The 144,179-nt window shown below is 37.4% G+C and overlaps 6 protein-coding genes and 1 long non-coding RNA gene across 11 annotated transcripts; all 7 read left to right on the top strand.

The window, feature by feature from the left end:
• The first annotated feature begins 22,187 nt into the window (after positions 1-22,187).
• On the top strand, positions 22,188-33,767 carry LOC120295886. The gene is made up of 8 exons (XM_039317495.1): positions 22,188-22,249; positions 25,451-26,039; positions 26,141-26,205; positions 29,018-29,606; positions 29,716-29,780; positions 30,959-31,660; positions 32,358-33,080; positions 33,201-33,767. Exons 2-8 carry the CDS (start codon positions 25,481-25,483, stop codon positions 33,765-33,767), a joined length of 3,270 nt encoding a protein of 1,089 aa, XP_039173429.1. The 5' UTR covers positions 22,188-22,249; positions 25,451-25,480.
• On the top strand, positions 33,688-39,470 carry LOC120295887. Its single transcript, XM_039317496.1, has 2 exons — positions 33,688-33,913; positions 39,036-39,470. The coding sequence occupies exons 1-2, from the start codon at positions 33,845-33,847 to the stop codon at positions 39,468-39,470; spliced, it is 504 nt and encodes a 167-aa protein (XP_039173430.1). The 5' UTR covers positions 33,688-33,844.
• Positions 39,471-40,802: 1,332 nt separating this feature from the next.
• LOC120295455 lies at positions 40,803-44,232 on the top strand. 3 transcript variants are annotated; one of them, XR_005552862.1, is made up of 4 exons: positions 40,803-41,290; positions 41,461-41,807; positions 42,338-42,512; positions 43,560-44,045. It is a non-coding gene; the product is annotated as an uncharacterized LOC120295455 (long non-coding RNA). The 3 variants fall into 3 exon arrangements; XR_005552863.1 differs by having other exon boundaries at positions 41,464-41,807; XR_005552861.1 differs by lacking the exon at positions 40,803-41,290 and having other exon boundaries at positions 41,342-41,807; positions 43,560-44,232.
• An 8,116-nt stretch (positions 44,233-52,348) lies between these two features.
• On the top strand, positions 52,349-64,006 carry LOC104428104 (disease resistance protein RPS2). The gene is made up of 7 exons (XM_039316316.1): positions 52,349-52,653; positions 52,733-52,804; positions 53,151-53,221; positions 57,674-60,570; positions 62,154-62,915; positions 63,154-63,783; positions 63,887-64,006. The coding sequence occupies exons 4-7, from the start codon at positions 57,775-57,777 to the stop codon at positions 63,980-63,982; spliced, it is 4,284 nt and encodes a 1,427-aa protein (XP_039172250.1). The 5' UTR covers positions 52,349-52,653; positions 52,733-52,804; positions 53,151-53,221; positions 57,674-57,774; the 3' UTR covers positions 63,983-64,006.
• LOC104428128 lies at positions 63,984-75,344 on the top strand. The gene is made up of 4 exons (XM_039316317.1): positions 63,984-64,437; positions 68,359-69,093; positions 72,006-72,886; positions 73,218-75,344. The coding sequence occupies exons 1-3, from the start codon at positions 64,015-64,017 to the stop codon at positions 72,855-72,857; spliced, it is 2,010 nt and encodes a 669-aa protein (XP_039172251.1). The 5' UTR covers positions 63,984-64,014; the 3' UTR covers positions 72,858-72,886; positions 73,218-75,344.
• A 39,744-nt stretch (positions 75,345-115,088) lies between these two features.
• On the top strand, positions 115,089-135,654 carry LOC104435017. Of its 3 annotated transcripts, XM_039318206.1 has the most exons (9): positions 115,089-115,145; positions 115,276-115,335; positions 121,172-124,067; positions 126,066-126,679; positions 126,892-127,524; positions 127,627-128,175; positions 130,807-131,541; positions 133,583-134,460; positions 134,806-135,654. In XM_039318206.1, the coding sequence occupies exons 5-8, from the start codon at positions 126,931-126,933 to the stop codon at positions 134,429-134,431; spliced, it is 2,727 nt and encodes a 908-aa protein (XP_039174140.1). In that variant the 5' UTR covers positions 115,089-115,145; positions 115,276-115,335; positions 121,172-124,067; positions 126,066-126,679; positions 126,892-126,930; the 3' UTR covers positions 134,432-134,460; positions 134,806-135,654. The 3 variants fall into 3 exon arrangements, with proteins under 3 accessions (XP_039174140.1, XP_039174139.1, XP_039174138.1); XM_039318205.1 differs by having other exon boundaries at positions 121,158-124,067; positions 126,066-127,524; XM_039318204.1 differs by having other exon boundaries at positions 126,066-127,524.
• LOC104428129 (disease resistance protein At4g27190-like) lies at positions 121,259-125,636 on the top strand. The gene is made up of 4 exons (XM_039317497.1): positions 121,259-122,043; positions 122,136-122,623; positions 122,725-124,067; positions 125,601-125,636. Exons 1-4 carry the CDS (start codon positions 121,259-121,261, stop codon positions 125,634-125,636), a joined length of 2,652 nt encoding a protein of 883 aa, XP_039173431.1.
• Positions 135,655-144,179: the final 8,525 nt, after the last annotated feature.

The raw sequence follows: 144,179 nt of genomic DNA on the forward strand, positions 1-144,179 counted from the left end.
GAACCCATCCAGAGGGCCACAAGACAACCAGTAGTCATGCCATAAAGAAACAGCCAAGCCGTTTCCAATGTTCCACCGAAAAGAAGTTCGGAAATACCTTCTAAGCTGGAGAATTTTCTTCCACGACCAAAAACAAGTCCTCGGTTGGGAAGCGATCCAGAAATTTCTCTTGGCTAAAAAGATAGAGTGGATCCACCGACACCACAGCGATTCCCTATCAGAAAAGAGAATCCATATAAAATTTACCATCGAAGCCTTGTTGCAGTCTCTCAGGTTCCGAATGCCAAGACCGCCTTCCGCTTTAGGGTGGCACACATCCTCCCACGCGACCTTGGCTCCCCTCGGCCTGGGCCGTGCCTTTCCATAGAAATTGTCTCATAATTCGTTCAATGTTTGAAAGAACCGAGGCAGGGAGAGTAAAGACACTCGCCCAGAAAGATTGGATCGAATGAAGAACAGAACGAATAAGCTGCAACCTCCCTGCAAATGACAAAAAGCGATGCGCCCAAGATTGGATCCTAGCCGTAATGCGATCCGTCAATGCAATGCAGTCCGCTTTACCCAGTCTGGAAGAGATAATTGGAACCCCCAAATACCGAACAGGAAGCTTCCCCTCCCGAAATCCAAACGCCCACAGGATTCTATTCCGAATGCAGGCATCGCCTCCTGAGATGAAAATCTCACTCTTATTTTTGTTGGGGACGAGACCGCTCCAGGAAGAGAAGATGTTGAGTCCTCTCTTAAGCATAGACACCGAAGGCCAGTCCGCCTGACAGAAGAGGAATACATCGTCGGCGAAGAACAAGTGAGAGAGTTGGACGGGCTTACATCTCCAATAATACTTTAACTGTCGATTAGCCGTACTTCCATTATTAATGTGAACAGGTAAGGGGACATAGGATCCCCTTGCCTGAGGCCTCGCCCTCCCGGAAAGAAACCGTGAAGATCACCGTTAATGGATATGGAAAATCTTGGTCTCCGAACACATGCCATGACTAGCTCAACAAAACCAGCAAGGAATTGAAAGGCCACAAGAACAGATTCTAAAAAATCCCAATCAATAGAGTCATAGGCCTTATGAAAATCAACTTTCACCGCACACTTGGGTAGGTATGGTTGAAGGTGGAACCCTGCAAACAATTCTTGGGCAAGGAGGATATTATCTCTAATCCTCCTACCTTTGACGAATGCATTTTGAGATTGACTAATGAGATCATTCAACACCAACGCTATCCGGTTAGCCAAGATTTTCGTAATCACTTTGTAGATAGTGTTACAACATGCAATCGGTCTGTAGTCAGAGACAGCACTAGCATTTGGGACTTTAGGGACTAGAGCAATAATTGTAGCGTTTACCTCTTTTAAGAGCCGACCGAATTGGAAGAAATCATGGACCACCAGCAGCACCGAAGGTCCAACAATCTCCCAATTGGATTTGAAGAATTCCACCGAAAAACCATCCGGTCCCGGAGCTTTGCCTTTGGCAAGGGAGAATAAGGTGGATTTGATTACCTCATCCGAAACCGGCTCGCTCAAGATACGAATTTGGTCAGGGTCCAGCGGACGGCGAATGACACGCTTGACCTCCTCACTAGAAGGCTTGGATAAGGCCTCATGAGGGGATAGCAGAGAAGAGAAGAACCTGATGAACACCTGAGGTACCACCGTTGGATCAGTTATTACCGTCCCCGAGGGGTCTTTGACAAAGAGAATCCTATTGGCGAGCTGTCTCCTTTTCACGGAGTGATGGAAGAACTTAGAATTCCTATCCCCTTCTTTTAGCCATCTGATTCTCGATTTTTGTCTATAAAAAGACTCTTCATGGCTTCTTAATTCAACAAAAGCCCGGCGACAACTCCTCTCCCTTTCAGTAAGATCCAAGTTTGCCGGGTCATCTTGAAGATCGGATTGAATGGCACTTAAGGCTTGCCTTGCCTCCACCGTTCTTAGAGAGACCTCCGAAAAGGCTTCCTGGTTTAAGAGCTTTAGGCGAGCCTTCAACATCTTGAGCTTGGAGACTAACTTATACATGGGTACCCCAGTTCCCGAAGTACTCCACACATCCTGCACTAAGGATTTGAAATCCGGGTGCTTCTCCCAAAATTCAAAGAACTTGAAAGGCTTACTCCTACGGGGAGGATGAAGAACTCTAACCACCATTGGCGTGTGATCAGAGATACCCAGGCTGAGGAACGCCGCCTCGGAGAAGGAAAAATCAACATTCCACTTATTATTGACGAGAACTCGGTCTATCTTCCTCATATTTCTAGCAGCACCGGCCGACGTACTCCAAGTATACCGAAGGCCAACAAATCTTAGGTCCGCGCTCCGTCTCGCACCAAACATTGAGCGAATTCGTCAAAGTAAGGGATCCATGTGGTAGTACCTCCAACCCGGTCCGACGGATCTTTGATTGCATTGAAATCGCCGGCAACAACCCACGCAACATCCTGAAAGATCTCATTGTAGTGCTGGAGATCATCCCACAGAGGTCGACGATGGACAAAGGAATGCTCCCCATACACAGTAGAAATATAACAGCTCACACCGGAAGGTATCCACTTAAGACAGCCATGCAAAACTTGGTCACTGACCGAAATGGAATTAAACTCAACAAAATCCGGGTTCCACCCGACCCAAATCCTCCCACGAGGAGCACAGTCATAGTTAACAAGCCAACTCCAACCCCTAATGAGGGTGGAGGAAATAGAATCAAAAAGCTCCTCCGGGACTTTGGTCTCAATCAATCCAATGAAGCAAAGCTTATTAACAGCAGCGAAGCGCCTAATCTCGGCACGCTTAATAGGATCACGGATGCCTCTTATATTCCAAAACCCAAAAACATCAAAAACTTGAGCACGAGCAGACTTACCTCCTCTTGAGGTCCCGAGCCCGCCGCAGGGCCCTTCGAACAGTTTGCCGACGGCTTGAGAATCATCATCACTCGATCCTTCATGAAGGCTGGAATTACATATCTCATCTGAGCTCTCATCCTCGGCCAACGCCGACTTCAGATTAAGAGGGTCTGCCGAAGGAGAGGCCTCCTTACTTACCGGGGTATGCGCCTCTAAATGAGAGGATTCTTTATGGCTAGAAGGGTCACGATTCGAGCCCGACCTTCTTCCGTGAGGGGGAAAAGGCCAAACAAAGTCTTAGCCACGCCATCTGCCCGTCCCCGAGCTAAGGCGCCGCTTCCCCTCGCCGCTTGCTTCTTCTTCTTCTTTTTATTATTCTTCCGCTTTACGTGATTCCACCCCAACCGAGAGTCATTCGCAGTTCGGACGAAACAGGGGACGCAAGGATGCGTATCAGGAGGGTCAGATGGTCCTCGAGAGACCGCTTGGGGAGCGCTCGATTCTCCCACAAACAGGGTTCTGTTAATGTTACCACCAGCAGAGGGCCCTGCAGAAGCCACTCCAGCTTGATGGCTGTGAGAGTTGTCAACATCTTTCCCAGCTGGGGTAGGCAAAGCTACCTCTTTACCTTTGGCCGAAATAGAAGCAGCCAGATTCGACTGGCAAGAGCCTTATCCCGAGCGACGCCTCTGCAAAAACCAGCACAAGTTTCTTTGCAACTATGACCAAACACGCCACATTTGAGACAGCAACCGGCTTCCATTCGAACTCCACTTCCACCACATCCGTTTTCCCGTCCGTGATTAAGTCAATGGTCTCGCAAAAAGTTTGCTGCACTGTGATTTCCACACATACCCGTGCAAATGACAACATGGACATTTGCTGCGTTCTCTTATCCACATAGAGTGGCCTTCCAATAGCACTAGCAACCTTGCCAATTGACTGAGCAGACCAATAAGCGAAGGGGAGATTTCTTAGCCGTACCCATACCGGCACGGTCATGTGAATGTCTTTTTTTTAAGCTCAACACCCGGTTGCCATTGCTGCAATATGAAAGGAATTCTTGCCACGGTGATAGGCCGCCTTCCAGATTCTTCCGAATTCCTTATCGAATACGCAGAAGATACACTCCTCTCCCATTTGAAAGGACTTCCAAGAACATTGGACCCCGTGCTCTCCTCGGGCTTCTTCGACTACTTTGAACGGTAATTTCCTACCGATAAAGTAACCAACCAAGCAAATATACAGTTTGGGATCACCTCCCGCAAATCGACTCATCCATATGTATCACAAAGGCTTGTTATTCACAATCGGAGCAAGATAATCCAGTCATAGCCTTTGTTTGCCGCACTAGCTACCGCAGCCCATGAACGGGCTTCCGGCTTCTTCGAGGCACCCCTTGATTTAGGTCTCTTGGACTTAGATCTCTCTCTGTTATTTGGCCGGCCTCTACCAAACGCAACAGGAGGTCTGGATTTCGAACGGCCAACAGAGGAAGAGGGGATACTTTGATTTCCAGCATTCACCAAAGGAGCAACCAACGAATGTCGCACAATCCTAGGGAGGAAGGAGACTGAATACTAACCCCTTATCATTCTCACGGTATCATCAGACCGAGTTGCTCTCCATTACGCGAGAAGATCGCACACCAAAATGAAAAACCTAATCCATCGATCTCAAAAGAAACCGTTGGAGGGAGACGCACCAGCGGAGCTTCGGGGTTTAAAGAGCAAGGAGAGGCGCCTCTTGACGCCGAAAATTGGCCCTAATCGACGGCCAAACCGGGCGAATCAGCAACTTCGTAATCGCAGAACAAGCGAATCGGGAGCTCCTTGCTTTCCTCGCACCGCGGCCACCTTTGAGCCGAACCTCGAGCCTACTTCCCGCGGAGTAATCCACGCCGCCTAGGCCGATGCCGCTGCGTGACGAGGCCGAGCCGCCCTCCGTGTCCAAGACGGAACGCTCAGATCTGCGAGCGCGCTCCGGTTCACAAACACTCCGCACGCAGAGGAAACTCGAGAGAGAGAGAGGAGGACACAGCGGACGATGGCTACTCCGGCGAGGAGGCATAGGGTTACGCCCATGCGAGCGTGCCGGTCATCGTCGTCGTGATTGAAAGGACAAGGAGATATACACCATTGATGGCGAATGGTCAAGTGGAAAAGTTTGCTCGTTTGGGCCTCGAGAATTGTCGGTTTTAGCTTAATAATTAGGGGCTCTTTTGCTTAAATCATCATTGCTTCAGGAGGGGTAACGTGGGAAAGCAACGTTCCCCTCGACAGTAAAAGGAAAAAGGCCAGACAAGTGAAAGCACCCGGTCAGTTCATGCATTTGCAAATACCTAGATGTTTGTCCAGTAGCGGCGGACAAAAGGACGTAGAGGTAGACATGGGTGATGGTGGTGACTAGTCGAGTGAAGGAACGATAAGATGCAAAAAACCATCTCAGCTCCTACAAGTACCCTTAATTAGGGGTGTGCAAAATACCCGGGAACCGCCCGGATCACCCGGAACCGGACCGGAACCGCCCGAACCGGCGGTTCCCGGTTCCAATTTTGGGAACCGGTCCGGTTCCCGGTTCCATGGGCGGATCCGCCCACCTGCACCGGACTGGTTCCCTTTTAATATTAAAAAAATACTAAAAGTGAATACAAAGCAATTATTTTGTGGCAATTGTTTTGCTGCAGGATGAATACAAAGCTAAATATTGGGGAATTCTTATGCTTTTTCGTTGTTTAGTTTATTTATTAATATAATGATGAATGTGATGTATTCAATAAAGTATTGTTTAGTTGCACTTCCTTTGTTTTCCTGTGTTTGGATGGTGCCTCATTTCACCTCCTTTGATTTGTTTGTGCGACTTGTGATATTTTGCTGAACCTAATGAGGGATATGTCCAGTTCATAGCTTTAAGAGAGACCCATTTTTCCTAAACACTTACTACTCTCTCTACCTCTATATCAACTTATGTACATCCATTCCTTCACTGGTTGCATTTATAGTTGCAACAAATGAATTTTTGTTCCACGTACTTAATTTGGTTTTTCTTTTTTTGGCTTGCTTTGATGTCACGTAGTCGTTTTATGTTGAAAATCAAAATTATTTCGCCAAGATCGGTTCCATGGATCCACCCCGAACCGACCGACCGACGGTCCGGTTCCTGGTGGATCCATGCAACAAACGGGTAGATCCCGGTTCCAATTTTTCGGAACCAGTCCTTAGCGGGGGGTTCCTGGTTCTAGGTCGGGAACCGCCCGCCCGGACCATGCACACCCCTACCCTTAATTACTCTCTCTCCCATTCTCCCACTTGCCCTAATTAAAGCAATCTTTTGTATATTTAGATGGTTGTCCATGAGCAATGAAAAAAAAAAAAAGGATGTGGAGACTTGGACATTAGTGATGGGACTGATCAAGGAACAGTAAATTGCAAAAAAATATCATCCATTTTCATATATGTATTTTTTGTGGGCATCTATATCTATCAAATAGATTGTTTATCAGTCCATTATCGTTCTTGTCTTGATGAAGCGACTGGCCTTTTTTTGTATTTTTGTTATTGGGTAGCGACAACATGGGGGCAGTCTACTCACCACTTAGGGCGTGCATAATAAAATTTCTGAAATAAAAATTAATTTCTAGTAAGAAATTGATTTCTCAATTTATATTGACAATTTTTTAGCAAAAAAACGCGTTTGATAACGATTCAAAATGTCTATTTTCTAAAATAAAAATTCATTTGATGACAGAATAAAATTTCTATTTCTAGGGTGGCAACGGCCAGCATCCGGTGGTCGGAGTTCGATGTCCGGCGATTGCATTTAGCATCTAGTGACCGGTGACAGCGGTTGAAGTTCGATGTCCACCACCGGAGTTCGATGACCGACGGCGGGTGGCCGAAGTCCGGAGTCCAACGTCAAATTTCGCAACCGGCAATCGGCGTCCAATGTCCGGAGTTCAACATCCGACATTCGACATCCGGAGTTCGGCAACCGAGGCCGGCAGCGGTGGCCAAGTGGTCGGAGTCCAACGGCGGGTGACAGGCAGTACACATTTGGCGGTTGGTGGTGAGTGACGGACGGTTGGCGACGGACATCCGATGGTTGGTGGTGAGCATCCAACATCCAACGATTGGCGATGAGCGTGACGCGTCTAGTGGCCGTCTGGCATCCAGTGACCAGCGGTTGCCAATCGGTGGCCGACATCCAATGACTGGTGGCCAATGGTCGAGGTCAGTGGAGGGAGGGTGGCCGGCAACCGGCGGTGGGCGTCGAGCATCTCACGGGCGGTGATGAGAGTGAACGATAAGAAAATTTTTGATTTCTCATTTTTGTTTTAGAAATAAAAAGTTAAAAATTTTAACTTCTGATTTTTGTTCTAAATCTATCTCTGGAATAGAAATCCGTTCTAGAAATAGAAAAATAAAATTACGTTACCAAACGGATTTATGTTCAAAACCTGTTCTCGGGATCAGAAAAACAGAGAAATGGAGAAATAGAAATGTTGTCAGGAGCACCCTTAACTTCCTAGGTGGAGCTCCAGGCATATCACATCTCCTCATTCTTCCTTCGGTTTTTGAGTCATTCGTAAATTTATAAATCGCTGGATAATTAATATTAGAACTCGGTCGTTTATTATAAACTGTCCCAGCAAAATGTTGCTGTTTTTCGACGCTACCCATGCTTCAAAAAAATTAAAAGTGAAATAAAAATTAGGTTTATAAATTATGAAAACCCCGTAATGGCCAATAATTTTAAGTTTTCGAAAATTTTAAAACCAATTTGTGATAACTGCAATATTTGAAAAATAAATGTTAAAAGCAAAAGACTCACAAAATAGACCCCAAGCATTTCAGAGGAAAGAGGGAAATTCCAATTGGAATGAGAGCCCACGAAACAATGCCAATGGTGACTCGAATTTTTCCCATATTAATTGTGTCATGTAAAGAGCAGCATTATTCAAAAATAAATCTGTTTAAAATAATTAATTTACTTAGAAGTTTTGATCTAACAAATCTACACGAAGTTACATCTCATGTGAATTACAATTGACATTCTAATATAACAATTTGCCTAATTATAGTATTACTTTTATATTTTAAATATGGTTAATATCACAAAAACCCTAAACTGGTACACATATGATAAATTTACCTCAAATAAAATCTCAAATTGGTATATACGTGACAAATTTATTCTTCATTACTTCCGTTAAAATTTTATTACCAAATCGTTAAGTTAGATAACACGTGGTAGTTAACGGACGTATTGGTTTGAGGTTTTACCCTCCATTTATTATATGTGTATTGATTTGTGGTCTTTCATGATATTAATCAAATTTAAAAGAAACTAATTAAAGTAAATTTTTCACAAATGTATTAATTTGTGATTTTTGGAGGTCAAAAAGTTAGCTTTAAATAAATATATGACAAATGTATTAATTTGATATTTTCGATAATAAAAATAATAATAATTTATTTATTTGAGATTTTTTGTTATATTAATTTTTAAAATATGATTTTCATTCCCCGCAGGAGAGGGTTTAGGGCTGGTACCTAATTTGTGTTTCTCCATTAATGATGGAGGAAAGGATGAAACGATGGATCAAGACTAGTACATCAGCCGTGGGAAAGGAGGAAAGGATGGATAACCCATCAACGTTTGTCCATTTAGCAATGGAGAAAATGATGGAGATACGGACGTTCGTGATGGTGACTTGTCAGTAAAGGAACAATAATATAGAAAACCATACATTTTCATGCTCAAGGAATTGACTGGTGTATAGTTAAGGCCTAACTAAAGTTAGGTTGATGGGCTCCGTAGTATCTACCGATTTCCTCTTTTTCCCTGTGATTTGGGCGTTTGCTAGAAAATCATCTATGACTGGTAGGGGTCTCCACCGCGAAACGCTCGGACCGGACCAGCCCGGTTAGTTTTGAGTGGTTCTCAAAGAGGGCGGTCTAATTTTTGATTTTCACTTTCAGAATCGATGGTTGGTCAATCCAATTCTAGACCGATTAATTATATATATAATATTTTTAATTTTTTAAAGAAAAATTATAAATCCTCTAAATTTCTCCTATTTTTCATTTTTTTGGGTCCAAAATAGTAAATTTACCGATTGGATCAATCGGTCCGATTCCCGCTTTCAAGACTAGTTGGTCCAGCTCTCAATCCTGGAATTTGGGAATCGAACTAAGAGGACCGGTTACAATCTTAAATTATTCATTTGTGAGTTAGAACTTTCAATCGATTACTTAATTTTTTTACACAAGATTGATTCTGAAAAGATTCCACACAATGTTCTTTTTTTTTTTTTGCAACAAGATTCCACACGATGTTCGATCATCACTTTTATCAACTTCTAGTTCTCTTTGTTTGCACTTACATTAAAGAAAACATTTTTCTGCATTTTGCTTTTCCTCGAGAAAATTAAAATTGGTACAAAATATGTTCATATATTATGAAAAAACATTTTTTGCTCAAAGGGACACTTAGAGGAGCTTTCTATCAACAAATTTACAAAAGATAATATATGAAATTTCAACAAATGGTTAATATTAATTATATATAAGGATCTAGGCCCAAATCGAATTTGTCAAGAAGAACATTAACAAAAATTGCTATTTAATATATAATTTCTACATTGGCATATAATCAAGATCACTCTATCATCCTGATGGCATGGTAGACATACAACATGGGTGCATTTCGCAATAGACTATCTACATCATGAACTCCATTTGCATGTTTGACAAATGGAAAGAATATACAATGTACGGACACAATTGGCAAAAAAAAAGAGTTTAAAGACCTACTTACAATTTTTGCAAAAAATTCAATTACTATGATGCCTAAATCTCTTGTTAATTATCAAATCCCGCTCCAAAATTGGTTTGAGCCATCATCTATTTTTTTTGGAAAATGCAATGAATGAAGGGTTAATACCTTGAAAAACCCCAAACTGGTACACATGTAACAAATTTACCCCAAACTATTTTTTTGACCACCAAAAACCCCAAACTGGTATACTTTTGACAAATTTATCCTAAACCGGTACACTTGTGACAAATTTACCCTCTGTTAGTTTTAGTTAAATTTTCTTGTTAAATTATAAATTTAAATAACACGTGATAATTGATCGATATATCAATTTGGGATTTTACACTCTGTTTGTCATAGTTTATAATTTTTGTGATTTTTTTGTGGTATTAATCTAATTTTTCGGAGGGTATATTAGTCACAAATTTACCAGTTTGGGGTTTTTTGTGGTTGAATAAATTAATTTGGGGTAAATTTGTCACAGGTGTACCGGTTTGGGGTTTTTTATAGTTAGTCGGGGTAAATTTGTCACAGGTATACCAGTTTGGGATTTTTCGTGGTCAAAAAAATAGTTTGGGGTAAATTTGTCACAAGTGTACCAGTTTGGGGTTTTTTAAAGTATTAACCCAATGAATGAATACTGTTTCTTTTACTTTACCCAAAAAAAAAAAATACCGTTTCTTTTATTTCACATGTTGCCCTATTGATTCCTTCATGATGCGCAGAGTCTGCAAGCTACTTCTACTTTGTGGGCCAATGCCAACACATGTCCCTTTGAGCTCCGTTTATGTACCATCAAGTTCTTATCAGTCTTCACCGAAGAAGATGCGTTTGTCCGATACTCCTCCTCAAAAGGTGTGACCATCCGAGCGCATCGAGTACATTCAAAAGATCAATAATATGATTCTAGCGGATCCACCAATAGTGGAAAATGGAGCAGCTCGGTAGGAAATTTGAAAAAGAAGAGGATGAAAATTTTGACAGCTCAATGAATACTACGAGACAAGGGAGAGGAGCCGGTCAATTTACGAATGCCTAGATGTTTTGTCCAGTAGCGGCGGACAAGAGGACGTAGAGGTAGACATTAGTGATGGTGACTGCTCAAGTAAAGGAACAGTAAAATGTAGGAAACCATCTCATCTCCTACAACTTCCCTCAATTATTCTTTCTCTACCTCTCCCACAACTTACCCTGATTAAAGCAATCATTCGTGTATTTAGATGGTTGTCCATGACCAGTGGAAGAAAGGACGCGGAGATTTGGACATTAGTGATGGTACTGATCAGGGACAGCAAAATGTAACCAAAAAAAAAAAAAATGATCCATTTCCATACATATACTTTTTATGAGTCATCTATTTCTATGATCAAATGGTGTATCAGTCTATTATTGTTCTTGTCTTGATGAAGTGACTGGCACCTACCGGCCTTTTTGTATTTTCATTTTTGGCCAGCAACGACGCGGGGCCTGTCTGCTCACTACTCAACTTCCCAAGTGGAGCTCCAGCCATACTCCATCTCCTCTTTCTTCCTTGGATTTTTGAGTCATTCTTAAATTTCTAAATCGCTGGATAGCTAGTATTAAAACTCAGCCGTTTATGGTAAATTTTCCAGCAAAATGTTGCTGTTTTTCGATGCTCCCCATCCTTCCAAATTATTAATATAGAAAGAAAATTGAGGGTCATAAATTATCAAAAGCCACATAACTTTATTTGTCAATAATTATAATTTTTGAAAATTTTTAAAATTGATTTGTGATAACTCCAATATTTGATAAATAAATATTAAAAGTAAAACACTCCAAATGGACCCAACCATTTGAAAAATAAGGAGGAAACTCCAATAAGAATGAGAGACCACGAAATAATGTTAGTGGTGATTCGGAATCATTTCTCATATTAATTTTGTCCCGTAAAGAGTAGCAATACTTAAGAAAGTAAACTAATTTAAAATTTTAATAAAGAATGGAAAATGTTTAATTTACTTATAAGTTTGAATCTAACAATTCCAATTGAAGTTACATATAATGGAACGATTACATTTGATATTATAATCTATCAATTTGATTAATTATAATATAATTTCTATATTTTAAATGTGATTTCATTGATTCGCACAAGAAGCAGATTTAGGACTAGTACTTTATCAATGTTTTTCTAGTAGAGGTGGAGGTAAGGATGTGGAAAGTTACACACTGGTGATGATGACTAGTCAGGTAAAAGAAACAAGAAAACCATTTATATTACCATATTTAACTTTTAATTAAAAATTATTTGGGGACGCTGAAAGGAGATCTCCCCATGATATTAGTAACAAATTTATTTGCTCATTTTGCTAGACTCACAATGGGTTGAAAATGAGTCTGGTGCAAACCCACGTAGACTCACATGGAATCAAAATATGATTTTTTCAATATCATTTCAACTAGCTAAAAAATTTAGAGTGTCTTATATACTCCCCCGTGAGACTAAAATTGAGTTGAAAATGGGTTTCTAACACATATTGCCAGCTCTAGATAGAACTACAGGTCGCGTGGTTTTGATATGTCCTCGTCCTTTTGTTCTCTTCATTAATTACATGTTCTATATCGAAGAATGACAAACTACATAAGGTAGCTATCGCTCATAAGCAATGATTTAAGTCCAGTCATTTTAATAATTGCGTGTTGATTGAAGGCGCTATATGCTTTTCAGATTCTAATTGTCACTCCGTGTTGATTCACAAAAGTGCCCACACAGAAATATCGATGAAAATATTAATATTATGAAAAAGTTTAAAGATGCTACTTATCGCGTGCATGGGTGGGTGTGGCCTGTCCTTATCACGTGGGTGCCACCTATCTTTCTATTTGTTGCTCTTTCTTAATTACATTTTGTTATATCAATGTGACGGAGTGTATAAAGTATTCATATAATTCAAGTCAGATCATTTTGTTACTTTAGCAGTTGGTAATAATTTGTTTTTTACTTTATAAAGTATTCGTATAATTCAATTTACTCCACAATTATGATGCGACGGCTAATTGCCTTAATTAAGGAATTTATAGTGTTTAATTAAGGCCTCAACTAAGATTAGATTTTACGAAGATCTATAGTTTGTTGTCCACGTGACTAGTGGACCATTCATGAGTCTTGCAAGTTGGGTTTTCCTTCCCAGTAAAAGAACCTACTTCAAAAAATGATACATGTGGACTCCTATTTATTGTTAATATAACGACTGATGAATCTTGCAGCTTCTCATATCTCATTAAAAATCAATTTTATAATCGATCCCTATGGCAAGGGCACCCAGTCAGCAAGTTGGTTACAACAACTGTGCGAAGAACAGGTTGACTAAGCAGGGAGCGAGCTCCCTAGAGTGGTTGCCTGCGGTAGTCTGGGAAGACCCCAGCGCTCAGCCAAGCCAACGCCTTATTTAATTGTCCCGGTACCCAAACGCCACTCCCGCCCACCCTCCTCCTCAATTCCCATCCTTTATTTTTCTTCCTAGATGAGTGAAAATAGGGGATAGGATTTCTCAACTCAAGGCGGGTCCTCTGTCTATTTCTTCTCTCTTGAACTTTTTAAGGACTTGCTCAGATCCATAAAATATGATATGTGAACTATTTATTTATTGTTGGTATAACGAGCTATGAATGTTGCAGCTTAGCTTCTCATATCCCTTTAAAAATCAATTTTATAATTGATCCATATGTCCTAGGATTAGTCTAGGTCCGATATCATCAATCATGTTGGAAATTATCATCCACAAATTGTATTATTGTTTAACTCAAAATGGGTTCTAACCTGAGCAGTAAACTACATTTCACCAAAGAATATATCTTTGAATTTAATGGAAGCGGTGTAGTGGCGATCTTAAACAGGAGTTGCCATTAAATTGATAAAGGTCATAGAAGGAAAAAAAAGTAATCATGACAATCCTTTGCAATAATTACATAGCCCTAACCGCTCATTAAGACTCAACTATTCCAAATGCAGTCGTAGCTGCATTCTCAAGATTTTAGGCCTCCTATCTGCGTATGGATCCTGTCCACAAGCAATTACAATCTTTACTGGGTAACCATTTCTTGGTGCCGTTGTCTTCAATCGACATCTTCACTATTTCCTTTCTTCTTTTCCCATTGTCCAACATTTAGCAGAATTTAGTAGTTGATAATCGTCAACATCGTATCGTACGTCCGCGGCTGTATCTCTCAGTCATCTATAATTATTGTTTTTAGCCATTGATAAGCGCTTCTATTATTGTTAACTTACCGGAAACCATATCAATCGTTACAAACTCCATACCCAATTATATTGACATTATTTCTTTTACAAAGACTTGGTCATTTTTCGATGTAAACAATTTTACATTTGGCCAAACAAATCGAATTCAATAGTTAAGTAACTAGCATGTGATCTAAATACAGTCTTTAATCTAAAATTACAGAACAATGTATTACACATTAAATGATATATGCTGGTCTACTTGTTTGTGCGGTTGCCAATTGTAAATTTTAGTTTACTTGAATATATCCATTGGCTAAATTCTCAAATGAAAGCACAAGGTTATGGACTCATCATGTATTGCATGATACTCGACTTTCACTGTTATAATGACTAAAATGCTTAGTATCCAACAACAACTAAGTTCATTTAGGTATCTATGTAGGCTAAACTCTCGTCATTGAAGGTTGTAAACCTTTCATGCCTTGCGTGCTGTGATGCTACTTGACTTCTACACCATAAGTAAGGTGTCATCAACAATTATGCATTAGTTACAGTTATTTATGATACATGCATCATCGTGTTATTTGACCTATACAAATTTATTATTTTCGTTTTATGGACTTTTTCTAGTAATGTATAATTGTTTATCCTATTGATTTGCTATCAGTTGTTTCTTTTAATTTTTAAAATTTATTTATTTGCAAAGCATGTACCATAATTTTGTTTTTATGATGACAGATACTTCTTTTAATTTGCTACCATCATTTACTGTCAAATATGGATAATTATGTCATAAAAGATATTTGGACATCAAGCCTCTTATTTGTCAGAGATTTGATTAATGTTTATATCATCATTTTGTTAAATATGGTCTATCACGTTATGTATTCCCTCTATCGAATGTTAATGATTTACTTGTAAAATACAACAAAATATTTTGTCATAATGAGGAACCACGCAATTATTTAATTATAAAATTCATAAGTTATTACATATTTATTTATATCTTTTGAAATATCTACAGTCCAAAACCCCCCTCTCTCTCTCTCTCTCTAGAGATATTAAATTACCTTTTTTAATGACGAGTATCTATAGGAGATAATTACCTAATCAATCTCAAACTTATTGTGCAACTCGCCAATTTAATCATAAACTTTTAATTTTTTTCCAATTTAGTCCAAAAGCTTTATGCCAAGTTCCAAGGTAGTCCTCCCGGTCAATTTTCATTAGAAATCACTTACATGGTAATCTAGTTATTGTTGCCATCATTTATGGCACATTGTACATCAGTGGTTTCCTAGGAAAGTTGGCTGAAAAGACTCGATTGGAATTTTGGGCAAAAATTTATAACTAAATTGACAAATTATGAAAGTTTAGAACTAGATTAGCATCTGATCAATAAGATCGGGACTAATCGGACAATTTCCTTAGGCATTGTTAAGCTCTTCTAAGAACTATATATAGAGTTATGTTAAAGTGATCTTCAAAACTGATTTGCTAAAGTGCAAAATAGAATTCACAAAAAATATATGCTTAAGAATTAGGGACTTGTTAAAGTGACTATCAGAATCAATATGCTTTTAGATTGTGTTTTCTTTTAGATAAATAGATAATAGGATGAAAAAGAAAAAGATAAATAAATCTAATTTGCGTTTATAATAGGATTATATATATATATATATATATATATATATATATATATATATGGATGTCTTTGTCTTTAATATTGTTAGACAATTTTTTTTAGTAGGGAATTCTCTTTAGCCGAAATTAGACTTTGCCTTTAATTTTTATCTCACAAAGATTCATGTCCCGAGGCTTAATAACAAGATAGTATATATTCTCTACCTATTTCATATTGGGTTACTTTACCACATTTTATACTCTTGTTATTTCATCATGTTTGAGTGACGTGAGGCTTTAATTTTACATTACAGAAGTTCCTGTCTCGGGGCTTAACAACAAGATCATGTAATAATCTTTGCGCAACTCATATTGGGTTTACTTTTCCTTACTTTACTCTTACTTGTCTTTCATTATCCTTTCGATGTGTTGTTTTAAATTCCTTATATAGTTTTTACGCTTTGATTTCTTTAGCTTCTTTCAGCGAGTATGACCCACTTTAGGAACAAATGAATTTGAATAATTGTGCAAGAACACTTAGTGGAAAGAATCTTAGGATTCCATAATTTGACACATGAACCAACTTATAGGCAAACAATCAAGTTTAGGTATGGAAATGGCAATAATTAGACGATTAGTATGATCCAGTCCTTAAAGTCTTTGATTCGCAGAAAATAGAACCTTCTTTCACGTTGTACTTAGCTCTTAGCTCTTAGCCAATCCCAACATGTTTATGGCTACTCTCTTACATGATACAATCCCATCTCTTGATCAATTGAATTTGAATTTTCCAACGTCGCATGGATAAGAGTTTGGGAAAATCTATGCAGAGTGAGATCAAGTAAACCTCAACTCCGCTCAACAATCCACTAAACTTGCTCCCCTTTGGGAAGACTACACTTGGGAAGGTCACGACAAACCTCAAGAGAGTTTATCATATGTATAGATGTTTTCCTAATTAAATGAATTTAATTAAATGACTCAGCTTGTCTATCATCTAAATACAATGAGGATGCTCAATAGCAAAAAACATGTTATGTATTCGGGTCAATCACAAATTTTGACATGGTGAGTCTTACGTGAGATTAAAGAAAAAAAATCAAATTGTGAGGTGCTCTCAATATAAGCAAAAACTCGCCTAGTAAAAGATCTTACAATACATTTGATATTTTTTTTTTTTTTCGAGTAGAGAATATTACTGCACTGCATTTTCCGGAAAGAGTTGGTAATCCATCTCTTTCTTATCACTAAAAACAAGTCGACATAATCACGGAGAATCTTCCTAAAAGTCTACAAGGACTCACTTTTATAGTAGTTTGCGTGCTCTTAAAGGGCAACTGTTGGCCTAGGAGAATTTACACATAAACAATACCAAACATATAAGGAGCCATCCATATTAATTGCGGCTTTATCTTATTCAAGTGTTTTGATATATGACGTTTAGTAGCATGAGAAGTCCTCATGGGAAAAGTACTAATCCTAAATTTATCACATTTGTATCAATTCAATCATAAACATTTTAATTGTATCAATTGAATTTTAAACCTTTGATATTAGTACTAATTGAGTCCATCCGGCCAATTAATGTTGGAAATTGCTGATTTGGATCCCGATCATCCTACATGGCATGAGTGGCACTAACGCGGACATTTTTATATATTTTTAATTATTTTGTCAAATGTTTCATTATTTTTTTTCTTTTTTTTTTCCTTCTCTTTCCCCTTATTTTATTTTTCCACTTTTTTTCCCCTTTTTCCTTTCTTCCTTATGTTCCTCTCCCGCCTCTAATCAACAGAGGTCGCTGGCTGTGAGTGAGGGTGAGTATTGGGATGCCCTCATCGGCCACAAGCAAGACTAGTCATCATCGACCTTTGGCGAGGGGTGGCAAGGGTTGGCAAGCACTGGGAAGCCCTCACCAGCCTAGCCTAAATGAGGCCCCTCACTAGCTAGAGAGAGGACCTGGCGATAAGGGCAACCTCATCCAGGTGAGGTTGCACAAGGGCTTCCTAGCGCCCACTAGCCTTGGGCAAAGGCTGGGTGAGGGTCCCCTTGATGAATCTAGCGAGGGGCGGCCTTGCCCAGCCCTCGATGGCCCTCACCAAAGGTTGGCGACAACCGATCTCGCCTATGGCCGCCGAGGGTGTCCCGACCCTGGCCTCACTAATAGCCAACAACCTCCACCGATTGAAGGTGGGGGGAGGAAGATAAGGAAGAAAGAAAGAAACAAAGGAAAAGAGAAGGGAAAAAAGAAAATGAAAGATGAAAAAATTAATAAAAAATGTGAAAAAATAATCAAAAATTATATAAGATGTCCACATCTGTCTCAATCGTGCCATGTATGACGACTTACATTTATGTCAGCAATTTCTAACATAAATTGACCGAATTGAGTCAATTAGTACTAATGTGAAAAGGTCTAGAACTAAAATTTGTCTAATTAAAATGTTTAGAACTAAAAGAATACAAATGTAATAGATTTATGATTTTTTTTTATATACTTTTTCCAAGTCCTCCTAGATTACCATGCGTTGCACGAATACCTTCGAAAGTATCTGGACTTTAGTTCGACCGAAGTCGGGGTAATATCCATCGGGCACCAATTAGAACTTCTATTGCTGAATGCTAACATTGTCTAATCAACTAGGTATTGCAACGGTGGCATACGCATTTCAAATTCTAATTGGCACCGTGTCGATTCACCCAAGCGTTCACGTGCAGTGTCGATAAAAGTATTATTATAATAAGAAATAATAAAGTGTCTTTCCACGTATTTTCTTAAGTACTCTGCGAATTCCAAGCATCCACATGTGCTTCCGCCTTGGTGTGCGGTCCACATTAAAATTGAGTTGATGGCAGAGTGTACAAAGTAGATGTCACGTGGGTGGAGCCGTCCTTATTTGTCCTCTTGTCCGGGGTTACAGTTTATATAAAGCAAAATGCAGGAAATCATCCATTCCTCTACTGGGGTAATGCTTGCTAAAAATAAAAAATAAAAAAATAAAGCTTTTAAAAACTCTAAATTAATATATGTGTGATAAAATCACTTCAAATTAATTTTTAATTATGAAAAATTTCAAATTAATATATCTATAATAAATTTATCTCAATTGACCATAAAAAATCACAAACTAATATACTTATAATAAATTTATTGTAAATTAATTTATTCAATTTGTCAACTCCTAAACCTGCAAACCTGACATTTGAATAAATATACCATCCATTAAACTAGATTAATACCACAAAAAATCACAAAAATTATATAATTATGGCAAATGGAGAGTAAAACCGCAAATTGATACACTAATCAACTGTCACATGTCATTCAACTTACTAATTTGACAGCAAAATTTAACAGAAATTAACATGGGGTAAATTCATCACAAGTGTACTAGTTTATGGTAAATTTATGAAAGATATATTAATTTAGAGTTTTTAGTGATAAAAAAATTAATTTTTGATAAATTCATCATAAATGTATCAGTTTGGGTTTTTCATGGTATTAATCCTTATGTATTATCTCTTACCAAAAAAAAAACCCTTATGTATTATAATATGGATACATATGTGCACGCCACCTATTTCTATGATTCGATTGTTTAAAAGGTCCACAGCGGTCATTTTCTATTGTTATTGTTGCCTAGTGATGACTTTAAGCTGTCGGATCTCTGAGGAATAGATTGGGATTTAGTTCAGGCGAACTCCATAGTTTGTTAGCTTGCTTGTTCTGAATCTCGACCGTTGATGATCAAATCTTCCAGTAAAAAGTCACTTGTGTTTTTTCTCCATTGATTGCTCTTCGGCGATCTTCTTTGCACTCAAATCTCTTCCGATCGTCTTCTTGCTTTTTGTTTCTCGGAAAAGAAAAATCAAAGAAAAATGTTGATCGATCCCGCTGTTGCAATTGTATGGGATGTCTTGAAGATGGTAGTTGTTCCCATCAAGCGTCAATTCGGATACGTGATATCCTCCAAGAGCTACGCTCAGAATCTTCAGAAGGAAGTCGGGAAGCTGGCGTACGAAGCTGAGAGGATCCACAATGCTGCCGAAGTGGCCAGAAACAATCTTCAAAATGTCTACAGTCACGTCATGGAGTGGGAGGCAAGTGCTGAGCAGGCCTTGAAGGAGGCACGAGACCTGTTGGGCGAATTTGAAGAGTCGAGCAAGACTTGCTGCCACGGGACTCTTCCCGACCCCTGTTGCCACTATCAGTTCAGCAGGAAGGCCAAGGACAAGATCAAGGACATTCTGCAACTCGCTCAAGAAGGCAGGGATTTCAGGGACATCTCCTTCAGCGATCCTGCTCCGGGAAATGTCGTTGCCCCAACTCCGGCTACGAGAGAAGGCACAGATGCCGTCCAGTCGACCACTATGATGGCCTCCGCTTCTTGTGCCTCGGAGTCAATTAAGCTGAGGGATGATGGCATCTTTGAATCTAGAGCTTCGATCATACAGGACATCATAGACGCTCTTGCCAATAACAGCAATAGTGTGGTCGGAGTTCACGGGGTGGGCGGGGTCGGCAAGTCCACCCTTTTGGTGGATGCTGAAAAGAGAATAAGGGAAAAGACCTTGTTCGATTTGGTCGCCAAGGCCGACGTGTCGGCAAATCCAGACATCAAGAGGATTCAAGAAGAGATTGCACACGAGTTGGGCCTAGACTTCAAGAACGAAGAGTTTGTCAGCGTGCGAGCGAAGCTTCTATGCAAGAGGTTGGAAGCTGATGGGAAGAAAAAACGTCCTCATAATACTGGACAACCTATGGGAATGGCTCGACTTGAAATCAGTCGGCATTCCTTGCGGACATGACAACAAAGTCATAGGATGCAAGTTGTTATTGACGTCGAGAGATCGAAATGTTTTGCAAAGGGAAATGGGCTGCGACAAGGAGTTCCCACTCGATAGGCTGAAGGAGAATGAGGCAAGAACATTGTTTGAGAGCATGGTGGGAGACAAAGTTCACAAGAACGAATTCAGACCCTTGGTGGACGAAGCACTCCGCAAGTGCGCACGTTTGCCTTTGCTAATTGTCACAGTGGCGAAACGTTTCAAGTATGCTGGTTTATCTGAATGGAGGGATGCTTTGAATCAAATTGAGCGGTGTTCAAACGAAGGAATAAGTGCAGTGATAAATAAGATGTTGCAATTAAGTTATGATCATTTAGAAAGTGACGAGGCAAAAAGTTTGCTACAACTGTGCGTTGCTTATGGCGTTTCTGAGCCCTCTCTTGAAAACTTGGTGAGGTATGGCTATGGTTTGGGGATATTTCGAAAAGATAGCAGCATGAATGAAGCTAGGGATAGGTTGAGCACACATATCCACACTCTTCAAGCTTCATCCCTTTTGTTAGACAATGGAGGCGCAGATGGGTTCAAGATACATGACTTGGTTCATGACTTTGTTGCCCAATTCATTTTAAGAGATCGCCCTCTTCTCGTGTTGAAAGATAAAGATATCTTGGCAACACAATTGCGAAATGAGAGGCTCAAAAGTTGTTCGGCGATATGCTTTCCCTATATTGACATAAAGGAGCTTCCCAAAGAGTTAGATTGCCCCGAATTGCGCATGTTTTTGCTTTTCACCAACAACGAACCTCTCGAGATTCCAGATTCATTTTTCAACTCTATGAAGAAACTTACAGTCTTAAATCTTACTAGCATTCATCTCACTCGTTCATTGACGTCATTTCAGTTCTCGGAGAACTTACATACTTTGTGTCTTCAGCGTTGTTTCCTAGAGGATGTGGCCATTCTTAGCAAGTTAAAAGGATTACAAGTTCTCAGCTTTGTGAACTCCAATTTTCAATGATTGCCGAAAGAAATTGGGCAACTAACGGAGCTGAGGTTGTTGGACTTGAACCATTGTTCACATATTCAAATAATTGAACCAGGTGTGCTTGAAAGATTGATCAAATTGGAGGAATTGTATATGGAGAATAGCTTTGATCAATGGAATGCCATTGAGCAAACTCAACCAACTAATGCAAGTTTGATTGAGTTGAATTGCTTGAAAAATCTTTGCACTCTACATATCTCCATTCCCGATCCAAGTATGCTCCCAAAGGACCTAGATGTCGAGAAATTGACCAAGTACAAAATCCGAATAGGTAATGCAATGCGCCTGAGAAAGCACAAAGGATCAAGGGTTTTGGACCTCAAGTTGGATCTAATAAACGATGTTCTTCGAACAGGATGCATACAAAGTATCTTAAGCAAAACCGATGATTTGTTTTTGGACAAGTTGAGCAAAAGTGAGCAAAGTATTTGTGCATTATCTCCGAAGCTTTTCCAAAATTAAAGCATTTATTGGTCCAAAACAGTCACTCTGTCCATTACATCCTTCGATGGTGTTCTCTTAATTTTTTTGAGATGTTGGAGTCATTACTTCTTGAGAATCTTGTCAACTTGAAGAAGATATGCTATAGCCATATTTCCTCCTCCAAGTCCTTTAGTACATTAAAAGTAATTCAAGTCAAAAGTTGTGACAAGATGGAAGTTTTGTTTCCTCTTTCATTACTAAGAGGACTTCCACAGCTAGAAGAGATCAAAGTTGTAGGTTGCAAGTTAATGCGCAGTATTGTAGAAGCTGATGATTGTGGCAAAGTGGAGTTGTGTAATTTGCATGCATTGGAATTGCGTCACTTGCCAAATATCAAGAACTTTTTCACTGCCAGGGACAACTCCTTCGAGTAGTACATTAGATGATCGAGTTGGCACTCAAGTTGCATTCTTCAATGGGCAACAGGTAACTTTCTATCAAAACAATATTATATGTATTACTTTTTCCTACCTTTGCTAATTAGATGCTACGCATATTATGATGCTTATTTATTTTGTTATTCTCAGTTCTTTTTTTTCCCTGATTACCTTATTCGTTAATGCCTTCTCTGCAATTAGATAAAGCAATCTTTTGTTCTCTTCATTGTATTCAAATCCAACTAATTGTATGAAATCCATGTAAATTTAGTTTTGTGATCGGTTCTAAGTTATTTTTGATTTACATGCTGCAAGTATATCTATATCAATAGGGTTTCATAAAGCAAAACTTAAGGGAATTTTAGCACTAAAGTAATTCCATTAGTAATTTTATCCTTTTGATGTGGATTCTATTGAATTTACTCATTAGACTTTGTTATTATCCACAAAACGTATGATATAGGAGACTCTAAAAACCAATAACAAGAATGGGAAGGAGGACTGGGTTTTTAAATAAAAGCAACTATGCTAATCTAATTGATGCATGTGTTTTGTGTATCATGTTTAAATAAGCCGTTAGTCATTGCATAGAACCCATAATTATGAAAGTACAGAGATGTTTGCATGTTCATGCATGCATATTATATACATAGATATCTTTTTATGTACTTTGGACATCACAAACGCAAATCTATAATTTGTGTTTAATATACTGTTAAATTGGTTGTTGATAATGATTTACTAACGTTAAAGAGAAGTTAGTAAACTAAGAATGATCAATTGCCCAACTAAGAAAATTGCCATGGAAAAAATGGAGCCTTTTAGTTGACTAGATAAGATTGCCCTCTCATAGTGACGCAATTATCACTGGAGTTAATCGTAGGGCCCAAGACTCACACAAAGATTAGCATTTCCGTCAGCAATAAGTTGCGGAAATTTAAGTTATGGGTCCCACACACTAGTGTCTGACTTACCTTCTTCCCATGCTTTGAGCGTCCATGGAGAGAGCACTTTCAAAGATACTGAACTTCATTGGGGAAATTTTACAAAAAGCCTTTGCAGCTTTGCTCCTCCTCCTCCTCCTTTTTCTTGGAAATTTTTTTTTCCCTAACATCGTAATCTTGTATACTAGATCCTTTTGGTATAATCTTTGCACCAAGTTTAAAGAAGATGACAAATCATTCGAGTTCAACAAGGGGGAGCAATTACAAAGTTGATAAAGTAGCTCAACACAACAACAATTAATGGCATTCAATTGAAATTGAGGGTGATTATTTGTAGTATATTAAATTCTAGACTAGTAGGTGGAAATATAGTTAACAGTTTAACTAGCTTTAGTGATGACATTTTATAGGAGATCCTTTTGGTGTAATATTTGCACCAAGTTTAAAGAAGATGACAAATCATGCAAATTCAAAAACTGGGGCAATTACAGGTGAAAAATCTTTTGTTATTTGTTTTTATCAATGAAAATGATGTTAGGCTGTTGTAGATATTTTATGGTCCTATCTACATTTCTACGGACAGTAATTTACTAACATGAAAGAGAATAATCAAACTAAGGATAAACAATTGCCCAATTAAAGAAAGCTAATGGCTATAATTTATATGGAGGAAATATGCTGTAAATAGAGTTTTATTTGACTATTCAAAATTGTTCTTTTATAATGGCGTGGGCCCAAGGCTCATGCCATATGTTAGTTTCCCTATTAATAAAGAGTGGTGAAAATATAAGTGGTGGGTCCCACAAGGTTATGATGTCAGAGTGTGACTTTTGTTCAACCCATGCTTTGAGCTCCCACGGCGAGAGCTTGCTTTAAAAAATAATGGAGCTAGATCGGGAAATTTTGCAACGACACTTTGACCCTTTGCCTTTTTTTTTTCTTTGCTATAGTTTTTGGGGCTTTTATCTTTCTAGGATTCTAATTCTCATAAAAGAGTTACTCTTGCCTTAGTACTTCTTTTTATTTTTATTTTTTGTGTCAAACCGACATATGCAAAGATCTATGGGGTTATAATGAAATTGCTTCTTAAACCTATAATAAATCTCCTCCGATATTATAAAGCACTGGCAGCCTCCACAAGTAGTAATCTAGGGTTAGCTTGTCGGGGATGAGAATAGTCTAATGAACGAAATACAAAAAAGTTAAAAAGATGTTGTATGGGTTGGAGCCAGGGTGACGGCGAGATAAATGGGAGACTGTGAGCAACTTGGCAGAAGAAGGATTCTCTAGAGTCATATAGCAATGAACTTTTGGGGGAAAAAAGAACAAAAAGAAAATAAAGCTTTCCATCATCATTAGGGACACTGGATCCCCTCACCTCTAATGTTATGGTTTCAGACATGTTGACTGTGGATTTAGACTCACCGCAAGGAAATTATGACAACAGGTATGATTAATTAAGATAGGCTACATATGCCTCTGAATTTAAAGGGACACTCGAGATAATTTATGAAGAATAGGGAAAAAGAAGTCTAGTACTCAGTTATTGCAATATCGCAACTGCTGAAATGTCCAATTTCAGGTTATTTTGTGGGGAAATTAGTCCTATTGTGCCTAATAAATTCAGAGATATTGAAGACATCTAAGTCGGAAAAGACAAAGAAATTCCCGTCTTGTAGGATTATATCAAGAAGGAGACGATTTCAGTGTGTGGCCAGTCCTCTTGACCTTACAACCGAAAAAAAAAAAAAAAGTCCTCCTGACCTAAGTGAATGAGGAATGATGTCATGTTCGGCTATCAACTCTCTCTGACCATAAGTCTTTTTCATATGCCACCGTTTGCCCAATGTTTATTTTTTGAGTTGGGCTCCTAACAAGATGATATATAGATATAGAAGGCCCGATCTCGCTGGGACTCATGGACATGAGCTGTATACATCTCCATCTAATCGATATAATTTGACAATTAGATAAATACTTCTTGTATCAACAGATTGTCATTAGTTACCAGAACGAGTGCTAATTCTTGATCATTGCAATTCTTGATTTTGCTAGTAAAATGCAAACAAAATCTAATCGTGACAGCATCCCTTGTTATATCGTAAATAAAAGGTAAAGTTGGTTAGTTGTCTTTTGAGGTTGTAAATTAGCTTTTCTTTATCATAGATTTCTGTACATGCAAAAACTATCCTAAAGGTTGTACATTATCTTGCTTGTAAATTTCTTTCGCCAATCATTTATAATACCCGCTATATAGACGGTCCTTTGTAATTTTAAATGCTATTTTTGATGGGTTTGTTTCTCAGATTTCAATCCCATCCTTGGAGTCCTTGAAAATGGAAGGACTTCCCAATATGAAAGAGATATGGAGCGATGAATCTCCACTGGAGCTTAGCAATCTGCAATTTGTTGAAGTGGTGCAATGCAAATCTCTCTCGAAGGTTATCAACTCCAAGTTGTTGGTAGAACTACGCAAGTTGCACAATTTATGTATAAGAGATTGCAATTCAGTGCAAGAAATTTTTGACCTTGACGGACTAAGCGCCAATGGAAATGTTAAGACTCTGTATGAGTTAACCACCTTGAAATTAGTCAATTTGCGAAGCCTGAGGTGCATATGGAACAAGAACCCTTATGGAATAGTGAGTTTCCATAATTTAAATAAGTTAGAGGTGGTTTGCTGCAACAATCTCAGGTTTATGTTTTTCCCATCCATGGTTAAATCTCTTGTACAATTGAGAGATCTAAGGGTACAACATGTCAAGAAGATGGAGGCAATCATTATGGAGGAAGAAGGGTTGGGATTGGAAGCATCAGAAACTCCGACATTCCCCATGTTAACCAACTTAACCTTAACTTATTTGGAAAGTTTGAAGTGCTTCTCTCTCGAAAAGTGTAAGATTGATTTTTTTTTTTTTTTTTCAATTTTGAAGATCTTCTTGCAAATAGATTCATCCCTATAACATTCTTTAAATCCAATAAAAAATTAATGACAGGTTCACGAGAAACTCGGACTCAGGATTGTGTCAAATCAAACTCTGACGCACTCTTCAATCAAGAGGTATGTGATTGACTTTTACATTAAACTATCAAATATAATGAAAGTATTAAATATGTAGGAGACAAAGCACAGCAAAATCTCAACCCATAGTTAGAAGCATCATGCCAAGATGTTGTTACTCAAGCATGTGAAATGACAATTGAGATACGATAGATTGTAACATTCATAATATGAAAAATTAATCATTTTGATTGATAAACTTTTGTCATCTCGAAATCCGACTTAGAAGAGTCTCAAGCGCTATGTAATTGAAAAAATTTTGAATGCAAATTTAATAAATTAGCTCATCACAATACAATTAATGGCATTCAATTGAAATTGAGGGCAATTATTTATAATATATTAAATTCTAGACCAGTAGGCGGAAACGTAGTTAACTGTTTAACTGGCTTTAGCAATAACATTTAATAGGAGATCCTTTTGGTATAATCTTTACAACAACCTTAAAGAAGATAACAATCATTCAAGTTCAAAAAGGGGAGAATTACATGTGAAAAATGATTTTTGTTATTATCAATGAAGGTGATGTTACACTGTCATAGATAAATTATATGGCCTCTATTTGCACTTCTACGAGACTAATCCCATATGCAACATCAGTCATTGAATTTAAAACAAAAAACTTTCCACTTGTTAAATTGTTCATTGATATTAATTTACTAACACAAAAGAGAATTAGTAAACTAAGGATAAACAATGCCCCTAATTAGGGAAAGCTCACGGCTGTATTTTATATGGGGGAAAACTGCTGCAAGGGGGGGTTTATTTGGCTAGGCAAGATTGCTCTTTTATAGTGGCGCGGCCCAAGGCCCACGTTATACGTTGGTTTCCCCGTTAATAAAGAGCGGTGGACATATAAGTGGTGGGTCCCACAAGTTTGTGATATCAGAGTGTGACTTTTCTTTAACCCATGCCCTGAGCTCCTGTGGAGAGACCTCGCTTTCAAAAAATAATAATGGAACTAGATGGGGAGGCCTTTGTGGCTTTGCTTTTGCTTTTTCTTTCTTTTTTCTCGTTTTCGGTAGTCTTTGGGGCTTTTAACTTTCTAGGATTCTAAATCTTTATGAAAGAGTTACGCCTGCTTTAGTACTTCTTAATATTTTTATTTTTTCTGTAAAACCTACGTATGCAAAGATCTATGGGTTTATAAAATGCTTCTTAAGCCTATAATAAATCTCTTCCAACATTATAAAGCAATGGCAGCCTACAAAAAGTAGTAGTCTAAGGTTGGTTTGTCGGGGATGACAATAGTCTAATGAACGAAGCACAAAAAAGTTAAAAGCTTGTTGTATGGGTGGGAGCGAGGGTGATGGCAATATAAATGGGAGATTGCGAACAACTTGGCAGATGAAAGATTTTCTAGAGTTATATAGCAATGAACTTTTGGGGTCCTGACCCACCCATGGGCAACGTAGATGGTGTACGTGCTCTTCCTCATCGCCGAGGTTGAGGGTTCGAACCCTCTTGTTGCATTCCATGACTTAAGTGGGGTTCCGGGGGTGGATTATCGAGCCACCCCGAGGTTTACGTCTAAATAGTGGCTTGCGATGACGTTCGACGGTGCCATCGGGTATTGGAGGGTGGTGTGACCCTGTAAGGGAGTTTCCGGCGGTTCCTCGGTTACCAAAAAATAAAAAAGAGAAACTTTTGGGGTCCTATGCTAGCTTCCCCCCAAGTATTGACGCTTGGTCTAGGGTGCACCCCGCACTCTACAGGCTGTGGGTTGGCGAGCGTAAGTGAGTCGAGCTCGGCAGATCCTAGTTACCAAAAAAAAAAAAAAAAACTTTTGGGGAAAAAAAGAAGAAAAAGAAAATAAAGCTTTCCATTGTCATTAGGGACGGCTGGATCCCTTCACCTCAAATGTTATGGTTTCAGACATTTTGACCGTGGATTTAGACTCACCTTAAAGAAATTATGGCGACAAGGATAATTAATTAGGATAGGTTACATATGCCTTTGAATTTAAAGGGACAATTGAGATAATTTATGAAAAATAAGGAAAAGAAGTCCAGTACTCAGTTATTGCAATATCACAACTGCTAACATGTCCAATTTCAGGTTATTTTGTGGGGAAATTAGTCGCGTTTTGCCTAATAAATTCGAAGAAATTGAAGACATCTAAGAAGGAAAAAACAAAGAAATGCCCGTCTTGTAGGATTATACCAAGAAGCAGACAATTTCAGTGTGACAAGTCCTCTTGACCTTATGACCCAAAAAAAAAAAAAAAAAAAAAAAGTCCTCCTCACATAGATGGATAGGAATTATGTCATGTTCGGCTATCAACTCTCTCTGGCCATAAGTCTTTTCATATATCATCATTTGCCCAAGGTTTAATTTTTTTAAGTTGGGCTCGTAACAAGATGACATATAGATATAGAAGGCCCAATATCACCGAGACTAATGGGACATGAGCTGTATATATCTCCATCTAATCAATATAATTTGCCGATTAGATAAATATTACATTTATTAATTGATTGTCATTTTTAAACGGAACGAGTGCTCATTCTTGATGGTTGCAATTATTGCTAGTAAAATGCAAACAAAATCTAATCGTAGTAGCATTCCTTGTTATATTGCAAATAAAAAGATAAAGTTCATTTGTTCTCTTTACGGTCGTAAAATTCTTTTGGATTGGAAATTAGCCGTCGTTTGTTATAGATTTCCGTACATGCAAAACTTATCCTATAGGTTGTACATATCTTGCTTGTGAATTTTCTTTGACAACCATTTATAATACTTGTTATATTGCGTAAATTTCCGACTGTCCTTTATATGTGTAAATGCTATTGTTGATGGATTTGTTCGTTAGATTTCAATCCCATCCTTGGAGTCGTTGACAATGGAAGAACTTCCCAATCTAAAAGAAATATGGAGCGATCAATCTCTATTGGGGCTGAGCAATCTTCGATCTCTTAAAGTGGTGCAGTGCAAATCTTTGTCAAAGGTTATTAGCTTTGAGTCGCTGGTAAAACTACAAAAGTTACACACTTTAAGCATATCAAATTGCCATTCGGTGCAAGAAATTTTCAATCTTGACAGACCAAGCACTAGTGAAGATGTTGAGACTCTGTCTGAGTTGACCACCTTTGATTTAAGGGGATTGGTGAGCTTGAGGCGCATATGGAACAGGAATCCTTGTGGAATAGTGAGTTTCCATAATTTAAAGAAGTTGGAGGTGCATGATTGTCCCAACCTTAGGTTTATGTTTTTCCCAACCATGGTTAAATCTCTCGAACACTTGAGAGATCTAACAGTACAACATTGCAAGAAAATGGAAGCAATCATTTTGGAGGAAGAAGGGTTGGGATTGGAAACATCAAAAACTTTGGCATTTCCGATGTTAACCAACTTAAACTTACAACGTTTGGAAAGTTTGATGTGCTTCTCTTGTGGAAAGCGTAAGATTGATTTATTTTGTTCTCCTCACTAAAGATCTTCTTGTACATAGATTCATCCTTGCAATGCTAATGGTGACATTCTTTTCATCCAATGAAAAATCGATGACAGATTCAGGAGAAACTCGAAGTCAGGACCGCATCAAATCAAGCTCCAATGCACTCTTCGGTCGACAGGTACATGATTAACATTATGTCAAAATATCAAATATAATAGAAGTATCAAATATGCATGAGATAAAGCATAGCCAAAATATTTTAAAAGAAAATGAGTAGCGTGCACGCATTAAGTGTTCAAAGTTGCCAACATGTATGAGTTGCAATGTCTTACTTTTAATTTCTCTGGAAATAATTTTCATAAATATGGTTGAACATCTCTTATGTTACCTGCACAAAGCATGAATGGGTAGTACAATTGCCAAGCAGGATCCTTAAAAGCTTTCTAATATTCACAAGAAACTTAGAACGCTCATGAGCCTCACATGTACAGCCTAGACATTGCACGCACATACATTGAAAAAGATTGAAAAAACAATTGAGAGGAAAGTGAGCAGTGAGGTTCAAGAGGCCGGAGACGAAGGGCCTTTGAGACGCTCACTTGACTTCATCTGCACTCACAAGATCTCTCTCTGTCTTCTTTTTCCTGGTCGAATGAAGCTTTACTCTCTCTTCATTGGACCAGCAAAAGGAATTTGAGCTCTCCGCCACCAAACTGAGCAAGGCCTCTGGGGTCCAGGGCTTCAGAAATCACCCCTTTTTTAGTTTTTACATGAATTGCAAGACCATTCTTGTTAAAGAAATAAAATACATTTCGCAAATCAGTTATTTCAGCTTGGCTATCTGACTTGTCGAGTGAATATTGGAAAAAACATTTGAGTGGAAAATGAAATAGAGTAATTTATGGGCGGGTCCGCTTTGACTAAACTAAAAGTAATATAGGACGTTTACCCAAAATGTTGTTTATGCCGCCAAAGAGGCTTCAAAAATGGGCCCTCCCCCAAGATTAACATGCCGACTTTCTTAAATAATTTTAATTTTCTTTATGAGCATATCCAAATTACTATTTTGTCCATTGTCAATAGAATCTGGCTAGACCATAATACTTAATTTTTTATTTTTCTCCAGTAATTCCAATGGCCTTCTCATCTTAGAGTCATCGATGTTAGTACGGAGATTTTTTTTTACTAACTTTTTTTTTTATTTTATTCTTTTTGTCCTTTTGTGCAACTTAAGATAGAATCATCGATTCCGTGAATTCATAATTTATATCTTGCCACTCATCCATATTTACATCTTGAAAATTCATGAATTTGTAATTTAACTGAATCGCCAATTTCATGAGCAAATACTTGCAGGTTGCTTTTCCTAGCTTGGAGACCTTACATATCAATGACATGGATAACATCGAGATGATATGGGACAATCAAGCTATTGCAGATTCTTTCCCCAAGCTAAAATCGCTTTTTGTGTATAGTTGCAATAAGTTTGTGACCGTTGTTCCTTCTTACATTCTAGGACGGCTCTTGTGCCTGGAAAGTTTAAGGGTAGAAGCATGTGCTTCACTTGAAGTTGTTTTCGAACTTCAGCCACCAAATCCTCTAGATGGACATCATGTTGCTCTTTTGTTAAAAGAGTTGACGCTATCAAATTTACCAAAGCTAAAGTGTATATGGGATAAGGAAATACACCATCAAGTTAAATTTCAATGTCTACGTTCTATCAACGTTTCCAAATGCAAGAGCCTCGCCTCCCTATTTCCAACATTAGTGGCCAGAGATCTAATCCAACTTGAGGAGTTGGGGATCTATGAATGTGGCATTGTGGAACTCATTGAGAAGGAAGAAGGACCGATTCCCAGGTTTGATTTCCCAAAGCTAACCTCCCTCAAGCTTAAGCTTCTTATAGAGTTGAAGTGCATCTACACCGGAAGACATGCTTTACATTGGCCGGCATTGAAGACCTTGGAGGTCCTTGGCTGTAACAAAGTGGAGATACTTGCTTCGCAACCTAAGAATGAGATGCCATTTCATAAGCACCCTCTCTTCTTCATAGAAAAGGTACGATGCAAAATTATTTGTTTTGCTTCAATGGTGAATATTTGAACTAATGATTAAGCCAAGCATCTCATACAAGTAGCTTTCACATACGAAGATATAAATCGTACAACTCTCCTTGAATCCGTAGAAAATATTACAACATTGAAACATCATATGTTCTTCAAGTATTGAGTGAACATTCTTGTCAATGTTTGGCTTAACAAATGCATATTCATTGATCCCGTTAAAAAAGAGGGCTAATTCTAATTTTTTAGCTCTCTCCTAAGTGCCACAAAGATCGGAAACACGTGGTATGTGATGTGATCTTACCATGGCACAAGTGTGTTGTCTAATTTGAACCCTATAAAGAGTGCTAATCTTATGCTAACAATGAAAAAAGGGGACATTATTGTTGATGTTAAAAACTGAAATTAATGCAATTGTGACTGTAATTGATGCAAAAGTTATTTTCACAAGGGATATATCTTTAGAAATGTGAATTTAAGGACTTAATCAAGTTCAAATATGGATACAGGTCAAATATCAAATATTAGCGATAATGTTTGTTTCCTAAAGGCACGTATCTTTCCATTGAATCACATGAGACTCAACATTTTAAAATGTAGTTATTGTGCTCGATATGCAGGATTTATATCATAATACATGAATACTCTTTTAGCTAAACTGGCTTTAGGTTCTGATTTGACTATTTTCTCAGGGCGCATTCCCTAGCCTCCAAGAGTTAAAATTGGATTTATCCGAACGGATGGAGATATGGTATAGGCATTTTCATGATGGAGAAGTCTTCAACAAGCTTAGATTTCTTGAGCTCCGTCATCTCTCCCAGGAGTCTTCAATATCCACATCATGTTTTGTTGAGAGTTTACCCAACTTGGAAGAGCTAGTTGTATGTGAATCTTATCTAGAAGACCCAAGTAGCATTAAAGAAGCCATAGAAGGCACAAGTCATGAGCTAAAAGTGATATTACCCTTTTCAAGATATATTCAACATCTGCAAACTCTAGATGTGTCACTTTGTGATGGGTTATCAAATATGTTCACATCGACAATAGCTGAAAATTTGGTGGCACTCACAAAATTGAAGATAAGTAATTGTAGAATATTGACAGAAGTCATTACTGATGAGGAAGGTGGGGAGGGGCAAGTAGTGGCTTTCAATCAATTGAAGTATATGGAGCTTGACAGGTTGGCTAGGTTGAGATGTTTCAGCTCAGGTGAATACACTTTGATGTTCCCTCTCTTGGAAGATATCATTGTGAATAGATGTCCCAAGATGAAGTTCTTCTTCAAGGGACCAATGGAGGCGCCAAAGTTGGAGAGAGTACAAACAAGTTTTAATGAAAGGTATGGAGGAACAAAGTACCAATATTTTTGGAAGGGAAACCTCAACACGACCATCCAAAATATGTTTCAAGAAATGGTATGCTTCAGTTACTAAATTCTGTGCAATTTGATTTTTTTTCAATCACCAATGAAGTACTTGCTTTTTTTTTTTTTTTGCTAACTAGAATTTTACGTTTAATGATGCATTTTCTCATAGGCTGCATTTGTTGGGACTAAGTTTATGAGGTTGTCTGAGTTCCCGGAGCTGATTGGAAAATGGCATAATGAACTTAATCCCTTCATGTCATCTTGGCAATTAGAATCACTAGTGGTGGATAAATGTCCATTTATTAATGCTATTCCATCCAATTTGATGCTTGTTTTAAAGAGAATGAGAAGCTTGCAAGTGCACGATTGCGAGCCTTTGGAAAAAAAATATTCGATCTTGAAGGGCTTGAGGCTGTGGATTGCATCCAGCCGCTGCCTCAAGGAAGATCTGTACTTGGTCAATCTACCAAAGTTGAGGCAACTATGGAACAGAGATCTCCAAGGAACAATGTTCTTCAATTCTCTACAGTATCTTAGCCTTTATAAATGTAGCAACTTGAGACATGCTTTCGTTCCATCAATGACTCGGTGCCTTCCCAATCTATGGAAAATGGAAATAAAGGAGTGTGATCAAATGGAAGGAGTGATTATAGACGAAGATGGGCAAGGGAGCGCAGTGGAGGAGATTACATTTCCAAAACTTAGGGGATATATCTGGAATGCTTGCCCAATTTGAGTAGTTTCCTCTTGTGGAAGAATCATACGCTAGAATGCCCTATTTTATCAACACTGAGCATTGCCCATTGCCCTAAGATGAGAAGTCTTACTTGGCAATCTTCGATGGAGATTGACAATGGCACCCCTTCATTTTTCACTTCACAGGTCAGTCTCTCAAACAAATGCATTTATGGCATTTCATTTGAATATATTCGTTCCCATATAATCGGACAATGCATGGTATGCAGACAAAAGTGCTAGATATAATTATTTGTAATATCAATCATCAATGCTTTGCTCAAATTTGACCAGGACTCTATGTTTCATACCTAAACAAAGATAACCAGAATATTTGCCTTCCCACAATAATCCATGATCACATCCATAAAGCATTAATGCAAAACAATTCAGACATTGATAATCATGTGCAATTTTAAAATCATTTAATTATACATATCTATGTACATAATCTATTAATATTTACTTAAAATATTAAAAAATTTCTAATCCTCAGCAAGTATAACTATTAATTGTCCATCTCCATATATTTTTAGAAGTGTTATTTTTGTGAGCTCATAAAATCATATTGTGTGCAGTACCTCAAAATTTATTACAAAGGGATTTTAAAAAAGTTATGACAATAACCATATGAAAGCATTTACTTTTTGTAATTTCAACTATAAAGAACATAACAGTAAACATAGAATAGCATTTAAAAATGGCAAAAAAATAAGAAGTATCACCCACTTCATATTTTCTCGCATGGAAGCAAGCTGGCATCATTCTATTAAACATGAAGAAAAGAGGAAAAGAAAACTTCATAATTATAAAAATCTAGTTCACAAATTGCTTAGCTATTACAACTCAATGTACCATAATCATCTTTCCAATCAATGAAATTGGAGGAATTAGAGAGAATTTCTCCTTTAATTGGAGTGCTCTAAACTTCGATCATTATAATGATCACTGCTGTCAACTTTTTTATATCTTAATAATCACTAATGCTTGAGCTAGGTCTTGATAATAAAATAAATAAAAATAAAAGGCCAATGTGTCTAAAGTTGTTTTTTTTTTTTTTCGCAAATCATAATTGAATCACTGTACTCCAACAACCTATCAAATTACGTACCTATATTATACAATAGATATTAACTCTAGATTATCATAATATTAACTCTAGATTATCATGTTGAGTGATAATTAGTGTGATATTGCGTACAATCTATGTTTGGCAAGAGAAAATGCAGATTGCTTTTTCCAAAAAAAGAAATGGCAATAAAAAGGAAAAAAATAAAAGAGAGAAAATGACAGTTGGATGATAAATAATAGCAATTCCATGGGCAGTTGCCAACATTGCAAGTTTTATTTCATAACTAGATGACAATATTTAGTCAATGTCCCAGCTAAAATAAAAATTTTAAAAATCGGAATAAATTATCCAATCAACAACACTACTAGAGAAAATATTAGGTGCATTAAATACACCATGTAGGATCCGAATTGAACCATCTGCAAATCGACGTGTGGTAAAGCCGGGCCCAGCTATCAGTTGAACGATCAAAATATTTGCTCCCCCTCCCTTCAATATTGCCCCGTTACTGGAAAGCTCTCTTTCCTCTTTTCTAGTGTGGCTTTGCTCCCTCCCTCTCTCTTTCTCTCTCTCTTTCCTTCCTCGGTGGCCTTGGCCTCCGTCTGTTGCAGTGCTGTTGCGGTGCACTCACTAGACAAAGGAAAAAAAAAAACAGAAAAAAGAAGAAATTAGACAAAGTCTATTTGATGATTTTAACTTCTCCCCCTCTACGAAATGTTCGCTCTGAGTCATTTCATTTCACCTTGATCCTCCTCTTCGTGACGAGGGGAAAAAAGAAAGTGAACCAAATCTACAGAGAGCCAAGTAACAATAACTCTTCTTCCTCCCCCTCCCCTCATCCTCTTACCTTTTTTTTTTTTTTTTTGGGGGCGATTGATTGGGTGGTCTGTCCAATGGTTAAATCGGAAGCTTTGGAATCGCTTCTCTGAAGCTCGCCTCCTCTCTGTGTGCGTGCTTCTATGGGTTTCGAGTGATTACGCGAACCGAATCTTGTTGGTTATGGTGGGTCGAAGTGGATCTCCGATGCGGAAGCGATTTCGGCGTCGATTCGGTTGGGGAGTTGATTCCGGCGGAGAAAAATTAAAAGATCTTATCTTCAGCCCTCTCTTCCTCCTCCTTCGTCCACAGCCGCCCAACCTCCGCCCCTCCTCCGCTATCGCCAACGGCGGAGTCACCGGCGCCTTGATTAGGCTGACCCTTGCTATGTCCAAGCCAAGCATGGCCGTCTTCCTCTGTTTTGTCCGCCTCATCGTTCTACAGATCTCGAAATCTGGCCGTCCATAGCGACGGAGTTGCAGATCTGGAAATCGACCACCGTCGCTCGTAGCCATGGACGAGCCGCTGTCGCTATAGCCATGGTTGCAAATCCGGAAGTCCCGTCGCAAGTAACGGCGGCTTATGGACTGCCATTGTCCCCTCCGTCGACGCCCACGGTCGGCTCGTGGTTGGCCCCGTCCATGGCCGAGCCACCCCTCCATCGTCACAACCGGCTTGCGTGGTCGTTGCCCGTCTTGATTCGGGTGAGTCGTGCCTCCGAGATCTGGTTTCGTCCATGGACGCAAGCCTAGCTCGTCCATGGCTCGCGAGGAGGCTCCCCCACAGATCTGGCGACCACTGCTTGTCCATGGTCATGAGCCTTGATGTCGAGTTTGAGATCTCGACGGTTATGGACTGCGAGATCAAACAGCGAAAGAAAAAACAGAGAAACAGATGTCAGGGAAGAATGGCCATGGATGAGAGGGCCGGAGCTTGAACGCGGCCATGGATGAGCGGCGTCATGAACGGGCAGACCACAAAGACGACGGAGAGGGTTGGACGCCAAGCAATGGTCGCCTTGGACGCGGCGCCGGGAACTCCGCCGGTGGCGGCGGAGGGAGGCAGGAAGCATGGGCTCAATGTGGATGGAGATGGAGACGGAGAAGGAAAGTGGGGTGGATTGAGATTTTTAATATTTAGTCAATGTCCTGGCTACATAAAAAATTAAAAATAATAGGAATTGATCATCCAAATCAACACTTTCATTCCGTCTCATGAAGTTCTCCTCATGTGAAGACTAAACGCAATAAATGACAACCTCCTCCGCCAATTCTCTTTTTGGGTCGAATCCTCAAGCACTTGAAAATGCGCGATATCGACCCAAATTTGATTGTTTTGACCTTTTTTATTTTTATTTTTTATTACAGATTCCATGCAAGTTTTGTTTTGTTTTTTTTTTCTCTAACGGAGGATTTTTTTTTTTATTCTCATAATTCTGCGCAATTCTTTCTATTGTTTTATGTGAGTAGAATGTTTAATTATAACAAGTATCTACACATTTGTTTACTTTTTAATTGTAAGAATTATCACTAATTATTTATTTATACTGTCATTTGCATGTATAAGTTATATAATACCAAGCCCCGCATTCTAAGAATATTTCAAAAAGTCATTATAACACTCAATCAACAATACTAATAAATTTGGGAAAGTATGAAAATAGTCATCTAATCTTTTGGTAGTGATAAGTTGTAATAGCGTTAATTTCATTTTAATATCAAATATGAGCTGTCATATACTAATTGATAGATTTAAGGAAGTGTGGAAAGTCAAAAAAAAAATTTTTTGGTGACAGGTCGTAATTGCATTAATTATATTGTAACCAAATGAAAAATATCAATACTTACTTTTCAATGAATAATTCATTGGAGGTCATGATGTAGTAAAAAAAAAAAATTTGATTTTCTCCATACAAACAAAATGCGATCAATGGGTGCACACCCACTTTTTGCCAAGGGGTGGATCACTGGGTACACTGCAAGATTCTATTTTATTTTTCCACCTCAAATTTGAATAAATATTATTTCAAGGATGTTATTAATGGTCCAATGTAAAACTAGTAAATTGACCCAACTTGTTTTTGCTAAGATCATAACATTATGTTATTTATTCAAGTCGTTATGTTGCCCATGCCTATTAAGAAATTATTTTCTTTCAATACAAAAATTTCCATGCATAAAAAAGAAAAAGGTTGTGAACAATTGAAGTTACTATAATTTTTTTTTTTTTATATCCGGTTTGCCATATAAATTTCATGACTCTTCTCTCAAAGGAATTGTATTAATTTGAAGATTCATAAGTACCGTTCGCAATTTAGTATGAATAATTAGCAGTGCTCATGGTAAATAGAGGAAATAATGTTGAGCCAAGCATTAGTTTCATCCATTCCTTATTCAATACATACACTGCTTAAGTTCTTTGCACCCACTATTCATATCCTTAGTTGACTAGCTCATCATCACCATGCCCTTGCTTTTTCTCTAATTGTTATGCATGTTCACCTTGAAGCAAACAAATCTAAAACATAACCGATCTTTGCCAACTAACATAACGGAAATTTTCAGCTTGTATCACTGAATCTAAATGTTGCTATTTTCAATAGTTCTATCGGACTGCCTAGCAAGCTCCCTAAACCTTTTGCCAGTCTTCGTGCTTATTCATTACAAAAATACAACTTGTCATGCCTCCATGGAACCAACATTGTTTTGCGGGATTCATATTTTGTTCTTCTTCGTCTTTGTCCTCATTTAATTGCATAGAGAAACAGTTGAGTGAGCTATCATTGATGTTTAGTCAACGGCTCCATTCATGCATTAGCATAAATAGGAGGTCTCTCATTTCTCTCTCTTTCAATTTTGCATTGTAGGTTTTCTTATGCTTTAGATGCTCTTGCATCCAACTGGAAATAGCGCCTCTCTCTCTCCCTGTGATTGTGACATAAGAGCTACTATAAAAAAAAAAAAAAATGAGGACTTAGGAGGAGGGGGATTAGGATGAAGTTGAAAGGTACAGAACCAGTCTTAGCAACCATTTGAACAAACCCAAGTTCCATGTGCATAAGGCCTATCAGCCTAATTCCCGGACTTTTAAGTTATCACTATGATTTGCCAAGTAATTAAGAAAAGTCAACATTGTCTGGTCACTCCAAAATCTTATAAATGCATTTATAATTTCATGTTTGTTGCAATGCATTATCTCTAGCCTTAGTCTTCAATCAACTTGTATAAAGGCATCAATCAACCCTCTTTATTTATGTCACTAATGAGATCTTGACTTCTCATGATTTGTGAGAATGAGGGAAAAGTCTGGAAATTTCTTCTTTAAGGTCATAACTCAATGCAATCATATTCATTGTGTCATTTTTTTTTCTCAATATGGCAGGTACAATTTCCTCAACTTATGTGGATGGATCTTTCCCACATGGACAATTTAAGCAAAATATGGACTGACGGTCCTCTAGAAACTCTTACTTTTGATTGCTTACGGGAAGTGAAGGTTCTTAATTGTAAGAGCCTTGAAAATTTGTTTCCATATTGGGTGGCTACAAGTTTAACCCAACTTGGAAAACTTCAAGTGGAGTGTTGTGAGATTGAGGAAATAGTTGCTAGTGGGGATGACACTCCATGCTCCAATACTACTCAAGATCTTTTCCCAGAACTAACCTCTCTGGTGTTACATGACATGCCACGACTCAAGAGCTTTTGTCCTAACTTGCTTTTGAATTTGCCATTATTGGAGGAATTACGAGTGACTCATTGTGAAAAACTGAGCATGTTATCCTTTGGCATCCATGAACAGATGGGCTCAAAGAGATGATCAACAAGACCTTTCGGATCAAGAAGCACACTCTTCATTTGAGAGGGTATGATTATAGTTGCTCTCCCTTAGTTTCTACTTTGTTCTTTAAAGCAGTCACTAATATCATATCCATTGCATATCATGTCGCGTTATGATGTTATAGAAAACATGATCTCCCCTACCTATTAGTTTGTTGACAACATTAAGATATTTCTAATATCTTACGTACACTTCCATTTGTGGACATGCATAAGATATTCCATTACCTAGAGTTACAAAAAAATTTATAGTATTCTATTAATAACATAATATATTCCTAATTTAACCTAATGGTGCTCTTGGGCGACATCAATAAGGATTTGACAAGAGGTCCTCTCCATTATTGACACGTGTTGCACACTTGAACTTTTCTTTTCTATTTCATTTTCTACAAACTCTAAAAAAATCAATTCAAACAATTTTTTTTTTATAACAAAAATAACATTAGTACCTTAGTGCACTATTTTCTATTGTATTTTTTAATACACTAGTCGTCGTGTTATCCTGTTATAATACTATAGAAAACTAGAATCCTTTTCCTATAAGTTTGCAGACAACATAAGATATTTCTTATATCTTAAGCATACTTCTAAATTTATGGACCCCATATGTTTTAGTGACATCTTGAGTGCATCCCGTTACATAAGATTCCAAAGAAGATAAATTTTTGTCAACAAGATAAGATATTCCTTACAAAAGATGAATTTAGTGAGTGTAGGGATCTTGAATTTAGATTCACTCTATCCACTTGACCAGACCAACCTCTACATGAGACTTTTAAAAGCTTGAGTCTTGAACACAAGGTTCTTGAGATATAATGAACTTTAAGAAGAGGACCACTTTTTCCATGCGAATCATCTTAGTAGGTTTACCTTTTACAGCACGTGATTTATTGTCGAAACTTTGTTGAATTTACTTCTCTTGTTGTATTGGCAATTTGACAGGACTTTCCCAACTTGGAGAGACTTTTATTAGTCAATAACAATATTCAGATGATACAAGATGGAAATTTTTCGGATGACATGTTTAGTAAGCTAAAAGCACTAACACTAGCTTGCTTTCATGATAAAAGGCTGCCTTTCCTTCCATATTCCTCCTAGAGATATTTCAAATTTACAAAGCCTTGAAGTCTTCTGCGTAACTCCTTTGAAGATTTATTCCCGAACGAAGGGCTTGTTGAAGAAAGGAAACATCCGGTGCTTGAAAATTTAAGAGAACTTAAGTTGAACAAGCTACACAACTTAAAGTGTGTGTGGAGAGAAGACTCTTTAGTGTCGAAAATTCTTCGAGCATCAAAACATTTGAGGTTTGGGATTGTCCCCGTTTGACAACAATATTTCCAACCGAGACATCCTTCCGAATCTTGACAAATTTAGTGGTGAAGAATTCCTTTGGATTGGTACATCTAGTAACGACTTCAGCAGTCACAAATTTGGTACATCTCACTTATATGACTATAATAGGATGTGAAAGAATGAAAGAAATAGTGGCCGACGATGGAAACAGAGAAGGAAAAGTGATTTCTTTTGAAAAGCTAAGATGGTTGACACTTGAACATATGCCAAACTTAGAATGCTTCTCTTCCATCCCAAGTTGCATCTTTAGGTTTCCATCCTTATGGACTATTGAAGTGGAAGAGTGTCCGAAAATGAAGAACTTTTCTAAGGGTACACTAAGCACACCAAAACTAGAAGATGTGTCACTGTTCAGATACAAGTGGGAAGAGAATTGGGAGAAGGGTGATGATCTCAATACAACCATACAGAAGTTAGCAGCATAAATCAATGCACATAGAATTGGTAAGATCCAATTGATCTCATTCTCTCATCCATTTTTTATTCTTAAGTCTTTCGGCAGCGCCGCAACTTTTTAAAATTTTTCTTTTTGTGACTTTTCTATTATTGATTTCGTCAAATCAACATCACCGTCAACCCTATCGATGGATCTCGGCTCATCCTTAACTGAACAGTAGGAAGCAAAGCGGGTCTCTCCTTCTCCTTCTCCTTCTTGACGCCAAAGGCTCTTTCTCCATCTTTCTTCTTCTTCTTCTTCTTCCTCCGTGGAGCGAAATTGGGGGAAGCCTCTGCTGCCTTCACAAAGGACGGAGCAAAAATGAAGCATCAGGAATTGCCAGGACTGCGAGAAGTGAAGCTGCAATTAGCGGAGCGGAGCCAAGTAGATTCAACCAGACGCTGTCGTTGTCGCCGTCGTCACCGCCGGAGGTGGCACAACCGAGTCTGGACAGTTAGTCGTCCACTCACTTCATCAAAGAAGAAGAAGATCACACTCTCTCTCCGCATCTGTATCCGACAAATCGTAAGTTCATGTTTCTTCCGATTTTGGTGTATTATTGTGCGTGAATTAGGGCTCTCTTCTTCAAATTCGTTCCACATTCGAGTCTAAAAACAGGAGTTACTCAAACTAGCAATATATTGCCCTTAAATCTACATCTTCTGTGCTTCCCTCCTGAGCATTGGCGAGATTTCTGCGTGTTTGAGCTGTCATAGATGGAGATGATATATTGTGTTCAAGGTCTCATGTTGAAATTTCTTTAGGGAGAGATATCTCTGTAACATTAGGCACAAATTTCTATTAGGAAAAAGGGAGAAATCATGGAACTTGAAAATATTCCGAGAATTCCATGCCTTGTCAAAAATCTGAAATGTCACTTTTACGCCTTGATCGTAATATAGTTTGGATTGTCTGAGGAATCACCTGTAATCTTGATTGGTTAAGTGATGCTGGAAGGATAAAATTTATCTCCAATTTATGCTAAAATCTTTTCATAGCAAGTCAAATTAATGAAGTGTACTTAAACTGTCTCTAAAGTTGTCGTTTAAGTACAGGCTGGTCCAAACATTTGAGCAAATTGAGGCATCCTGAGCTGGTTTTTTAAGGTCCCATGCGCCCAAGGCCACTCACTGCTCTTACATCGGCCAACAAATTTCAAATGGAGCATCCCAATGGAGCATTCCTTTTTCAAAGGTGGTGAGGAGGCCCTCTTATGTTGACTTTGGCTTGGTATGATCCCACGCTCATTGAGTCAAACTCATGTCTGAAAATCAAACATATGGATGTTGTTTATATCTTGCTTATACTCTAGTTATTTCCAAGTTGACTTAATGTAATAAACCACATGACATATTATATTCCTTGAAGTGTTCATGGGTGTATGTTTAAAAACAGGTATATGTCTTAACAATGAAGTAGTGAAGCAGGGGAAAATGAAAGGACAGTTAGTGGGACTTAAACTGGTGGTCGAGGTTTGAAAAAATAACATTTGTCCCCTTTTTGTGAATACATGTGTTGGAAAGCAGTTGCTGAGGCAAGTCCAAAGAATTAGAATCCCATTCCTCTTATATGGAGGAACTTCACAATTTTATTCAATGTTGTAAAAGTAGAATATATATGTAAATGCACGAGGAGACTAGTTGATACGGACAAGCAAATTGCAAAGAATGTCACTACCTCCATAACTAGAGGGAAAGACCTGAAAGATAAGGGGGTGGCTAGTTATGATTCTGAAATTTCATTGTAGATCTAATGACTGATAATTTTGTTTTCAAATGGGAGATACTATTTTATTTTGTTACGTTAATAGGAAATTTGAGAAAAAAAGATGAGTTTACTCTGTCAAATTAATTCAGTATTTTGATAAGGTTTGAGTTGCGCTTGAAATAATTGAACAGCTTAGATTAAAAATTTTCACTTCCATCCATGTTCCGGTCATTGATGTCTTTGCCTTTTCCCCTGCACTTGTGGTCTATGTGGCTTAAATTCGTTGTTTCAATTATATATGGGACATGGAAGGCTTTTTCTGGTCATGTACCCTATTGCACCTAGGAACGTATATTTTGACATTTGACTTTCGGTTGCAGTCTGAGATTGTCTACTATCATTATAAGGTTTATTGTCAATTAAAACTCCTGAAAGTAGCAACTACTGCCTTATATTCATGCCGTGTGATTAGATTCTCTCATTAGTGTATGCTTATGCTTTGGTCTTTCTTCACCATAAGTTGGTTTTCAACCACATAAATGAGGAGACTGCTCCTGTTCAATTCATTAGGCAACATAATCAGGAAAACAAGCAAATTGCAACTCTCACGTATTCAGACAGGTTGTGGACGGTGAAGCTCAGGATCCATGGACTTTTTTTTTTTGCTGTTTGACACCCAATTGCTAGAGAAGCTCGTTTGCATTTAGGAGATGTTTGTGTGTTTGAGCTCATTGATAGGGGGGATGTGTGTTTAGAGTCTACATTTCCACTAGTGCTGGTAAGGACTTGGTTTACATTGACCGAAATAAACTATGGAAGTGTCTCTTTAGATAGTCCAAAATAAATTCAGTATTCACAGTTATATCTCTTTGTTTAGTCTTGGTGAATCAATGAAGTGTACGTCTTCCGTTCCCATTGGGTTTGTGAGTTTCACAATAATCCAGATGCACACTCATTAATGCTACATCCCAAGTCTAAATGAACCAAAAAGAATGTGCTTCAATGTCAAAGCAAAGATTATAACCTAAAACGCTCAGCATGAGAATTTAGAGGTGTGACTTGTTGGTTTCTAAGTTGCACTTTTCTGCAGTGTCGCATTCTTTTTCTTGGTCTGTCTCAAAAGTTATGAAATTTTCCTGATAAGATTTTGTATATTGATGGGTGACATTACGATTTAGGAGATGCCAAGTGTAGCTAATGTGTTTTGTCTAACGTGAAAAACATGTAAACGTTAGTAACATGATTTGATTTGTAGATCGTTGTAACTTGACAGATGGTTTACAGCAGTACCTATAGAAAACTCCTCTCTCCCTTTTAAGCCGTTCGGCGCGAATGGCCTCCTGCGACGCCGGCTGCCACTGCCGGCTTGGCCCCCAAGTCGTTTTAAATTTTCGACCACCAACTCCCGGTCGACGCTCTGCCTCTGTCCTGTTTCGTCTGTCGTCCTTCTCTGTCCTCTTGCGTCCTCTTGCTCGGCCAGCTTGAGGGAAGAGCGGAGAGGAAGAAGACGGAAGGAGACTGAGCCGGGGAAGAAGGAAAAGTGAAGAGGCTGGGCGGGCCCAGGCGGAAAGAAAGGAAGAAAAGATGGCCAGCCCGGCCCGGCCTTTTCTTTTTTCTTTTTTAAATAATAATAATAATAATAATAATAATAATAATAATAATAATAATATTCTTTTTAATTAATTTTTTCCTCTCCTTAAAAAAAAAAAGTTTCTATTAATACTAACGCAAATGCTCCTAATGTTTATATTCTGTGCAATTTAATGAAAATTATTTTTGCTAAGGATTAAAAATTAATCTTTAATATTCTATGCAATTAATGATTGATTAAACGGGTTGCTAAAATATAGGTATCAACAAAGAATAACTTAGATTGCTTCACGGTTACATACCTTGCTCCCAAGGTGCACAAAAAGGGGATTCAATGGGGTGCAAATTGATTTGGAGCTAAGTGCAGAGAAAAAACAAACTACAAGAAAAATGTAAATTGCCTTGACAGGATAAATTTCGAGGTAAATAAAATGGTGCAATAAAAAGTAAATATAAACATAGATTATAGATTTGCTTGATTGTGGAAAGAAAGAGCTTTACAATCTCAAAACATTCATATTTATAAACCAAATACTAATAATAACCATTCCCTTCTATACGTATGAGAAAAACCCGCATAACTCTGATTATTCCACCTCTTCTACAACTTCCAACTTCAAAGACGAATGCTACCACGTGCAAACTCAATCATGAGCTCTTCCTTGTTACTTCCTTCCCCCAACTTACTTGTACATTTGCCTTATTTGTTGTTTCCACTTTCTCTGCCATTTTCTTCCCTTCTCATAAATATTGGATTAGCATCTAATGTACCTATTTCGAAATTGTTAAAGTCTCTCACCTAGCGTTTGTAATTTTTGTGTAATTTTCTAATAATTTTATCTTAGTCAATGAAAAAGTTGTAACTCTCTTTAGTTAATTCGATCAGCCTCAAAATGGCTCGAATGAATGATACATCGGCATCTTTGCAATTTTAATGAAAGGACTAACTTGATTATTATATATATATTAGAGACCATGTTGACCAAAAAAAGAAAAAGATCACATGAATAATATTGAACAAATTTACAAAAAAAAAAAAAGTAATTGCACTGGTAGTTCCATTATACTTAAAATTTTCATACAAGTTTTATGAAACAATTTTTCTAGAGGCATTGCTATATACTAGGGCTGCATTGCTTCGGGTTCTTCTTCAATGATAATGAGTGGTTAGAGACTTTCCAGTTCAAGAGTTGGAAATCACTAGCTCAAATCCCACTAATCACATACAAATGCATAATCTACCTCTCCCCGGCCAAACATCTCTTCATCTTACAGTGGGCTCATTGGAATCCTTGCTGACTGATCAAAACTTGTCCTCGTCAAATGGGAAGGATTTTGATCAAACATCTCATTTCACATGATCCACGCGCCTCACCATGACTGTTGCCTTTATTTTGTTCTGGCTTTGTCCGATGGTCCAACGTAGTTTACCCGAACAACTTGGATAGAATTACAATGATGAATTATGTCCTCACAATTTTTGAATATCCTCATCTTTGATTTGAGGGGGCCACGTGGTACAATCATAAAGAGAACTAAGAAGAACGCCCTTGAAGTCTAGAGAGGGGTTTTGAAGGGATAGTTTTGCTGGTGTTGGACAAGAGGCGAGAGAGTTAACGAGGTAAATTGCCTCGTTAAAGGATTTCGTGTATGTCCTAAAGCACATTTGGTTCATCCCATCCTCTAGGGCTAGAGAAAAGGTAAATCTTATTTTAAGTGCACAAGGAGAAGAGCCTCATCGAAGGTAGCGACAATACCGATGAATCATTGAGATGCTCCTTGTAAAGAAAAGAAAAAGAAAGAGAGAGAGAACGGGAACGGTATTGAACAATTTAAAAGAAACTTGCATTGACGGCTCTGTTATCCCTAAACTTTTCGCATGAGTTTTATCAAGAGAGTTCATATATTGGGAGTGTATTACTTTCCGTTCTTCTCATGCTATGACAGACAATAATATCTTTATAAAAATGATCCACATTCATCAAAGTCTATTTCCGTTTTCACATATATTATCTTCTCTAACCTTTCCATAAATTGCTTCTTTCTCCTTCGCCACTAGTCATTGCCTTTGACCGCCACAACCTTGTTGCCGTTCATTTGGCTCGTTGCCATGCCCAAGGCAACAAAGCCATCGCCCAACTGCCGCTCTCGCGAAACCCCTATTTAACTCTGTTTTGTTGCTATGAAGATTGAAGTGGCCAAGACTTGGCTTGAAGCTCTTCCACTGGTCTTCAATATAGCCAACGACGATCACAAAGAGCTCCCAAAGTTGATTGCACTGCCTATTGAGACTTAGCTTGACTTCATTGACAAGGAATTCTCCGATTCTCCACCATGCTATGATCTGGGGGACGGTGAAGTGGATGTCCAATATGAATTTGAAATCACAAAGATCTTCTCCTTAATCGATTGATTGTAATATATATTGGTGCAATGTCTATGATTTTTCAATGCGAATTTGTTTTCATCTTTTTCTAAGCCCAAAAGTATGTTGGCGTAGATTAAGTGATATTAATTGATTTTCAAGTCATTTAAGCATGAGCTCTAATGTTTTCACATCAGCCAAATACATTTCCGAATGATTATGTTTCTCTATCCTATGTTCTATGTTCCTATAGCGATTGATGGCGATTACGGGCAAGAGATGTCCAAGAGGAGATGACATATGTACTTATGTCCAGTGATTACTTATGTTGTTGTAATGTTATGCCTCTATATACTTGTTAAACTTGTGCTAGCGTGGCGGATGCTTAACAAATGATGGCGGTAAAAGCGAAGTTTTTCTTTCGGTTATGTAAGGGCTTGATGATTAACATCAAAATAATCAGAATTCTAAGAACGTTGGATTGGGCATATGGGGAAGACGATGGAAAATGACGGATTAAAAAAGAAAAAAAAAAAAAGGCGAGGCGATAATTGAAAATTGGCTTGAAGTCGATGTTGGTTTTGATGGAAAATGGTTTAGAGTGGTTTTAGTGCAATGGGCTTCAGTTGGGTCTTATAAGGTCTGGGCTTGACATAGTTTAGATAGGTTTGGGCTTGACTTAGTTTAAATAGTTGTGGGATGAGATTGCTATCTGTGTCTGTGGACTGGACCCGCGAATTTCAGTGTTGGCCCACATTCGGACCGAGCCCTGGGCCCGGCCTCGACTTCCTTCGGAAAGTAAAAAAAATTGTAAAATAATTAGAAAAATAGGTCTTGATTAGGTTATTCGATTTCAGTATTATATTTATTTTAGTTCATTTAATTAGTACACATATGGTTTAGGAAATTCCATGGTCTTTTATAAGTTCTAGTTTAGATTTAGGAAAATTAGTTTCTTAGAAAATTTGAATTTGATTCGAATTATGCTCATGAGAGTCATTGTCCTTGAGCTAAATAATCGAGCCATATTATATTCTTTGCCCAACCTATATCGAATTACTTTGCTACTTTACTTTTTACTTGATCTATCATTACTGTTTTTAATGAATCGATTGTAATTCTTTTATATTGTTTTTTTTTTTTTTTTTTTGTGATTTGCTTGTTTTAGATGTAAGGTTAGATTACATTTTAGAATCTTAATAAACACAAAAAATATTGCATGGACACTTGGCGGGCGAAAACCTTAGGCTTAATAATTTGGTAAAAAGATTTTGCAAACACTTTAGTTGACAAATAACGAAGTCTGGGTATCAAAAAGGCACTAGTTAATTAAGTCCCTGACCCTATATCTTCGGTTGCATAGAAAGTGAGTTATTTTTGCATATTCACTTTATTTCTAGTCAACTTGAATAGGTTAGTGGCCACCCCCTTATATAGGATTATCATAGGTTAATCGAATTAATATGAATTTTCCACCGTTAAGCAAGATAAAGAATTGGGGGAACCCACACCAATTGATGATCATTGGTCCTCAACTCGACATTACTTCTAAACCTGTCTTTTCCCGGCCATCGAGAGGCTTGCGACAACTTAAGATACATAAAAGTGTGTCAATCATTTTTAATCATTTCATATCTTTTGATATTCATTTTTGGCTTTTCATTAAAACAAATTTTGATCATTCGTTGTATCTTTGAGTCTTGAATTTAATTCGACCGGTTTGTCCCGAGAAGATATCTCAGTTTTATGGTTAAATGGTCCAAGTGCCCACTTCTTTTCTTAGGGAGTAGTAAAGGAAATTGAATACTTCATTAGATAATTAATATTTAAAAGAGTGTAGTAGCTTGGATCATTGACATGCCTCCATAATAAACATATGGACTTCCCAACTTTCTGATTCACTTTCAAGGATGGCTGGGAAAATATTATTGCCAATAAAAATATCACAATGATGCCCGTGCTATCTACCAATCTAAAGAGGCATATTGAGCATGTTTAACAGAAAATTTTGCGATTGTGTTGGTGTGAGATGATAAAGTGAAGCAATCGACCAATTAAAAGTATTCATCACTAGAATAGGTACATTGACTATGGAGCAAAAGGCGCTCAATAACTTAGTAATCCTACGCCAGCTTTGTTTAGTGCCATGAGAAGTACTCTCTCATCGGAAGAATTTAAAGTGTTTTGAAAAATCTTATAAATAGAACAATTTAGGAAAAAATGCATACTCAAAGGACCAAATTAAATAAGAATTGAATTGATGAGTTTGAATTTTGAAAAATTCGGAGTTTAAAAGTCGCCGGACTTGAATCTTATTCGCAATAGACGGAGCAAATACTCAGGATGCGATAAATCAGTCATCCACCTTATAGAATAAATGGAGTCGAATTTTTGTCTTTTTCGGCCTCACAATATCGATAGAAAATTTTCGGCCATAGAGTAATTAATAAAAGATATTATTCTACCGTGTACGACTAGTAGCTTAGGAAAAGAAACGTTACTCTCTTTCCACACATTTTGTAAGAGAGGAAAAAGTCTTGGTGAATCGCAATTATTGATCCTGGACAAGTTGGGACAGAACCACAGCGATGAGTTCTGTCCTTGAATATTCTCCACTTTAATTTGTGTAGTCACATCGGTCCAATTACAAAGAGGAAGGACTTGTTTGATGTGACCGTTGAAAGGGTAATCCTCATGAAGAGAAGAGGAGAACGTCTCTCTTTACGGGGCCCACGCGACATCATTATTGTTGCCGTGTTTTGTTTGTCATTGTCCGATGGTCACTTCCAATTATTGATTTGGACAACGCGTTCTGACCATGAAATGAGTGATGTCCACACCATTCCTGAATTTCCTTCTCACTTCGATTTGTGTGGCCACGCGGTCCAATCAGAAAGGCAGCGAAGAAATTTCCTTAAAGTGTAGAGGGTATTCTTGCCAATTGCCAGGTAGGAATTGTTTTGGTGGTCTTGGATAAAAAGGTAAGGGTTAAAAGAAGCTTCCTTCGCTAAATATTAAAAAGGAATAATACGCTAAAAACCCTAAACTGGTATATTTGTGATAAATTTACCTAAAATTATTTTTTTGACCACCAAAAATCTAAAATTGGTATACTTTTGACAAATTTATCCCAAACTGGTACACTTGACAAATTTACCCTATGTTAGTTTTCGTTAAATTTTATTCTTAAATTATTAAGTTGGTTAACTAAGTATACCAATTTAGGATTTTACGTTTCGTTTGTCACAGTTTACAATTTTTACGCTTTTTTGTGGTATTAATCCAATTTAGCATAGAGTATATTTGTCACAAATTTATCGGTTTAGGGTTTTTGCGGTCGAATAAATTAGTTTGAGTAAATTTGTCATAAATGTCTCAGTTTAGGGTTTTTTATAATCGGTCGGGTAAATTTGTCACAAGTTTACCAGTTTAGGGTTTTTCATGATTAAAAAAAATAGTTTAGGGTAAATTTGTTACAAGTGTACCGGTTTGGGGTTTTTTAACGTATTAACCCTATTAAAAATACTTTCGAGTTATATATTACTAAATAAAGAAAAATTAATCATTTTTAAAAAATATTATATTTTTCGTAAAATAAACACATCCTTATTTTGAATTTTATGATCTATTCATCAAAATCGATTGTTTTTTTTTTTTTTTTTTGGTAGCCAGGGAACCTCAGCTCGCTTGCCAGCGGTGGAGAGTAAACCCTGGGCATTTGCGTTTTAGGACCCACTACCCCGACAACCCACTTAAGACGTGCTAGCACTTAAGCAACGACGACGCCGTAGATCGAACTCGGGACATCTCGTGAAAAGTTCCCTTGCTCAACCACCTATGCCACCACACCGGTGGTATCAAAATCGATTGTTTAATTTTTGAAATTTGAAAGTATCTTTTGAAATTTGAAATCGAGCTAATTCCAATCAATTGGATTCCCTACCCTATAATCACGCTCATCTCCACTTTCAATTGTTTTTTTTTTTGTCTTGTACAAATCTTATCTTTGAACCTAAGCAGGTCCTTAAACTACTTAAGGGGAACACCCCCCACAGGAGGGAAAACCTCCCAGGGGTGAGAGTCCCCATATGGGGGCCCCGTATAGCTAGGAGATTCTAGAAAAACGACCTCCTCATTGACTGGTGCGCCAAGGGGCTTCGCTGAAGTTCCCTCCCAGTCACCCCGGATCGGAGCTCTGGGCGACCTCCTTAAATGAAGGGACTATCTCCACATGAAGGTGCCGGGGACCGAAAATCCCCGGGTATTAGCCTCTTTCCACACGTTTGTGAGAGAGAGAGAGAGGAATCTTTGGTGAGCTCATGTGAATTGTATTGTCAATCGATCGCAACATGACAAATGGTTCGAGGAAAACGTCTCGCTTTACGGGGCCCACGCCACATCATTATTGTTGCCGTGTTTTGTTTGTCATTGTTCGATGGTCACTTCCAATTATTGATTTGGACAACGCGTCCTGAACCACGAGATGAGTGATGTCCACATCATTCCTGAATTTCCTTCTCACTTCGATTTGCGTGGCCACGCGGTCCAATCAGAAAGGCAGCGAAGAAATTTCCTTACCCCCTCCTGTTGCCAGGAGAGGCATCTGTCATTTCCCTGAACCACGCCCAGGATTGGTTACCCGGGGAAGGCTTCACGGGGATCAAGATGTGGGCCCCACCCTTAGACTGGGTCTGGCCGGGGATTCCCAATGGAGACATTATGCCATACTACCTCCTCTCACTTGCCTTAAATGGCTTGTGAGGAGAGGTCCTCCCGGGATATCCAATTCAGGAGGGAACCTTTTAAGGACATGTTCAGGTCCTAGAGGGTACTCTTGCCAACTACCAGGTAGGGATTGTTTTGGTGGTCTTGAACAAAAAGGTGAGGGTTAAAAGTTTTTTCTTCACTAAATATCAAAAAATACTTTCAGTCATATATTACTAAATAAAAAAACTAATTATTTTTTAAAAATATTATATTTTTTGTAAAATAAACACACCCTTATTTTGAATTTCATGACTTATTCGTCAAAATCGATTGTTTAATTTTTGAAATTTGAAATCGAGCCAATTCCAATCAATGGGATTCCCTACCCTATAATCACGCTCATCTCCACTTTCAATTGTTTTTTTCCTGTCTTGTACAAATCTTATCTTTTGGAAAACAACATTAGCCTCTTTCCACACGTTTGTGAGAGAGAGAGAGGAATCTTTTGGTGAGCTCATGTGAATTGTATTGTCAATCGATCGCAACATGACAAAGGGTTCGAGGAAAACGTCTCTCTTTACGGGGCCCACGCCACATCATTATTCCGTGTTTTGTTTGTCATTGTCCGACGTTCACTTCCAATTATTGATTTGGACAAGGCGTCCTGAACCACGAGATGAGTGATGTCCACATTATTCCTAAATTTCCTTCTCACTTCGATTTGCGTGGCCACGCGGTCCAATCAGAAAGGCAGCGAAGAAATTTCCTTAAAGTGTAGAGGGTATTCTTGCCAATTACCAGGAAAGGATTGTTTTGGTGGTCTTGGACAAAAAGGTGAGGGTTAAAAGAAGTTTTCTTCGCTAAAGAAACGCACGCAAACATCACAACATTTCGTATTGTACCAAAGCGCATCCGGTTCATCGTTTGAGGAAGGAGAAAAAGTTGAGCTTTGTTCAAGTGTCGAGGGCTTGGGCCTCGTGATTGAAGAGGAGAAACGCATTGGTAAGAAACGTCAACCTGATCACCAGAAATTATCGAGAAGCTCGTTCTTGTTTTGAGATTTTTGCTTTGATGACTACAGCGTGAAGCGCAAAGGTAATTTTTCCGATTGTACTACCTTTCGGAACTCGAAGACGACTTGATCCACTCTCAGGTAACTTTTCTAAAACGCAAAACTTGTTATATTAGTTTCATCTCTACGTTGCTCCTCCATAAAAAGGCCCAACCTTCATTCTCTAGTGTTTTTCATTTTACTCATTGCATGACACCTTATATCCTTTAAAGCATATAAAACATTACATGTGAAATTCACACACCACTTTTTCAAAATCATCATCACATAAATTGCTTTTTTTCTTAATGTATTCTCTTTATAAACTGTTGGTCTTGTTGGACCCGGTGCAATCGCATATTGGCCTTCGCTCCAGAATGATTCTCAAAATATTACCTTTGATCAGGGACACTAGAATAGTTTGAGATATTTGCTTCGATGACTACAGGTTGAAGCGTGAAGATATTCCTCCAATTGTGTGGCCTCTTGTGACTCAAATACGACTTGATTTGCTTCAAGGTAATTTTTTTCTTAATCACAAAACCCATTACGGTGAGTTTAATCTCTACGCTGCTCCCCCAAAAAAGTCGGCCTTCCTTCTCTAGTTTATTATTAATTGATATTGGAGTTTTACTGGTCGCAAGACACTTCACATCCCGTAAAGCATACAAAACATTGTATGTGAAATTCACACATCACTTTTTCATGATTATCATCACATATATTGCTTTTTTTTCTTTAATACATTCTTTTTATTCAAACCCGTTGGTATAAACGATTGGTCCGGTTGGGCACAGTGCAGTCACATGCTGGCCCTCACTCGAGTACGGTTTATAAACATTACCTTTGACCAGACACTAGAATGGTTTACTTTATAGTCACCCGTTTTTCCTTAGAAGGTGGGTGGGCGATAATCTTTAATCAAGGGACCTCAACTTTGGTTCTGGTTCTTGTATCTATACATAAAAATTTCTTTAGTGGATGAGCTCGCTCTTAATTTATTAAAGCTTCATCCGATGATCCCAAAGTAAAGAAAGTTATACAAATGGGGATATAGACATCGTTGCTCTAAACCTGCTTCATCCTTTGTACTAAGTGAGAGCATCCACAAATGGACAAACGATTTGGAAGTGTGTGTATATATATCTGTTTATAATTACGAGCTATCTCACCATCTATATATTTTCATACATAGAGTAAATAATAAATAAGTGCGATAAAATGTGTATGGCGATGAAGTAACTAATAATGGAATGTTAGTCTCCTTTCGCACATTTGTAAGCGAGAAAGGGAAATCCTATGGCGAGTTAATGTAAATTACTGCTCCTGGATCAAAAGTTGTCCTTATTAGATGGGAAGGGTTTGAGGATAACGTCTTAGTTTATGGGACCACGATAACACCATAATTTTCACAAAGCATGGTCATTAGTGAATGATGCCTTTCGGTCGAGTCGAAGATAATCATTCAAAGCATAAGTTGCCAGTAAAGAAGATGATTACGTGGCACTAGAAGAATGACATCATTTATACAAATAATTTTCACTTTGAACACAACAACTCTTACATAAGTATCACATTTTTTTCTGGGCAAAGACCTAAGTGTTGATCAAAATGTCTTTTGGCAAAAGACCAATAAGTTGATTAGCAAAAGACCAATTTGGGACCCTATTTTTTTAAATCACCGAAGGTTGACCATTGCATTAATTGGTTCGAAAGTTTCCTTACGGTGTCCAATTTGCCCTCCTACGAGTTCCAATTGCAAAGACAATGCAACATTTTTTACTTGGTTATGCTTAATAATTGCTTTCTTGATGAAACATTTATCCACTCTAACAAAGACTAGTATTGCATATACTTTCGAAATGTTTCAAAAATTTAGGGTGTTTTCCACATTCGACCCCCTATAAATTACAATGCAATTCTGTTCAATTTTTAGGAACCAGGGACACCAATTTTGCCATTTCTCTTCCTACAAAATCGCTTTCATAAGGTGTTTGATAAGTCCCAATGTACATCAATACAGTGATTAACTTAAGTCGTGTACTAGTCAACTTTAAAAGTCCTTCGACCAAAAAAGAAAAAACTTTAAAAGTCCAAGTACTCCGTGATTTTTATAAAAAAAATTATTAGATAAGGAATAATAAAAAATTTCATTTTCTTTTATTCAGGACGAGCAGGTTTCTTTGATGAAAATTCCAAATTCGTAAAAATTTTGTATAACATCAAAAGGGACAAAAATGATCCCACTTTTCAAATGTCTCCAGTAAAATCTCTTACTCTTAATCGATGGACAGAGGGGTCACTCTTTTATCTTTTTACGTCCAAATGAACCTACGAGGCAACTCGCGACAACCGCGACTCACATATAAGCTGACTCGTCGTTTTCTCAATTAAAAAAGTAAACAAAGTACAATTAGAAATTCTGAACTCAAAATAAAATGATTTTTGTTTAAAAAAAAAACAAAAAGCCAGAAGCAGAAAGGGCATGTGTTCGGCTGTGGTGGCCACGGCCCTGTCCAGGTGAGTGGAGCCGCAATCGCCACGACGTTGCTCTCGGTGCTCTTTCGACTACGGTGGCCAATGCCGTAATTGGTTTCTCCAGCGAACGTGGTCTGCAAAGTTAACCATGGAGAAGGCACCGTTGGCAATGTCGCTTGGGACAAGCTACCTGGTCTTGTCTTGCTCGGCCTCACCATCTCTCTTGTAGCTCGGCAAAAGGAAAAACATAAAAGAAATGGAATGGTCGGGATCACAAACCCGCTCACAGAGATCTAATGAATGGTGCTGGTGATGACCGTCGAAACCGCTTGCAACCCTTGCCTCAACCGATCTCTAGACACCAATTACGACCCCGATGATGAGAACGGCGGGCTCGCGCTTGCGCCCTCTAATCGCCCACCCTAACCCTAACCTTGTCTATTTAACTCCAAAGCACATTGAACAAAACTTCTCTGCATCTTTTAAAACTGTCTGATCAATTGCTCTCTGGTATAAAGTCCAATTCATAACTTTTTCCACCTTCAATCGTTCCTCTTTTCACTGTATTTTGTTTTTAGTGTTTCTATCTCTCTGCAAATTGGAAGGAAGTAAGAGAAGCAAAATGAGACGTTTGCTTCTGCTTCAAGTGTCTGTTACCCTTTTTTTTTTTAATTTTCTCTTTAATAAAAGTTATCTTGTTTTCTTTCATAAAAAAAAAAAAAGTTATCTTGTTTTAAGTTTAAATTAATCTGTTTTACTTTTTTTACTTTTATAATAATAAAATTTTAATCCAGCTTAAAGCGCCGTTTACCGCGTACGCTAGTTGGAAATATAAGAGTGGCCATGTTTGTTCGTCAAGAAAGAATATACACTTTTTGGACATATATAGAAAGTGAAATTATTTTTATCTCATTACTGCAAATACATGCTTTTTTTTCTGGCGTTGGCCCACTAGTTACTTTCGAACTTCAAATGACACTCCAACCCGCCATGGCCATTGGACCCCTACTCTATTTGTTAACAACTTGCTCTGTCTAAGTCCACATAGCATGATCAATGGAAAAAAACATATGAAAATGAAAAAGAAGTGTCGTGTCTCCTTCCACGCCATCAAGAATGAAGAAAGAAAGAACGAAAGACGTTAAGGTCATTGCCATCGACAGGTCGGAAACGAACCAGTCATTCTGGTCTTGGGTTGAAATTGTGTTTAGGGGAATTGAGATACTTGGTGATATCTGTACCTCTTCATCATTTTGTTTCCCTCTAATATTATACTCTAGTTCTCAACTAATTAATTTCTTAAAAGCAAGTTGTGTGTTGATAAAGCGGTGATTTGATGTTGTCTTGTTTTGTTTGTCTTTGTCTAATGGTCATTTGCAATTATGGATCTGGTGATGATTTCTGTCCTCATCATTCCCCCTTGTGTTATAAAATTCTCAACTAATCAATTTCTTAATTGCAAGTTTTGTATTGACGAACAATGAATATGCATACTTGTGTTGCGGGCGTGTGTGCGACTGAGATAGTCAGGACAATACAAACTTTGCTCAAGTCAAAAAGTAGAGTCGGTAGCGCTAGATATAAAAATGGCCCCGTGTCACCCCGTTACGATTAAGATGAACAGAAAAGCTACATTAAAGAATTAACAATCTAGGCAAATAAGTATTTTATGGACCAAACTTTCAAACTTTAAAGTTTTACAAAATTTAATCCATCAGAAAATACGAAAAGTATGGTTAATTATGATTAATTGATTTTCAAACATAGAAGGGTATCTAGTCAATTAACAATAAACATAGAAGATGAAGAGGAGATGAGAGAGAAAGAAGTAGGGTGAAATGGTGATTGACCTTGTTTCCGAACATAGAAGGTTATTTTGATCAAATAAAATATTTGTCCTAAGCCAAAGAGGGAGTAAAAATAGCCATACCCTATTTATTTTATTTAAAATAAAGCAACAGCATCGAAATTTTTACTTGGTGCAATGTTATATTATAATAAAGAATTTCTCACATTTAGATGTGGCCTTTTTAAGGAAATCATCTTTTAATCTATCGGTGACATGGTATCTGCTAAGCTTTAAGAAACACCAGCTATCAAAATAAGTAGTGGACACGGCATCTTTAATTCGTAATCTCTACTTGTTGCTTTCTTGCGAAATCATGAAAATGAAAAGAAATATTTTTGAGCTTTGAAATATTGATAAAAAGTCGTCAACTTTTAAAAAATCGACGATGATCTGCGAGTTCTCCACGTAAGCCACTAACGTGTTACATGGGCGCACCGAGTGCAGCGAGCCATCTCGGAGCGACCGAGCTTTTTCCCAAGTAACTCAACGTTCTAAGTTGCTCTTGCTGATAATATTCCTCAGTCTCTGCCTATTTACCTCGCTCTTGCTTCCGTACGCTCAAGGCCCGTTCTCTCTCTCTCTATCTCTCTCTCTCTCTGGTTTTGCTTCACAGTTCTAAGTGGTTAGTTCTGTTCTCTTTTCAGTTTCTTTCGCACCCATTTGTTTGAGCAAATAATAATAGGAGGCAACAAGAAGAGGGACAAAAGAGGGGCAAAAGGAAATTCTAGAAATTAAAGAAGAAATTATGGGTGAGACATGTGCTATCTCCGTTGCATCGAATCTAGTGTCGAAACTAGGCGAGTCCTTAATTTCTCCCATTGGACACCAATTTGGGTACGTGTTGTGTTACAAGAGCTACGTCGAAGACCTCAAAAATGGAATCAAGGAGCTGGAGACTACATGGGAAAGGGTGCAGTATGATGTCCAAGAAGCAGAGAATAACGGAAAACCCATATACACGGATGTTGAGAATTGGCTGAAGAGTGTGAAGGAGGAGACTGAGAAGGCAGATAACCTATTAAAATGTGACAAAAGTGCAAAAAATGCTTGCTTCCGTGGGTGGCTTCCCAATCCCATGGTGCGATATCCAATTGGCAGGAAGGTGAAGAAGATCACTAGAGTCATTCAAGGACTCCATGAGAAAAGCCGAGAGGGTAACTTCCAGAAGGTCTACCATGAGAATCCTCCGATAGGAATTGTCACTAATACCACTTCCGCTGCAAGATTTGTTGACAACAAAGAAGATGTCCTGGAGTCCAGGGCCAAAATCATGAATGACGTAATGAAGGCTATAGTTGATGATAAGTTCAATGTGATCGGGGTGTATGGGCCAGGTGGGGTTGGCAAGTCTAAGCTGTTGGAGGACATAGAAAGGCAAGTTAAGGAAGAAAAGTTGTTCGATGTGGTCATCATGGCGAATGTATCACGAAATCCAGATTTAAAAGAAATTCAGGGAGAAATTGCTTATGCACTAGGTCTCAAGCTAACAAATGATGAACCTGCTCGTGGGAGAGCAGATCGTTTGTGTAGGAGTTTGGAGGGTGACTCTAAGAAAAAGATTCTCGTAATTTTAGATAATTTATGGAAGAAATTAGAGTTGAAGGAAGTTGGAATCCCTTGCGGAAATGATAATAAAGTAAGAGATTGCAAGCTATTATTAACATCTAGGTACCGAGATGTTCTGCGCAATGATATGGCCTCTGATCGAGATTTCCGGGTCAAAGAGTTAGAGCCTAGAGAAGCGCAAAGACTTTTTGAAAGGACAGTAGGGGACAAAGTCAACGATCCTGAGTTTAAACACCTGGTAGATGGAGTGGTCAAGAATTGTGGAGGCTTGCCACTTTTGATTATTTCATTGGCAAAAAGTTTGAAACATGAACATTTGGCTGCATGGAGGACTGCTTCGACTTACATAGAAGGGTCTGAGGTAAAATCACTAGTGGAACTAAATTATAAAGACTTAAAAAATGAAAGGATAAGATCATTATTCTTATCAATTGCTTTAAACTCAGGGATAATTTTTGAGAGGTATTCCCTTGCCTCCTGCATGGGTTTGGGTTTATATAAAAATTTTAGCAAGACCCTTGAAAACGCAAGAGACAGGTTGATTATGGATCTACGTAGCCTACAGGACTCCTCTTTGTTGCTAGATAGTCATTACACATTGTTTTGCAAAATGCATGATATATTTGTTGATGAAGCCATCTCTATCGCTTACAAGGAATGGAACGCCTTGGTTGGGAGGAAGGATTATGGGTTTAAGGAATGGTCAAAGGATGAGCTCAAAAAATGCATTGCAATGGTCTTTCGTTTCATTGGCATTGATGAGCTTCCTGGAAAATTGGACTGTCCAAATTTGAGGATGCTTCAGCTATTGGAAAACAACCCATCTCTCAAACTTCCCGAGTCATTTTTTGAATCTATGGAGAAGCTCCAAGTCTTGGAGTTGGGTCACTTCCCTTTGACCACTCTACCTTCGTCGATTCAATTCCTTGAAAACCTCAAGTCGCTTGTTGTTTGTTATTGCCCTCTGGCAGATGTTACTATTCTTGGAAAGCTGAAAGGGTTGCAGTTCCTAAATTTCCTAGGATCTACAATCGCTCGATTGCCCAAAGAAATAGGTGAACTAACAGAATTGAGATTTTTGGACTTGACGAGGTGCACCAAGCTCAAAGTTATTGAACCTGGCGTGCTCGGAAGCTTGGTTAATTTAGAGGAACTGTACATGGGCAACAGTTTTGATCAGTGGGAGGCCGAAGATGAAGCACTGCGAAGCAACGCTAGCTTAGCTGAGTTGAGGAACATGAAAAAGTTGAGCACTTTGCACATTTCCATTCCGCATTCGGTCGATTTCTCAAAAGACTTGCCATTCAGAAAACTAAACAGGCATATTATCCAAATTGGGGACATTTGGAATTGGTTGGGTAAATACGAAGAATCCAGAATTTTAAAGCTTAAGCTGCATTCTAGTAATCTTCTTCTCGAAGAGTGGGTGCAGACATGTTTGCAGAGAACGGAAGATCTCCACTTGCATGGACTGCCAGAAGAAGAGCATAGCATTCACGATTTGTGCTTTGAAGGTTTTGGGGAATTGAAGCATCTTCATGTACAAAATTGCCCCTCAATCCAGTTTGTTGTCCACTCCGCAGAGCATGTCCAATGCACGACATTTACGAGATTGGAATCGCTATTTCTCAAGAGTTTGAACAACTTTGAGAAGATTTCTCGTGGTTGTCTTGCCCCAGAATCCTTCGGCAAATTAAAGATTGTGAAAGTGGACGACTGCGACGTAATCAAACATTTATTTCCTTTGTCCATGATGAGAATATTCTCGCAACTTGAAGAGATTGAAATAAGCAACTGCAAGTTGATGCAGCAAATTATCACGAATGCCGTGGCAGAAGAAGATGGAGATGAAATAGATGATGATCCCAAAGTGAAGTCGTGCAATTTGCGTAGGCTGACATTGCAAAACTTAGCCGAGATGACGAGCTTCTATAAAACCGTGGACCATTCGGTTGAATTCTTTGATGGGCAACAGGTAAATTTCACTCTTTTACCTCTATCCTGACCATCCTAATCCAAGGAAACTTTCTCTAACTAGTCTTCTGATCCATGAGTTTGAAGTACGGACATTGCCTACGATCGAATATATTAGTGATAGAAATATCATTGGTTTAAGCGTGCGTTAGCTCATTACTAAATAAGTGATATCCTCGATCGCGAAATCTGAGGAAAGACAAATAAAAAAAAGATAAGATGACATAAATAAAGTTTACTCAAAAAAACATAAATAAAGTTTCCCACTTTTATAGCCTTTTTCGATTTCCTCCTTACCTTTCAAAGCCACTAGTTGAAATCCCACCATTGCGTGGACTTTAATATTAATTGATAAAGTAAAATGCATTTATTAACAAGCAATAACTGTCTATGCCGTTTAGTATATTGTGTTAAAAAGAATTGATTTTATTCGGGATATATATATCTTATTCATAAAGACAATGGACTATTATCTTACGAATTATCTGAATTTAATTTTGATATGTGCAACAAAATGGTGAGTACTAATGTGATACTTTTACCGTTTTGAAGTAAATGAAGCGTTATGCATGGTATCAATATATAGGAGTATAATAGCACGTAGAAAAATGGGATAAATATTTTTTTTTTCGAGATTTTGTTCCTCAGGATAGTTAGACAAATAATAATAATTTTCAAAATGGAATTGCTATGTGATAAATGAATGCATATAAACATTTATATATCAGTTAATTACGTCTCAGTTGTCTGTGTTATGATATCAACATAGCTAAAGAAGCAACTTTTAGATGATTTTAAAGTCCATCATTGCTTAATGGTAATATGTACACATACATTTATGGATATATTCATAACTTGAAGAAAATATGTATAGCCTATATAATTTGTATGACCTTATCAATGGACATAAGTAGAATTCTATTATATCCGCTTAATTAAAGTAAAAAAGAAAACAATAAAATATTTTATCTAGGTGAATTTAACTTTAGTGACTATGTGTCAAACGACATCTAGATCAACCGAATATAAGAATCGTAAAAAGTTGTGGTATGTGAATGGAAATTTGTGGAAACGTGGTTGTACAAAAGAAAATTGTCCTAAAAGTTCTAAAACTATTGTTCTTTTGTCAATTTAGTCATAAAGCTTTTAGTTTTATCAATTGAGTATTAATTAAATTTTTGTCAATTAAGTTAACTAGATCAATTTTGGCCAGAATTCACTAACATGGATACCGAATGTTCTACATGACACGGTTAGTGTTGACGTAGACAATTTTCAATAGTTTTTTTTTTATAAATTTTTTATGTTTCTTGCCAGCCACTTTGTTAAAACAAAAGTTAATGAAGGAAAACAGAAAAAAAAAGGTTAAAAAAAGTAAAATTCAAAATCATTATTCGGCCTTTTCTTCCATCATATTCAGATTTATTGTGTGAGATTATTTCCTTTATTAAATTTTCACACGCAACGGATGTTCGTAATTTATAGTTACAAGCATTTTGAGATTACGTAGGATTATCCACTCCTCGCAGCTAAAGAAAAATTGATGCGTATGCCTTCATAACGTGATTCTCTTGACTTTTTAAGGTTTTATTGCCCCGGTTGGAGATATTGACACTGTCTAAACTTCCCAAATTGAAAAAGATATGGAACTCTCAATTTCCCTCAGATCTGAGCAACCTAAAATTCCTCAAGGTGGAGGATTGCGCGTTCCTCTTGTGCATCATCCCATCAAATTTGCTAATAAAGCTCCGTAATTTGGAAGCTATAACCATTGAAAGATGTTGGTTAATACGAGATGTATTCGACCTTGAAGGACTGACATTGAGTGGGGAGGTAGAAATTCTTTCGCGATTGACTAGATTAACCTTGAGTGACTTACCAAGGTTGAGGTACATATGGAACAAGAATCCAAGAAGAGCATTGTGTCTCCAAAACTTAAGGGTATTGAAGGTGAAAAATTGTGAGAACTTGAGGTTTCTTTTTTCTTTTTCCATGGCTAAAGAGCTCCAGCAAATAAAAGAAATAGAAGTAGCAAGTTGTAAATTGTTGGAAGAACTTATAGATGTGCAAGAAGAAGAATCAGACGAAGCTCCATCCATCAACACTATAAAGTTCCCCCAGTTAACCTCCTTATCTCTTAAGGAATTGCAAAATTTTAAGACATTCTTTTATGGAACGTACCATATTCATTGTCCAACCTTAACAAGATTGACAATATCTGGATGCCCCAAAATGATGACATTCTCTTCATTTGAAGAAAAGCAACAGTCGATTGATGCCCCTTTACAAAAAGCGTTTGGTTGCATCAACTCTAACTTGTCCTTGCCTGTCTTCTTCAATGAAAGGGTAAGCAAGCATCTATATTATTGTTATTATTATTATTTTAAATTCAGCATTCTTCTAGTTCTGGTCAATGAAGCAATTTACTGTAAACTGGATCATTATTCTATAAGAAAAGCATAGCAGTTCACGGTGGAACCAACTCATGTTGTTGTTCATTCCCAAAATGGCCCCAAATTATCGGCATAACAAAATTTCGTACCAAAAATCTCAGTTATTCAACATATACAAGGTTTTTATGCAGGTTCTTTTTCCAAGCTTGGAGGAATTGAAACTTTCGTCCATGTGTGAGTTAAAGAGGATATGGCACGATCAATTCCTCGAACAGTCCAGTAAACTCGCATCCCTCACTCTTGAACTTTGTGAGAATTTGTCACATGTTTTTCCACCAAATTCCATCGATAGGTTGCAGAGCTTGAATGAAATTAAGGTGGTTGGGTGTCCCTTCTTGGAGGCATTATTTGAATCGGTAAGTCTTAACGTTGAGGAAAGGCAAAAGCCATTGGTCCTCCCTACATTAAAAAAAGTGGAGTTGTTGAATCTACCAAGGCTGAGAGACATTTCGAAGAGTGACTACAAAGTAACCTCGGCATTTCCTAGCCTGATGGAAGTGAAAGTGAGGCGTTGTCACAGTTTGCCATATCTCTTCTCAAGTGCCACAGCCAAAACTCTTGATAAACTTGCGCTCCTTGATGTTTCCTGTTGCAATAACCTGCGGACCGTAATTGTGATGGAAGAAGGAAAAGTAAAAACCGTAAAGACGGTAATGTTCCGCCAATTAAGCACACTCAAGATTGGTGACCTTGAGAATTTTATTAGTTTCAGCTTAGCGAGTTGTGCTCCTGATGGGCTATATCCTCTATTTGATGAGAAGGTATCGTATCCCAATTTATCTTATCTTTTATTTTACTATATTTTTGTATTCTTTGGCCCTAAATTTTTGTATGTATTTTTGATTTATCTATGTACATTTGTAGCTAGCATTTCCAAAGTTAGAAGAGTTACACATCGAGGGAGTTCAACAAGAAGAACGTGGAGCGATAAAATCCTTGTGGAGTCCTTTTGCTGTCTAAAGGTCCTTAAGGTGAAGCAGTGTCAGAACCTAATGAATGTGATTCCTTCATTCATGTGGAAGAGGCTGCTTCACTGTGTGGAGTCCTTGACTGTTGAGAAGTGTCCACATCTGAGAAACCTTTTTACAATGCCTATGGCAAAAAGTCTAGGAAAACTCCAATATCTTGGTCTTGGTGGTTGTGAAGAGATGGAGTACATTGTTGCCAGAGAAAATGAGAAACTTGAAGAAGCAGCTGACAGAATTGTAATTCCTCAACTTGTCACTCTATACCTTCACAACATGCCAAAACTCAGAAGTTTCTTCCAAGAGAAGCATATATCAGAGTGGCCCTCCTTGAAAGAGTTTACCATAAAAAATTGTAAAGCTGTGGAGGTGATTCTAGGAGGAGATGCCAGTTGTAGAAAACTAGAGGACAATGTTCCGAGAAAGCAACCTCTTTTACTCGTGGAAAAGGTTTGAACTCATTCTTCTTTAATGTCATATATAGTTTGTTGTCCTAATGGTTTGAGCTAAGACAATGTGAGGGTTTATGGGGTCATTTATGATAACTTATCATTTTCTTTTACAAATCTTTGACCTCAAATAAAAAACATCTCAAAACTATTTCTTTAATATAAACGTACTGAAATGTATATCAAAACTTTTCATAAGTTTAAAAAACTTAATATTATTTTCTTTCCTTTACAAATCTTAGAGTAAATTGTAGCTAAAGTACAAGTATTTTAATGAGAGCCTAAGCTTCAATTTAGTAACTTTTAAGTAATCTAGAGTATAGACAATGCTAAGGATGTTGGCTCAAATTTTAATGTTAGTCAATGTAAGATCAAGGGTTAATGACACTACGAGTTTTGAAACTTGTATTGGTTCAGGACTAGAGTTATAAAATTTGCACAATTGATGCATCTCAAGACTTGTTAAGTCTGTCCCTTTTTTGTAGAAAAATTCTTCATCTTTATTATATTTCCAATCTTGCATGGCCCTTGACGTGGTGATGGAGCTTCCTCAAGCACAAAGGTAGCTGTTTCACTATTGCCACATAAAAAAATTGGAAAAAAGGAGAGTAAAAATTAGGAAGAAAAATCATCAGTAATATGAAATTGGAACTAAAAGAAAGTCCTATGAGAGATCCCCAGTCCCTAGGGGGGGTGGTAGTTGGGGAAGGGTTACATAGGCAGCGCCACTATTGCTTCCCTTCCTGCCGATGAGGGCTAGCCCTCGCCGTGAGCAAGCAATGGCCTATTACCGCCCCTAGCAATTTGGGTGAGGGCAAGTGGGCTCACTTGCGTGATGGCGAGGAGCCAAGTTTAGCAATTGCTAGTGACCTGGTGAGGGTACTGAGCGCCCTAGCCATGACCGGTGGTACGATTGTGGCCCTCGTCGGTGCAAAAGCCCGAGACAAATTCCCCCTTTCTCCCACCTCGTTTTCTTATATGTGCTTTTTAAATATTTTGTCACCTTTTTTGAAAGTGGCATCACCATATTCGCACCAGATTTTTACAATTAAAAAAAGGGAAAATTCGATGAAAAATGCCATATATATTTTGGGCAATGGAAAGACTCAAATGCTGAATCGAAACAAGTTTTACTAATAAAGGAAGAAAAGTTTTAGTTCTTAAACATGCCAAACCGGAATAAGTTTTAGGGGCCATTTTGTCATTATTATTTAAGCTAATTGTGAATATTGTGATGGGAGAATCGTTCCACAAGTCCTAAAACATATTTATGAAGCAATCAAGTCATAAATTTTTCAGTTGATGCAATGAACTCTTAAACCTTTATCAAAAAGTGCAATCCGAGTCTCAAACATTTCAATTGGCGTAATTAAGTCATAAATTAATACAAACAAATGCAATTTGAGGTTGCCGCATAGGCAATCTAAGTTATTGTGTACTAAAAGAACTTGATTATGCTTTTTGCAAAAATATTTAAAACTTAAGTAAAACCAATTGAAAGGTCTAGGATTTGACTACATTTCATATATAAAATTCATACTTCCAACACACCTTCATTTCATGATTATGAATAAAACTGCAAGTAGTTTGACATAATATTTTTCACTTTCAGGTCAAACCTAGTCAACTTAATCAAATGCTAATCAAAGGAGCTTTGGTGTAAAATTAGAATCATGGACTCAGCAAATTTTGCACCGTCGCTCCACACAAGCCAATATTTTCTTTGCTACATGCATTATATGTAAATAACTCAATTGCACTGACATGGAATCTAAGATTCAATGTGCTGTCATTCATTATCACAAAAAAAATTGAGGATTTTTTTTACTAGGTGTATGATATATATATGTTAGCAACTGATAATATAGAATGAAATTGCATAGCAAGGTTGGTTTAGAATTATAAAATCCAAAGGAAAATGAGAGAGATAGATGCCAAATTAGGCTAGGAAGAAGAAACACCAAATAGACAAACTTATTAGTCAATGAATTCATCCTCAAAACTGAAGAAAATTAGTATCTTGGCCAATATCATAGGAAATTAAAACAAGAGTTCCTTACCAAAAAAAAAAAAAAAAAAACAAGAATTCAAACTAATCAAGCATAAATAAGACAAATTAATAGCAAGGTGGTTGAAGAATCATGTCATATATCAATTTCCACAAAAGGGAGATTTGGATATGCACCTTGAAAGTATAAGGCTATATTAAGTAATTTAGTACCAATTTTAGAGTCACGAACTTGCAGTTCTGTGAACGATTAATAGGAGAAATTACATTCCAGATTTACTATATTTCAAAAGGTATTTCTCTAAATTCATCTAGATCAGTTAGTAGAATTTTACTCCACCCACTTTACTATTCCCACAAGTAGAGTCCTTATTTAACTCTTGAAGACATTGAGAGCACTTATCCATGTTGTTTTGCTCAATAGCGAACTGATTTTGGACCATTTTCTTGTCTTCTCTACGTTTTTGATTGAATCTATTCAATTCTCACTAAAAGTGTTGAAATACTCTCTTAGACCACTAAAATTTGTTTAACCTCTTCAAGATTGTTAAGGATTTATGACAACCACAATCACAACAATAGTCGGATTACTCTTGACTGTCAACATTATTAGAATAGCATGATAATTATAATAATAATTGACATACCAATTGGCATAATAACCTTGATTCTTTTCAAATTTTGATATATCGAGTTAATAAATAATGCAACATTATTTAAAGAGAAAATTTACCAAACATAGAGTGGCTACAAATCAGCAAGCATGGTGGCTAATTTCAATAGGGATGATGCCATATATCTTCATGAGCATATTAGATCAGAAATGCAAGTATAGTAAGTAAATTAAGTACCATTGCATTGGCCCTTGGTCTAGAATAGTTGCACAACGATAATAAGTAGTTAAAGCAAAGTTATGATACCAATTAATGTTGAAGAGATCTAGCTCAATGATCAATTGATGAAGAGCAGATCTAGATCTGATACCAACTCATGTTGAACGAAAGCATGAAGAAAGTTAGGTTTAGATTTGTTGAAAGTGGAGGAAATTCAGATAATAAGAAAAGACAGAGAAACTAAAGAGAGATGAAAGAGATAGAAATGCCAATTTAGGTGGGCAAAAGATACGTCAAATAGGCAAACTTAGTTATCAAATGATTCAAATCAATTAATCATTATAACTTAAATAAAAAAATTAATTGGTTTATATTTATAGGCAACTTTAATAATAGTGATAAACTATTAATAGAAATAAATCAAGATGAATATCCTCAATCTTGATAATTTCGGATAACAAACTTAGAAAGAAACAAATCAGTTAGTGATTGGAGAATCCAAGACAACATTAATTAAATAGTACATACCTGCACTCACCATCTTTTGATTTAATCGTTGGATTCCTTTCTTCAATATTTGTTGTATTTACTTTGAGTCTATACTTTGTCGGAGAACTTTTGAAGTGCAAGATCCAAGAAGCATTGGTTTGTGCGAATTAGTTTCTATTTTGTTGTCTGCACTTCAAAGAAATGGGACAGTATATTGGCTATTGTGTTTTTTTAGAGTTGTAATGAGCTAAATCTAACATGAGTTAAATTTGAGATTCATGGGAGAAAAATTATACACGAAATGAACATGGTTGTCTAACTAAGAAGGCCATGGTTATGCTATTGCCCAAACATAATGCTTGATATACATTAGAAAAATTTATGCTTACTACTATAACATTCTATGACAGAAGAATGAATTTTAGGGGGTGGCATTTGCCAAATAGAAATAACGTACATCTAGTCTTCTTTTCTTTTGATTCTTTGATAATGTCCACCCTATGATTTTCTTTGTTCATGAAATTAAAGTATTCTCTTTTTTTTTTTGGGGAATAGAGAACTGGCTCTAATTAATTAAATTGAAAAATAACAGGTTGAGTTTCCTAGTATGGAGTTGATGAAGATCTTAGACATGGATAACATTGAGAAGATATGGCTTGATGATCTTAATTCAAATGCCTTTAGCAAATTGAAGACACTGGTAGTAGAGTATTGTGAGAAACTTTTATCCATATTTTCATCTTATAATATGCTCACAAAATTTCAAAACCTAGAGGAGATAACTGTGACCAATTGTGGATCCTTAGAAGTGGTATTTCAAGTCCAAGAGTTTGAATTTAGCAAAGCTAATTCTACAAATACTTTTCAATTGAGAAAATTGATTTTGATGCGGCTCTCAAAAATGAAACACGTGTGCAATGGACTTCCTCATGGAGGTCTTGCCTTTGGACGCTTACAACACATGAAGGTTGTCAAGTGTGAGAGTCTCAAAAGTTTATTTCTGAGCTCGATGGCAAAAAGTATGACACATCTCAAAGAACTTTTAGTACGGGATTGCGGGGTGGAGGATATTATCGTGGAGGAAGACAGAGTAGGGATGAGTGCGGATGATCTCTTCTTTTCGCAATTAATCGACCTAAGGTTACTTGAGTTGCCGAAACTAAGGAGTTTCTACCAGAATAGCCATACTTCAGCATGGCCACTCTTGAAGCAATTGCGAGTGAGACACTGTGGCCAGATGAGGTCATCCTCATTTGCTTGTGAATCCCAAAGCTGCCAAGGTACAATTACCAGCGAGAACCAATATGCAATCTTTTCTTTTGAAAAGGTATAGCCCTTATTAATGATTCTAGCACTTGGCTATTGTCTTCATTGGCTTATGTTCATAGTTCTTGGTGCACTATTATTTTATCTAGGAAATTGAAATCGTCAAACATTTCATGCTTGTTGATACTCACCTAACCACGCCTGTGAATTGCTTAGAAATTTAAAGATTATATGCAGTTGATTATTTCTAGCTCATATTATTTGATATATAATCTATTGATCCCAGCTTTTACTTTGAAGAAAAACACTTTTATTAAATTAACTTGTGTAGACAAATCATGCTTCTAATGAGCCGCGCATATCTTATGATTGAGATTTACCTATTTAATTTAATTTAATTTGAACAACCCCATCCACCAAACTTTTAAAAAAAATGTTATTATGTTTATTTGGCATATTGCTAGCTTAGCTACAAAACAAATTTCTATCCTCGAATATCTTGAATATGGTTGGTAATTATCAAGCACTGGGGATAATTTGCTTATCTAGTCACATGTTAGTAATTTATCAATAGGCTTAAAAAAGGATTAACTTTTTTTTCTACTTTTAAAATCACCAACTACTCTAATAATTTACCAACTTTTATTCTCGTGGCTCACCAAAATACATGATATTACTAACTTTATTTGAATTTACTGAACTTAATTTGATTGGTGTACCAATATTGTCACATTAAGACTCCATTCATTTCATGAAAAATGGAATTTATGCAAATATTTTCTAAAAAATGATTGCTTATATGGCCTCCAAAAATGAATAAACTAAACATATTTTCAAAATCCACAAAAAAAATATTTAGATATAAATTGTTGTCTACAATGAAAAGAATTTTCATTAACTAATTATTATTGAGCGATACAAGCAATCATTTTTAAGAAAATGTGTTTCAAAATATTCATTTTCTATAAAATACAAATTAATTTTAGTTACTTACCACCTTATATCGTGTTAGGATTGGAAAGTACCAACATTTCCCAAATTACAAACTACTTTAATAATCAACCAATATTTATTCTTATGACAAGTCAATGCCTCTCAAATTACTAACTTTAATTTGAAATTACAAACGAAAATCTAATTGATGTACCAACAATCATCAAATTAAGATACCAATGGATCTTATTTGCTGACCAACTTTTTATCTTATAGATCTTGAAATGTACTATTATATCTTTATACTTTCAGGGGAAAAATTTCAAAAAATGACCTGAAGTGTTATTGTTTCCTCAAATAAGGGCCCGAAGTGAACTTTGTTTCAAATAAGGACCTAAAGTGGCCTTAGTTGTTTCAAATAAGGGCTTGAAGTGGCTTTGGTTGTTTCAAATAAGGACCTGACCTCACCGATCGCCGACGACTAAATTTTCCGACCAATCAAGGGTATTTTTGTCATTTTGCATTTCACCTTTTTTTCTTTCCTTTTTTTTTTTTTTTCTGGTTCTTCTTCTTCCTCTTCACTGGTGGTCGATTGGCCACCGGTGATGCCCACAGAGGGCTAAGCGAGGGTCACCCCCAACAACGAGGGCCACTCACACTAGCCACAAGTGAGGGACGGCCTCGCTTGAGCGTGGTGACCCTCACCCAGGGGCCATCCGCGAGGTTGGCCCTCGTTGGCCCCAGGTGAGGGCCGACCTCACGAATGGCCCATAGGCGAGGGTCACCATACCTAGGTGAGGCCATCCCTCGCCCAACCCTTTGTGGGCATTGCCAGTGGCTGGCTAGCCACCGGCGAAGAGGAAGAAGAACCAGCCAAAAAAATGGAAAAAAGAAGAAGGGAAAATTGACAAATGATGAAAATACCCTTGATCGCTAGAAAGATGAGTCCTTATTTGAAACAGACTAGCCACTTTAGGCTCTTATTTAAAAAAAAACATAACGACTTTAGGTCATCATTTAAAATAACATCCACTTTAGACCCTTATTTGAGAAAATGAAGGCACTTCAAGTTCTTATTTGAAACAAGATCCACTTCGGGCCCTTATTTGAGAAAAAAAAGAGGGTACTTCGGGTCCCTTTTTGGAATTTTCCCTACTTTCAAGATCACCAACTATATTAAATATCTACCAACGTTTATTCCAATGGCTAACTAACACTTTTCAAGTTGCAAACGTTCAATTGAAATTACCAAACTTAATTTGAGTGGCATATCAATGATCCACCAACACAGAATTAGGTTCCTTTTGAATTGCACATAACCCTAAAAACATAGTTTATTTGGGGCTATATACTTTTGGTTTGTTTCATTGCTCAGCTAATGTTTCGCTTTGCTTTTGTAAGAATGAACAACTTGTCTTCATTTTTTACTCTTTTTTCCATCGAAATTTTGAACAATCATCTCTATCTTGTTTTATCGCTCTTTCACCCATGTCCCATCATTTCAATTTTCCTTTTCTTCTTTTTCATTTTTTTTTTTTTTTGGTCAATCGTTTGTTGAGTTTGAATGGATTATTCTCAATGTAACATAAAAGTGAAGCCATATGGTACTTACAATCAATAGTAAAATAGATATGAGAACTGCAACTTCAAAAACAATGTGCAACATTTATACAACATCTTACTATTGAAACACATATACTAACTAAAAAAAAAAAAACCTGATTTATTAAAACAAGCAAATGTAATTTTTTCCATTTGAATTTAATTAGTTACAATTGAAATAGCTAAAGCATCATTGATTAATAACTTTCTTTATCTAAATTCACGAAATATATAGTGATTGAATTGGGCACACCACATCAATAAAAAAAAAATAAAAAAATTGGGCACATCACTAACAACAATCATCCCTCCTATAGTGGCCATCGATGCTTGCTTGTCTACTTCCAGAAAGTTGTGTTTCTCCTTATTTCCCTAAACTGAAGGACATTTTAGTCATTGGAATTTTGGTGGCTTAATTAAACGGAGTCCCTCCTGCAGGTCATTTCTCACTTGGAGGGATCGACATTAACGAGGGAGGATGTTATGATGATGATGCCACAGCATTACATCTTTCGCCATCTCAAAGAGGTGTCTTTGGCATGCTACCATGATGAAAATGTTGTTTTTCCTTCCAACTTTCTTCTCCACAAATTCCCCAATCTAGAAACACTTGCTGTGAGATGTTGTTCCTTCGAGGAGATATTTCCAAGAGATTCATCTGGACATGGGGGAGCGACTCCCTATGAAGAACTAACTGGCATGGCAAAACCTCTCGCGGCACTGCGAAATCTAAGGCAACTTGAACTAAAAACACTGTGTAACCTAAAGCAAGTTTGGAAAGATGGGTCCTTGATGGCTGAAATTCTCAAACAGCTTGAAGTTTTGATAGTTCGGGAGTGCCCGAGTTTATCAATCGTACTTCCATCCCCGACTTCATTCCAGAGATTGACGAGTTTAAAAGTACTAGATTGCATTGGTTTAGTTCATTTGGGGACTTGCTCAGCAGTGACAAGCCTGGTGCACCTTACTCGGCTAATCCTAATAAATTGTGGTGCGATGGAAGAGGTGGTGACAGATGATGGAAATGGAGTAGAGGAGATCTCTTTCCCCAAGCTGCGATGGTTGACACTTAACGGTTTATCAAGCCTTGAGAGCTTCTCCACCACTAATTGCACCTTCAGATTCCCATCGCTGGGGCGTCTCGTCGTCATGAAGTGCCCCAAGATGAATATATTCTGCAAGGGTGCCTTGAGGACACCGAACCTAGATAAAGTACTCCTCTCCTACGTGGGTGATGAATGGCGTTGGGAGGGTGACCTTAATACCACCATCCGAACCTTATCGGCTTGAAACGATCCACTCCAAATTTAGCAAGACAGGTAAATCTATGTGCCTAATTATGTCTGTCTGAATCTGGTGTCAAAAAGAATAAATTTGTGTTCTTCAAATTCTATATTGGGTCATAGTAGGTCGGTCTTTCTTAAAAGAATGTTCGACTAGGTTTTAAAGGAATTGTCACACGATTTGATAATTAGGGGCTTTTGAGCACTTATTCACCCTTGCATTCCAGGTGTCTGATGAATTGCTTAGCATAGCCTCTGTTAGTGCTGCTTCGAAGATTGTGAGGTTTTGTTATATGGGGCTGTGTGCTCGCCCACTTCTCTCATTAAATTTGATGAGTGTCTTATGGACAACGTTTCTTTCTGTCAGGTGTCATGCTCGCTACGATCGAAGTGGCTACTTTCATTTGCTAGAAAGTGTCTCCTGTTGTAGGATGTTGAAGCAAGATTTTTGCACCGTGTGCACTAATAATGTTCTAGTGCACGGTGTTGATGCCTCTTGATATGGTGTCTTTGTGCCGATGTTGGTATTCACAGTAGGTGCTTCATTGAATTTATCATTCTTTTGCTAGCTTGGGATGTCTTCTCTATGTCATTTCCTTGATAATGGTACTTGTGTAGCAGAATGGTTGAGCAAATAGTCAATTGAATGTGGGGGTACTCTAACATTAGTTGAATTGTATAGATATTTTGTATGAGTGTTGGCTTTAAGGCAAAAGTTTCTCTGGAGTTGGACTATTTGGATGATGAAAACAGTGGCATGCACTAACCAAAAGGGCACGAAGTCCAAGAATCCAAATAAGCGCATGTCCTTCAAGCAGCGCAACATAGCCTACATGGAGCTGTTCACGCTAGATGTTGTCATCTCCAAGCACTTTCTACTTCACTCACTCATAGGGTCACGAGCAAGCAAGGCGCTGTTGCAGGTACCAATTCTAAAGACATTAGAGCCGTTCTGATGTCTCAATTGGACATACCGGCATGTTTGGCCAAAGGCAGATTTTGGCAAACTAGGCTAGGGAAGCTGATGTGTGCACTGCTTCCTATACTCCAAGAGAGAGGGGCAAGTTTGAATGAAAAATCAGAGTAGTAGTTCAGTCTCTGATTAACAATGGCATTGATGCGGAAGTTTATCTTGACTGATTTTCCCTCCTTGAGCATGATCTTGTTTGTATGCACTACTCCTAATGGAAATATACTGACACCTTTGACATTGTATTGAGAATATGCAGAATGTAGTGTTGGTTCATTTGCCAGTTACATATAGATAACTGTGACTATTTGTTTCAGTAGCAGAATCAGATTTGTTTTGGCTTTGTAGAAACATTTACCTTCTAGATTCTTGAATAAGAGCATTCTGATGGCTATCATAGCTTCACATATATTTCTCCAATTTTACATGGTGTCTGCATCGACTCCAGCTTTTGGAACATTATGGATGTCCATGAGAGGAGGTTAGTTTCATCCATCTTCTTTTAGCAGAAAATTTTTTATGCAGCTATGATCAAAGTGGCTGCTTTTAGATGCTAGAAAGGTGTCTCCTGTAGCAAGAGGATGAAGCAAGCTTTTCGCAACTCGTGCACTAATAGTGTTCTAGTGCATGGTGTTGATGCCTCTCGACATGGTGTCTTTGTGCCGACATGTGGTATCCATAGTGGGGAGGTGAATTCATTAAATATCTTATTCTTTTACTAGTTTGCGATGTCCTCTCTCTGTGATTTCCTTGATAATATTCCTGGTGCAGCATAATGGTTGAGCAGATAATCAATTGAATGTGGGGTTGCTCTATCCTTAATCGAACTGTGTAGGGATATTGTATGCATGTTGGCTTTTGGGTGACCATGTTTAGTGGTTAAGACTTTAGCTTTTTGTTTTTGATTTTTATAGTACTCTCCTAGGTCCTTCATGTCCTAAGATAGTGCTGGCTGGTAAGCTCGACACTATTTGTCTGAACAGCCTCATTTAGCACCAAGAAGTTTCTTTGGAGTTGAATATTACTTGGATGATAGCAATAGCTGGCCATACAATTACCAAAAGGGGAAAAAGTCCAAGAATTCGAATAGGCACATGTCCTTCACACAACACACCATAGCCTACATGGAGCCGTTCATGCTAGATGTTTTTATCTCCAAGCACTTTGTCTCAACTTCACTGACTCGTGGGGCCACGTGCAAGCAGCTTGCTGTTGCGGGTACCAACTCTAAGGACATCGAAGCTGTACTCAAGTCTCGATTGGACATAATTGCCTGTTTGGCCATAGGCCAGATTCTGGCTGACTGGGCGAGGGAAGCTGATGTGTGCACTGCTTCCTATACTAAATCAAAGCAATAGTTCAGTCTCTGATTGACAGTAGCATCAACATTAAAGTTTCTATTGACTGATTTTCCCTCCTTGAGCGTGATCTTGTTTATACCTTGTAGGAGTATACTAACATCTTTGACATTGTTTTGAGAATGCGCAGGATGTAGTGTTGGTTCATTTGCTAGTTAAATATAAATAATGGCGACTGTTTGTTTGACAGGTGCAGAATCCACATTTGTTTTGGCTTGTTGAAACATTGACCTTCTTGATTCTTGAATGAGCATTGTGACGGCTATCATAGCTTCGTATGTCTTTCTCTCATTTTCCAGGGTGTTGATATTGACTCCTGCTTTTGAAACATTAGGGATGTCCATGCCACGATGATTAGTTTCATCCAATCTTCTTAGCGGACACTTTATTTACAAAGTTAGAACCACAGCTCTTGAGAGTCCAAAGTACTATCATCACATGGATTGGCAAGTAATATCCTACTCAAATTATCATAACTTAAGTTACTTTAGTTGTCTATTGTTCAGTTGTTTTACTTGAGTTCATAACATAGAGATACATAGATATTACTTCGCCTGCATCTGTGACTTGATGGTACATAATCAATGAACTCGATATCACATGATATGGTCATTGTATTGTTGTGGAAAATATGAGACTAAATATAAAGTGTTGTTTAGTCATTCTTTTTCTTCTGCTTCTAACTTTGACTCTCTTGGACAAAAAGAGTAGGCCTCATTGAAAGGTGATATTATATGATGTGCTGCTTTTCTAATGTTATTTCTTGCCGGTCTACTTTTGTGGATACTAAGAAATTTTTTTTTTACATATTTGATGCCGTTCTAATATTCCTGTGTTTTTACCACAATAGTAGTATCACCCATGTCGACATAAGAGTCTCTCTAAATTGCAATGAGTTCAAGCTATATCATCGTCAAACCATCAAAGAGAGAGAAAAAGGCATTGGATCCAATTTACTGTAGAATTCCTTCATAAACCCCTCGCCCCAGCTTTTTGAGATTCACAGATCACGATGGTACCTGCATTTTACTCACTCCTCTCCCTGGCGGTTGAGCCACATATTAGGATAAAGAGAGAGATCCGAAATCCAATCTGCTCACAGATGGAGTACAATATTGACATGTAAGGAAAGTAAGCTAGTTGATTGAAGGTGATCTAATTGCTTCGCAATTCACCTATTTTAGATAAATCCACTGCAAAAGCTGATGATCTAAGGATCACTCAGGTGTGGAGCCTATTGCAATTTCATATGTTCATCGGATGGCTATTATGAAGAAGAAAAGCTCACTTGCTAGTTGTTATTGTCAGATAAAGTTTGAATTCTGCTCTTGTCCTCTTGTTGCAGTTTTAGTTGTATTCATTGCTTTTTTGGTGCTTCATCCTCGTAGCTCTTTCCATAAGTGCCAATATGGACCATCAATTGTTTTTTAATCTGGGCATCTTAAGAGTTTCTAGTAATCTGACTCTTCCAATGTTTCAAAGGAGTTCATAAAATACATCAAATAGCTCACAAACTTAAAGCACTATAGTCATTTCCATGACATGGTTGCACTTAAAGTGCTGCATATCTCTGTACTAGTCAAATGTCCACAATTTAACATAATCAATATATAATAAGATATTGTGCAGCAAAACGTTATTTCCGAGTCCCAGGATAAGGTAGCTGTGTTTGGTCGGGGGTATTTACTCCTGAATCATATTTTGAACGTGTCATTTTCCATGCACTTGGTTTCAGTGAAGTACAAATGCAAGCCATCTATATCTTGTCCGAAGCATCTTCTTCTTTATATTTCCTTCAGATAGTCACAAAGCAAAATTCGGAGTTTGACCCTGTTGCTTCTTCATAAAAATTTATAAGTAGGATTGAGAAACCTGGTTATTTGATTATCCATACTGAGGAATCTGTTGATTCTAGTACCACTACTGGAATAATATTTCTCTTTTCCCAGTTCAAAAAACAAAGATCCGTTTTCTGGAAGTTTAAGCTGTCCAAAGTCTCTTCAAATGTCCTGTTTGATATTGTTCCTTGCCATATCTTTTCATTGCTTTATCTCTCGTACTCCGGTTTAGTAGGATCTGTTCCTGAGAATGTCCAGAGTAGTTGAGTCTGGGGTTTCTTGTCCTAGTTCGTTGAAGTTGTCATCATTCGTCTAATATATTACTGGGGGCACTAGTTGACATACTTTAAAACTCATTGCAAGTGCAAATGCCATTTCTCATGCAGTTAGTGGTACTTGGACTATTTGTATGTTAATTTGCTTCTCGCTTATTATAGTATACCTCAGGTCCATGGCAGACTTGGAGAAACTTCACAAAATGGTGCGAATTTTACTTTACCAGCTTCTCTTCAAGGGCATGAAAATGAGTCTGTCGTTCTTAAATAGCTCACTACTCTTCATTCTAAGGAGCCCTTCGATCGTATTCAACATGAATCTTGCAAAAGTTGCCAATAAAGAAGATGATTACGCAATTTCTAAAAAGTACCATCACATAAAAGTTAATTTCCACAAGGAACATCTTGAATCTGGCGCTGTATCCATTTGTTTTTGGCCAAAGACCTAATTGTTGATTAAAAGCTAATTTCCACAATGCACTAACAGCACTTCTTGCTCGATATTTACATTTTTTTTTTTTTCGCTCGGACGGGGTGTCTATTCTTGTCTTGCTCAGCCTCACCACCTTTCTTATCACTCGGCAAAAGAAAAAAGATTAATGCAAAGGAATTGCCATAATCACAAACCCGCTCATAGCAATCAGATGAGCAATGCTGGTTATCGCCATTGAGATCACTTGTAAATCTTATCTTGATGGATCTCTCAACCGCGATTATGACCCTACCGATGACAATTGCAAGCTCACGGTCGTGGCCCCGTAATCGACCCCTGCAACAGTAGCTATGTGTGAATTTTAAATGATACCATAACCCACTATGGCCACTTACTCCAGCACTCAATGTTACCATCCGGCTATGTACAAGTCGCAGCAGCGCGGTCAATGGGAAAAAAAAAATTGAAAAGGAAAACGAGGTGCCGTCTCCTTCCATTGCATGACATCATTTCTAATATCTTCTTGTTAAATGACCCCGGCGTGGATTTGCTTGAGTTCGCGGAGGGATTTGCAGTCTTTGAGGTACGAAACGAACGATGTCGGGCTCGGAGAGAGGGATGGGAGGAGGAGTTGAGGAAGCGTCTTGAACAGACGTGGCCAGGTATTGGCAGAAAGAACGGGACTCTGACTCCAGCCAACATGTGCGAGGCTCAAAACTCAAACAAAATTTGGGGTTTTATATACTAATACAAGATGATGATGATGATGATGATGATGATGATGATGATGATGATGATGATTTTCAAAACAAGGACCTAAAGTGGATATTGTCTCAAATAAGAACCTAGAGTGATTAACTTAAGGTGCGTTTGGTTTTTATTTTATTTTATAGAAATAGTCCTTTTATATTTCTTTTCTTAACAATTTCTAAGTGAAAGAACATTTTAGTAACTACATAAAAATCTGTTCTCAGAATTGAAAAAGAATAAGAAGGCATTTTTTATGCCATAGAATTTCTTTTTAAATTTTTTAGATTTTTTTTCCCTCTCTTCTTCTTCTTTCTCCTCCTCTAGCTTGCGACTGGCGGACGACTGCTAGTGACCGGTGACCAGCAGCAGGCGACGGTAGAGGATAGTGGCGGGCAATGGGCGACGATGGAGGACAGCACAAGACGACGGGGGCAATAGACATCAAGGAAGAACAAGAAAAGGAAAAAAGAAAGGAAAGAAGATGGCTTATTTATAAAAATTGTTTCCGAAAATAAGAAGTTACTTGTTTCTACTTATTATTTCTATTCAAAATCTATTCCATAGCTGTTGTTCTATTTCGGATAATAGAAAAATTAATTGATGTTACCAAACAAATTTTTATTCTTTTTCTATTTCGAGGAACGGGGAACAAAAAAACAAAAGAACAAAGAAATAGGAACATTGCCATAGTGCCTTAGTCAATCTCAACTTAAAAGCCAGCCAAATCTTAGTTGTAGCTAGGGTATATCCATCTAAAGACCTTTTTTTTTTGTTCTTTCTTCTTTTATTTCTTTCCTCTTTCTTTTCTTCATCGTCCCCGTGTCTCCACCTTCTTCGCTCTCTAGATCATGTTTTGTAGAGTCCATCTCTATCTTCCCTGCCAACCTCGCCATCAACGCCCTCAACCTCCCCCGTTAGTGCCCTCAACAGCAATTCCAGTACCTTTGTGAAAAGATGGAGGTCTATCCAAGCCCTAGATCGAGCATGAGTGGGCCATGATGTGATGTGACACTCTGCTCAATTTGACCCCCACATCTTGTGGTCGTGGTCTAGCATGGTGAAGTGTAATCCATTAGCTCGCTCGCCTCGTTGTCGCTGATGCTTGAACTCAAATTCGTCCTCATGCAAGCTATGATCAATCTCAACGAGGAGAAGCCAGATTGAAGTCCCTAAGCCAAATTTATTAGGGGTGTTTTGAGGAATCCCTATGATATTCATGTGCACCAATTCGTTCAGTGAAATGCCCGATTTTGAGGATTTCTGAGCGATTTTCCATTTTTATCATCTTATTATTCTCTCTCAAATCTGTGAAGATAATATTTTAGAGTTAGAGATGCAAATTTGTTTCTACATGTGTGGAATGACGGTCATCTATTTTTGAGATTGAGTGCTCTCTTATTCGAATCTCTATTGGTGACAAATATCTTCAATCACAAGTTAGAATGATTCAGCAACCTTTGTAGATAATTAGCATGCTCTACACAATTGGACCCTCCCGAGAAGCCACATATTCCACCTCAATGCAAGTTGCGTCTATCAATGTTATGAATAATCCAACCCAGACCCAACATAACATTCCCTAGAAACTAAGTGAAAGTTATCACGGCATAGCCAATTTCATTAGCCGGGAGAACATAAAATTGTTGCTCTAATTACCAGGATAAGTTCTTTAAAAGCAAAAAGAATAAAAACAAAACCCATTTATGGATATTTCTCCATTCTCAAGTTCTTCATCATCATCGGAGAAGGTGACTGGTGGCGAATAACTTCAATCCGGCTTCTACTAAAATTGAATAGTGCTGGGTGAGGACGCGAAATTGCAGAATGCGAGAGCGCACATTGAAGTTTGCTGATTTGGAGGCTACAAAACTGAAGCATGCAATTTGAGTTTTGGAAAATTGCAGGACTTCTCGAATATCTTTCCATTTTCTTCTTTTCCTAAATCGTTCAAATTGTTTTGCACCTGTGCAAACTCGTGCATGAGTTTGATGCGGTTGTCAAGAAAGAGGTGATGCAACAAGAGAAGGAGGCGCAAGCAAGACGATAAAGAAAGAAAACAAAAACAAAAACAAAAAAGTCCTTAGATGAAAATACTCCTAGCTGCAAATAAGATTTGCCTGACTTTCAAATTAAGGCTCTTATTTGGGACTAAGTTTGTCATTTCAAACCCTTATTTGAGATAAAGTCTACTTTAAGTCTTTTTTTTTTTTTTTTTATAGAAAATAGTTATACTTCAGGTCTTTATTTGAAATATTCCTTATAATATATGATCACAGCAATGCTTAGGCTTGACTGTCACAAACTCTAAGCGACACAGGCTTAAGAAACTTAGTCCGGACAAAATAATTGAAGCTACCTCATATATGCACAACTCACTTTTCATTCAACGGTTCATTGCGGAGAACTTTTGGTGCCATCCACTCAGCCTGACACGACCAAGAACTTCACATTAGGAACAGCTCAAAATCTCGAGAAACATCAAGAATGGTTTCTTCAAATCCAAATATAAAATAAATCTGGAAAATAAGGCTCTCATACTCTTAGGGCATTGTTTAGTAATTCTATGGCAAACTGTTTACTAATTTCACAAATTGAAACACTGTGTACTTGTTTGTCTGACTATTTAGATTGCATTAGAGAAGAAGTCTACTTCCGAAATGACCGTGATGTTTCCAGCTGTTTTCTCTTTGTTTCCTCTTTTGTTGCTAATTGTCCAAATGTCTTTCTCTATTTCAATACAGTTGGATATCTTTCTCTCTTCATCCTTGAAAACTCTTCAAGAATGATTTTCAAGAAAGCTTCCAATTTTACCGTTTCAGCAGTTGAGCTAAATGACAAGAAAGTATTATGCTTCAAGCATGACAGCCCAAAATCACGGACCTGCACAACGATAAATTTTAGTGAGAATGCAAATGATATTTTACTGCAAACTTTGATCATCATTCACATCGAAATCACAGAGCACATTACTGATGGAAATTGTATCACATCAGCAAGTTTGGTAGATCTAGAATCATCCACATCAGGTTTCTATACAAATGTAAATTCATGTATGGTTGTGAAAAGAGAAAATGAGAAGTCAGAGTCTACAAGAAATAAAGTTCACATGTTATCCTAGAATAAGCTAATACCAGTCATTATCAAACACATCTAAGGTGCTCACAATGTCAAAAAGAGTATCTAAGAAAAAGAGAAAAAGGCAAGTAAGACGTTAGTACCACTTAGGAGATGGATGAATGATATGCACGCAAGAGAATAGCTTGATTTGCTATTTAAAGAATTGGACGAATGAATAAAAGTGTCAGGCTACATTAATAAATTTTAAGCACTTTGACGATCTAGTTTTTGTCAACAAGAAGATTTGGTGATTTCAAATCTCCATGAACTATTGTTGGGACGCTTGTGTCCAAGCAATTCATTCCCCGTGCCTGTAAAATTTGCATAAGCACTTAAATCGATATCAGAAAAGCAAATCTCTATATCTCCAGCAACAGAGAGAAGGGAGACCAATTGTTTCATACCAAATCAAGGGACGTTTTTATCCTGCGTTTCTCATTAAAATGACAGTGAGGACGATGTACACAAGCTTCCCCCGGAGAAGTAAACAAAAGTAGATAGATGAGCCGCATCCCCCTAAAAACAAGTGATGTCGTTCCCATACTACCAAGGTTTTTAAGGTACAAAAAATTGTACCTTAGAAGATACTCCATAATGATAAAAAGATGTTGAGACGGGCCACAGCACCCATGAAAAGAACAACATTTGGATGACGCAGTCTACAGATCATCTGCACCTTGGAACAGAAGAAGAAGACACACTGTCAGTTATCTTCCTAGATATATTGGAAAGCATTTGTTGACTCATTGCTCTGATTGGACATCATTTCTTTCCTTGCTAAATAAGCAAATTAAGCAAACAAATTAATCGTTGAACACAACTATTTCCATAGACGTTGACAGATCATGGAATCCATGAAAAGTATGACACTCTGATGACACTGTCTACGCATCATCAGCAACCTTGGCATAGAAGCAAAAAGCGCGGTGCATAGTCATTTATCTTACAGTTGCTGGACAAACGGGGAAAGCATTTCTTTGTCCTCAGTTTTATTCTTGCTCAAAATGCAAATCAATTACTGAACACACTAATTCATCAGCTTCCAAAATACATACAGATACACATAAACTAAACTGAACTTGTGATCTGTGGATCTTTCTCTTTTGTTTTCAACTATCAGATTTCATGTGTCATTCAGATCTTATGTAAAGAACATTAATTTAATGTCTCGGCATTATACAGATCACCAAAAAAAGCAGACCAAATCACCAACTCTATGCCAACATCAACAAAGCGACGGGAAAGCATATTGCCCCTTTTCTCCTGTAATATTTCTGACAAAGCAGAATGCACGGTGCGATAAGGTAGTCTTACTATGAAACTCATGTCTATTAAGCGGCCGTGCTATTCTTTCCTTTACAATGTTCAACCAAGTTTTATTCTTTACAAGTTTTGAGTTCTCAATAAATCTGGAAGATTTTGTACCCACAAAAAAGAAGAAGAAAAGAACTGGAAGATAAAAAGCACAAATGAAAGACCTATCGATAGCTTACTTCTCGTATGAAGTTATCCAAAGCAGCACCCGAGAGATCCTGATCCAGAAACTTCTTCACAGCCACCTCCAGGTGAACGAGCAAGACTCAAAGATGGATTGCGATTTATCTTAGGTCTCATGATGCATTATAGATTTTAAATATTAAGAGCACATCACCAAGTATTTTGCAAAAGATAATGTCTAAATTGCAAAGTACTGATAATAAGTGCAAAAAATTCTTTCGAAAATGTTAAAAAGAGAGAGAGCCATCTGCTGCTTCTCTTTCCATTTCTTGATATTTAAGAGTATATAAAACCACAAGAACGACAAACTTAAACAACCCAGTGTTTAAAGTGCTTCTACCAAATGGATGGGGTTCGATTGAGTCGCGGACTAACAATATACAGAAAGAGTTTGCAACAGCCTATTCATTGTGACTATTTGTACAAAAATCTCCAATCTTCACAATGAGGATTCGATTACATCCAGAGAACCTGCAACTCTTTACCGAAGAGCTAAACATGGAAGCGGAATCTTGACAGCACCTACTAACAGAGTAGCAAGGGGGCCAAAAGTAAAACTCCCTTTTGCTTATCCAAAGTACAAAAGAGAGAGTAGCAAGACGAGGCCATGAATGAGCAACGAGGAATTAGGAGTGAAGTTCAGCCCAAGTGCCAAAACTTGGCACGGAGGGACACTTAAAGTGCCAAAACTTCGAAAAGGTACACTTAAAGTGCCAAAATCGGAGTAAAGGGGATCACTTAAGTGCCACTCCGGCCAAAATCCGGCCAAATTACTGACGTGGCAATTTTCCGACGAGTTGGATGCAAAACGGCGTCGTTTTGCACGGCGACATGGCAACAAATTGTAAAACGATGTCGTTTTTGTGTCTAATGTATAAATAATTAATATAAAAATTAATTAAATTAAATTTAAACTTAATTTTATTTAAAATATTCTAAAAATTAAAAAAAAAAGGGGGGTGCCGAAGGGGGCGGGCGAGGGCTGAGCCCTTCCGCTGCGCGCCCCCGCCACCGCTGAGAAAAGCTAGAGACGAGAGGGGGAGGGTCGGCCGGGGTTGCCGCCCCCGGTTGACTAGCGGCGAGGCTCGCCGGCCCTCGCCGGGATCTGGGCAAGGGCTGCGGCCCTCACCCCAGATCCGGGCAAGGGCTCGCGGGCCCTCGCCACCGGTCGGCCCAGCATCGTCGGCCCTCGGCCAAGGCCCGGCGACCCCAGCCAATGCTCCCCCACTGTCGCTGGCCCTTCCCGGCGACGGCGGGGAGGCGACGAGGGCCCGTGAACCCTCACCCGATCTGGGGTAAGGGTCGCGACCCTCCCCGTGATCCGGCGAGGGCTCACGGCCCTCGCACCCGATCAGCCGGGGGTCGGCGACCCCGCCGACCCTCCCCCTCCGTCGCCGGCCCTTCCCGACGGCGGCAAGGAGGCGGCGGCAGCAAGGGCTCGCCCTCGGCCGCCCCTTCGCACCCCCTTTTTATAACTTTTAGTTTTTTTAATTTTTAGAATATTTTAGATAAAATTAAGTTTAAATTAAATTTAATTAATTTTTATATTAATTATTTACACATCAAACACAAAACGACATCGTTTTTGCAATTTGTCGCCACGTCTAGGGGTGTGCATGGTCCGTGGGCGGTTCCCGACCTAGAACCGGGAATCGCCCGCTAAGGACCGGTTCCGAAAAATTGGAACCGGGATCCACCCGTTTGTTGCATCGATCCACCCGGGAACCGGACCACCGGTCCGGTCCGGTTCCTTGGTGGATCCATGGAACTGATCTTGACGTGAAACAATTTTGGTTTTCAACATAGAACGACTACGTGACATCAAAGCAAGCCAAAAAAAGAAAAACCAAATTTAAGTACGTGGAACAAAAATTCATTTGTTGCAACTATAAATGCAACCAATGAAGGAATGGATGTACGTAAGTTGATATAGAGGTGGAGAGAGTAGTAAGTGTTCAGGAAAAATGGATCTCTCTTAAAGCTATGAACTGGACATATCCCTCATCAGGTTCGGCAAAATATCACAAGTCGCACAGACAAATCAAAGGAGGTGAAATGAGGCACCATCCAAACACTGGAAAACAAAGAAAGTGCAACTAAACAAGACTTTATTGAATACATTACCTTCATCATTATATTAATAAATAAACTAAACAACTAAAAAGCATAAGAGTTCCCCAATATTCAGCTTTGTATTCATCCTACAGCAGAAACAATTGCCACAAAACAATTGCTTCGTATTCAGTTTTAGTAATTTTTATTTTAATATTAAAAGGGAACCGGTCCGGTCCGGGTGAGCGGGCGGGCGGATTCGCCTATGGAACTGGGAACCGGACCGGTTCCCTCAAGAAACGCTGGTTCCGGGCGGTTCCGGTTCGGTTCCGGGCGGTCCGGGCGGTTCCCGGGTATTTTGCACACCCCTAGCCACGTCAATATGCAAAACGACGTTGTTTTTTACCCAACTCGCCGGAAAATTGCCACATCAACAATTTGGCCGGATTTTGGACAGAGTGGCACTTAAACGATCCATTTTACTTCGAAATTAGCACTTAAGTGTACCTTTCCGAAGTTTTGGTACTTAAGTGTCTCTCCATACCAAGTTTTAGCACTCCAGGTGTCCCAAACTTAGGAAATAGTTATTATGGTCGACACCAATCCAACAAGTCATGTGCGTATGTCAAGTTACCAATTCTGAAGCTTCTTTTACCAACCCAGGTTGAAATTCCAGATTTTGATACCATATCTGATGTCACTATTATACACGCTAGCTGCTTAGTCTAAAAATCTAAAACGTTAGCACAAAAAGGACACTGAAGCACTAACCGTCATTTCTTTGGACTAAAAAGACTACATGTCAAATTCAAGGAGAATCTTTTGCTTAAAAGTAGTCATATAAAAGGAGTCAACGGATATAATCACATTTCATAATTTCAAACAAATATAAGTCACAGCCAAAAATAAAGGAACTCTTCAATTAACTAATGCAATGCCAATTCTTGATTTGTAGGAAGTTAGAAATATTTGAAACCGACATTGCCATTCCAGTAAGCATGATAGACCTCTCCATAAGAGCCTGTTTGAAAGACGATGAAATGGGATAAAATTTCTGACATAATAAACAGTAAATGCAATTCAATAAGAAAACGTTGCAGTACATATTGGGAAAATATGGCTTTGAGTTGGGTAGAATAATGAAGTCGGATCTTTAGAGTACTCGAGTCGGACTTTGAGACGTGATATCACTTTCTTTAAGGATTTATTTGCCCCACAAAGTTGCTAATGGTCACCAGCAAATTTCCTCCAGGATACAACAATGTCTCAAATGAGAATACTAAAAAGTAATTATAGCATTTCTCCAGGGTCTCTCATAGAAAACAATTAGAAAAAATGGCTGTAGTTTCTCTTGAAAGAAAACAAAAAAATTGAAGAATATATATGTTTGATCTCAAAACAAACATACTTATCTCTATTTTTTAATATAGGAAACTCTTCAAAAGGTTACAAAAGAACAAAGGCAACCTTTTGTGAACAAGTACGTCTCAAAGGTTACATTGAAAAGACATAAAAATTCGAAATTAAATAAATAAAAGATAAAAAATAACCGTAGCTTTTCGTGAATAGTCGCATTGTTTCAACAAGACTTTATAGTTAACTTTTTATAAAAATAAATCCGAATTTTCAATAAATAAAATTAATGATCGTCGGTTAGTATCAAATCTCGTCCACATGCGAACTCACATCTTTTCGATGTGGGACAAGGCATCTCTTCATTTGTTTTATAAACAAATTACCAACAATCCCCCACTTTTGTTTATAAAACAAAAACAAGAAATAAAACGTTAGAAATATACAGCCAAAATTTCCGTGAGATTAATATACATACATAAATGTCTCTTTCGAGTTAAACCTTCACTTAGTGCAAGTATATCAAAGCTCTATCAAAGTGACAAGTAGCTCGGCTTTAAACTTGTACTTTTATGTAATAGAATTGGACATACCGCACATACACTAACCTTTTGTTTCAGCGAGAAGTTCTATATTACTCCGCACTATTATGACCTTGTGCTTGATCCTATTTTATGAGCTCTCTAGAAAGCAACCCTAACTTTCGTAAGAAGCGGCACCACTTCTAAGCTCATATAGGTGAAGTATCTACCATGTGTTTCTGTTACTATCAACACATTACAAGTTTGTATTATACTTCATTAAGAATTTAATTCAACCTACAAAACGTAACGGACGATACTGATTTCTCATATCAAGGCTACGTCAGTATCAAACAATCACATTCAATAACTTGTTCTTACCCATTAAGCCTTGTAACTAGTGATGTTCTAGAAAAGGTCAAGTTACCATTATTGGTGATTTCAATTAAAGGGTTTCAGCCCCGTTTCTTATGAGGTCATTATTATCAAGTCTCTTGGAAAAGCCTTTGTCAAGGGATCAACAAGATTATTACTTGACCTCACGTAGACAATTGTTATAGTACCATCTTTAATCAATTGTCTCACATATTCATGTCTTAGACTAATATGTCTAGACTTACCATTATAGGTGCTACTATAAGCTCTTGCTAAAGTAGCCTTACTATCACAATGGATAGAAATATGAGGTATAGGACCAGGGCATAATTTGATATTTAACAACAAATTCATAGTCCATTTAGCCTCTTTCTCAAATTCTGCTAAAGCAAGGATTCAAGTTTCATAGTTGAGTGAATTATGCACATTTGTTTCTTGCTCGCCCAAGAAACAACAAATTCACGTAATGTGAAAATTAATCCATTAGTGGATTGTTTATCTCTCACACTTGCAATCCAACTAGCATCGGTATATCTTTCTAATATAGCCGAATTATTATAGAACAATAAGATAACCCTCCAATGTTCTATTTTGGATTACTAGTATTTACTCAACTTGCATATACAAAAAGTAATATCAAGTCTAGTATACGCATACATCAAAGACCAATATCACTCACATTAAAAACTCTCCACCAGGATTCAAATGGAGTACTCATATATTTGAAAACAAAATGTTTAAATCTATGCAACATCTTCTCCATGTAATCACTTTAGCTCAAAGAATAACCCCCACTATTTTTTTTTTTTTTTTTTTAATACTTAAGATAGTGTATGCTTCTCCTAAATCTTTCGTTTTGAAAATGAAAGCTAGATGCTTCTTAGTCTCAATTATTCCAATCATATTATTTCCAAAGTCCCCTTCGGACATACCCCCACTTCAAGAATATTCCAAGAGGCAATTAATCGAAATTATGCATCATCAAATTTTCATCCTCGATGAAATACATGCATCAAAATAGAAAAACAATGCAATTTCACTCTCTTGGCTCATTTATGCTATTCCTTAGAATCAAATCTATGAGGGGCAAGGACAACAAATAAAATACATTCGAACCAAACAAGAGACACCCAAAAAACCCATTCGGTATCTCCAAATTGCCTCCGTAAATAGAGCACTACATAGCAGCCCATGCATGTAAGAACATTCTCTAACAATTCAGTAAATGCGAGCGAATTGAGTATCGATGTATCAAAAGTGCATAAACTGGAATTGAGAGAGGCGAAAAGAAGATACCAGCAATTCTAGGAATGGAATCAACAACATCGTATAATCCGAAACCTTCTAAAAGGTAGAATCAGAGCCATACCTCATCCTTCATCAAATTGCACGCAAGGACAAAACCATAAATTTAACATTATTATGCTTGAAACCATTAGATAATATGATTGAATCGAATTTTCATGCCATTGCTTATGTGCTTGCATAAGCCCATAATAACATAAACATTCGTGCACATATTAATCCAGGACATCAAGCAATCAAGCCGATTCCAATTAATCTTGTGCTTGAATGCATGGCTCAAAAATACTAAAGCATGAAAATAATCAAGACCAAAAGTCTAGCTCAATCACACGATACCAAAATTCTATAGACACCTTCCAATTCTAGTTCAAAATTCACATGCTTGTGTCAATCTCGTAATGCATTGCGATTGAACTCACTTTTCTTGGTCAACCACCTACAACGATTAACAGCTCAAGCATACATATGCGTACCAATTTCTTGTTACTAAAGTCTTAAATAGGGGCATATCGCATCTCTTCAATTCTATCATTATCCCACACATGGAATTGAACACACACGCCAAAAGATGACTAAAGACCTTAATGACAAATAATGTAGCAGTTTATGTGCTAAACATGGAGATAAAAATATCGCATACCTTAGCATATAAGCCGATAAGCAGAAAGCAATACCTCAGTTCATTCTCAAGTAATCCTCCAAAACATCCATGAATGACCCAAAATTTAATATATACACCAAACATAACTGTACAATTGAATGTAGCATTTCCAGTAAAACAAGCAAGTGCAAAGCGGCTCAGACTCAACTAAAATATGGATCCCCAGTAATGGAGTCCAAAGCCCATGTCTTTATGCTTGGAGTATCAACTTTACAATATAAGAAAATGCACAATCACAATTTCCTGAATGCAGAACCAAAAAGTACTTTGGTGCAAGTGAAATTACCGAAAGACGAGAGGCCAGAAAAACATCACACACCAAACTAATCCAAACTTATCATTTTTATTTATTTATTTAACTAATTGTCAAAATTAAGATTCCATCTTACAAATTACTCGTGCATCTTGAGCAAGCAATCAAATTTCATCATACGTGTTGTCCAGAATCTTAAGACAGAAAATAAACAGATGAAAAATCTGTACTTCAACATATATCATATACACTAGGGACTAATCGAAGCATTACATAAGAACCTCGGGAAGTGCATAAACCAAGACAATGCTATCACCTCTCGAGCGATTCCTTTAGAAAATAATATTATGGTGTAAAGCAGAGTTACAAAATGACAAGAACTTCATCAATGCACCATGCATACCGTAAGCAAATCAACATAGTACCGCAATTGCAAGTCTTTCGTTACTATACAAAGGCGTAGAAAATTAAATTACCTGCGCAAATGTCCCACTTGTAAAAAACCAATCCATTGAGAAACCAGAGCACTTGTGGAGTTTGAGCACTCGTAGAACGCATCCCCGCGATCTCCCAAGCAGTGCCAAGTCTGAATTTCCCACTATCATGCGTCAAAGGTGAAGTGACTTCAAGCAATCAAAAGACCGCACAATCTTGGTCACCCACAGAGTCACGTACCCGCCCCAATTCTCGAGTGTCAGATTGAACTACCATTTTCACCTTGCGCTTGATCTCGTGGATCAGAGTCTCGACATCATCAACGTCGGGCATGAAGGTGAGAGATGGTTGATCCTCTGGAAAAATTTGCTAAGCCATCCCCAATGAGCCGCACTAGCGCAAGCACTCAACATGCTTTGCATGGTGTACCCATCCAGCGCAACATGTATGTAAGGCATTACCTGTAGAAATCTCGGCAAATTCGAGGAGGCCTTTAAGTTGCTTTTGCTGCAACCGGCCTTCGATTTAGGGAACTGCATGGAGATGGATCCTAAATCGCCACAGGCCCCACATCTTTAGAAGCGGGATTTTCATCCTCGTCTTTGCCGCCGGACTCACACAAAGACCGAGACGAACCGAGGTAATCAGTGCCGACATCATTGCGAGTTGAATACAGAGATGATAATCTTCGATGGCGATTGTGTGTATGGCGAAGTGTCGTGGTAATTCGCTGGGGAGATCGTCTCTGACCGGTGCGTGCCGTTGCGGGTGTGATCTTATTCTGCTTTGGCGTTTTTTCTCGACTTCTCCTGCGTAAACTTTGAAGTCTAGGCCACGTGCGCCACATTGGATGGAGAGGTCTATGTGCATATAATGATTCTGGATTTGTCTTTAACTTCAAGATGACAGAGGCGGTGGAGAAGAACAAGCAAATAATAATAATTTGCAGTCCATCCATCCCATTTCCAATTTCTGAGAGGCATGTTGCGATGGGCAACAGAAGAGGAAGATTCAGGATTCATGGACGACATCCCGAGGACTGCTGATGGCGAGCCACCACAGGCTGGTACTTCCTCCGACTCAACTTCATTGTTACACAAATAATTCCGTTAAATTGTTGGGAAAATATGGCTTTGAATTGGGTAGAACAATGAAGTCGGATCTTTAAAGTACTCAAGTCAGACTTTGAGGCATGATATCACTTTCTTTAAAGATTTATTTGCCCCACAAAGTTGCTAATGGTCACCGGCAAATTTCCTCCAGGATACAACAAAATCTCAAATGAGAATACTAGATAGCAATTCTAGTATTTCTCCAGGATCTCTCATGGGAATAATTAGAAAAAATGGTTGTCGTTTCTCTTGAAAGAAAACGAAAAAATTGAAGAATATATATGTTTGATCTCAAAACAAACGTACTTATTTCTGTTTTTCGAATAGAGGCAACTCTTCAAATGGTTGCAAAAGAACAATAGCAACATTTCATGAACAAGTACGTCTCAAAGGTTATATTGAAAAAACATAAAATATTTGAAATTAAATAAATAAAAAATAAAAAATAACCGTAACTTTTCGTGAACAGTCGCACTGTTTCAACAAGACTTTATAGTTAACTTTTTATAAAAATAAATCCGAATTTTCAATAAATAAAATTAACGATCGTCGGTTAGTACCAAATCTCGTCCACATGCGAACTCACATCTTTTCGATGTGGGACAAGGCACCTCTTCATTTGTTTTATAAACAAATTACCAACATTACATCCTATAATAACTACTGCAATTATGCTTACATTCAGATTGCCGTAAAGAACTTTCTATCAGAAGGCATGCACTTCTTGTTACATGGCTAGCTAGCCATGAGCATATTAGGTGGTAAAATGGTGATAAAGCATATCTCACAGCACTAGACAAATTTCACCAAAAATGCAGCAATGGGATCAACATATATGAATTCACGAGTCTTGCTCTTTGAGCTAATATGTGGACTTGCATAAGGAGATGAATAGAATCTATCCAACTAGGGACTTAATCAAAGCAATACCTAGTCCAATCCTTTCACCAATGACCAAATGTTCCCATGAATCTCATCACCAACATCAACATCATCAACTTTATCGGTATTACTATTAATCGATGCACTGGGCCCTTCTGAATTCTTTAACATGAAGTTTGTGTCCGTGAATCTGTCGTTAGTGCACCTTTTCGAATCAGGAAAAGAATTTTCATGACCACCACATCTACTCGGAAAGTCTGCTATGCCATGTTGCAAATTCTCCAGAGTCCTAAGAGGGTCTTCCCTGATGTGGACATTCAAGCGCTCTTCACAAATGATACATCCCAACATCAGACTATTCTTACTAGAAGGATTCCAGTGACTACTCTCTTTGATCAACTGATTTGTAACAATACCGTTACAAATAAACCCACGCGAACATTTGCCAATCAATACATGACCTCCTCTTTTAAGAATCATAAAATCTTCTTTTTATCAAAAATGTCTGATGTGGTATTTTTTTGTCACTTCATATGTGCACTCAAGAAACGGGGAGAAAGAAATAATATATCGCAATCGTACGAAGAAGAACACGTATAGTGACATCCAAATATCGAATATTAAGATCATGAACTAATCACATCACTGTTTTAGTATATATGTCATTCCTCGTGTTAATATCCTCAAACCGTCCTGAGGATTGTCAGAGAAAATATCATCCAAGACTGATTCTCGAAAGATAATGAGAGTCCCATCCATATAACACTTGACAGCATTCGGATAAATCTCCTCAAGTTTTAGAAAATAGAAACTCAATCCACCGCAACCGTTCAAACCATCGTAGAACTGTAAGTCTAGCTTTCAGCCTGTTAACACGCTTCTAGTGTCAAATTGCAAATAACTATCGAAAGAAGCCCGGTTTGGGAAGTGTAGTTCATCGAACCCAACTCTTGGAGGACCCGAATCGACCTCTTCTTTTCTTTGTGTCGTTGATCCCGGTTTGATGGATTCCCTTCTTCCTAGCTCTATATTCGATCCGAATACTCCGAGGAAAGAGAGGATTCTGGGGAAAAGAGGGTTATGTTTTGAGTGTTAAGGATGGAATCGAATGGATTTAGGAGAAGGATCGGATTTTAAGGAAGATCGAAGTGAAAAGGAAGTGAATCTTGCCTTCGATTTGAAGAAATTCGACGTAAAATGGAGTGGGTGATGAAGATTCGAGTGAATGAAGGTTAGAGGTAAATGAGATTCGTGGATTTAGAGAGACAAATCATGGTTTTACAAATAACTAATAAAGAATATGCAGCAAACAAAAGTTAACCTAAAATCATTCAATATTCACCATTTTTATTTTACCCAAGGACTTAATAAAACTATCCGCTATTTAATTATTGGTGTCCACAAACTCAACCGCGAGAATGTTGAATTAGATTTTTGCACAAGCTAGCAGCGAGGCTACAGTCAAACCTAGTGGGAACATCTTTTTTTTTTTTTTTAAATAGTTATTCCATAATCACACAATTGACGTTTCACCCACAAAATTTGAGCACGATAACTACCCGCGGCAATAAATTTGACTTCTATCGTCTAAATAGCAACTGAAATTCTTTGGAATTTGTGCGCTAAAAATCCTAAAATTTGTCGTGAAAGTGCAATTAAATTCTGAAAATTTAAAAAAAAAAACAATCTAACTCCTAAAATTTATTAAATCGGTACAATCAAATATGGAGACATAATTTTTACTGTCAAATTGCTTTTTCTGTGAGAAAAAGAAGGAGGAGGGGATGTAAAAATCAAATGAATAAAATAACAAATGAAAAATAAAAAGAAAAGGTGCTTAAATTGCTCTAATCCATCACTATACCTCAACCCGCCAGACCAAGATCATTCAAGTTTGAATTTCAATTCAATTTCAGGAGTTCGTCCGGTGAGCTTATGAAAAAATCTGCTGCAGTTCAGATCATCTTTCTTGGCTGTTCCGTTCCAGGGACCGATCGCTCGTGAAATCCAGTCGAAGCTAGACCCCCCGCGCTCCAGGTCTATCACCAGCACTACCAATCTACCAGTCCTTTTCGCCGGAGAGCAAGTCCAAGAACGAGAATACTCTTCTGGATACTCTCAATTGAACCTACGACGTCGACTCCAGTCCAATCTTCGGCCCGCCGCAAACATTCGAATCTCCGTCGACCGAGGCGCCTCCACCTCTGGTCGCTTTGAGCTCAGCCAGGTTGGAGAGATGAAACGAAGTATTGACAGAAAGATGCCGAAGTCGCGACCCATCGAAGCCGCTCCTCCTGAGCTTCACTGATCGCATCTCCCTATTCTGCTCTGTTTGTCGTTCGGAGATCTCGAAGTGCCTTGCACTCACTTAATCCTCCTTTGTCAGGTCCGATCATCATTGGCGACACGCCCGGGACTCCTTTTTGTAAGTTCAGCAGCTGATCGCGACTGCAATCGCACATCATCAAGGTAAAGCTGTTACTGTTTGTGTGAAAATCGGCCACGATTGAGGTTCTATTAAGGATTTAAGCTTGCTCCGATGTTGTTGTGATTAGGGGTGTGCAAAATACCCGGGAACTGCCTGGACCGCCTGAACCGGACCGGAACCACCCGAAACCGGACCGAAACCGCCCGGAACCGGTGGTTCTTGAGGGAACTAGTCCGGTTCCCGGTTCCAATTTTGGGAACCTGTGGGAACCGGTCTGGTTCCCGGTTCCATAGGCGAATCCGCCCGCCCGCCCACCCGGACCGGACCGGTTCCTTTTAATATTAAAATAAAAATTACTAAAACTGAATACGAAGCAATTGTTTTGTGGCAATTGTTTCTGCTGCAGGATGAATACAAAGCTGAATATTGGGGAATTCTTATGCTTTTTAGTTGTTTAGTTTATTTATCAATATAATGATGAAGGTAATGTATTCAATGAAGTCTTGTTTAGTTGCACTTTCTTTGTTTTCCAGTGTTTGGATGGTGCCTCATTTCACCTCCTTTGATTTGTCTGTGCGACTTGTGATATTTTGCCGAACCTGATGAGGAATATGTCCAGTTCATAGCTTTAAGAGAGACCCATTTTTCCTGAACACTTACTACTCTCTCCACCTCTATATCAACTTACGTACATTCATTCCTTCATTGGTTGCATTTATAGTTGCAACAAATGAATTTTTGTTCACGTACTTAAATTTGGTTTTTCTTTTTTGGCTTGCTTTGATGTCACGTAATCATTCTATGTTGAAAACCAAAATTGTTTCACGTCAAGATCGGTTCCATGGATCCACCAAGGAACCGGACCGGTTTCGGCGGTCCGGTTCCAGTGGATCAATGCAACAAATGGGTGGATCCATGCAACAAATGGGTGGATCCCGGTTCCAATTTTTTAGAACAGGTCCTTAGCGGGCGGTTCAAGGTTCTAGGTCGGGAACCGGCCACCCGGACCATGCACACCCCTAGTTGTGATGGTATAAAAGTGAATCGTCAATTCATATTCTTGTATAAACTCCTCGATGGAAATGCGTATCATGTGTTTGATGAAATGCTGGAACCAGATCCGGATGTGTTTCTATTAGATCAATGAGTCGAAAGTCATAATGCATCAACTCAACTCATTCTTGACTTATGAGATCTCACTGTGGCCGATTGAGTTGGAATACGATGCTCATTTGTTATTGAATTGGCATTATGATTCTCATGTTGGAAATTGCGTCTTGATTTCTCTGGTTTGAGTTGAGTCTTCTGTACGGACGGAGTTCATTGTTGGAATCGTTGCTCGTATGCTCAGATTTCTCTATTATATCTCATTTTTCCTTGTCCATAGCACTCTGATGTGTCATCGCTGTGTATGAGGTGTGGCCGGTGATCGAGTGAGAGCTTGCCTCTCGAAATAGAAACTCACTGACAGTGGTTGACAAGGCCACAATCATTAACTATGGACTCTCTGCATTTAGTTGTTTTCATTACTTGTGTTTCTTCTTTTCTGTCTGCCATTCACATCTTTGTTATTGAGCTGTTTCAAGACCTTGTGAGCACGAAGTTGAGGTTGTACGGCAGCAACTGGCGAAACTCCTGCTCTTTCCATATCCGCATTGTTCTCAGCTTGAAAGGTTTGAGGACGGGTATATTCAGGTAAACTTGGTAAGGAAAGATCAATTCGGTACAAGTGAATTCTCCTTTGCCTATTCTCTCTGGTTTTAGTTTTCCCTAGCTATCCTTATAATGTGATCGTATTTGGAAAGCTTGAGGTCCTGAATATTTTAATTCCCCCCCAAAAGAAAAAAAAATATTGCAGTAGCTGCAGTTCTTTGAGGAATTATTGATTGCTTTAGGGAAATTGATGTCTAGCGATTTGTGAAACCAAGTTTCTAGGAGGCTTTGCTTAACATTTGCTTTTCTTCAGTCCTTCTACCAAAACCCCTCTGGTATGTGATGAATCTATATTAATATGATCTCTTACCTCAGCATTTTTTTTGGATAGAGAAACCCATTCGATTGATCGAAGCCAGGGATTAAACCGAAGTTTTAATTTGATATTAACTCATAATCGAGGTATGCGTTTCGTGTTCTGTTTTGCAACCCGGACGTTTATTCATGTAGCTGATACTCGCATATGCTTCATAAAATTAGTGGGCAATGGATGAGTGATAAGAATACATGTCAATTTTGAAAGAAATGGAGCCATTGTCACGTTTGATCATGCTAGAATGATACTTGGATTTCTTGAATTATCTAATTGAAGCTCAATTTTGATTGGTCGTGATGTCATTTTTATCATATGAACAAGTATGATGACTTAGGCGACTTTTATGGTGAATTGGTGATAATTTTTCAACAGATAACCATGTTGTTATGCCTTGAACGTGCTGGATATGGGCTGTCATCACTATTCCTTTGCTGGTCATTCCTTTTTCGGTGAAGACCGAATTCATGTGAAGCCCCATCTAAGTGCTGTTCTAATTTGCCGTGATGCGGTGTTTGTATGTTAATGATTTCTCAATCATTGGGCATGTTTGTTGTTAATTGCTTTGATTGAGGTAATGCTGAAATTCATGGAGTATCTCAGTGAAGATTTGATTCACAGGAGGGACCGAGAAGAAGAGAAGGAAACGAAAATAATAATAAAATAATATTAAAAGTCTTGAAAATAAAAAATGGAAAAATTGTTAGAATTTGGTATCAGAATTATCTTGGAATTAGTTTAATTTCAGTTAGTTAGTGTGCCCATGGTTTAATGTTTTATTGGACACCTTTGATTTAGTCTTAGATGGTTAATCATTTAGAAAATAAATCGAACTCAATTTGAATTAAGCTCATGGGGTTGTTGTCATGGGATTTAATAACAAGACCATGTAATATTTTTTACCTGACTAATATTGGGTTATTTTATTGTACTATATTTTTTACTTGTCCTTTGCTACTATTTTTAACTTGTTTGTTGTGATTGCTCTCATATCATTTTTTGGTTGTGTGGAAAGTGAGGTATATCCTCATACCTCACTTGATTTCTAGCTAACTCTAATAAGTTAGTGGTGATTCCTCATATAGAATTCTCATAGGGTTAATTGAACTAAAATAAAAATCCCAACATCATGCAAGGAAAAGAGTTGGGAGCACCCAAACCGATTGAGGACCATTGGTTTTTGTCTCCGCATTATCTCTAAATGTGTTCTTTTCTCTTACCGGAAAAAAGGTGCGCGGCATCAAATCCTTCCATTAGAGACCGTCCAAGTTGATTCAATGTAAGTTGGAAAATATGTGGCGACCACTTCATAAAAATTTGCCAATTTAAAAAAAAAAAATTTTGAAGAAAAAAGCCAAAAAAAATTTCTTCTTCGCTGCTCGAATCAGTTTCTTCTTCCTCTTCTTCTTATTCTTGTTGAGGTCCCAGTCAAGACACGACAGAGAAGTGTCACCGTATCTATGCCCACAACAAATGGAGAGCAAGAGGGTTGCGGGTATGGTTCTTTCGAAATTGGCCGAGTTAGTGGGCCTGCAGTTCGTTGACACGTTGACTAGGACATCTGGCATCGCAGCCAATTGCTAGGGGTAATCAAATCTTGGCCGGTCTGGTTCCAAGGTTGAATCGGTTGGAATCGGACTGGTTCCCAATTTTGGGAATTGGGGACTAGATAGTTTGGTCCTACAACCGAGAACCGGACAGTTGATTCTGATCCAATCCAATGAAATCAACTACTTTTTCTTTCTTTTTTAACTAAAAAGTGGCTTTTCTCTAGACCAATCGATCAAATTTGGTTCCCAAGCAATCCAATAGAATTAATCAAACATGTTCCCATGTGCAAAAAATTCAATTTCCACTTGTGTGAGCATTAATCAAATTTAATGTATTTCATGCTCAATCTTAATAAAATAAAATAAAAAAGGCCGTGAATGATATGGCTAAAAGTTATGCTTGGCTTGGGTTTTATAGACAATCTCTCTTACACTCTTTGAGTATTTGCTCGATATGGAACTCTTGGAGGCTTGGAGTACTTTGTCTATTGCAAGTGAGGGGAGCGAGAGTGAGTGAGTGTGAGGAATGAGAGTGTGGCTCTTGAAGCCTTAGTCTCACATTGTGTAGAAGAAGAAATTAACAAGTAAGTTTTCTTTCTAAATAGCGAGGAATAAGAAGAGTTTTTGGTGGTCTCTTCGCCACATTTGAGGTTACTACCTCAATTGCAATTTCAGTTATAATAAGTTTTTATATTATATATATATATATATATATATAGTAAATATTTATTATATATAAAAATTATATAACTGGTCCGATCCAGTTAGTCTAGTTCCCACCTTAGAATTGGGAAGGAATCGGAAACCGGACCACGACCGTGGGAATCACCCAAAATTGATCGGTCCAATTCAGGTAGTTCTCAATTCGGATAGTTGCTGTTACACACCCCTACCAATGGCAAATTGTGTCGCCCTCAACACCGGAGCTGCTATGGTTCATTCCATGTTTGTTTTTCTTTTCTTTTTCTTATTTTTGGCCTTTTTGGATTTTTCTTTTAATTTTTTGTATATTTTCTAATGTGGTGTCCACTTAGCACAACAATGACATTATGCATTCTTGAAATACATTAAAAAAATGTTGTGTGAGCATTTTTCATCACTCAATTTGGACAGCATCAACGGAAGTATCTGATTGCACTAATAGGATAAGGTTTAGGGTTTGATTGTATTTTTTGAAAAATTTAAAAATTACTTGTATTTTCGTTGAATTTTAAAACTTTGGTGCACTTATCCCAATTTTGTTTCTTAAAAGACGAAGAAACTAGCATGTTGCCTAAATATTGACATGTGCCACTAGCACCTTTTCTATCAAATTTAGAATCATTGAGACCTGCATTTGAATAATCATGAAGGGCGAACGCTGAATTCCTCGAATACCATGCTCGTAAACATGGTGTATCTTCAACATAAAAATACATTGAATGGCAATCAATATATCAAATATTTGGCGTGCATAAATATATAAAAAGTAGGGAAGAGAGATGCTCAACCAATTTATACTAGTTTGACCCGAATTGGTGCCTACTCCACTCCTGAGATCGTTTGGGAGTTATGTTAATTCATGATATTTGAAATCTCATACAAAAATTTGTTTATGGTGGAGTCAACACTCCCCTACAAACAAGGTGTACTATTTTACGAAAAATTTCTCTCACAAGAAGTTGATTGCAAATTGAATACTGGATAGATTTTGTAAGTATTTTGTATGTATGCATATGCCCGAGACAACGGGTTACCCTGTTTATAAGAAAACATACACAACTAGCCATTACTAACACTTCGAACGACTAGTTTTTGACCGTTGAGGCCTCCAAGTATCCGTTAAAAATGGTTGGACACACATTGATGGCCGATGGAAATCAAATTTGAACTGCAAAGTCGGGTATCGCCAAACTTGGCTGGATGTCCGGCTGGCTAGGTACTCGGACTTGTTTTCAAGCAAGGATAGGTCTTTTTTAACTCTTGCCAACCTACACAAACTTGTTAAAAACGTATTCAAATAGTTTGTAACAATTACATAAATAGAAAAGTGAGTATTTGAATCATCAAGATTAATTTGGGGTCAACAGGGTCAACTTGTAAGCGAAAGGTGCAACTAAAGATTAAGTATGACTACAAAGAATTTAGATATAATAAATGTAACTTTTTGACAAGCTAATTTATTATACGATTTGGGAAAAAAAAGAATCTAGTCAATTAAAATAACGTATTAGATAACAATTGAGTGTTTTTGGTGGCTTGTACAAGCCTCATTGTAGAAAAGCGAGAATATCACTATGCTAAAACATTTTGTTGATAAAACTATTTTCCTTAAGAATCTTTACCTTTCATTAAATTTTATATATGTCCATTTTTCTTGACAAAAATTAATAGAAAGATCTAGCCAATCCATATGATGCATTTATTGAAATATAGAACATAACAATGACGAGTGGAGGTTGACAAGCCCAATTATTTACAATGTCATCGTGTCATAAAATTTTGGCTAATGCACATAATCTATTCTTGTTGGTTGACTCTCTTTCCTCCTACTAAGCATGCGCCCTTTTATAAAAAAAAAAAAAATTATGGGCAAATATGGGGAAAACTGTAATTTCATTCCTCAATTTATTTTATGGAATTGAATTGAATTTTAAATCTTTTGATTAATCCATTGTAATCCTAAATTTTTAAATGAAATGTAATCAAGTTCTCTTAGTCAAGTCTTGTCTTAAATTACTGACGTGACGGTCTAATCATTGTCAATTATCCATCCGTGACATCTAGCAATCTAATAATGACATTTTCAGATGAAACACTGGATTTTGTTTAACTTTTTTTTTTTTCTAATTTTATTTTTCTTTTCTTTTCACTGTTCATCTTCTTTTCCCCGGGGAGTTTTCCACAAGCTGCCGCCTCAATTTGGTGCGGCTCGTTACCATCACCATGGGGCTCATAGGGTCTGTTTGGGAACCACTTCCCAAAGCCCTTTGGAGGGCTAAAGATACTTGGGCAAATGCCAGCCCGTTTGGTAAAAATTTTGAACCTACCTTCTCCAAATGCCAGCCTTGTGAAGGCTGAAAGCCCAAGGCAATGGGAGACCTGCCTTGGGCTTTCGGCATTTCGGCATGCCATGCTCGCCTTTGTTCACACTTTTTTTTCCAAAATTATCCTCACGAATTTTTGGATTTTCCGGGTGCGTGCCCTTGTCGAGCATTGTTCATCTTCTCCGGGCGTAGAGACGCGCGACCTAGGCGATCTTCGTTGGAGATTTGAGTGACCTTCGCAAGTCGCGATCTGGTGGCCAAAGGCACGCGGTCGCCGGCGGCCGTCGCTGCCGCACCGCGACCTCCGCACGGAGCTCGCCGGGTCGCGCGACCCGCCTAGTTGCGGAGTCAGTCGCGACCAGATCTGGTGTCGGAGGCTCGGCGCGACCAGATCTGGGTCGCGCCTCGCCGCCCGGATCTGGGTCGCGGTGGCGCCGTGCGACCTCCGCGACCTCGCCGCCCCAGGATCCGGGCGGTGAGGTCCTCCCGCGACTTCGACGCCCGGATCGAGGTCGGCTGGAGGTCGGCGGCATCGCGTGACCTCGCCGCCCAGATTCGGGGTCACCGGAGGTCGCGACGGCGTCGCGCGACCTCCTTGCCTCAAATGCTGGGTCGCCGGGAGGTAGTCGGAGGTCGCCGGAGGTCGCCGGCGGTCGCTGCCCTTGCCGGTCAATTTTTAAAAAATTTTCTTTTGCCAATTTTTTTATCACAAAGATCTTTGTAAATGCAATTCCCCAAACACTATTTTGTTCAAAGTACTTCACAAAGGGACTTTCAAAGTACAATTTACCAAACACAATTGCATTTTGAAAAACACCTTTTAACTCTAAGGTATTTGCATTTTTCCAAGGACTTTCCCCAAAAATAGTTCCCAAACGCACCCATAATGAGGTTGTGCCGCAAAGGCGCACTTTTAAAAAAATAAAATAAATTCACGCCTAACATTGATAAAAAAAAAAAAAAAAAAAAAAAACAGATTCTAACATTAATTACCGGTTTTCGACTTGCCAAGTGGAGTGATGCCACCTCCACGTGGCATATATGGCATTTACCATGTCATTTACCACGTGCGTTTACCACATCATATGACTTAATGCCATAATTCCACACCTACAATTTCACAGGTTTCTATTTTCGCTAGTTGTTTGCATTCATGATTTTCCGTAATGTAATAATAATAATAATTGTAAATATTGTTATATGACGCATATTTAGTCTACAGAGTATTTACAGCATATAGCATGATGAAAGCAATGTGCTACATAATTTTCTTATTTCTTGTCCTCAAGAGACTAGACTTATCATGTGATCAGCTAAAAAATCATGCTAGTTCTTAATGTATTGATTCTTTTCTTACAATGAACAATCAATATTTTAAAATAATTTTTGTTTATTATATAGCATTTGGTAAGTGCTTACTCATTAACGATCCTACTCTTGACAAGGGTTTTGTCAATAAGTGCCCTGGGATAAGAATCTAAATATGAAATAGCATTAAGTCCTATGATTAGTAAAATATTTCTTTTAAAAAAGTGCTGTTAATGAAGTAATCAAACTAGGAAATATCTTAATTTTCAAGCACAATACTTATCATTGTGATATGTAAAATCAACACTTTAAAAATCTCATATTTGATCATTAAGTATGTTTAACAAACATTATGGACATATTTTTTTCACAAATATATATTTTTTCATATGTGACAAAGAAAAATACAATTATGAAGAGATGACTAGTACATTTCGTCAAATTGCCCACCTTTTAACATTCTCCTTCGACTATTAAATGATTTAGTCCGAAGAACGAAATGAAGCGTCGGGGGCCAAAGATGCGGGAGTTGGAGATTCCTCTTGTTAGCCGTCAGGAACGTTATCGGTCGTTATCCTCCCAGTGGGATGATTACGGAACCACCCTCTGTCGAAGACACCGTCAAGGCCAGTACTGGGGCTAGAGATGTAATTTCAAGGAGGGAGTTACGTGACGGCACAGGACAACGTCAGCTTCCGTTAGCACTTAGTTTAAGGCGATGAAGAGATGGTGATTGTCGAGCATGCCATCGCCTTCCTCGTTGGCTTAAAAACAGGAGGTCTAAACACAATACATAAACCTTAAATCCATTCCGCAAAATGAAAATAATCACTTGACGTGCATGCTGTCATGTCTCTAAAGCGACAATTTTAAACAATTTTAAAATCTTCAGTTGTTACATCATTATTATATTTAGGAAAGTCCAAATGATGAAGTAGAAATGAAATTCAAATGAAAGAGTGAGTGAAAACAAACCTCAAAATGAGATGAGAGGAAGCGAGCATGCTACCAATCAAACCACTATCCCATTCTACGACCTCGAGAAATTATATAACCAAATTTTTGAACACTTGATATGATTTCAAGAAGGAGTTTTGTTAATAGATTTAATATATATATAGATTTTGTAGGTTTTCAATTGTGATTTTCTTGTACTTTTTTTATTTACTACACTCAACTTGTGTCTTAAGTCTATTATAATTCACACTTTTTTTCCTCCTAATTTAGATCTCACCAAAAATTTAATATCATTCTAATAGCAGTATGGACTATTCTAAATATGGGCTTATCAACTATCTATGCATTTTGCCTATGTGTGGGTGGGCACAATTTCAAACAGTTTGTATATACGACTAGGTGACCTATAAGTCTTGATCTAAAAATCCCTTGACGTTCCGACTAACTGCATGAACTTTTACTATTATATTAAAAAGAGAAGATGGAGATAAGAGAGAAAAGGTTAACAAATTGGGTGCAAACATTTTGTTTTCACTTTGAAGGTTCTATTTCAAAATCGAGAGAAAACTTAAGGCAGACTATGACGCAAATAAAATCATAAACTTAGTCGACCATTCAAGACTAGGTTGAAACTATTACAAGGTTGTTGGCTTAAAGTGAATTTTTATCCCCACATGTCACGAACAGAAGTGATAATATATGAGGTAATCCTCCTTTGTTTCTCATTAAATATAACTCTGGACTAGGGATGAGATGATAAATATCACCTGAGAACGCCAAGGATTGCTGCCACAAATTGCCATTAAATAGCGCCTAAAGGTCCTCTCTTGATGCTACGACCGTGCATTGGCTACAACACTCAAATATATTGATGAAATTATTCTGGCAACGAACATAGCTAATGAAAAGATGGCGATTGCTGTGCATACATCATCTTCCTCGTTGGCTTATAAACAGGAGGTCAAAACACAATCCAAGAACCTAAAATCCATTCTGCAAAATGAAAATAATCACCTGACTTGCGCATCCTTGCGTCTCTAAAGCAGCAATTTAAGAAATTTTTTATAATCTACAATTAGGACAGTCCAAATGGTATAGTAGAAATATTATTCAAAAGAAGGTGCGACTGAAAACAAACCTCAAAAGGAAATGAGAGGAAGACAGCATGCTACTGATCAAACCGATACACTCTTCTACCACCTCTTGCAGCGTAACACTGATAAATTTCAAGCAGGAGATTTGCTAGCAAGCCTTTGGGTAGTGAATTTATATAAAGAGTAGATTTGGTAGATTTTCAATTGTGATTTTTTTCTACTTTTTTACAGTACTGCCCACTGAAGAAGTAATTTACTACATATGACTTATGTCTCAGATCTATTATGATGAACGCTTTTTTCTTATGATTTAAGATCTCGCCGAAAAATATGTCATTCTAATATCACTATGGACTTTTCTAAATAGTGGCTTATCAACTATATGCATTCATATTTATTTCCTGATAATTCGTGGGCATGAGCATAGAGAGCCAGTTAATAGGTGCCTATAGAACCTATATAACACATTGCAAATCCCATAAACACTTAAGTTTACCCCATTTAGCCTATGCATGTATGGTCGTGACTTAGTGCAGTTCGCACAAAGTTGGTGCTATTTAAACAAATGATTTAAATTCCTAATCCGAAAATCTTCTAATGTGCCAACTAAATGTGCTAATTCTAGAGGGTTATAGAAATGAAAGACGAGGAAAAGAGAAACAATGTTAAGAAACTGAGTATGAACATTTTCTTTTTCATTTCCAAGGTTCTATTTTGCAATTGATAGAAGACTTAAGGCAAACTATTTTGATACTTAATGTGGACGTGAATAAAATCATGGACTTCGTCTATCATTCAAGACTAGGTTGAAACTATTCAAAGATAGTTGATTAAATTGTAATCTTATCCCCATATTCACAAATAGAAGTGATTTGAGGTAATACTCCTTTGTCTCCCAGTAAATATGACCTTAGATAAGTTTAGAATTTACAAGTTGCGTCAATCCGGCACGGCTCGAAACCTATTAGGCCCATGAGTTATGTCTTAGTCTGAGTCCAAAGTATGTTTTAACTACATATAAGACCAAATAGGCCCAAAGCAGACTTGCATTTACAGTGAGTAATTCCCTGGCTTGCTGCATTAAGTCGAGAGGGCGAGGAAACTTATGGGAGAAAACGCCAACGTTTTACCTTTTTCTTTCTCAACAAAATTTCAAAATTTTCCGCATTTTCCGCCCAGACCTTCATTTTCTCTATTTTACATAGTTTCCCAAACATTAAAAAAGTAACTCTCCCATCACTAATAAAAGGAGGCTAGCCATTACCAATTGATACATAACCTCCTCTTTTGAGAATCATATAATACTTCTTTTTGCTAAAACATTTCGGAATGCATTTTTCTCACTTTATATGTGCACTCAATAAAGGAACTCTTCAAAATGTACTTTACTAATGACGAAAAAAAAGAAAAGCATAATCTTTGGTGGGCAATAGAGTGGCTTGTATTGCTAACTTTTAAGCGTTTTTTTTTTTTTTTTGGACTCAAGGAAAGTGATCACACCAAGCGCTCAAATGATTTAAGTGAAACTCATTTCTTGTAAAAATGACCAAATCAATTAAAATAAGCTTCGCATGAGTCCATATGATGAAATAAAATAGGCTTGGTATCGATGACAATTATAGTGGATGTTCCTATCTGCCAGCTGTCCATTAGCTAGATGCTTTCAAACACAGTAGTTAATTGATAAATTTATTTTATTGTGCACACCACTGTGAGAAAATGTGTATGGCAATGAAGAAATTATTATTATTATTATTATTATTATTATTATTGAGCAAAGGCAATGAAGAAATTATTACTAGGCCCTTATGGTTACGTTTTGTCTTGTACTAATCATTGTAAGAGAAAAGAAATATTGGTCTCTTTCCACACATTTGTAAGCTAGAAAGAGGAATCTTATGGCGTGCTTGTATAAATTACGGTTACGTTTTGTCTCGTACTAATCATTGTAAGAGAAAAAGAAATATTGGTCTCTTTCCACACATTTGTAAGCTAGAAAGAGGAATCTTCTGGCGTGCTTGTATAAATTACGGTTACGTTTTGTCTTGTACTAATCATTGTAAGAGATAAGAAATATTGGTCTCTTTCCACACATCTGTAAGCTAGAAAGAGGAATCTTATGGCGTGCTTGTATAAATTATTGCCGATTAATCAAAACTTGTCCTTATTAGAGGGGCACGGGTTCGAGGAAATCGTCTGAGTTTACGGGACGACACTTCTCCATAATATGTGCGAAGTCTAGTCAATTAAGTATAATGCCTGTAGGTTGAGTTGAAGAAAAAAGCTCAGTAGACCTTGACCATAATTTTACCCGCAAAGGAGATTATTACGTGAATCTTAAGGAATTTCATCATTTAAAAATTAATTTCTACTACGAACATCTTGAAACTAACGTATGTATCGTTTGTTTTTTGGACAAAGACCTACATGTTGATTAATTTAAAACGTCTACCAACAAAAGATCAATTATTTGAGAACGTCTATTAGCAAAAGTCCAATTTGCAACCATATTTCTTTCTTTTGCTAAAGGTTGACCATAGACCAATTTGGTAAAAAGTACATTTTTTTTTAAAATCTATTGTATTAGTATCAATTCAATCCTAAATCTTTTAATTAAATCAATTTAATCCTAAACTTTTTCACACTCGTACAAATTCAGTCAATCAATCAATTTAGGCTGGAAATAATTGAGATGGACACTGGTCATCATACATGGTATGGTCGATGCTAACGTAGATATTTTTATAATATTTTAATATTTTTTTAATTTTCAAAATAATTTTTGTTTTTTCTTTTTCTTTTTCTTCCCTCTCCCTCTTCTTTACATTTTCTTTTTGCCGATGGTCATCATTGACCACCGACCACAACCATGGCTGGCGAGGGCTGGCCTTGCTTGGGTTGCCCTCACCAGCTGCAAGCAATGGTCGGCCTTACCAAGCTACTCCAAGGTGAGGGCGAGCACTGGCCATCAAGGCATGACCAGGCGAGGCCCCCTCACCAAATCTTGTGAGGCCAACCATTGTCCAAGCTAGGGTGGCCTCACCACACCTCCTGAGCAGGGGTTGGCCTTGCCAAGGCTCTCCTAGGCGAGGCCAAGGCTCGACGAGCCCTACTAAGCCTTGCCCCGCCCCTCCCCTCCCTCAGCGATGGTCAGTTGCCTAATCTGGTGAGGGGGCCTCGCTTGGCCATACCTAAACAACTGACGCTTGCCGTTGCCCAGGGGTGGCTTGGCAAGGCTGACCATTGCTTACGGCTAGCGAGGGTGATCCAAGCGAGGATAGCCTTCATCGACCATGGCTATGACTAGTGGTCGGTGATGACCACCAGCAAAAAGAAAAAGCAAAGAAGGGGGATAGGAAAAAAAGAAAAAAAGAAAATTTTAAAAAAATACAAAAATTCAAAAAAAGATTAAATATTATTGAAAATGTCTACGTTAGCATCAACTATGTCACGTAAAATGATCGTCATCTATATAAGCAATTTCCGGTCTAAATTGGCATGATGAGCTGAATTGGTACCATTGCAAGAAGGTTTAAGACTAATTTGATCAAATTAAAATGTTTAGAATTGTATTGGTATCAACATAATAGGTTTAGCATTTTTTTGGTACTTTTCCTAACCAATTTGCCCTCCTTCAAGTTCCGGATTGCAAATATATTGTGAATTTTTGACTTGTTAATGCTTCATAACTTCATTCTCGACGAAACATCCAATCAAACTAAGTAATGGGGCCGCATACATTTTCAATGCCATCGTCGAGGTAAGTGTGGCGTTGCTGCAACCACTGCTGTGATGCTCTCGATCCTCTTTTTGACCCCGGCTGCTCAAGCCATCATTGGCCTCTCTATGGAACATAAGTATCCAGCCAAACCTGCCCAGATATTCGGTTGGTCGAGTAATGGCCAGGTATCCAGACCTATTTTCATACGAGGTTAGGTCTCCTTTAACCCGTGCCAGCCTGCATAAACTTGTAGAAAACATATAACCATTACAAACATATAATTTCGGGGCAATAGCAATAACTTGTAAATAAAGGTTGCAACTAAAGATTAGTTATGGCTAAAATTTTAAAGATGGTTTTGACTTTTTTACTATCTGTTCTATTATGAATTGGAAGAAGCTACAATGTTATGATAGCAGCGGAGGGTTTTGTGGTGTCCTGTGTGAGCTCCATCTTCATTAACGAGTAATTAGGGAAAAATACCAAAAAAGTCCTAAACTTATTGTAATTTTCTAAATTAGTCATAAACCTTTTTTCCCCAATTTAGTCTTAAATCTTTTGCAATTGTACCAATTCAGTCAATTTTAATTGGCCGGTGCTAACGTGGCTGCCAATAGCCGGGCGACACTAACATGTTTTTAATAATATTTTTCCTTTTTTTATTATTTTCTTTTTTTCCCTTTTCTTCCTACTTTTCTTCTTATCTTCCCTACAATCATGTTGGCCACTAGGGAAGGCCTGGGGTCTCGGGCAAGGCGGCTTTGCCCAAGTCTAGATGAGGCCAACATCACCATGGCCTCGTCACAAGCAAAGGGGCCTCGCCCCCACCCATAGGCTTCACCTAGTGGCTGGCAAGCTTTGCTTACCATCGTGGGGAAGAGAAGAAGAAAAGTAAGAAGAAAAGGAAAAATAATAATAAATAAAAGAAAAAATTAATAGAAATTAATAAATTTTTTTGAAAAATAAAATACAATAAAAAATTGCTACATCAATGATCGTTAGATGGTCGGCACCGACCAGCCAAAATTAGTCAAATGGACTGAATTAGCACGATTACAAAATGTTTATGATTGAATTGACAAAAAAAAAAAAATATTATGATTGATTTGGAAAATTTGTAATAGGTTTAGGATTTTTTTAGTAATTTTTCCTGAGTAATTATATTAAGATAAAAGGACAAAAGATTGAGGATATGACTATACTACAAAATCTTCTTGGTAAAAATTAGGTTTTTAGAACCTTTAGCTTCTATTAAATCTTATGAATTAAAAAGGTACATGTCCATTTGACTTAACATAGCCAATCAAATTGATGCATTTGTTGAATATAGAACATAATTATGAAGAGTGGAGGCTGATAGTCTCCGAATACTTAGGATGTTATCATGACTTCCAATTTAGGCCAGCACACATTCTTGGTTGACTCTTTTTCCTCCTTATAAACATGCACATCTTTTTGAAAACTTATGGGCTAATAAGGTATTATCAATTGCTTTGATCCTTTTTCAAACGAAAATATCTAGTGTGAGATTTTCCTTATTTCCTACCTCACATGTGCAGTAGATACTCTCTCTCACATGGTGAGTCTATTAAGCTAGGGCCAACCATTGCCATTTGATGCATGACATCCTCTTTTAAGAATCATTGCACACTTCTCATCCCAAATGTCAGATGTGGCATTTCTTTTTTTCACCTGATATGTGTACTTAATAAAAGATCGCCAGAAAATGTATTTGCTAATGTCAAAAAAGGAAAAGGGAAAATCTTCACCGTTTTATTTAGATTTCCTCACCCATAGATTGGTTCGTATTGCCGACTTTCAAGTGTTTTGCTCATCGTTTTTGGATTTAATGGAAGGAACCACTCACCAAGCACTCAAAATGATTAAAGTGAAATTCATAAATCGTGAAAAGGGCCAAATTAACTAACATAAACTTCACGAGTCCACATGATCAAATAAAATAGGCTTCTTATCAGTTACAGCCACAGTGAAAAGTCCTATCTACGAGCAGGAATTCCTTGAATACCACGCTTCTAAAGATGTTGTATCTTCAAAATATCTGAAAATATGTTTAAATGGCAATCAATATATCAAACTGGCATGCGTAAATATAAAGAGTGTAGGGAAGAAAGATGCTCGACCGATTAATAGCGGTTCAGCCCAAACTGGTGATAACTCCATACCTAAGACCAATTTACTTTACGAAAGGTCGGCTTAATGAAGCCACTACTCTACACACGGTGTACTCTATAAAGAATGTCTAACAAATTTTATCTCACAAAAAGTTGATTTACAAAGTGAATACACGAGAAATTCTGCATTTTTAATGTACACACATGCTCATGACCGGGGGTTACCCTATTTATATGGAAAACATACTCAACTAACTATTACTAACACTTCAAACGGCTAATTTTTTGACCATTGAGAATTTTGGGTGCCCATAAAAGATGGTTGTACACCTGCTTAGATTGAGCAGGCGAAACTTAAATTTGAAATGCAAAGTCAGGTATTTGACTATTACTTGGCCGGGTAGCGGACATGTGATCAGATAGAAACCGGTATTCTTTAACCCTTGCCAACCAGATCAAATTTGTAGAGAACATATCCGAATAGTTTACAACAATTGCAAATATACAGAGGTGAGTTTTGGGATCATCAAAATTTAGTTGGAATTAACAGTGACAAAATTGTAAATAAATACCACCGACCGCGGTGGCATGGCTGGATAGGGCTTGGATCTCCACGAAGGAGGACCAAGTTCGAAACCCCTGCGAAGCAGGGGGCAGTCTTTGTTTCCTGGTGACTGAAGTGTGACGTCGGGGTGGTGGTTTCCCCGCTAGCGTCGCCTGGGGGTTGATCGTGAACGGCTGCCGGCCGTAGTAGCGGTTCCTCCAGACCCAAAAAAAAAAAAAAAAAAAAAAAAATTGTAAATAAATCGTGCAACTAAAGATCAGGTATGATTACCAAAGATTAGATAGAATAAATATATGTTTTTGGCAGTCTAATCGATCATATGAATTATGGAAGATAGAATTTAATATGTTAAAATAACTAGCGGGGTTGGTGGCTAGAATGAACTTTCGCTAATGGTAATGATTTTGGAAAAAAAAAAAAAAATAGAAGAGCAAGGATATTACTATACTACAAAATTTTGTTGATAAAATCAGGTTCTGAAACCCTTAGCTTTCGTTAAATCTTATTAGATGAATCGTCGACTTTCAAGGTTTTTTTTTTTTTTTTTTTTTTTTTTTTTTTTTTTTGTGATTTTGGATTCAAGGAAGTGATCACACCAAGCATTTGAATGATTTAAGTGAAATTTTATTACTTGTGAAAAGGGCCAAATTAACTAACAAAATATTCGCATGAGTCCACACCGTAAAATAAAATAGACTTGTTGTTTCAATAACAGTGGAAGATCCCGTCAGCAAGGCGTCGATTAGCAGGATGTTTTCAATAAATAAATTTATTCTGTTGTGAACATAAAGGAAATGTGTATGGGGACGAGAAAACCATTACATAAGCCCTTACGATTATACTTTTGTCTTGTACGATTCAGAGCTTAGAAAAAAGAAAGAGTAGTCTTTTTCCACGCATTGTAAGTGAGAAGGGAGAATCTTAAGGCTTGCTCATGTAAATTATTGTCCACCAATCCAAACTTCGTCCTCATTAGATGAGAAGGGTTCGAGGAAAACGTCTTCGTTGAAGGGACCACCACACCATAATTGCGACGTGCTTTGTTTCTCTTTGTCTGATGCTTACGTGGCTCTCAAATAATATCATCATGTAAAATTTAATTTCTAGTATGAATGCCTGGACTTTAACATAAGTATTGATTATTTGAGAAAGTCTATTAGCAAAACACCAATTTGAGGCCATATTTCCTTTTTTGGGTGAAGGTTGACCATAACATTAATTGGTTCGAAAGTTTCCTTCTGCTGTCCAAATTTACCCTCCTACGAGTACCAATTGCAAAGATATTGCTATTTTTTTTACTTGATGTGCTTCATAACTCCTTTTTTCCACTTTTTGACCCGCAACAGATTACACTGCCGACTTGTTCAACTTTTAAGAACCATAAACATGAATTTTTTTATTTCTCTTCCTACATAAACACTTTCAAAAATTATTTAATAAGTCTCGATGTACATAAAGTCAGCCAGCGTTTAGGCCAACCCAGAGTTGAAAAAAGGAGGAAGAAAGAAATGAAAAGTAAAAAGAACACAAAAATAAAAGAAAATAAAAGAATAATAATTTCAGAAAAATTAAAAAAAATTGCAAAATTATCCACGTTAGCGAAAACTAGCGTCCATGTTAGTGATTCTCAATAAAAAAATTTGTGGGAAGGACTACATTGGTGAATCATCAATAGTTTTGGAACTAAATTGATCGTCATACAATAAATTGATGATTTTTTTAGTAATTTTCTCTCAAATTATGTTTTAATTGCAGATAACTTATAAGACCAAAGATGCATAAAAATTTGGATATTTGGGGAATAAGAATACTTTCCTTCTCTCCGAGACAGAATTGCGTGTACAATAGCAGTAGTTCCATGGCTTGCTATATTTGAGTTGAAGGGGTTGAGGAAACTTATGGGAGAAAACGTCAACAGTTTACGTTTTTCTTTCTCATCAAAATTTTAAAGTTCTCTGCATTCTCCACCCAAACCTTCATTTTCTCCATTTTTCTTCGTTTCCCAAACAATAAAAAAGTAACTCTACCATCACTAATAAACAGAGGTTAACCATTGCCAATGATACATGACCTCCTATTTTGATAACGATATAATTCTTCTTTTTATTCAAAATGTCGGACTGCATTTTTTTTCACCTCGTATGTGTAAATAAAGGAATTCTTCAAATTGTACTTAGTAATGCCGAAAAAGAGAAAAGTAAATCTTCGGTGGGCCATAGATTGGTTTGTATTGCTGACCTTCAAGCGTTTTTACTTTTATTTTTTGGATTTAAGGGAAGTGATCACACCAAACACTCAAATGATATAAGTGAAATTCATTTCTTGTGAAAATGACTTATTTCACATGAGTCCATACTGTCAAACAAAATAGGCTTGTTATCAATTACAACAACAGTGGAAGTTCCTATCTATGAGCCGTCCATTGGCTAGATGCTTTCAATTAGAGTATAAAATTAATAAATATATTTCATTGTGCACGCTAGAATGAGAAAACGTGTATGGCAATGAAGAGATTATTACATAGGCCGTTACGGCTATGTTTTGTCTTGTACTAATCATTGTAGAAGAAAATATTTATTAGTCTATTTCTACAAATTTGTGAGCGAGAAAGGGGAATCTTATTTCGTGCCCATGTAAATTATTGCTCACTAATCAAAAGTAGTCCTTGCTAGATATGAAGGGTTCGAGTAAAATGTCTTACTTGATGGGACCACACCACTCCATAATTTTCGCAACTGGTCATTAAAGAATAATGCATTTTGGTTGAATGGAAGAAAATAACTCAGAAGACCTTGACCATAATTTTGCCAATAAAAGAGATGACTACATGGATCTTAAAGAATAACATTATTTACAAGTTGATTTCTACTATGAACATCTTGAAACTAACATAAGTATCGGTTGTTTTTGGCCAAAGACCTAAGTGTTGATTAAATTAAAATGTCTTTTACGTAAAGACATTTGAGAAGATTTATAGCAAAAGACATTTTTTTCAATCGCCGAAGGTTACCTCCTTTCAAATCGTTCCGTTAATCTAACTAGCACTAGTGTCGCACATATTTTTTTCAAAGTGTTTTGAGAATTAAAGGTTATTTCCAACATTATATCCTCAGTGGATTACGCTCAGGATTAGTTGAACTTTTAGGACTATGAGAACGGATTTCCTATATCTCTTCTGACAAAAGCGCTTTCAAAAAATAATAAGTCCCCAACTCCCGATGTACATAATTTGGTAATGATATTGGTGAAGCCTTGCATCAACGGGGATGGGGAAGCCATCGAGTGATCGCTCAATCCCAATTACGACCCTGATGATGTGATGTCAAGCTCGCGATCGTGCCCCTTATGTTGCCTACCCTAACCTAATCTTGTAAATTCAAATCCAAAGTGCATCAACAGTTGCTCCTTTGTATCTTCTAAAATTGTCTAATCAAGGCTGTCTGTCCTAAGTGTAACATCCGATTTATAATTTCTTTTTTTCTCTTCAGTCTTTCCTCTTTTTCACAGTGATTTGATTGGTGCTTGTAATCTCCATGCAAATTGAATGGAAGAAAGATGAGGAAAATGGGACATTTGCATATGCTTCAAGAGTCTGTTACATTGGTTTTTCACCTGTTTGATAAGAATTATTTTCTTTTGAGTTTAAGATAACTAATTTGTTCGTCTTTCACTTTTTTAATAACTGAAAATGCCACATCAGCTTACAAAGGAAGCGCCATTTTGCCACGTAAGTACCTTTGGACGGAAAAGATGATAATGACCGTGTTTATATAAATATATGATTTTTTTCTGGATTTGGCCTACCACTTATGCGAGAACTTCGAATGACACTCCCACTCAACCACCGTGGTCACTGGGCCCCAGCGCTCGTTCTTAGCAACTTCCTATGTGTAGGATCATGGTCAATGAAAACAAAAATAAAAGAACAAGAAATGCCGTGTTTTTCCACGCCATCGACAAGAAGAAACAAAGACGTTGAGGTCATTGCCCTCGTTTTCTCTTTGTCCAATGGTCATTTGTGATTATTTATCTGGGCAAGTAGGAGCAAAGCCACAGTGATGAATCCTGTCCTCATTAGTTCCCTTTAATATTTTGCATTTCTCAACTAATCAATTATTTAATTGCAAGATGTAAATAATTGATTAATTTTTTTGTTAATGAACAATGAACTTCGCTCAGGGAAAAAAAGCAGTCACGAGTGCCCATTATATAAATGGCCAACCAACTGCATGCCCATTGCAAGAACTCAGCTAAGAATCCTCGATCCTTGATCCTCTAGTTGTTCTAAGTCAATGCTGAAGGTATCGAAACACCTTCCTCGATTACATTTTGTCATCAACGAATTTTCAGTCCCCCGCTGTTTCTTCCCCAACAGTGTCCACTTGTTTTTGCGTTTTGCTAACTTGTTCAATTATATTCTGATGTTATCAGGACTGGTGACTGCATTCCTCTTCATCCATCTTTGCACACAAGTCAGTGAAGCCACTCCTGGTACGTGTGCTACTTTTTGTGTGCTATCAACGCTTCTTTATCTTTCACCCTTTGTTTTGTAATCTGGTTCTATTGATTGAACCCTAAAAAACATAAAAGCAAAACAGAAGAAAAAGGAAGAAAAGAAAAAAAAAATGGGTAAGATAATTGCGACATAAACTCATTGCAGAGGCACCAATATTTGTCTCTCTTAGCTTAATATGACTGTAAAATGGTAGTTGTGTGTATAACCATCTTCTTGTTGCTAGGGTAATTTGTGACTTGCAGACGATAGGGTGAGCTTGGAAAAATAGCAAGTCTCTGCTCACAGGCATTTAGATGATCCAGCCTATTACAATTGATAGGAAAAAAAATTGATATTTATTAATTGCAGAACACCTAAGATCCTTTAAAGCATACAATTATTACATGTGAGTTAATACATAACATTTTCAGAAGGGGAAACGACACAAATAGTCTATAACCTTTGACCCAACATGTAATGTTATCATTGGATTTTTAATTCGTTCAATGCAATCCTTGAATATTTCCTAAATATTCAATATAATCCTCAATTTTTTAGTTTTTTCAATCTAATCTCTCAACTTTCCAACAAAATCAAATCAGTCTTTTAGTACTAATTATAAGTTTTCATTATTACACTATTCTCCCGTTTTTAAAATATTTCTTCTTTTCAATCCTTCTCCTAAATGAACAAAAAATATATATAATATTTTTAGTACTTTTTGTACCCTTTTAGTCTTTATAGATATTATGATAATTTCATTTAAGTAAAATTTTAGCTTATGATCTTTATAATAGTAAAGGGAAACATTACCAAAAACGAGATGCCAGAACGATTGACTAAAAATGATGTGTTTTTTCCTTGAAAGGTGGCTAATAATATTTGATCATGGGCCTTCACCTTTGGTCCAAATGTCTATTACATAAAATTTCTTTAATCGTCCTTTTACTAAGCAAAAGGTTTTACAAGAAATAGACGATAGAGAGAGAGAGAGAGAGAGAGAGAGAGATGCTAACCAGACTTCCTCAATGAATAAATCAAGTGTATCATCTTTTATGTTATCCTGACTTGATTGTATTTTATTATGTCACGCGAATTTGCACATGACTCATAGTCTAACTAAATAGAGCTTAACTTGTTGCGGCTTTATCTACCTCTCGTAATGAGTGATGATGAAACAAATGTTGAAAATTATGATAAATGTAACTTTTAGACAGTCTATTCTATTCCATGAATAGGGCAAACAGAATCTAGTATGCTAAAACAAGACATCAGGAAACGATCGAGGGTTTTGTGGTGGCTTGTGTGAGCTTCATCTTCACTGATGAGTAATGATGCTTGAAAAAATAAAATGAAGAAGACCGAGGATATGACCATTCTACAAAATTCTGTTGATAAAATCAGGTTTTTAGAACCTTTAGCTTTCATTAAGTTTTATGAATGCAAAAGGCGCATATCCATTTATCTTAAGATGACCAATAGAAATATCTTAAATTAGACATTAATATGCTGCATTTATTGAAATACATAACTTAATAATGAGGAGTTCGAGATTGATAACCCCCGATCATTAAGGGCGTATATGACAAAATTTCTATTTACCTATTTTTTTGTTTCTTTGTTCCCGGAATAGGTTTGGAACAGAAATCTGTTTGGTAACGCAATTTAATTTTTCTATTTCTGGAATGGATTTCTATTCCAGAAATAGATTTGAAGAAGAAATCAGAAGATAAAACTTTTAACTTTTATTTCAAAAATTGAGAAATCAATTTCTAGGTAAAAATCAATTTCTGTTCCCGAAATTTTGTCATGCGCACCCTAAAGATGTCATCATGCTATTTAATTTTGGCTAGCGCACATAATCCGCTCTTTAGCTTGACTCTATTTTCTCCTAATAAACACATACCTCTTTTTGAAAATTTATTGGTTAATAACATTTTTGATTACTCGACCTTTTTTACTTCACATATTTAGTGTGGGATTTTTTTTTCCCTTGTCTCACATGTATACTAGATATTCTCGCTCTCATGTAACCATTGCCAATTGATATACGACCTACTCTTTTGAAAATCATTGAATACTTCTTTTATTCTAAATGTTTGACGTGACATTTTCTTGCACTCCATACGTGCACTTAATAGAGGAACGCTTCAACATGTATTTACCAATGCCAAAGACAAAAAATAAAGTCTTCAGTGGGCCATAGATTGTTTTGTATTGCTGACTCTCTGAGCATTTTTTTTTTTTTTTTTGTTGTTGGGGGAGAGTGGGTGGGGGAGATTTGGGGAAGGCGACCACACCAAACTACGAGCCGTCACTAGATATTTTCAAACCTACAGTAACTAATTAATGAAATTACTTAATTGTGGACACTGGGCCAGCCCCCAAGGTTTTACGTCTAAATAGCGATTTGCGACAAGGCCTGATGGTACTACCGAGCACCGAAGAGTTGTGTGATTTCCGAAGAGTTATCTCTGGCGTTCATCGGTCATAAAAAAAAAAAAAAAAAAGTACATGGCAATGATGATATAATTACTTGGGCCCTCACGCTTTTGTTTTCGCTTGGTCATGCCTCATGACTCCTTTCTTGATGAAAGTTGTTTCCAATTCAACAAGGGCTGGTGCCGCATATATTTTCGAAGTTTTTGCAAAATTATGGTTTTTTCCACATTTGATCACAAAAGATTTGTCCAACTTTTAGGAACCATATACGAATTTTCCTATTTCTCTTCCTACAAAAATGCTGTCAAAAAGTATTTGATAATTCTAGATGTACATCAATTCGGTAATTTACATTCATTCACATTGATTTGTCAACTTTAAAAGTAAGGTACTCCATTTATTTTCAAATAAAAAAGGAATATTTCACAAGGAAAAATCAAAGTTTTTATTTTCGGTTTTTGGAACGAAAAAGGTTCCTTAGATGAAAATTCTGAATCTGTAAATTTTGTATAACATCGAAGGGGGGAAAATGATCCCAATTTTGAAAAACCACTTCCTCTTAAGTAAGGGATAGAGATGGCCTACCGTTATTTTTTCCATCCAAGTGAACCTACGTGCCGACTGACATGGCAAACGCCGCTTACATGGAAGTTGACGTGGCAATATTCATTATTATGTAAGTGAATTGAATAATATTAATCTCAAAATAGAAAGAATTTTGTCAAAGAGAAAAGAAAAAAACAAAAAGAAGAAGCAGGCAGGGGGGAAGGGCGTGTGTCCGATTGTGGTGGCCATGCACGCCACCACGTTGCTCTCGGTGCTCTTTTCGACTTTGGTGGCCGGCGTCATGATCAGTTTCTCCATAGAACATAGTTCGCAATAGGGATTGAGAGAAGGAAAATGACCCAACAGACTATAAGAGTTTCACAAGATGCAGAGGAGTTCGCTTTTAATATAACGTCGATTCATAATCCTTTTTTTCCTTCAATCCTTCCTCTTTTTCACTGTATTTTGTTTTTGTATCTGTATTTCTTTGCGAATTGAAAGGAAGAAAGAAAAGGAAAATGTGACATTTTCTTTTTGCTTCTATACTTCTTTTTCTTCTCTCTTTGATAAAAATCATGTTACTTTAAGTTTAAAATCATCGATTTAATATTTCTATTATTTTTTTTAAAATAGAAAACGTCACATCAGCTGATCATGTAAATTTAAATTCATCGATTTGATAATGGCCATGTTTGTTTGTCAAGAAAGACTACATACTATTTTTAGATATTTAGGAAGTGAAATAATTTTTTCTCCTGATGTAAATACGAGATTTATTTGCTAGATTTGGCCCGCCAATTATGTCAGAACTTCAAATGACACTCCAACCCCACCGTGGCCATTGGACCCCAACTCCCTTTGTTAACAACGTGCTATGTCCAAGTCCCGCATGGTCAATTAAAAAAGAAGTGTCATCTCTTTCAACCCATTGAGAACGAAGAAAAAAAGAAAGATAGAAGTTAAAGCCGTCACCGTTTGAGGTATTGACTAGTCAGAAACAACTAGAGGTAGCGAAATGGGTCTTAGACCCATATATGACCCATTTAAATCATAAATGGGTCATGTATGGTTCATTTTTTTTTAAAAGAAATTAGTTAAATGCGTTTAAAAGTTGAAGGTTTAAAATAAATGGGTCTTAAACAGGTTAGACTTAGAGCCCATTCTCAACCAAAGCCTCACAATTTCTCTCTTCCTTCTTTAACTTTATAAAAATATATTTTATAAAAATTGAAATTATATATTTTTTTTATATTTTAATTTTCTTTTCTTTTCTTTTTTTCTTTTCTTTTTCCTTCTTTTTCCTCCTTCCTTAGCCGGTGGCCAACACGGCGATGACCGGTGAGCTCGAGCTTTACGAATTAGGTGAGACTCGAGTTCCCCGGCATCGGACGAGCTCAAGCTAACTGAATCCGGCAAGGCGAAAGCCTCGCTAGATGTTGGCGACACTTAAGCCTCGCCAAATTTGGCGAGCCTCAATCGTCGATGTCGGGTGAGGCTCAAGCCTCACCGATTTGGCGAGTCTCGAGCTTGATGGTGTCGGTGAGCCCGGCGAGCATCCCGGCTCGCCCGTGGGCTGGTCACCGATCGTCTTCATGGTGGCGACCGACTAAAGAAGAAGAAAAATAAAAAATAAAAGGAAAAAGAAAAAGAAAAAGAAAAATTATATTGTTTAAAAATAAAAATAATTAAAAATCGATTTTAAAAAAAAAAATATATATATATATATATATATAAATTGTCCATTAAATTGATATTGCATAAAAGTATATTAGCAATACCATTTAAAAAAATCATAAAAAATAAGATTTCTTAGGTTTAGTTAAATAGGTCGGGTCAAGTATAAATAAAAAATTTTGCACTACGATAAACGGATCATAAACAGGTTAAATTGTTTGATTTGGGTCAAACCATTTATGACCCGACCCAAACTCGATCGGACCCACCCATTTAACAAGTTTAGAAACAACCAACTCCATTTGGGCTGGGGTTGGAGCATGTCTTCAGGGAGATCAAGATACTTGGTGAAATCTGTTCGTCTTTGTCATTTCCCTCTAATGTCACGCACTATTTCTCAACTAATCTATTTCTAAATTGCAAGTTGTGTATTTTCGGTTGCCTCGTTTGGTTTGTCTTTGTTCGATGGCCAGGAGCACCCAATATTTTCTATTCAAATCCAGATAGTGGCTGTTACAAACATACAAACACGTGCCAGCCGTCAAATGTTATTTGTTCACAATTTTTAAAAAAGAACAAATTGCTTCCTGCAAAATCGTGAAAATGAAAAAAAAAAAATGTTTTAAGCTTTAAATTATTGAGAGATGGTTCTAAACAATTCTAACAATCAATACTTAAAAGAATCGACAATATGCATGTTGTATTGTTTCTACTCATGCTTTGGATTCGAAACGGAACACGGTTTAGCTTTCTCTCAGAAACACTTAGAGAGCATGAAATTGTGATGGTGACCGCAAAATTTGTTGGAGCCCTCGAAGAGTCATCCCCATTTTCAAGAAACATAAGGCAAAGAAAACACGGACAACAGAAAATAATAAATGAAAGAAATTTTGCACACTACTGCACGCGGTTGATCAGGTACGTGTTGTTCGTTTGTCCTCGTAAGAATATCTGCTAATCGTCCACGTAGACCAGTAACGTGTTTTTTGGGTGCACCGAGTGCAATAATTGTACGTTTTTCTTTTTTTTTGCATGCACTGTGCCGCTTCTCTCTCTCTCTCGTCGTTGGTTTTGTTTCGTTGTTCACATTGTTTTATCACTACGCTCTTCCTTTCTTTCTATACATCGCGAGTGATTAGTTCTGTTCTCTGTCCAGTTTCCTTGGCACAGATTTATTTAAGCAATTAATCATAGGGGGGCAACAACAAAAGAAACAAAAGAGAGGGAAAGGAATTTCTAGACATTAAAGAATAAATTATGGCGGAATTGGCTTCCTCCGTTGCATCAAATCTTGTGTCAAAACTAGGTGAGTACCTGTTTGCTCCCATTGGACGCCAATTTGGATACGCGTTGTGCTACAACAGCTACATCCAGGATCTCCAAAATGGAGTCGAGAAGCTGGAGAACGCGAGGGAAAGGGTGCAGCGCTCCGTCGATGAAGCCGTGTATGGTGGAAAACCTATACACACTGATATTGAGAAATGGTTGGATAGCGTGAAGAATAAGGCTAATGAAGCACAAAATTTGTTAACACAAGGTGAAAGTGCAAAAACTGCTTGCTTCCATGGGTGGCTTCCCAACCCAATGGTGCGCCTTCCAATTGGCAGGAAGGTGAAGAAAATGACTCGAGTCATTCAGGAACTCCATGATGAAACTGCAAATAATAACTTCCAGAAGGTCTACTATGAGAATCCTCCAAAAGGAATTGTTATTGCTACCACTTCCGCTGCAAGATCTGTTGACAAGAAAGAAGATGTCTTGGAGTCGAGGGCTTCAATCACAGAGGATGTAATAAATGCTATAACTGATGACAAGATCTGTGTGGTTGGGGTGTATGGGCTAGGTGGGGTTGGCAAGCCCAAGCTTTTGGAGGATGTTGAAAGGCGAGTTAAGAAAGAGAAGTTGTTTGATATGGTTGCCATGGCAAATGTATCACGCAATCCAGATTTAAAAACAATCCAAGGAGAAATTGCTGACGCACTAGGCCTAAATCTAATGAATGTCGAAACTGCTCGTGGGAGAGCTAATCATTTGCGTGAAAGGTTAGAGTGTGATTGTGAAAAAAAATTCTCATAATTTTAGATAATTTATGGAGGAAGCTAGAGTTGAAAGATGTTGGAATTCCTTGTGGCAGCGATAATAAAGTAAGAGGCTGCAAGCTATTGCTATCATCTAGAAAAGGAGAAGTTTTACGCATTGACATGGTCTCTGACCGAGAATTCCAACTCAAGGAGTTAGACAATAGGGAAGGAAGAAGACTTTTTGAAAGGATATTGGGGAACAAAGTTTACGATCCTGATTTTAGATTTCTGGTAGATGGAGTAGTCAAGAATTGCGGAGGGTTGCCACTTTTTATTATTTCGTTGGCAAAAAGGTTGAGGAGCGGAAATTTGGCTGCATGGAGGAATGCTTTGACTATAGAAGGATCTGATTTTAAATCACTAGTGGAACTGAACTACAAAGACTTAAAAGACGAAAGGATTCAATCGTTGTTCTTGGTTTGTACTCTACGCCAAGGGAGAACGGGGGATATCTTGTTCTATTGCTTGGGTTTGGGTTTATTTAACAATTTCAGCAAGACCATCGAAGACGCTAGAGATAGGTTGAGCATGGATCTAGATTGTCTGCGCGACTCTTCTTTGTTACTAGATAGTGATACTTCTAGCAGAAAAAAAAAAAAGGAGATAGCAATCATATGGTAAAAGTCAAAATGCATGACATAGTCGTTGACGTGGCCAACTCTATTGCTTCCACAGAATGGAAGGCCTTGGTCGGGAGGAAGGATTGTGGGTTTAAAAAATGGTCGAAGGCTGAGCTTAGAGAATGCACTGCGATATTATTCCCTAATGCTGGCATTGATGAGCTTCCCGAAAAATTAGATTGCCCAAACTTGAGGATATTTCTGTTGTACAAAGAATTCTTGTCTCTCAAAGTTCCCGAGTCATTTTTTGAATCTATGCAGAAGCTCCAAGTCTTGGAATTAGAAGGAATATCTATCACCTCTCTCCCTTCGTCGATTGAGTTCCTTGAGAACCTCAAGTCGCTTAGTCTTGTTGTTTGCCATCTCGAGGATGTGACTCTTCTTGGAAAACTGAAAGCATTGCAAATCCTACATCTCTTAGGATCGACAATCACTCAGCTGCCTAAAGAAATAGGTGAACTAACAGAATTGAGAATTTTGAACTTAAAAAGTTGCACTAGGCTCAAAGTTATCGAACCCGGCGTGCTCGGAAGCTTGGTTAATTTAGAAGAACTCTATATGGCCGATAGTTTTGATCGGTGGGAGGCTGAAGATGAAGCACTGCGAAGAAATGCCAGCCTAACTGAGTTAAAGAACATGAATAAGTTGAGCACTTTGGACATTGCCATTCCTCATTCTGCCGGTCTCGCAAGAGACTTGCCGTTTGGGAAACTGAACAAGCATAAAATCCAAATTGGAGGCTTTTGGGATTGGTCGGTTGAATATAAAGAATCTAGAACTTTAAAGCTCAAGCTGGATTTGGGCAATCTTCTTTTCAAAGAGTGGGTGCAAAGATGTCTGCAGAGAACACAACATCTCCACTTGGATGGATTGCAAGATGGCAATGATAGTATTCACGATTTATGCATTGAAGGATTCCAGGAATTGAAATATCTTCACGTGCAAAATAGCCCCTCATTTCATTATGTTGTTCACCCTACGAACAATGTGCAGTGCACTGCATTTACAAGATTGGTATCTTTGTTTCTTGAGAACCTGGGCAAATTTGAGAAGATTTGTGGCAGCTGTCTTGCCCTAGAATCCTTCAGCAAGTTAAAGATTGTGAAAGTGGACAACTGTAGTGAAATCAAACATCTGTTTCCTTCGTCCATGATGAGATTATTATCCCAGCTTGAAGAGATTGAAATAAGCAGATGCCACTTAATGCAGCAAATTGTTGCAGATGTCGAGCTTGACAAAGATGAAATATATGACCCCAATGTGAAGTCCTATAATTTGCGTAGGCTGATATTACGAAACTTGCCAAAGATGACGAGCTTCTATAAAACCACAAACCTCTCAGTTGATTTCTTTGACGGGCAACAGGTATATAATTTGTTGTTTAGATTTTATGCATGGATTTTAAATGTGAGAGTATAATAGGACGGAGAAAAAATTGGATAAAGAATCGGTTTTTGAGATTTAGATTTCCAGAATAATTAAGACAAACAATAATTTAATTTTTTAATATGGAATTGCTATGTGATGTGTGAATATATTAAAACATTTATACAGTAGTTAATTGCATCTCTTTATTTGTGTAATGTTATCAACATAGTTAAAGAAGCACCATGCGATTTATATGTTTTTCAAATAATCTGGAACCTTATTATTGCTTAATGGTAAAATCGAATACGTATACATAAATATTTATGGATATATTCATAAGTTGAAGGAAGTATATACGACCTTTACAATTTTTATGAATTCTATTTACTAATGAATGGACATATGTAGAGTCATATTATATCCGCTTGCTTAAAGTGAAAGAAATAAATAAATAAACATTCAATAGGTGAATTTAACTACACTGACTGTGTGTCAAATAATGTCCAGATCAATTACTTATAATTTTGCAATCACAATCCTAAGTACATCAACGTTAGACTAGTTGAGGCAATAAAGTTGCTTTCTTTCCCTAATGATTGTAAAGAGTTGTGGTGTGTGAATGGACCATTGCAGAATTGTGTTTCTACACAAAGTTCCATTATATAAAATAAAAAATTATACTCGTAGTTGTTAAATGACTGAACTATTATGTGACTACAAATGAAAAATCAAATATAATATCCGATAGGCCAAATTGCTTTTGTTACCTTAGTACATCAATAAGCTTTTAGTTAAATAATTAATTATTTTGTTCTAATTCATGTAAGCTATGGACCTTTCGTGGTGATAAAATCTATCATGAATCTTTATTCCAACCACTTTTCTAATGTTACCAGTAGAATTTATGTGCCCTGCACATGTTTATATTTCTTCTTTTTAATAAATATTCCTTGATAGTATTAACTAGAAACACATCTGGCATTTATTTTTGCACTGTCGCTTTGATTTAACAATTTCTTTAACTGTTTTATTAGTAAAAATATAAAGAAAATGGAAGCCCTTCTTTATATTATTTTTTAAGATTATGTTTATCACGTGAGCCTAAACGCAAAACCATGATGCTCGAGTAAAATCATTTGTTGAATTAAGTAATTCATTCTCTTGGCTACATAAATAAAATTTGCCATATAATTTTGCTATTTGATAAGGAACTGCATCTTAGGTGCTTATATAGGTAAGTTAAATCCTCTAATGAAATTGACTTCGATGCCCATATGGTGCTGTTCGCTCAATTAAATCCTTTTATGGCCAACCATGGATCTCACAGTGATGAACCTTTTGTTTTAATTACTTTCGGCCAATGTAGCTTATAACATCGATGTTAGAAGATAATGGATCCTGCAGTGATATGCATGGGGACAACAAAATCTTTTGACTGCTTTGGCATTTCTCTCTTAATTTACAAAAACTTTTTGCTTTCAATATTTCGATAATAGGATTTTCTTTAAAATACTTTGGAAAATGTGGCAGGCTCAAATTGCATCTGCAAATCAACTAAAAGTATAGTTTTTCTCTGTTTGTCAAATAAGCTCACGACTATTCGGTAGAAAATAATTCGATTGACTTATCATATATAATCACAGTCGATGACTAAAACATCAATTAAGCCTATGCCATGAATTAAAATAATTTAGGTAAAAAGCACAAAATCTGATCGTAAGCTTAATAACCTCAATAATTCAAGGACTTTAAATTCTCTCTTGTTATTATATATTCAGTAAAGTCCAGATACACAACAGCTAAATGATTAGTGTAAAGTTGATAAATTCTAAAGAAGAGTAGGGTAAAATTCAAAAATCACTACTCTGCTTCTTCTTCCATTATATTTAAATATATTGTATGAGATTATTTCTTTAATTATAACATCACTCACGACTTGTGTATTTGGTTACAAGCATTACTATGAGATAATGTGAGGTTTTTCACCCTTTGCAGCTAATAAAGCTACAGAGTTTGGAAACCATGATTATTGAAAGATGTCGATTAATAAGAGAAGTATTCGACCTTGAAGGACTGACACGCAGTGGGGAAGTCGAGATTCTATCGCGATTGAGAGAATTAACCCTAAGTGACTTACCAAGTTTGGGACACATATGGAATAAAAATCTATGAACAGCAATGTGTTTTCGAAACTTAAAGGCATTGAAGGTGCAAAATTGTGAGAACCTGAGGTTTCTTTTTCTTATTCCATGGCTAAAGCACTCGGGCAAATAAAAGAAATAGAAATAGCAAATTGTAAGCTAATGGAAGAAATTATTGATGTGCAAGAAGAAGAATTGGAGGAAGCTGCAACCGGCGATACTTTAGAGTTTCATTTGTTAACCTCCTTGTCTCTTGAGGAATTGCCAAATCTCAGGACATTCTCTCATCGAAAGTATTGTATTCATTGTCCATCCTTAACAAAATTGATGATATTTCGGTGCCCCAAAATGATGACATTCTCTTCATTTGAAGAAAGGGAATGGTCAATCACATCTGACACAGGATTTCAATAAGCATTTGATTGTATAAACTATGGGTTATCCTTGCCTAGCTTCTTCAATGAAAAGGTAAGCATCTATAGTACTTTTTGTCATTCATTATTCTAGGTCTTGTCAGAGACGCAATTTAGCAGAAATTTGATCATTATTCAAGTTTGGCCGTTGGCAGTGGAAAAGCTAACTCGCTGGGGGTCATTCCCAAAGTTGCCAACAAATTTCGGCCTAATGCAATTCTGTACCAAAAATTTCAATCATTCTACATATAAAATGTTTTTATGCAGGTTATTTTTCCAAGCTTGGAGGAATTGAAGCTTTCCTCCATGTTCCAATTAAAGAGGATATGGCATAATCAACTCCATGGACAATCCTTCTACAAAATTGCATCCCTCACTATTGAACTTTGTGAAACTTTGTCGCATGTTTTTCCATCAAACTTAATGGATAGGTTGCAGAATCTTAATAAAATTGAGGTGGTTGGGTGTCCCTCTTTGGAAGCATTATTTGATCCAGTAACTCCCAGCTCTAACGAAAGGCAAAAGCCATTAGTCCTCTCTTCATTAGAAAAAATGAAGTTGCTGAATCTACCAAGGCTGAGAGACATTTTGAAGAGTGGCTACACAGTAATATTGGCATTTCCTAGTCTGGTAGAAATGAGCATAAGGCGTTGTCATAGTTTGCCATATCTCTTCTCAAGTGCCACGGCCAGAACTCTTGATAAACTTGCGGTGCTTGATGTTTCCTATTGCAATAACATGAAGAGCATAATTGCAATGGAAGAAGGAAAAGGGAAAACTGTAGAGACGTTCAAGTTCCGTAATTTAAGCATACTCAAGCTTGGTGACCTTGAGAATTTGATTTGTTTTAGTTCAGAGAGTTGTGTTGGTGATGGTTTACATCCTCTATTTGATGAGAAGGTATCATATCCTAATTTATCTTATTCGTTATATTATTTTTCCTTTAATGCTTTGGCCCTAAGTTGTTTTGCGTATTTTTCATTTATATATGTACATTTGTAGCTTGCATTTCCAAAATTAGAAGAGCTACACATCGAGGGAGTTCAACAAGAAGAACTATGGAACGATAAAATCCTTGTGGAGTCCTTTTGCCGTCTAAAGGTCCTCAAGGTGAAGCAGTGTCACAACCTAATAAATGTGATTCCTTCATTCATGTGGAGAAGGCTACTTCACTGTGTTGAGTCTTTGACTGTTGAGAAGTGCCCATGTCTGAGAAACCTTTTTACAACGTCTATGGCAAAAAGTCTGGGACAACTCCGATATCTTGGTCTTGGTGGCTGTGGAGAGATGGAGTACATTGTTGCCAAAGAAGAGGAGAAACCTGAAGAAGAAACCGACAAAATTGTAATTCCTCAAATTGTAACTTTGTATCTTCACAACATGCCAAGACTCAGAAGTTTCTGTCAAGGGAAGCATATTTCAGAGTGGCCCTCCTTGAAAGAGTTTACCATCGAAGATTGCAAAGCTACGAAAGTGATTATAGGAGATGCTAGTCATAGAAAATTAGAGGGCAGCGTTCCAACACAGCAACCGCTTTTACTTGTCGAAAAGGTTTGCGCTCATTCTTCTTTTATGGCATATCTAGTTTGTTATCCTGATGGTTTGAGCTAATACAACGTTAAGGATCTGTGGGGTCACTTATGATAACTTATTATTTTCTTTTACAAATCTTTGACCTCAATAAGAAACATCTCAAAGTTACTTCTTTAATATAAACATGCCAAAATGTATATCAAAACTTTTTCATAAGTTTCAAAAATTTCATAACATTGTCCTTTCCTTTCAAGTCTTAGACTAAATTGTAGCTGAAGTACAAATATTAATGAGAGGCTAAGCTTCAATTGACAACTTTTAATTAATTTAGAGCCTAGACAATGCTAAAGATGTCAGCTCAAATTTAAATACTGTTCAACGTAAGATCAAGGGTTAATAACACTACAAGTTCTTAAGCTTGTGTTGGTTTGGCACTTAAGTTCTAAAATTTGCACAATTGATGCATTTCAAGACTTGTTAAGTCTGTCCATTTTTTGTGGAGAACTTCTGCATTTTTATCATATTTTATGTCCTGCATGGCCTTTGACGAGGTGATGGAGCTTCCTCAAGCACAAAGGGTGTTGTTTCACTATTGCCACATTGAAAAATTGAAAAAAAAAAATTACAAGAGGGTAAAAATTAGGAAAAAAAAATCAGCATTACTATGAAACTGGAAATAAAAGAAAAGTCTTACGAGAGATCACCGGTCAAGGGGGAAGGGCTGTATAGAGAGCGCCACTACTGGTGGCCTACTATCACCCTTGCCAATTTGAATGAGGGCAAGTGTGCTCACTCACGTGGTGGCGAGGAGCCAAGTTTGGCAACTGTTGGTGGCCTAGCAAGGATGCTAGGTGCCCTATCCGTGACCTGGGAGACGGTTGTGGCCGTCGCCAATGTAAAAGCCCTAAGACCCCCCTTCTCCTGCCTTGTTTTCTTATAAGTATTTTCTAAATTTTTTGTCACCTTTTTTAATGTGGCATCACCACAGTAGCACCACATCCTTACAATTAAAAAAAGAAGAAGGAAAATTCAATGAAAAATGTCATATACACTTTTTGTCCTCCTGAAACTAATTTGGGCAATGGAAAGACTCAAATGCTGAACCGGAACAAGTTTTACCAATAAACGGGAAAAAAAAAGTTTTAGTTCTTAAACATGCCAAATTGGAATAAATTTTAGGAGTCATTTTGTCACTATTCCTGAAGTCAATTTTAAATATTGCTATGGGAAAATCATTCCACGGGTCCTAAAACATATTTATGAAATGCAATTAAGTCATAAAATTTTCAGTTGGTGCAATGAACTTTTAAACCTTTATCAAAAAGTGCAATCGAGTCCTGAACCTTTCAGTTGGTGTAATTAAGTCGTAAATTAATACAAACAAATGCAATTTGAGGTTGCTCTTGGCCCTCAAGATCATTAGAATAGTATGATAGTCATAATAATAATAATTGCCATACCAATCGACATAATAATCTTGATACCTACTCTTTTCAATTTCGATATATCAAAGTTAATAATATTGCGACATTATTCAAAGAGAAAATTTTCCAAACATTTAGCAAGCATGGCGGCTAAAGTTTCAATAGGCATGAATGCCATATATTTTCATGAGCATATCATATTGGAATTGCAAGCATAGCATCTAAAATAAGTACCATAGACTTGGTCCTTGGTCTAGAATAGTTGCACACTGATAATACATATTTAAAGTGAAGTTTTGATACCAATTAATGTTGAAGAGATCTAGCTCAATAACCAATTGATGAAGAACAAATCTAGATCCGATACCGACTAATGTGGAACGAAAGCATGAAGAAAGTTAGGTTTAGATTCGATGAAAGTGGAGGAAAAACATATAACAAGAAAAAGACAGAGAAACTAAAGAGAGATGAAAGAGATAGAAATGCCAAGTCAGCTGGGGAAAAAGATACGTCAAATAGGCAAATTTAGTTATCAAATGATTTAAATCAATTCATCATTATAACTAAAAGAAAATATTTAATTGGTTTATATTTATAGGCAACTTTAATAATAGTGATCAACTATTAACAAAAATAAATCAAGATTAATATCCTCAGTCTTGATAATTTCGAGTAACAAACTTATAAAGAGACAAATCAGCTAGTGATTTGTTGGATTTTTTTCTTCAATATTTGATGTGTTTTCTTTGAGTTTATACTTTGTTGGAGAACTTTTGAAGTCCAAGAAACCATGAAGCATTGATTTGTGCGAATTGGTTTCTGTTTTGTCGTTGTCGCTTCAAAGAAATGGGAATGTATATTAGCTATTTTGTTTTTTAGTGTCGTAATGAGCTGAATCTAAGATAGGCTAAATTTGAGGTTCATGGGAGACAAATTATGCACGAAATGAATATGATTGTCTAATTAAGAAGGCTATGGTTATGCTACTGCTTAAACATAATGCTTGATATATATTAGAAAAATTTATGTTTTCCACTTTAAAATTATATGACAGGACAATGAATTTTAGGGGTGGCATTTGCTAAAAAGAAATAACGCACATCTAGTCTTCTTTTCTTTCTATTCTTTGATAATGTCCATCTTGTGATTTTCTTTGTTCTTGAAATTAAAGTATTCTCTTTTTTGAGGGAATAGAGAATTGGCTCTAATTAATTAAATTTAACAGGTTGAGTTTCCTAGTCTGGAGTCGATGAAGTTCTTACACATGGATAACATGGAGAAGATATGGCTTGATGATCTTGATTCAAATGTCTTTGGCAAACTGAAGACACTGGTAGTGGAGTATTGCGAGAAACTTGTATCCATATTTTCATCTTATAATATGATCACAAGATTTCAAAACCTAGAGAAGGTAATTGTGACCGATTGTGGATCCTTGGAAGTGGTATTTCAAGTCCAAGAGTTTGAATTTAGCGAAGCTTGTTCTACAAATACTTTTCAATTGAGAGAATTAATTTTGGTGCGGATCCCAAAAATGAAACACGTGTGGAGTGGACTTCCTCAAGGAGGTCTTACCTTTGGATGCTTACAATACATGAAGGTTTTCAATTGTGAGAGTCTCAAAAGTTTATTTCCGAGCTCGAAGGCAAAAAGTATGACACGGCTCAAGAAACTTTCTGTAACGGATTGTGGTGTGGAGGAAATTATCTCGGAGGAAGACGGAGTAGGGATAAGTACAGGTGATCTCTTATTTCCGCAATTAACCTACCTAGGCGTATCTGGGTCACCGAATCTGAGGAGCTTCTACCGAAATAGTCATACTTCAGCATGGCCGCTCTTGGAACAAGTGCGAGTGAGCCATTGCAGCAAGAAGAGGTTATTCTTATTTGCTTGTGAATTCCAAAGCTGCCAAGATACAACTACCAGCGAGATACAGTCTACACTCTTTTCTTTCGAAAAGGTATTGTCCTTATTAATGATTCTAGCTCTTTGCTATTGTCTTCATTGGTTATGTGCATAGCTCTCGGTGCATTGTTATTTTCTCTAGGAAATTGAAATTGTCAAACATTTCATGCTTGTTGAGACTTGCCTAACCACACCTGTGAATTGCTTAGAAATTTAAAGATTGTTTGCAATTAATTATTTCCAGCTCATATTCTTTGGTATATAAATCTATTGATCCCAGCTTTTACTTTGAAGAAAAACAATTTTTACTAAATTAAGTTACATAGCTATTGATGCTTCTAATGAGCTACTCGTATCTTGTGAATGAGATTTACCTATTTAATTTAATTTGACCAACCCCATCCACCAAAATTTTTCTTAAAAAAAAATGGTATTATGGTCATTTGGCATATTGTTAGCTTAGCTACAAAACAAATTTCCATCCTCCAACATCTTGAACATGGTTGGTAATTGTCATGCACCACGGATAACTTGCTTATCTGGTCACATGTATCAATAGGCTTAAAAAAGGATGAACTTTTTTTTTTCTACTTTCAAATCACCAACTACTTTAATAATTTACCAACTTTTATTCTTGTGGCTCTCGAACATATTTGAAATTACTAACTTTATTTGAATTTACCAAACTTAATTTGATTGTTTTCCAATATTAGTCACATTAAGGCTCCATTCCTTTCACCAAAAATGGAATTTATGCAAAATATTTTTTACAAAATGATCACATGTATCGCTTACAAAAATAAATGAACGAAAAATATTTTCATAGTTCACAAAATTATTTAGATATAAATTGTCGTTGACAATGAAGAAAAGAATTTTCATTGTCTAATTATTATCAAGCGATATAAACGATCATTTTTAGGAAAATGTCTTTCAAAACATTCATTTTCTATAAAATATAAACGAATTTAGTTACTTGCCACCTTAATATCTTGTTAGGTTGGAAAGTACCAACATTTCCAACCAAAATTAGAAATTACTTTAATAATCAACCAATATTTATTCTTGTGACAAGCCAACACCCCTCAAATTACTAACTTTAATTTAAAATTACAAATGAAAATCTAATTGATGTACCAACAATCATCAAATTAAGATACCAACGGATTTGATTCATTGACCAACTTTTTATCTTATAGATCTTGAAAAGTACTAATATGTCTTTATACTTTCAAGATCACCAACTATATTAAAAATCTACTAACGTTTATTCCTATGGCTGACCAACACTTTTTAAGTTACAAACATTCAATCAAAATTACCAAACTTAATTTGAGAGGTATATCAGTGATATACCAACACGAAATTAGGTTCCTTTTTAACTACACGGAACGCTAAAAACATTCGTTTATTTGGGGTTATGTACTTTTGGTTTGTTTATTTGCTCATCTGATGTTTCATTTCTCTTACTGTAAGAATGAACAACTTGTCTTCATTATTTACTCTTTTTCCATCGAAATTTGGAACTATAATCTTTATCTTGTTTTATTGCTTTTTCACCCATGTCCCCATCATTTCAATTTTTCTTTTCTTTTCTTTTTTGGCCAATCATTTGTTGAGTTTGAATGCATTCTTCTCAAAGTTACATAAAGTTGAAGCCGTATGCTACTAATGATCTATAATAAAATAGATAAGAGAACTGTAGCTTCAAAAACAATGCGCAACATTAATACAACATCTTACTATTGAAACACACATCCTAGCTCTAAAAATAACATGATTTGTTAAAACAAGCAAATGTTAATTGCCTTTTGATTTGATTAGTTGACAATTGAAATAGCCGAAGTATCATTAACTAATAACTTTCTTTATCCAAATTCACAAATTATATTGTGATTGAATTGGGCACACCACATCAACCCAGAGAAAAGAAATAAAAAATGGGCACACCACTAACAACAATCATCCCTCGTATAACGGTCATCGATGCTCGCTCGTCTGCTTTCGGAAAGTTGTGTTTCTCGTTCTCCCTAAACATAAGGACATCTTAGTCATTGAACTTTTGGTGGCCTAATTAAACGGATTCCCTCCCGCAGGTCATTCCACACTTGAAGGGATTGACATTAGCAAGGGAGGATGCTGCGATGATGCCGAAGCATTACGTCTTCCGCAATCTCGGAGAGCTTACTCTGACATGCTACCATGAAAAAAATGTCGCTTTTCTTTCCAACTTCCTTCTCCAAAGATTCCCCAATCTAGAAGAGCTTCGAGTGAGATGTAGTTCCTTCGAGGAGATATTTCCAGAAGATTCGTCTGGACATGGGGGAGCGACTCCATGTAGAGAACTAACTGACATGGAAAAACCTCTCCAGGCACTACAAAATCTAAGGCGACTTGGCCTATTTAAGTTGTGTAACCTGAAGCGAGTTTGGAAAGATGGTTCCTTGATGACTGAAATTCTCAAACAGATTGAAGTTCTGCGAGTTGCGAAGTGCTCAAGTTTATCAATCGTACTTCCATCCCTGACTTCATTCCAAAGATTGGTGCAATTAGAAGTAAAGGATTGCGCTGGTTTAGTTCATATGGGGACTTGCTCAGCAGTGACAAGTCTAGTGCATCTTACTTGGCTAACCCTAAGAAATTGTGGTGCGATGGAAGACGTGGTGACAGATGATGGAAACGGAGTAGAGGAGATCTCTTTCCCCAAGCTGCAATGGTTGACACTTGACGATTTACCAAGCCTTGAGAGCTTCTCCCCCACTAATTGCACCTTCAGATTCCCTTCGTTGGTGTGTATCAGCGTCATGAAGTGCCCCAAGATGAATATATTCTGCAAGGGTGCCTTGAGGACACCATACCTGGATAAAGTACTCCTCTCCGAAGAGGATGGGGAATGGCGTTGGGAGGGCGACCTTAATACCACCATCCGAACCTTATCGGCTTGAAACGATCCACTAGGAATTTGGCAAGACAGGTAAATCTATGTGCCTAATCATGTCTGCCTGAATTTAGTGTCAAAAGGAGGAAATTTGCGTTCTTCGAATTCTATGTTGGCTCATACGAAGTTAGTCTTTCTTAAAAGAATGTTTGACTTGGTTTTAAAGGAATGGTCGCGCGATTCGACAATTAGAGCCTATTGAGCACATACTCACCCATACATTCTAGATGTTTGATGAAATGCTTAGCATGACCTCTGTCCATGCAGCTTCGAAGATTGTGAAATTTTTGTTATATGTGGATGTATTCTTACCCACCTCTCTGATTAATCTTGAGGATTGTCAATAAGACATGTCTTACAGACAATGCTTGTTTCTTTCAGGTGTCATGCTTGCTACGATCTAAGTGGCTGCTTTCATTTGCTAGAGAGTGTCTCCTGTAGGAAGATGTTGAATGAAGCTTTTTGCAATGTGTTCACTAATAGTGTTCTAATCATGGTGTTGATGCCCCTTGAGATGGCGTCTTTGTGCCAACATATGGTATTTCTTTTCTACCTTGGAATGTCCTCTCTATGTCATTTCCTTGATAATGGTACTTTGTAGCATAATGGTTGGAATGTGGGGGTTCTTTATCCATTATCGAATTGTGTAGAGATTTTGTATGAGTGTTGGCTTTTAGGCAGCATCATTTAGCACCAAGTTATTCTTTGGAGTTGGACTACTCAGATGACGACAAGTTGACAACAGCAGCCATACACTGACAAAAAGGAGAAGACCAGGAATCCAAATAAGCATGTATCCTTCAAGTAGCGGACCATTGCCTACATGGAGCCATTCACGCTAAATGTTTTCATCTTCAAGCACCTCATCTCTGCTTCACTCACTCACAAGGTCAACTGCAAGTATGTCGCTGTTGTGGGTACCAATTCTAAGGACATCAGAGCTATGCTCAAGTCTCAATTGGACATACCAGCATGTTTGGCCGTAGGCCAGGTTTTGGCAGACTGGGCGAGGGAAGCTGATGTGTGCAAGCTTGCTATCTCTGATTGACAGTGGCATTGATATTACAATTTATCTTAACTAATTTCCCCTCCTTCAGCACAATCTTGTTAATGTGCACTACTACTTATAGCAAGATACTGCCATCTTTGACATTGTTTTGAGAACATGCAAGATGTAATGTTGGTTCTTTTACTGGTTATACGTAGATGATAGTGACTGTTTGTTCGACAGTAGAGGGATTCAGATTTTGTTTTGGCCTTGTCCAAAAATTTACCTTGATTCTTGGATGAGCATTGTGGTGGATATCATAGCTACATGTGTCGGCATTGACTCCTGCTCTTGAAACGTTATGGATGTTCATGCCAAGATGGTTAGTTTGGTTCAACTTCTTTTGGAAGACAATTGTTACAAGGTTAGGTCCACAGTTGTTGATTATTCGAAGTAATATCATGACATGGATTGGCAAGTAATATCCCACACGAATTGTCATAAGTTAGTTTAGTTATCTACTCTTCAGTTGTTTTACTAGAGTCATAAAATAGAGATACATAGATATTACTTTGCCTGCCTTCATGTCGTGATGATAGATAATCAATTGACTCGATATAACATGATTTAGTTATTTTATTCTTGTAGAAAATTTTGACACTAAATATAAGGTGTTGTTTAGTCGTTCGTTTTGTTCTGTTTCTGAACTTATCTGATCTGCTGCTTTTTACATGTAAATTCTTGCCAATTTACTTCGGTGGGAACTGAAAAAACATTTTGTACAAGTTTGACGCCATTCTAATATCCCATGGGTTTACCATAACAGTAGTATCGACCATGTGGATATGAGAGTCTCTAAATTGCCATGAGTTCAAGCTAGAACTTCTTCAGACCATCAAAGAGAGAAAGAAAAAGGCCTTGGATCCAGTTTTCTGTGGAATTCCTTTATAAACCACTCATCCCAGCTTTCCGAGATTCACGAATCGCAATAGTATCCACATTTTACTCCAATCCTCTCCCTAGAGGCCGGGCTTTATATTAGCTAAAAGAGAGATATGTCCAAAATCCAATATGATGGCCGGTAGCGTCCAATATTTCTCAAAGAAATAGTGAGAGAGAGCTAGTTGATTGAAGGTGATATAATTGCTTCGTGAATCACCAATTTTAGATGCATCCCCTGCAAAAGCAGATGATCTAAGGATTACTCAGCTACTGAGCATACTGTAATTTCATATGTTCTTCGGAAGGTTGGTATGAAGAAGAAAGGCTCACTTGCTAATTGCTATTATCAAATAATGTTCGAATTCTGCTCTTCTGCTTTTGTTGAAGTTTAGTTGTGTTTATAGCTTTTGGTGCTTCATCCTCATAGCTCTTTCCATAAGCGCCAATGTGGACTATGTAATTGTTTTTTGATTGAATTAGGAAGTAATATTCTCTCCTAGCCAGGGAAAATATCATTTAGGGTCCACAATCTTAGGAGTTCTTTGTAATCTGACTCTCAATTGTTTCAAATGAGTTCATAAAATACATCAAATAGCTCAAAAACTTAAAGCACCATAGACATTACCATGACATGTTTGCACTTAAAGTACTGCATATCTCTGTACTAGTCAAATGTCCACAATTTAACATATTCTGTGTACATATTCTGTGCAGTGTGTACAAGAAGAATGTGCAGTAAAATAATATTTATGAGTTTCTAGGAGAAGCCAGCTATATGCCGTCAGGGGATATTTATTGTCGGATCACATTGTGAAAATGTCTTCCATGCACTTAGTTTCAGTGAAGTACGAGTGCAAGCCATCTAGATCTTGTCCGCAACATCTTCTCCTTACTGTTTCCCACGGATGGTCACAAAGCAAAGTTGGAGTTTGATCCTGTTGCTTCTTAATAAAAATTTACAAGTAGGCTCGAGAAACCTTGGAGTTTGATCCTGTTGCTTCTTAATAAAAATTTACAAGTAGGCTCGAGAAACCTGGTTACTCGGACTATCCATGCTCAGGAATCTATTGCTTTCACGACCGCTATTGAAATAATATTTCGCTGTTCCCAGTTTAGAAAACAAAGATATGTTTCTAAAAGTGTAAGCTGTCCAAAATCTCTCTTCAAATGTCCTGTTTGATATGGTTCCTTGCCAAATCTTTTCATTGCTTTATCTCTCGTACTCGGGTTTATTAGGATCTTTTCCTGAGAATATCCAGAGGAGTTGAGTGTGGGGGTTCTCGTCCCATTTCGTTGTCATCATATCCTCTAATACGTTATTGGAGGCATTAGTGATTTGACATACTGTAAGACTTGTTGCAGGAGAGTTCATTAGTCATGGAGTGCTTCGACTTCAATACTAGTGGGAACCATTCACTTGTAGGGTAAAATGCCTTTCCTCTCAACACCACCTTAGACTACCGGTCACCTCGCGACGTGTACCGGCACGGGACCCACACGGCCTCCACGGTTGGAGACCAGAAGGTTCCGGACGTCTCAGCCTTCAGCAGGCTCGCGTGGGGCACCGCCACAGGCGGCGCGCTGCTCACCCACCTGACCATAAATAAGGTGGGTTGGCTGATCCCTGACGCGACCGAGCAAATGGAAGTCACTTGCTCTGAGCAGGACATTTTAGCAGCTATAGATGACACCATTGGCGATGGAGTAGATGTACTGAGCATCTCCCTGGGCATCGGCAAGCCTCTCCCTTACACTGAGGACTCTCTAGCCCCTCGCATATTCCAGGCGATGAGAAACGGCGTCGTGGTGGCATGCGCCGCAGGGAACGCCAGCCCTGCCAGGTCAACTCTATCAATCATGTTAATTTGCTTCTCGCTTATTACAGTAAACCTCAGAAGTCCATGGCAGACTTGGAGAAACTTCACAGAAAGAAATGGTGCAAATCTTGCTTTACCAGCTTTTCATCAAGGCCATGAAAAGGTGTCCGTCATTCTTAAATAGCTTAGTACTCCACATTCTAATGAGCCCTTTGATCAGATTCAATGTGAATTTTGCAGAAGTTGCCAGTAAAGAAGATGATTATGTAGGTCCCAAAGAATAGCATCATGTAAAAGTTCATTTCCACGATGGACATCTTGAATCTAACATCTTATTAATTCTTATTTTGGTGAAAGACCTAAGTGTTGATTAAAACGTGCTAAGATAAGTTAATTTCCACAATGCACTTAGAGCACGTCTTTCTTAATGTTTACATGTTTTTTGCTCTGGACAGGGTCACTATTCTTGTCTTACTTGGCCTCACCATCTCTCTTATTGCAGCGAAAGAAAAATGAAAAATGAAAATGAATGTCCATAGTCACAAACCTGCTCATAGCAATCACATAAGCAGTGCCGGTGATCACCATCGAGATCGCTTGCAAGCCATGTCTTGACAGATCAATTAACCCGATTACGACCCTACAAATCACGATGGCATGCTCACTCTTGTGCCCTGACCCTCGCAACACCAGTTACATGTGAATTTCAAATGACACTCGATCCCACCATGGCCACTGGCCTCAGCGCTCATTATTAGAAAGTAGCTATGTCCAAATCGCAATAGCACGGTCAATGAAAAAAATGAAAAAGAAAATGAAGTACCGTCTCTTTTCATTAGATGACACTATGTCTAACATCTTCACGTCGGTAGCCTAGTTTGCAACTTGAAAATCATAGGGTGACGTGGGAAAATTAGCATGTTTCTGCTCACACCATCTAAACAATTCAGCCTACTCCAAGTGATAGGAAAAAATTTATTTTCTCATTGAAGAACTCCTTAAATACTTTGAAGTATGCAAATATTACTTGTGAGTTTTCTCATGACTTTTTCAAAATCATCATTTCAAATGTTGCTTATTTTTCTTGCTTCATTCTTTATATTCGAACCAATCGGTATAAATAGTTGGACCAGACGAACCAGTAGAATCACATACTAGCCCATACTCCGGTTCAGCCTCAGGTTCCATTTTCAAAACATTGGCTATAATCAGAACCGGAATAATCGACTAAAAGCCATATGTTCTTTCTTGAAAGGTGAGTACATGAAAATCTTTAATTAAGAGCCCTCACCTTTGGTTCATATTTCTATTCATCGAATTTCTTTAGTGGACGACCTCACTTTTAATTTATTAGAATACCATTCAAAGTAAAGGGCAAGTTTATATGTAGATTATAACAATGGGAAATTGGATATTGTTACTTAAAACATTGCTTCGTCCTTTTACCAAGCGAGTGGATCCACCAAAAATATACATTTCAAACATGTGTAAGGAGAGATAGGGAGTCCTATTCAAACACGCGCTAACCAAACTTCTTCGATTTGAAAACAAAAGAGTGAAAATGAAATTTACCGTACTTGATGTAAATGGCTATCTTTTAATACATTCCTATTTGTAGGAAATTTTCTCGAACCATGCCTTTAGTTAGTGAATTACTGATTATGGATCCACCTATATGCAAATAAAAATATGGATGATGTCCATGCTATCCTGACTTAATACTTGTACTTTATTATGCTTAGCACATGAAATTGCACATGACTACATTATCTAACTAAATTCGACCCAACTAGTTGTGACTCCATTTACCTCTCAAACTCATCTAAAAATTGATGATAGATAAAATGTTGAAAATTCTAGTTCAACTTTCAGCTTAATTATTTTGTTTGATACATTTGTCATCCTATTGTAGATCGAGGCATCATCCTCTTTATTCTGAATAAAAACCACTAGGTACCCCATTACAATTAATAACTTGAAAGAAAATAAACTTCTTACTTCTCCATGAACGAGAGAATATAGTAAGCATTGTTGAGTTTTAGGGAAATTCATCCATATCATAGCAAATTGTCGATAACCTCAGTTATCTCTATAAGTAGCACAAATTCTATACTTGTCGTGTCCATCATGGAACAAGAGATGTGCATGATTGCAAATACATCTCCTAATTTTTATTTTTTTGAGTAATAAACTTTCTTAGCATGCATTTAATATTGATGATTATCTAAGTGAGATTCCTAAAGTTATCTTCAATATTGAAGGACATTTGAGAGAAAATTAAAGGGGATAATTTCTTTTAACAAAAGACAACTCAAAATTTTGATCGATATTTATTAAAGCAATAAAAGAAATATGCCAAGAGCAACCAATATTGCTTCACAGTTACATACCTCGCTCTCAAAGTGCACGAAGCGAGGATTCAATGGAGTGCGAATTAATATGGATATTAGTGTGGCGAAAAATTCCCAAAAAAAATAAATAAATACAAGAAAAATGTAAATTCCGTTGAAAGGGAAAATTTCCAGGAAAATAAAATGGTCTATTAAAAAGTAAAGATTAACATAGATTATAGATTTGCTTGATTGTGGAAAGAGAGAGCTTTACGATCCCAAAAACATTGGTATTTACAATTAAATACTAAGAATAACCATTCCCTCCAACACGTACAAGAACCACCCACATAACTCCAATTATTCCACCTCTTTAGTGACTCCAACTTCAAAGACGAATGCTACCACGTGCAAACTCGATCATGAGCTCTCCCTAGTTACTTCCCCCAACATACCCGTACATCTGCCTGATTTGTTGTTTGCAGATTCTCTGCTTTATTCTTCCCTTCTCATAAATTTTGGATTAGCATCTAATGTACTTAACTATATTTGATAATGATAGCTAATATTTCGAAATTGTTAAATTTTCATCACAAGTGTAGCTTCTCTCTCACTTAGTGCTTTTAATTTTTTTTAATTTCCTAATAAATTTATCTTCAACAAAAGAGTTCCATCTCATCTTAAGTTCATTCGATCAATCTAAATATGGTAATGGATGATACATTTGCATCTTTGCAATTTTAACAAAAGGAATAACTCGATAAAAATTATATATAAATTAGAGACCATATTAGGAAAAAAGAGAATACATGGACAATATTGAATAAATTGAAGAAGTAAAGGCACTAACGATTCCATTATCCCTAAACTTTTCATATAAGTTTTATGAAAAGATTTTTCTAGAGGCTATGTTATATGCTAGTGTATTGCTCCAGGTGGACTGAGACTTTCCAATTCAATAATTAGAGCTACTAATTTGAATCCCACCAACTGCAAACCAAACACTTTAAGTTAAAACCACTTGCATAGGCGAAATGACTGAACTCAATAAGTTCATGACACTTGCAAGTTCTTTCGTGGACCTCCATTGGGTTTGCATGTTCGTATTCCCAAAATTATCGATAGAAAAATATCAATCACGACTTTAAAGTCATCTATCACAAAGTAAAATAAAAAAATCTACCAACACATCCCAAATTATTAAATCACTTATTAAAATCATCAAGCACAAATTAAAAAATCTTCAATAATGAATGATTTCACGCTAATGATCGAGGTAAAATGCAAACCTCACGGTCCTCCCTTTTGCTTAGCACTTCCCTCTCCACAGTGATTCTAAGTAAAATTCGACATTGACCTTACCCAAGCTTTTTCCTAAGATTTCCACAAAAATTTCAAACGCGGCACAACTTTATTATATGCCTCAATTAATCCATCATCTTTGAAGAATACTACTCATCACCAGTGAAATTTGCCAATAAAGCAAATGATTACGGGACTATAACATAAGTATTGTGATGCATTTCTTTTTTGGCCGAAGACCCAAGTGTTGACCAAAAGGTCTTTTAGCAAAAGACCGATTATTTGAGAAGGTTTATAGGTAAAAAAACCAATTCGCGACCATGTGTTCAAATCAAACTCCTTGATTGCAAGTCGTTGCGTGTCGATAACGTTGTGGTTTCTTGTCACCTTGTTCCGCTTGTCTTTGTACCATATGTAATTAATTCATTAGTGCAAGCATCGGACAAAACCGCAATTCTAAATTATGTCCCCATCAGAAACTATATTCACTTTGATTTCCATGGCAACGTGATCCAATGAATATCCTTAAAGTCTATGAGGTGGGGCATTCTCGTACAATTTCATGTTAATGAGCACTACCTAGGAATTCTCCAACGAGTCAGTAACTTGTTGACGAGTGTGAATGATTTGTATAGGACAATTATTAAAAAAAAAAAAAAAATCCTAAATCTATTATATATGTGTTAATTTAGTCATAAAACTTTCAATTTTGCTAATTTAGTCCTAAATATTTTCATATTTTTCCAATTTAGTCTACCCAATCAATTTTTTCTTGGAATCGATGACACTGGTTGTCTGACATGACATAGCCACCATTGACATAAACATTTTTACTAATTTGATTCGATTGAGAGATAAACCAGTGGCTTTTTCCATTGTACAAGCAAGATTGGTTGGATTAGCTCATTTTTCTATAGGTTATATTTTCATGTATGCGGCTTTCTTGATTGCCTCCACGTCAGGCAAATTTGGTTAATTATTTACTTTATGTGTTGTATCCATGAGAATATGATTTCTTTTGATAGAGAAGGGGCTATCCCTTCTTATATTTCTACATCTAGGATCCGACTTATATCATTGATACTAATAGGAACTGAACCGTTATGGCATAGAGTTCTGCTTTCATCCGACTCAACCAAAAAAGAGTGAGAAACCACTCCTAAACTCACTTACTTGGTAACCATAAGATAGTTCGCTTACTTAGCGCTTGCGCTAAGGATCTAATCAGAGTCAAACTTTTTTTGTTTTAAACCTAGGCAAACTCTGAATACTAGATATGACCTCCAAATAATAGGGGTCAAGGTCGACCAGTGAAATGCAGGGACTGATCTATGTATGTGTATGATATATTATGTACCATTTCTTGTTTCAAAATATTCTAATCAAGAACATGTGAAATGGGTGCATAAGGATATTGTACTTAGCCTGGAATACAATCATGAAGTTGAAAGTACCAAAAATTCCTGGAGGCATACCATCAGTCCATCTCTCGTTGTTCGATAGGACCTGAAAAAGCATGCCATGAATGACTCTTGCCCTTGGCTCACTAAACTATAGGGGTTTCTATCCATATGAAATGAAAGCAGGTGTGAACTCCAACCTTGCCCTCTAGCCAAGTCAAGCTTTTGCAGCTCTATATCGTTACCTTTTTCTTAATAATGAGAAACAATTTGAAAGAAGCAAGTCAACCGCCAGAGCAGAGGCTTGTTTACTTATGTTTTCTCATAAGAATTTCGTCTCCAACTATTGGGGATCCCATTCTCATACCAACCCAAGATATGCTTATTGGTCTCTATGTATTAACGAGTGGGAATCACCGAGTTCTTTCCTTCGTAGTTTTGCTACCATTCTTTTCAATCTTGTAATAGTCTTTGCCTTGATATGAAATAGCCTAGCTTAGGGCGGAATTCCTTCTTTCAAGACTCAGTCTAAACCACTCCAGAAGTTGTGGCGTCCTTAGAGTGATCTCGTAGTTCCTACGGGGTGGAGACGATGGGGTTGGTCCATGGATATACAAAGTCAACAAATCTCAATGAATACAAAATAGGATTTATGGCTACGCAAGCCATTGAGGGTAGTTCTATTAGAAAGTGCTTCGAAAGGCGCCAGCTCCCTTCTGACTGACAGCACAGCTACGTGCTAGCACTCAATTAGTAGTGCTGGCACGTCACTCGGCTCCTCAACTTACTTCAGTTACTTCCCAAACAAATTCCCCTAAATCTATATATCCCTCCTTGGTCAATGTTTCGGGAAAAAGCCTATCTCAGTCTGGATATAGCAAAATAATTATATTCGATCGACTAAGTGCCTTGTGTCAGAATTGAGAAATTCTATGGCTCGAATCTTTAGTATTCTCTTATTTATTACTTGTGTTTA

The sequence above is a fragment of the Eucalyptus grandis genome, chromosome 7 (genome assembly GCF_016545825.1).
Source record: "Eucalyptus grandis isolate ANBG69807.140 chromosome 7, ASM1654582v1, whole genome shotgun sequence".
In the NCBI taxonomy this organism is placed as follows: Eukaryota; Viridiplantae; Streptophyta; class Magnoliopsida; order Myrtales; family Myrtaceae; genus Eucalyptus; species Eucalyptus grandis.

Coding starts and splice junctions, on each gene's coding strand:
- LOC120295886 (XM_039317495.1), top strand. CDS start 25,481: ATGGAAGGACTTCCCAATATGAAAGAGATATGGAGCGATGAATCTCCA. Junction 26,040..26,140: donor GTGCTTCTCTCTCGAAAAGT/GTAAGATTGATT, acceptor AATTAATGACAG/GTTCACGAGAAACTCGGACT. Junction 29,781..30,958: donor ATGCACTCTTCGGTCGACAG/GTACATGATTAA, acceptor AAATACTTGCAG/GTTGCTTTTCCTAGCTTGGA.
- LOC120295887 (XM_039317496.1), top strand. CDS start 33,845: ATGAGAAGTCTTACTTGGCAATCTTCGATGGAGATTGACAATGGCACC. Junction 33,914..39,035: donor CTTCATTTTTCACTTCACAG/GTCAGTCTCTCA, acceptor TCAATATGGCAG/GTACAATTTCCTCAACTTAT.
- LOC104428104 (XM_039316316.1), top strand. CDS start 57,775: ATGGGTGAGACATGTGCTATCTCCGTTGCATCGAATCTAGTGTCGAAA. Junction 62,916..63,153: donor CTGTCTTCTTCAATGAAAGG/GTAAGCAAGCAT, acceptor GTTTTTATGCAG/GTTCTTTTTCCAAGCTTGGA. Junction 63,784..63,886: donor ATCCTCTATTTGATGAGAAG/GTATCGTATCCC, acceptor GTACATTTGTAG/CTAGCATTTCCAAAGTTAGA.
- LOC104428128 (XM_039316317.1), top strand. CDS start 64,015: ATGAATGTGATTCCTTCATTCATGTGGAAGAGGCTGCTTCACTGTGTG. Junction 64,438..68,358: donor CTCTTTTACTCGTGGAAAAG/GTTTGAACTCAT, acceptor GAAAAATAACAG/GTTGAGTTTCCTAGTATGGA. Junction 69,094..72,005: donor CAATCTTTTCTTTTGAAAAG/GTATAGCCCTTA, acceptor TCCCTCCTGCAG/GTCATTTCTCACTTGGAGGG.
- LOC104428129 (XM_039317497.1), top strand. CDS start 121,259: ATGGCGGAATTGGCTTCCTCCGTTGCATCAAATCTTGTGTCAAAACTA. Junction 122,624..122,724: donor GTTGAGCATGGATCTAGATT/GTCTGCGCGACT, acceptor TGCATGACATAG/TCGTTGACGTGGCCAACTCT. Junction 124,068..125,600: donor ATTTCTTTGACGGGCAACAG/GTATATAATTTG, acceptor AAAATGTGGCAG/GCTCAAATTGCATCTGCAAA.
- LOC104435017 (XM_039318205.1), top strand. CDS start 126,886: ATGCAGGTTATTTTTCCAAGCTTGGAGGAATTGAAGCTTTCCTCCATG. Junction 127,525..127,626: donor ATCCTCTATTTGATGAGAAG/GTATCATATCCT, acceptor GTACATTTGTAG/CTTGCATTTCCAAAATTAGA. Junction 131,542..133,582: donor CACTCTTTTCTTTCGAAAAG/GTATTGTCCTTA, acceptor TCCCTCCCGCAG/GTCATTCCACACTTGAAGGG.